The sequence below is a fragment of the Glycine soja genome, chromosome 10 (genome assembly GCF_004193775.1).
Source record: "Glycine soja cultivar W05 chromosome 10, ASM419377v2, whole genome shotgun sequence".
NCBI lineage: Eukaryota > Viridiplantae > Streptophyta > Magnoliopsida > Fabales > Fabaceae > Glycine > Glycine soja.
In genome coordinates, this window is record NC_041011.1 from 33844175 (window position 1) to 33988353 (window position 144179).

At 35.6% G+C, this 144179-nt stretch overlaps 6 protein-coding genes, 1 long non-coding RNA gene and 1 pseudogene across 9 annotated transcripts; 4 read left to right on the top strand and 4 right to left on the bottom strand.

The window, feature by feature from the left end:
* Positions 1-7713: 7713 nt before the first annotated feature.
* Positions 7714-13919, bottom strand: LOC114369203 (U2 small nuclear ribonucleoprotein A'-like). The gene is made up of 9 exons (XM_028326398.1): positions 13772-13919; positions 13273-13322; positions 12955-13124; positions 12681-12810; positions 12379-12584; positions 11606-11767; positions 10281-10331; positions 8992-9144; positions 7714-8024 (listed from the first exon to the last, which is right to left on the bottom strand). Exons 3-9 carry the CDS (start codon positions 13075-13077, stop codon positions 8019-8021), a joined length of 831 nt encoding a protein of 276 aa, XP_028182199.1. The 5' UTR covers positions 13078-13124; positions 13273-13322; positions 13772-13919; the 3' UTR covers positions 7714-8018.
* Positions 13920-21018: 7099 nt separating this feature from the next.
* On the top strand, positions 21019-31926 carry LOC114371659. The gene is made up of 5 exons (XM_028329028.1): positions 21019-21324; positions 22027-22068; positions 22158-22222; positions 22609-22765; positions 31792-31926. Exons 1-5 carry the CDS (start codon positions 21019-21021, stop codon positions 31924-31926), a joined length of 705 nt encoding a protein of 234 aa, XP_028184829.1.
* Positions 31927-31965: 39 nt separating this feature from the next.
* Positions 31966-32325, top strand: LOC114371660. Its single transcript, XM_028329029.1, has one exon. The coding sequence runs from the start codon at positions 31966-31968 to the stop codon at positions 32323-32325; it is 360 nt and encodes a 119-aa protein (XP_028184830.1).
* A 7974-nt stretch (positions 32326-40299) lies between these two features.
* Positions 40300-92976, bottom strand: LOC114372090 (chromosome transmission fidelity protein 18 homolog). Of its 3 annotated transcripts, none has more exons than XM_028329487.1 (24): positions 92320-92976; positions 90997-91058; positions 90673-90810; positions 89882-90157; positions 88516-88602; positions 75636-75737; positions 75479-75544; positions 74724-74831; positions 74572-74633; positions 63704-63748; positions 58049-58122; positions 56686-56753; positions 46630-46698; positions 46428-46522; positions 46261-46342; positions 46096-46174; positions 45920-46007; positions 45665-45818; positions 44828-45016; positions 44673-44732; positions 43810-44117; positions 42243-42348; positions 40856-40924; positions 40300-40661 (listed from the first exon to the last, which is right to left on the bottom strand). In XM_028329487.1, exons 1-23 carry the CDS (start codon positions 92852-92854, stop codon positions 40868-40870), a joined length of 2910 nt encoding a protein of 969 aa, XP_028185288.1. In that variant the 5' UTR covers positions 92855-92976; the 3' UTR covers positions 40300-40661; positions 40856-40867. The 3 variants fall into 3 exon arrangements, with proteins under 3 accessions (XP_028185288.1, XP_028185286.1, XP_028185285.1); XM_028329485.1 differs by having other exon boundaries at positions 40300-40687; XM_028329484.1 differs by having other exon boundaries at positions 40300-40924.
* A 7510-nt stretch (positions 92977-100486) lies between these two features.
* LOC114371661 lies at positions 100487-100861 on the top strand. The gene has a single exon (XM_028329030.1). The coding sequence runs from the start codon at positions 100487-100489 to the stop codon at positions 100859-100861; it is 375 nt and encodes a 124-aa protein (XP_028184831.1).
* A 7457-nt stretch (positions 100862-108318) lies between these two features.
* LOC114369514 (putative vesicle-associated membrane protein 726) lies at positions 108319-111251 on the top strand. Its single transcript, XM_028326748.1, has 5 exons — positions 108319-108577; positions 109417-109558; positions 110173-110293; positions 110403-110465; positions 111014-111251. The coding sequence occupies exons 1-5, from the start codon at positions 108388-108390 to the stop codon at positions 111161-111163; spliced, it is 666 nt and encodes a 221-aa protein (XP_028182549.1). The 5' UTR covers positions 108319-108387; the 3' UTR covers positions 111164-111251.
* Positions 111252-115068: 3817 nt separating this feature from the next.
* LOC114371663 lies at positions 115069-120266 on the bottom strand (annotated as a pseudogene).
* A 4798-nt stretch (positions 120267-125064) lies between these two features.
* LOC114370735 lies at positions 125065-130996 on the bottom strand. The gene is made up of 2 exons (XR_003657913.1): positions 130908-130996; positions 125065-125101 (listed from the first exon to the last, which is right to left on the bottom strand). It is a non-coding gene; the product is annotated as an uncharacterized LOC114370735 (long non-coding RNA).
* Between the last annotated feature and the right edge of the window lie 13183 nt (positions 130997-144179).

A 144179-nucleotide genomic window follows, 5' to 3' on the forward strand; every position in this document is an offset into this window, starting at 1 on the left:
AAGTTTTCAGCGTAATAGCCTTTCACCATTCTTACGCCTACTGGTCAGAAGTTGATCCCACCAAATACTAGCATAATCGGTGAATTCAACAACAACTAGTTTAACCTTTTTCTCCTTAGAAGAATTATCGCAATCAAACACATGTTCAACCTTTCTCTCCCATTCCAAATACAATTCAGGATCATTTTTACCTTTAAACGTAGGGATTGTCATCTTAATGCTCCCCAAATGAGTATCTCTTCTTGGTTCGCCCCTTTGCCTTCTTCCATGACTTCTTACATCAGAATACTCCTCTTCCTCTTCTTCTTCTGAATTTGATTGTCTACGACTTCTAGATCGGAATGGAGATTGCAAGCTATCCAATCTTATGTTTAAAGCTTGAAATTGTTCATTAGCAGCTTTAACAAAACAACTTGAGATCCACTCCTTCTTCTCCACTCATGATTAAGATTGCTACAAGAATTGTGTTAGAAGTGATCGTAAATGGACAAATAAATATCCTCACACAAATACTCTTTCACATGTTTACACTTAATAATTAATTTTTTTCACTCGTGTTTCACTCTTTTTTGGCAATTTCCCTTTGATAGTCTCATCACTCTTGCCTTTTACCACTCAACTTCTCCTTCTCCTTATGAGCTCTTAATTAAGAACCTTTGGGGTTGATTATACATGACAAGACACAACAAGGGATCAAATCAATGAGAACTTAGTGAATAAGAACAAACAAAGGACAAGGAATAAGGGATTTAAGAAAGGTGTTTGTTTTTCTTTCTCTGCACTTTTTTTCCAGAAAATTCAAATTTGAATGCAAATACGTGATTAGGCATATCTAAATCTAGATGATAACGAAATTTTGATTCCAAATTTGAAAATCAAATTCAAATCCTAACAACTTCAATATCCAAATCTGGATTGCAACAGATTTTTGGCTCCAAATTTGAAAAACAAATTTAGATCCTAACAACTTTAATTATCCAAATATTGATTGTATCAAGCAACTTTAATTATCCAAATATGGATTGTAACATAATTTTGGCTCCAAAATTGAAATTGGATTTTTTTGCACAAATTTTTGATAATATATATAAAAAAAGAAGACAAAAAGATATTGATACTAGATAGAGTTCAGAAAAGAAAGATAGACTCAAAGAAATAAAACAAAGGAAGACGAAACAATAATATAGAATTAAATAAAAGGAAAAGAACAAACAAAGGAGGAAACACAGAAGAAGAAAGAAAACACAAAGGATAGATAACATTGGATTTCAAGAATCGAAGCTCTGATATCAAATGATAAGAGAACACTTAGGATCGTCTTAAAAACATGTATAAAAAGAAAGGAACTTGACCCTAACCACAACCTACCGGTAGAACCAAAGTTATCAAAAGGAGCATGGCCTTAATCCTGACCTGTCAGTAGAACCAACACTATCATTTCTTACCCCAAGAACAAAGGAAAAGCTCTCACAATATAGAAACTCTCAAATTTCATTAATCTTCCAAATCTGCCAACAACTAATCTAATCTATTTATACTCCTACTAATAATCCTAATTTAGACCTAAGGCCCAATAACTAATCTAATAATTAAAAGACTTTAAAATAACAATAAAAGGTTGTGTATGTTGGGCTTAATTATTATCTAATCAGCCCAATATTAATAGTTCACCAAAATTGATCAACTCAACCCATGAATGATGCTTGTCTTGTAAATTGGGCTTCCCAAAGTGGTTCTTCAAGTTGGCCTCAAAATATCTTCATCAATTTGTAGGAGAGTGACCCAATTAGGTGCAACCCTTAATTCACATTGGTCTTCTTTCTTTTTTATCTTTAGAATCAGGCCTTGCAATGCTTGATTCATTCTCTTAGTCTTGGACCATGTCATAGGACCTCCAATCCCCGATAAAGGATCATTAGACGGGCTGGTTGCACCTCCACCACGAGCAGTGGGATTTTTGTGAATAAAATTTCATTTTTAACATCGTTTTTCTAAAACCAATGTTAACAGGGTGATTTTCACATCGGTTATTTTAATAATCGATGTTGTCTAAGCACTCACAACATTGATTTTTAAAAAATCGATGTTAACAAAGAGATTTTAACTTTAGTTATTTAAAAATTGATGTTGTTTAAGCACTCACAACATTGGTTTTTTAAAAAATAATGTTAACAGGGTGATTTTAACATAAAGAAAACCCTAATAGTAGCACACGCACTACCTAAAAAACAAACATAATCCTTCAAAGTCGTCATTTTCTCTCTCCTCGTTCACATCTTCACCCTACACTGGCGTTGTCCGCCCAGTCGTCTTTATGTCTATCCGCGTCAATGACGAGTACATCATCAAAGGCTTCTCCTCAACCTCGGCGGCATCAACATCATTCTGCTCAACCTCGCCCTCAATCGCAACCGCATGAAATTCATGAAGGTTTCCTATGTCTTCGTCGGAGTCTCCTCCGTTGTGCTAGCTTATGTCATAAGCATGCTCTTCATCCACGATTTAAGAGCAAAAATCATGCAATTCACAAAGTGTTGATCTAGATTAAGCTATAAGCTTGTTAGGATCTCCGTGGCGGCATCAAATTTGCCTTCTGAAATTGCAATTGTGGCCCCCATTAGGGACTATTTGGAACTGATGGATTCTACGGAGGTGTTAGACAACATCGTAGAGGAAGTGGGAGACAAAGATGCAGGTTTTTGCGAAGTGATTAGGTTTGGTATTGTGTGTGACCATTCAGAAGTAGTGGTGGTGGTAATGACTGAAACGACATCATCTTCATTGTCTTCTAGAAGTTGCTTTTTTAGCTCCTGGAGACGGAGGTCTATTTGTTTCTCTTCCACCCCTGCTAATTTATTCATCTTTAGATATTCTTAATTGTGTTGTGTGATGCACTTTGTGTGTGCTTGGTTTCACAATGGACATCATCATAATTGATTTTACTTCCAGTCTAATGTTATTGTAGTAGAAAAGGATGCCTTTGGTGTTGTCTTTTTACTACTGTATGTGTTGGTGTGGCCTTGCAGGTTAGAGTTGATATTTATAATTTGAGTTTTCAATAATATTATTTTTGGATTGAATGTGAAGAACATATTTTTTATTAAAAAATGTTTCCAAAATTCATATATGTGTTGTAGTTCAAAAAAAGGGGTATATGGATTTGCAAGAAGTTGCAAAAGGATTCAAGTTGTGCTTCACCCTGCACCTGGGCTGCTTCTGATCCATCTTTATTTTTGGTTCGAGGAGAAAATTATTTACAAGACCATCAAAAGGAAGGATCACTTCTTTGACACACAAAATATAATAATTAAGACCAGGCATCACTTTAATATAATTAAGAATACAAAAATATTTAAGAAATTTATTTATTTTTCTAATGCATGTACAACTTATAAAAATAAGAATAAATATTGTTGTTACTAGCTATTGCATATGCTGAAATTATTATTTTTTTATCGAAATTGCAACTATTAAAATTCTATTTGAAATATACTATGCCATGGTATAAATCCTATTTGGTTAAGGAAGTGTGAGTTTTTGGTGTTGGGCGGTTGAGGGTTGTTTGGTTTTTCTTGTGATCCAGAATTGTGGACCTTGGTTATAAACATGTTCAACCACATGTGTACTTGTCTCAAAAGATGTATTAATTTGAGTGTGTTGCAGCATGATCATGTTGTTCATGGCTTCCCAAACACTACACAGGTCTCCAAGGCTATATTGTAATAGTATTTTTAAAGCGAATGAACAGATTCAACCTTGCATATGAAATACACAAAAAATAATAAACAAATACAAGTATTTGAATCCATTAAGTCCTAAAGCCTAATAAAAAAATGACAATTTTCATACCTATTTATTGTTGTGTTTCCTAAGTGCATCATCTTATTCATCTAGGCTTTAACAAATTTTTCTTTGTGGGGAATTATCCATGTTTGGTTGACATAGTAAACAAACATTGGCCATAGGGAACAAGCAATTTCACACTTCTTAAGGCAATCATCAAACTGATCCACGAAAGGACAATCACCTAAACTCCCTCAGGCATCCATCACATAATCTCATGCATTTTTTTACCAACCAGGGATTTACATTTTGCCTTGACATTCTTGACAATGTGAAACCTATACAAGTTGGTACACTTAGGGAATACAATTTTCACTGCATTCATCAATGCTAGGTCTCTGTCAGTAACAATAACTCCAAGGAGGGCATTACGTCTTAGAAAAAGACCTTAAAATTGTTATAGAGCCCAAACCATATTATTTAGATGTTCTCCCTCCAAATAAGCAAAATCAGCAAAGAATTTCATCCCCGTTGGTGTCACACAAACAAAGTCAAGAAACGGGAGCCTGTACTTGTTTGTTTTGTATGTACTATCTATCAAAAATACCAAATTACAGGCATTGCATAACTTCACTGCTTCAAGATGACACTCGAAGACATCACGTACAACATCTGCATCCTTTAATCTATGTCAATGAATATACTGATCTCGTTCAAGAAGCTTCATTAGTTGTTGCATTTCAATATCACTACCTCTTATGGAAGAATGGTATGCACTTGCATTGTATATTTGTTTGATTGTTGTATAACTATTGGCATTGTGCTCCTTCAAAGTTAGCAGAATATTTCTTGGTTTCACCATTGACTTTGTCATATCAACAATAATTATTTTTCATCCTTAGTCAATCGACCAGCATACAGATGTCCAACTAATGGCTTTGTCATTTCATGATTGTGACTCTCACACATTAACTTCACCATTCATCCTTGGTCTTCAACCACTAGTTTCCCACGAAGCTTAAAGGGACACCCACATTTCCTATTGTCAGTATCTCTTCTTACAAAATCTTTCTTCCTATACCTATACTGACCACTCCCTTCACAATCAATTAAGACAAATGAAGTTCTTCCTCTCATACCAGTGTTTGTGTCTGACCTTATAATCACAGTCACAAATCCAATTTCATAAGCAACAGATCGAGCTCAATGCAGAACATCATCTCGGGTAACAAACACCTACAATGCAATTCACACAAGTTTTGTCTTCAAGGAACATTCATTTAATTACTTTAATAACAATAAGTCATATTAATACCAGAGAAGTATTGAACGCATCAGAACAATCAACATGTTCTTCATTCACACTAGCTTCGTCTTCATTTTGTTCATTCATATCAACTTCTTCAGACATTATAATGTCATACATCTATTGATCTTCGTTTATCTTAACAAGACATTCAAAAATTTCAATCACAAACAAACGACCCCAAACCGCACCATACATATACTATCAAACAAAACCCTAGGTAATTTTTTTACTGCACATAATATTATAAAACATTAAAATTGATAACCCTATATATTAAAAACCAGTAATATCAAATTTTTCTACTTAAAATTGATAACCATATAATAGATAAAAAAATTATAACCTAACCATATGTACTAAAATAACTTATATTATTCAACTTAATTCTAATTCATGAAATTATAACCACCAAAAACAATCAATTTTAGACCACAACAACTCAAATAAATTATACATAAATTATAAGTGTAAATTATTTTACAATTAATATCATTTCCAAAATTTAAAAACAAATACTTACAAATTAATTATCAAACTACACTTCAAATAAACAAATAATTTTTTTACACATTCATTTTTATAACAATCATATTAATATATTTATAATTTAATAAAATTTTAAAAATTAAATATTTCTTTTAATTAAAAAATATTAAAAATCCGTATAACTCATACGGATTAACTAGTCCCTTATGAGTTATACGGATTATTCAATCTGTATAACTTATACGGATTGACAATCTGTAAGTTATATAAAAACTTATGGATTAACAAATCTGTATGTTTTATATAACTTATAAATTCTTTAATCCGTATTTTACGCAAGAAAAACAAAACAAATAATGTACCTCCATTAACAACCAAACCAATCACCGCCACAACCACCACCGACGTACCTTCGTAAAACTTACACCTCGATCGAAGCGACACAATGGACCTCTCACGACAGTGAAAAAACCAGAAGAAACTGAGAAAAGGAACAAATAAATGCGCTACTATAAAAAAAGTAACTTAAAAGGAAGAAGAAAACACTTAAGGGCATTTTTGAAATTTTCTTTATTGTTGGATGCACAAGTAATATGTTTGGTGCACCTAGCAACACCTCAAAGATATACATCCCGTCCAGCATCCAAAGCCCTAGTTTGCTACTAGGTTTGCTTCCCAAAACAAATTACAAATGTTTACAAGAAATGATGTGATCCTATCTCGCCATTTCAACCACCTTGTTTGCCAGTGAGTAGCAAGACTGAGTCCTATATTTTGAGTGTTGGGAGAAACATTCCGAAAGATGAAGCTACTGCACACGAACCAGATTGCATCCAAAATAACCATAAACAAGATGCTCTAGTCATTCCCTACAATGCCAGGCTTGGAGAGATTGTCATGTAGCCAATGAATCAAATCCTACGAGTCAAAGGAGTACTGTTAGGTGCACCCAGCATTATTGCTGGTGCACCCAGCACTAACCGCGAAAAGACAAAAATACCCCTTACGGATCAACTTGATCCGTAAGTCTTTTACGGATCAAGTTAATCCGTAAGTTAATTTTTAAGACTTATGGATCAAGTTGATCCGTAAGTTTTTTACGGATCAAATTGATTCGTAAGCCTTAAAAATCAACTTACGGATCAACTTGATCCGTAAGGGGAGAAATTAGCAGGGACAATTTTACCATTTTTAAAGAATGTTGGATGCACCTAACAATACTCGAGTCAAAGCCAACGATATCGTGACCTACCAATAACTGAAACTACAATCCCGAATTAGGGCATGCAACGTATCTTCAATCTCATGCATGCACAAGGAACAAAAGGGATAAGAAGCAAGATGCTTCCTAACTCTTTCAGGATTGGTTTAAAAGGCTGTTTCGCCATTTAACTTTTGTGATTTAGGTATTAATAATTTTTTCTTTTACAGTTCCTAGTAATCGATTATGATTTGTTGATATATAAATGTATGAGGAATCACCAACATTATTACTTTGGTATATTTCTCTCAAAATAATTTTACTCTGGTATATAAAAGCAAAACAAAAAATGTGAAAGAGTTATATTCCATGCAAAGCCAATGAAATCAATGCAATAATAATCGGGGAAAAAATATGGATATGAAAGTGTAAATTTTGGTATAGAAAAGCAAAAAGAACCCCAAACGGTTTTAATCCCATATAAACCTATGGAAATCGATACTATAATAATAGAAAAAATATGAATTAGGAACGTTATTTCACTGGTTTCATTTGTGCATTATTTCCCCCTTCAAGGTAATCACATTAATCAATTCTAATTTGATAAGTAAAAATCTCAATATAAAAGCAGAAAGAATCTGTATTATATTTTTAATCCCTGAACTTTTCTTGTTTTTTTTATTTTTAGTTCTTAAACAAAAAGTTGAGTAGTCTTGTTCACTAAACTTTTGCTCTGTTTTTTGTTTAGTCTTTGTCGTCTATTCCTTCTGTTATCTGATGGTGTTGCAACAGCTGGCAAATACACTGTGGATACATGGCAAATCTGATGAGGTATTTTCCAGAGTGAATATTTTTAATTGACTAATATTAATACATAATTAACCCTTTACGTATTTTAAAAGAGTTAATAAAAAAACTAAAATCAGGCAAGTGCTTGGGTTGACGCTCATTCATTTCCCAAATTAGATTGAAATCAGAAACCGTAGATGTTTCTGAGAAGAGCAATTTTGAATCTTCTCCCTAACCTTCAACGAAAACGCCGTAATCATTCTAGTTAGACAATCCAATTTAATACATATATAACTAAAGCAATGATTCACCACGAATGTAATTGAAACATCCAGTTCTCAAGAATGGAAGATTCATCAAGTACACTTCATAGAAAATTACTAAGAGTTTGACTCTAGAACCTGACATTAAAGAAGTCCACAGTGCTAGGACTATTTGAAAACCTTCGCTCTAATCCTGCAAGAAAATAAAATGAAAAGTGAAGCATCGCTTACAATAATACTACCGCATGAAAACAGATAAAAAAATAATGGTGTGAAATATGAACAGATCAACAGAAGGAAAAATGACTAGAGACACTTTATGGGAGGACATAACATATACGCTATTTATGGTCATGGAGTAGAGTAGCACTTTTAAGTTATATCTTGAAAATATAGTTCAAATATTTTAATGGATAACCGGTACTATGTTAGTTTTCCTTTGTGTGCATCATTAAGTTGCACATAAAATAGTGCTAACTCTATATGCAAACATAAAATACACAATTCTACAGCTGTTCTCATGCATAATTTTATCGTTAAATGCCACTTAACTGATTATTATCTATAATTTAAATGGTAAAAAATATTTACAGTAAGGAGAGCATATAATGCAAATACCATTTTTCTATATTACATCATACTCATAGATGTGTTGGACTCAGGTAAACAAAATAGCAAGAAATGAGGACTCAATCAGGCTATGGCCTGAAACAGCCATTGGGGGGGTATTGAGATTGAGGTGAAAGACAGCAGGCATGGCCTGAAATGGCCTAAGGCCTCATGGTTGCTGGCAATGGTGAGCACTGGCCAGAGATGCAATGTCAGTTGTCATGTGGCTGGACAAGTGAGCCAGGCCAAACAAAGAGAAATAATGGGAAACAAGAATCTGAAACGAGGAAGTCCATAGACTCTGGAAATCGTAACAATATTCATTTTGATACATGTTAACTATTAGTTAGAACTAAAATTAAACAATGATTGAGTACATTGATCAGCAACTGTTTATATGTTCAAAAAAGTTCTGATATAATCATAGTTATAGCACAATAGATAACTTCTGGAAACAAACATATTAAATATGTATGATGGAGTAATAATGATTTGTCACAAAGATATAGAATTTAATGTTTTGATGGACACATGTCAATGTGGCCATATACCTGTTCCATTGAAGCAGAATCAGTATTTCTCTGCTCTTGTGTATCATTAGATTCTCCATCAGCTTGACCTCTATCGTCATGAATCATGTCCTCATGTTTTTCATCAACATTATCCAACAATAAATCTGCAGGAAGCTGGCCTGACTTCAATGCCTGCAATCATGTACACCGATTAGATGTACTGCATTATTACAGTCCTTTTCATAGTTAAGGTAATTAAATGAGGAGAGATCAGTTTACACCATCGTTGGATTGATCATGTCTATCATATAGCCCATATCTATAAAATCTTGCATTAATCCAAAATTATTATGCATTTCATCAATATACATAAAAATTAACATGATGTATATTTTTGAAATATATTAAAATAAGAACTATATAATTATATTATTCTTATAAATTGTTGTTCAACTTTTACAAACTGACACAAACTACCTAAGTAATGGTAAGAATTGTGTGTTACAACACTGAAAATGATAGCAACACTGCTATGGATGAAGTGTAGGACAACCAGCATGGGCACCAGCTGCGGAATATTCCACCACTTGTCCACTAATTCTGTTATTTGATTCTGTTATAACAGAAAGATATGCATTCTGTTATTTCTTTTCTTTTATTTGCTCAGTGGGGCAGCTGGACCTTGTTGGTAGCAGCCCTGTAGGCCTAGGATCATCTATAAATAAGGGAATTATGCAATGGGAATAGAGAGAAAATATATGGGAAATTTCCACTATAGCTTTTCCTTTATTATTTCTGCTTAGGATTAGAATCGTAGTTCCTAACAGAAAATCAATCCCTTCTCAATTTAAATTAGGAAGAGACAATAATTTTTAAGTTTGAAGATACAATATTATGAAACAAAAAAATAGCTAGAGAAGTATCATAAAAAGACTCCCAAAAGACCAAATGATAACAAATCTCAAAACAATTTCCCTCCTTATTTCTCAAACCACAAAAGAAAACCAAGAGGAACTCCTCATTTTAAGACAAACCAAATCCAATCTACCCCACATGACAAATAATCCAATCTACATGTTCTATGCCAGCCAGCAATTAGCAAGTGTTAACAGAAAAACAGAGAATATGGCAGTAGTTCTAAGCTCCAATGACACAAGAGACATTTCATGGGAGAGTCTCCCATCAGATCATCCCTCTAACAGCAGGTCATTAGTTATAAATTATCCTATCATATTGTTTACAGTAATTTCAATATCATGTTAAGCATGAGTATGACACAGAAACATTAAAATCCATTAAACAATTATCTAATTTAGAAAAGCAAGCACCTTTTCAAGTCTAGCAACCTCTTCAAGAGTCTGAGAATTCACAATGGCAGCCTGCATAAAGCAGAAACATGTCAAACCATAAGTAACCAGAATTAGTTGCTTGATGTACCAACTTCTAAGAGAAGGTAACTCTGGTATATGAATACAGTCATTAGCTATAATGTAGAATGGAACTGATTTCTTAGCTGAAGATAATATCACAAGAGCATGTAAGGTGATCTCTATCAGAAAATGATTTAGCAATAAAAAAATATCACATGGGCCAATGGGACAGCAGGTATATCTTACAGCATAATTCTAACTTGTAGGACAATGAGTTACACTTTCAACATTTCATCTAACACTTATGTGTTCAGGTGGATGGCATAAGGGTCAAGAGATGGCAATGTTGGTGGCTGGCTGTAGTTTGGTCCATTTGGCAGATGCAAAACAGAGTTATCTTCTCCAATGCACTTTTCAATGGCAACAAGTTGCTCGAGGATGCTATATTCTTAATGTGGACTTGGCTAAGAAACATGGAGAAAGATTTTACCATTCATTTTAATCAATGGTCAAGTCAAATTCGACAAGGATTTTTGTATTAGTAGGGGGTAGCTTTTCTTGAATTGCTAGCAGTTGTACTACTTATGTAGCCATATTTTGGTTCCTAATCAAACTGTAGCAGTTTCACTAAGGAACCATGTGTATGGTACTCTACTTATGTACATAGTACCTCTGGTACTTGTATCTATTCAGATATATATATATAATTTTTGCTGATCAAAAAAAAAAAAAAAGAGTTGGAGCCTGGTTAATTTAATTAACAAAAATATTATTTGGATATTCAGTGTATTTACATGTAAGAAACTAAGCATGATAAACTAAATCAATGTATTTTTCTTTACTGTTTAATGAATTAATACGGAGTAGAGCAACAGACATAGTAGGTCAGGTACTTTGGACAATGGTATTTAATAGGATTGATAGAAGGGACATGTTACATATTTGAAGTTAACATGACAATTTCTGGTTTAACCCACTTATTTTTGGACTACAGTGTGATCGAATAATCTCTTTGGAATCTTTGGTTATCACTGAGTGTGTCCTTCACTACTACATTAGACATGGGAATAGCTTCCAATGGTTTGCTGTAAAGTTGTGGGTAGAAGCAAGAAGGACATCTCATCTACAATTTTTAGCACACTATATCAAATGTATAAAAGGGAGAATGTATTAATTATAGATTATAGATCTGAACTGAGCATGAATGCATGATGGGTATGTCAGATGTTCAACCCTACAGTGATAAGCCTTAAATAAATTGATGACTTCAAGTATCATTGTACCTTAATAGCAATAATTTGCTCAGGTGTAGGAGCAACGACTTTGGGCATCTGTTGTTCCTCAATCACTTCAGAAACATTAGGAGTTTCACTTTTTGTGGGTGTCCTTTGAATTTCTTCTATAACTTCTTTTGAAGAAAACAAATTTTTGGCTTCCAACCGTTCCTATTAATTATTATTTATAAGAAACTATCAAATAAGGAAATATAATTGAAGGGAATGCATAATTGGAAATAAGAAATAAACCTAACTAGAGATAGAGCCCCTGATATGCACAGGCGGTTAGAGAAATTGAGAAAGAAAGAGAATAAAGAGAGATTAAAGTAAAAGAAAAAAAGTAAAAAACAGTGGGCCGTACTACATAAAATGGCACATGTGACAATAGCTGAAGAGACTTTATATTAGTATATAGATAATACACCACCATTCTCCTTTCTTTTCTAACATTACTACTTCACTAGATACATAAACCTTGCACCCAAGTTCTAGGTAGAATTTGAAGTCATTCAGTATACGAAAGCTTAAGCAAAGCAACAGCTAAAGCAGCCTGACAAAAAATTAGTCCATAGTCTACAGATATATATACTTATGCAGTAAATTTCCACATTTGGCCTTGGCATTCAGTGCCAACCACTGGCAGTTCTGCTTTTCAAGCTTAAAATGCTGAGTTATTACTTGAATGCAGACATTACCAGAACATCATATCTTTCATATTTCATTTCAAACAACAAGCTCAATTAAAGATACGTATGGGTAGAGGGAAAAAAGAACATTACCTTATTTTTCACTTTCTTGAAATCTAACACCCGTAGGGATTTCAGCTTGTTAATAACATAAAGCCTGTAATTTGGTTTCTTTGTAATATTGTTGTCCAGCAGACTAAGGAAGTGCAGCTTTGGAAGGGATGCTAAAGGATCAATTTCTACCAAGTTTACAATTCTGTTGTTTGTGAGAACTAGAGTGTGTAAATTTGGCAAGAACTCTGCAATACAAATGACAGTAAGATTTTGAGTAGCTTACAACTAGAAGGAAAGAGAGCACAAACATGAGAATGTGCAGTTCAAAGTTCAAACTGTACCTCCAATGTTGGGATTAATTCTAGTAATCCTGTTGTTGTTAATGAGCATTGTACCCAACCGGTTAAGATATGGTACATTTTCAAGTTTGACAATCTCATTGTCAGATAAGTCTATTGTGTCGAATTGGTCCTGCAGGAAAATCCATTGCAAATTTAAGAACACAAGGATGAATTTTTTTATAAATGAAGCACATATGAAGACAGAGTCATAACGATATATCCTTTCAAATATAAGGGGAAACTAAAAGGAAGGGAAGAAGATTAAATTGTGCACCTCAGTAGCACCCAAGTTCTCAATTACAGCTATCTTGTTGCCTCGAAGATCTAACTCACGCTCTTTAATCGCGTTGAAGAAATGAGGGCTTTTCCAGATCAAGTCAGCAGTGAGCCTCACCATGTCTTCTACCCACTCAGAGTACAAAAGGAACCGATAGATAGTAGAGACTGCAAGAATGGAACTTATCAAATTACAAAGCGTGCTTTGCTTTTACAAACCAAAAAATTTAATTTAATAACCACAGAAAGAATAGCCACTAGTTCTCTAAGAAATGGAAAAGAGAAAGAAAGAAAGTTAGCCCAAAACAACTCTTACAAGGTGGTTTTGCTGGTTTCCAGAGAGAGGCGGGTAATGAGGACTCAAACCTGTTGTTAAGTCATGGAAAAGGATAACACTGTCAATCATAAAGCAGCTTCAATAATTTGCTGCCCAAATTGTGTAACAATTTCAAAAATCAACTAGTAAATTACATCAATTCGACTCGAATTTTCATTGCATTAGTACCCTATTCAACTCTATCCCAACAAGGATGAAAATAGTTAATAGAAGGAAAATGAATACTAAGACATCGCAACTTAGAAATTCGTTCAACAGAAAATAAAGTGTACATGGTGATTACTAGACAAATGGGTAACCGAAAATCAAAACGCTTGAATCATTCTACCCAAGAATAAGAAATATGGTATTAATCTGCTACGAAATTGGGGATAAATCTAACAACCATAATCGTAGCCATTCAAAAGAAAATTGAAGTCTAATTTCCAAGCTATAATTTCGTGGATTGATTGCAGGAATGGGTTTTGCAGAATCTTACCGATTTGGTTTCTGAACGTTGCGTGCGTCTTTGAGAAGAACAGAAAGAGAGAACGAGAGAAGTAGAGTTCAAATGCTGCTGCGAGTGCGTGCGCGGTGCGTCTTTGACAAGCAACTAGTTGCCATCGTGGGCTGACCCTGACCCGCTTTTATTTAGGGCGGACAAAGGGCAATTGCTTCGTGCACCGGACACAAATTGTGCACCCAGCAATTTAAGTAATTTAAGTGAAGTGACAAAAATGTCCTTCACTTAAAAATTTAAAAATCCTTCTTCTCCTCTCCCTCACCCTACACACTGCTGCTGCGCCTCCTTCTTCGTCATCTTTGCTTCCTCTTCTCGCACCGTCTACACCCCAACTTTGATCGTTGCCGCCACTGCCTATCGTCGGAGTGCCTTCCTTTTCTTCTTTTACGTTTTGATCCTATGTTTGAGGGGTTCATTTTTTGAATTGGAATGTGTATATTGTATATAGATTATACGGATTAATAATTCGTATAATCCATACAGATTGTGGATCATACGAATTGTTAATTTGTATTGACTATAAAGATTGTTAATCTGTATAATTCATATGGACTGTTAATCCGTATGAATTATATAAATTTCCAATCCGTATAAATTTTTTATTTTTTAAATTAATATTTAATTAAACAAAAATTGAATAAAAAAATTAATTAAAAATAAATTTATATTTTTGTTGCAAAAATATTTTTTTAATAAATAAATATTATTCTATATTTTTTGTGCTTTTATTTAATTAATTATATTTGCGTTGGTTTTTAATAAATAATTTAAGAATTTTGTTTATTTACACACATACACATATATACACATATACTATATAAATAGTGGTTGGAAGTATAAAATTAAAATTTCTTCATTTGTTTAAAAATAATGTTAAAGGTATTGAAATTGAAATAGTCATTTATTAGAAATTAAAAAAATTATACTTAGATTTTGGTCATTAATTTAAGTTTATTAGAATTAGTGATGTGAAGTCTATAAATTTGAAAAAATAATTTCCATATTCATTTATGAATATATAAAGTAATAAAAAAGTTATTTAAAAAATAATAAATTTTTTATTTATGAATTATTAAATAGTAATTGATTAACGTATTATTTGAAAGATGACATTAATTGTTATTACTATTTAATTTTGCATATTATGATTAGAACCAGACGATTGCGTCAGACTTTAGGCATGGTTATAAAAAGAGTCTTAGGAATAAAAGTTAGTGGTGATGCGAATTAAGCCCCTTAGCGGCGAAGGCTGACAGCATCTGCACGTAGGCATCGGGCAGTTGCACCTGTTGTTGAGGATGTTGAGCATGTGAATCATGTAGCTAATGAGGTCCATAAACAGCCTTAGGAGACAGTTGTTGATGATGTAGTTGTTGATGCCGAGGGTTTTCCAAACGGACCCCATGATATATCAGTTTTGATGGACTATGTTCATCATGTGGCAATCACAGTTTGAAATCGAGAGGTATTTAATTTTTAAAATAAATAATATTTTCATAACCATTTATTATTCAAGTTGACATGATTTAAACTTTTATTTTCAGGAATGTCCTGAGTTGAAGTTGTCCTCCCATGGAAGGAAGGTTAAGAAATTTGGCAGGCCTGCTCCAGAGATTGAAGGCTTAGTGGCTGCCACAGGATTAAGTCATCTAATTGCATGTTCCTTAGAACTGGAGACAGGGGACTTATATTTGCTTTTGTGGAGAGGTGGCATAAGGAAACTAATAGTTTCCATCTTTCGGTAGAGAGGTCATTATCACCCTGGATGATGTGGCATTGTTGCTACATTTGCCTATTATAGGCCCCTTCCATAGCTTTGAGGCTCTTCATGTAGACCAAGTCGTGGACTTGTTAGTTGACTTGCTTGAAGTCAGTTTAGAAGAAGAAAGAGTTGAGACATTGCAATGCCATGGGACATATGTTCGGCTATCCTAGTTGCGAGATATATATCGTAGCAAATGTGACACAGGATAGTGGACTGTAGTAGCTCGAGCATATCTTTTGCATCTGGTAGGTTGCACGGTCTTTACTAACAAGAGTATCACACGTGTACATGTGGTATTCTTGGATGCATTTCGTGACCTCAGCCAAACAGGAAGCTACGCATGGGGAGCTACTGCACTCGTTCATATGTATGAGAATTTGAATGATGCGTTAAAGAGAAGCGCTCGACAACTTGCAGGATATATCACACTTTTACAGGTATTTATAATTTATTTGAAATTTAATTTTTAGTTTTGTAGTTTATATTGAGTATTGTTTTGATTTTTTTTTTGTTTTTTAAATATGTGCAGTGTTGGATCTACGAACATTTTCCTACTGTTGCTTCTTCTATTGTTGCTGAAGATTATCATGAAAGGAAATCACGTGCTTGTTGTTGAAAGTCTAGGAAGGTATTACCAGTGTCGACGAATTGTAAGCGGTTGGATAGATTAGCATCTAATGTTGTGTGCTAGATTCCTTATGGTGACCACTGTGCATTCAGAGAATTTGAGCTGATCTCATTATTTTTCAGACATATCAGATGGGTTCCCTCTATTGTCATACACCAACTAGAGAGGGTTGTGCGATAGTTTGGTTATGTGCAGACTATTCCTCTGCACCCTGTTGCTCCATCTTTATCTATAGAGGATATTGATGATAGATGGATTTAGTTTTCTGAATACCTTGCACCGGTGGGTCAAATTTGTATTGCTCCTAGGTAATGTGCAGCATACTACATCGAGTGGTTCCACTTCATATCTCATCCCTTCATGAGTCCGACACAACCTAGGGATCCTCCTAGACATCCACCTGTGGTGCACGATGATACGTTTATTGAACCAAATCCTCCTCAGCAGTCAGTCGTCGCAGCGGCTATGGTAGAACCACCTGCAGCTGCACCTGTTGATGTAGACATGCCTTGACATGCACTGGTATAATATGTTTTGAATTCTCAGTGTTACTTATTTTATGTGTCATGCATTAAGTGTTTACTTTTACCTTGTTGTCAATGTTGTAGGAGGCTTACCAAGCAATAGCAGAAAGGTTGGAACGCTTGATCAACTTGAAGGTAGTCACTAAAGGAACAAAAGTATACACTGTGATTGAGGAGTGCATAAGGATTGCCAAAAGTGTGACTGCGCAAGGAAATGTTTATGTTCGATCGAGACGAAGGTGGCGTATGCCAAATGCAGGAAGATTTTTAGGATTTTTTAGGTTTTATATGAATTATGTATGCAATATGACTGAACAATATTTATTATTTATTGTTATTAGATAAGTTTTTTTTATTTATTTTCGTTTATGTAGTATGTGAATATTAAACTGTGGAAGCAATGCCTTCCAAGATTATTTTGATGATGCTAAAAGAATCAAGTGTCACGCAAGTGCCAAAGAATCAAGAGTCAAGCAAGTTTCAAGAATCAAGATCAAGATTCAAGTAAAGAATCAAGACTCAAGATTCAAGAATCAAGAGAAGACTCAATCAAGATAAGTATTAAAAGAGTTTTTCAAAACATTGAATAGCACAAGAATTTTTCAAAAAGAAAAATCTTTTACCAAAGAGTTTTACTCTCTGTTAATCGATTACCAGAAGGTAATAATCGATTACCAGTAGCCAACATTGTTTTCAAAACTGATTTACAAAGCTGTAATCGATTACCATAATCATGTAATCGATTACCAATGTTTTAAAACGTTAGATTTCAAATTTCAAGAGTCACAACTTGTGATAAAACTTTTTCAAATCATTTCAAACTTGTGTAATCGATTACACAATACTTGTAATCGATTACCAGAGTTTCTAAACGTTTTGATTTTCAAATTTAAACATGAAGAGTCACATCTGTTGATGTGTAATCGATTACACTATGATGGCAATCGATTACTAGTGACTGATTTCAAAAAATAAATTACCAAAAGTCGCAATTCTTAAGGTTACTTATTTCTGAAGATTTTTTCAAAAGTCACAACTTTTTAAGTGACTAGTTTTCATAAAAGTCACAACTTTTAAAAATGACTAGTTTTGAAGAAATTGCCAAGAGTCATAAACTTTTAACTTGAGTCATTAAATGACTATAAATATGTGACCATGGCACGAATTTCAATATATGTAAAACTGATTTTCTTTTATGCATAACAGATTTCCTTCATCTTTCTAAAAGTTTTTGTTCAATACTTTCTCTTTCAAGAAAAGTTCATTGACCAAAAACTTGTGTTATTCTTCTTCTTCATTCCCTTCTTTCTCTTGTCAAAAGATTCAAATGACTAACCTCCTGAGAATTCTTTTGTTTCTTCCCTTCTCCCTCTTGACAAAAGATTTCAAAGGACTAACCGCCTGAGATATCTTTTGTTTCTTACAAAAGATTTCAAAGGACTAACCGTCTGAGATATCTTTTGCTTCTCCTTACAAAGATTCAAGGGACTAATCGCCTAAGAATTCTTTGTCTTAACACATTGGAGCGTACATCCTTTGTGGTACAAGTAGAGCGTACATCTACTTGGGTTGTTATACTGAGAACAAGAGAGGGTACATCTCTTGTGGATCAGTTCAAGTGGAGCGTACATCCACTTGGTTGTTCAAAGAGAACAAGGAAAGGTACATCCCTTGTGGATCTTTGCTTGTAAAGGATTTTACAAGGTTATTGGAAATCTCAAGAATCGGTGGTTGTTGGGGACTGGATGTAGGCACAAGTTATTGCCGAACTAGTATAAATCTTGTGTTTGTCTTCTTTTTCCCTACACTCTTTATCTTTCCAGTGTGTACTTTTTATTTCCGCTTTACTTTTGTCTAAGTTATTGTTTCTGTTCTTTACTTTCTCATAACTTAGTAGTAAAGCCTAATTGAATCTAGTAATATTAAGAAGGATAAATTTTAATTAGTCAAGACACATTAATAATTAATTTACCCCCCCCCCTTCTTAATTATTCTGAGGCCACTTGATCCAACATAAATTAATGACCTAATTATATTATTATGTTAAACCAAAATTAACCCTAATTAGTCAAATATCCATAAACCCGAACTCAATTTAATTAGTCAAATAACCCTAAATAAAAACACTAAAACATAAATAATTATATATTATTTAATGTTTTATTTATTTCTCTAATATGATTATTTTCATAACCGATAATTAAATAAAATAAATAATTATATGAACATCCAATGAAACACGCATTAATGATCATATTACATGACAACCCCATAGGTATGTCACAACTATTGGCTTAACAGTAACTAAATGTTCAATCTTTCCCTAAATCAACAAAGTCTATTTTCATCCTCGTCAAATTGGTATATTGCTACATTCTACTAATATATGGTGTACGTCACTGTTTTGCTTGATAATGACAATGTGTAGACCATAACAAAGCTACTAGCGATAAGGGACAGCGATCTCTTAGAAATACATATTACATAAGGACATACACATTCAAATTATCAGAACACATTTTATTACATAAACCCTACTCAAACAAGATGATCATGCTTTTACCTAAACAAAATGATTTTCATACACATGACTGATACATATAACACGATGTACAAAACAATCTCTTGATGGTTGACTTCTAAGAGGAAAAAATATCATGCTTTGTTGGAGAGAAAGAGAAACAAAGATGACATTATACCTTGATACAATCACATATCCCATGTTGGTTATATTCATCCACTTATCCATGGTAATCTGCATGTAACAGTTTTAATTATATTTTATTTAAAGCAAAATTAATCCATCAAAACGTAACAAAAAAACTGATATACCATGGATAATCCATCAACAAGTAGGGATTGCTTTAATTCCTCAAATCTATCTATGCCACAAAGCAGGTTGATATACTCATCAGACCATTTTGCAAGTTCTTTAAGCAAATGGTTGTGAACCAAAGACAACGAATCTTCACCCATACCTAATAAGGCAGCAATTGCATGATTTTCACAATTACAATCAGTTTTGACATCGACAATGTTTTCAATGGAATCATGAATGCATGGATGAAATTGATCCAACATCGGCATGGTCCTTCTTAGTTTTGCTTGCTCTGATGATGATGCACTACGTTTGGTTGAAGATTTACTATTTTACACAGTAAGACGGATCACTCTTTGTTGATCTTTGATGTTTGGTCATTGGTTTCTTCTGAGTACCTTTTGTTTTGACCTTTTCTGGAGGAGCACACATAGAGTTTAGATCAGGGTAGGCAATTTTCCAAAATTTACTCTTTACAGTAGCTTTGCCACAAACATCAAGCTCTTCAAACCGCTTGGATATGGTTTCCATCTCTTCGGTTATGCTGACTTTGGGCTCAAATAACCCTTGGTATGAAAAACTTAGCTTTTGCCAAAACATATGGATTACGCCGAGAGGTATGCTACCGACAACATATCTAGCTAACTCGCATGCACAAGGAAGACCGTGAGTAGTTCTCATTACACATCCACAACGACAATTGCTAATACCAACATAACTTACATTGTCAAACTCAACAACAATCTGGTTTAACGCATACCTTGATATCATGCCAAGTAGTTTCTTGTATAAGATAACTTTAAAAATATATCCAACCACATGTGTACTTGTCTCTAAAAATGTCTTAATTTGAGTGTGTTGCAGCGTGATTATGTTGTTCATGGCTTCCCAAACACTACATAGGTCTCCAAGGCTATTCTGTAGTAGTATCTTCAAGGCCTAATAAGTGCACTCAACCCTGCATTTGAAATACGCAAACAAGTAAAAAAAACAATTATTTTTCTAAATATATTATTTTATTATTTGTTTGTAAATAGTTATTGTTTATTAGATAAATAAAAAATAGTTTATTTTGAATTATGATTTTAAATAGTTAGTTTATTTGTAATTGTAAATATATAAGTATTAATTTAGTTTTAAAAATAGGTATTATTTGTGTTTTTAATAAAAATAGTTTATTTTGAATTATGTTTTGAAATAGTTATTCATTTTAAATGTAAATATATTAAATTTGTATTTGTTTATAAATAGTTTTTTTTGTATTAAATAAAAAATATATTATTTTATTATTTTTTTGTAAATAGTTATTATTTATTAGATAAATAAAAAAATTATTTTGAATTATGTGTTTAAATAGTTATTTCTTTTAATTCTAAACATATTGATTTTGTTTTTCTTTTAACTCTAAAATAATTTTTTGTATTATAATTGAGTTAAGTATTGTTTGAATTTTGACAAAAAAATTATGTATATGCAAATTTGTAGATTATGGTTAGAACTAGAGGTTTAGGTCGTGCCATAGACAGAGATATAGGAAGAGCCCTAGGGAGAGAGGATAATCGTGATTCAGATGATGTTCCCCAACGACGACGGCCCACAACATCCGTACGTAGGCAACAAGAAGTTGTCGTTGTTGTTAAGGATGCTCCTCACGTGGATGACGCAGTTGAAGAGGTATTCCAACATGTCGAAGAAGCTGTTGATGACGTCGAGGGTTTTTTAGGCGGACCGCGTGACCCATCAGTGTTGACTGCCTATATTGATTATGTTGGAGTCATTGTTTGGAATGGAGAGGTATTTATAGTTTTTAATAAATTATATTTCAATAAGTATTTGTTATTATTGTTAAAATTGTTAAAATTATATGAATTTTTTCAGAAAGTCCTGAATTGAAGTTATCCTCCTATGGAAGGAAGGTTTAGAAATTCGGGAGGCCTGCTGCTAAAATTGAAGGGCTAGTCGCTGGCACAGGATTAAGTCTTTTGATCGCATGTTTATTGGACATTGACGATCGAGGACTTATATCGATTTTTGTCGAGAGGTGACATAAGGAAACAAGCAGTTTTCATCTTTTAGTAGGAGAGGTCACCATCACCCCTCGATGATGTGGCCTCTTTGCTTCATCTTCCCATCATAGGTGCATTCCACAACTCTGACACTCTTCATGTCGACGAAGCGGTGTTGATGTTAGTCAAGTTACTTGAAGTCACTAGAGATGAAACTAGAGCTGAGACAATACAATGTCCTGAGGCATACGCATGCCTATCGTGGCTACGAGAGATTTATCATAGTAAATGTGAGGTCGGACATTGGACTGTAGCAGCTCGAGCTTATTTGCTGCATTTGTTAGGTTGCACTCTTTTTGCTAACAAGAGTGCAACACATGTGCATGTGGTGTTCTTGGACACCTTCCGAGACCTCAATCAGAGTGGAAGCTATGTATGAGAAATTGCCGCTCTAGTGCATATGTACGATAATTTTAATGATGCTTGTAAGAGTGGCGATAGACAACTTGTTGGATATATCACACTATTACAGGTAATTGTTAATGATTGTTATTTAATTGTTTTTTATGTTTTTTAATATGTTCATTTGAAATTTATTTTGTTCTTATCAAATTTGTGTAGTGTTGGATTTATGAGCATTTCCCATCTATTCTTGAGGCTTTTACAAACCCAGACTATGATGAAAGGTCACCACATGCCCGCCGCTAGACATCTATGAAGGCCTCTACGAAGGCATTACCAACATCGACTTATTGGAAACGTCTAGATCGACTGACGACTGATGATGTTAATTTGTTGGATACCTTATAGTGACCACCGTGCAATTCGAGAGTTTGACTTCATTTCATATTTTTTTTGGACATATCTGATGGGGTCCCATTGTCATCATACACCGACCAAAGAGGGTGGTGTGACAATTTGGGTATGTTTAGACCATTCCTCCACACTCTCTGGGATCAAGGTTATCGTTCAAAGATATTGACGACAAATGGATGCATTTCTTTGAGTACCTTGCACCGGTGGACCAAATTTGTGTTGTGTCTGGACAATGTGCACTAGACTACATTCACAGGTTCTACATGATTTCGCATCCATTCATGACACCGACACAGCCCAGGGATCCACCCAGAAATCCACCTATCATGCAAGATGAGACATATGTGGAACCAGATATGCATGGGTTCTCAGTGGCGGCAACAACTATGGAGGAAGCACCTGCACATGCAGTGGTAACATATATATTCATGTTATTTTTAATTTCATTTAATTTAATTATGCAATATGGTAATACCTTATCCGTTGTTGTCAATGTCAATGGAGGCTTGCAAAGCAATTGCAAAAAGGTTAGAGCGGTTGCTCAACCTAAGGATAATGACTGAAGGCATAGAAGCACACGATGTCATGCAAGATTGCCTAAGGATCGCTAGGGGTGTCACTGTAGAGCGCAATGTTTTTGTCAGGTTGCGACGAAGGCGACACACAAATCACGCTTGAAGACATTTACAATTCTTTAAGAAAATTTTTAGACTATGTTTATCATTTTATTGTATTTGACATCATTTTCGTTTTACCAATTTTATTTGAATTTTCTTAATGTTACTATTAAGAAACATAAATTATTTAACCTTAAAGCATAACACTAAACCTTGGTTTTGACGTCACAGTTAACTCTAACAACGCACGTAAGACTAAACCCTAAGTTAAGGAGTATCCCTAAACAGTTAAGTTTAACATAAGGTATAATACATAATTACGTGAATATGCAGCGAAACAATTATATATTAATGTAGTACATTACAATGTCATCGGTATGTGAACATTCATTGTCCGCTTAAATCAACATAGTCTTTTTTGAACATCATCAAATTTTTGTACTGTTGCATTCAACTAATATGTGGAGTTTACCACTGCTTTTCCTGAGGATGACAATTCCTAGACCATAACAAAGCTAGAGGTAGTTGTTCGGGTGGTCGACAAATGTACTGATTCGCAAAAGTAGTATATAAAATGGTATGACCGAGTATCGTATCCACAGGAAATTTGTTTCACCTAGACTATGTATATTTAGTATGTAAACACTTTTAAAGCTTGAAATAAAATAAATATTGAGTGTGAATTGAGTTCTACACTATTAAACTATTTGAACAAAAACAAAACATTCAAAGCTATGAAATGTGACAACTATCAAGTTAAAAGCGTTAGGGAGTTTCCTACTGAATTTTCTCTTGTTGTATAAAAGGTTTTTCTCTATTTAATGCTATCCTAGTGTTCTTACACTGAGAAAATACTCAGACCATGATTCCTTACATGAATGAGCCTAACTCTCTTAGCTTTCGTTCTTGATTCCTCAAAAAACTCGCTCTAACAGAGTTGCATTAAGCGCACAATGTAAAATAGACTAGATCACTACACTCCATTCCTAGACATACAGATTTCTAGCTTGCTCTACCAAGTTCTAAGGTTTTAAAGCATTTTCCAATACTAAAAAGCCTAACTACACATACAAATGGGTGATCAAGCCACAAACATGTAAAATAAGCATAGATAGAAGCAAAGAACGCAGAAAAATAACATTAAATAGATAGTAAGAGTATTACATCAAGAGTTTCAGTAGTTACTCCCCAACAAAGAGGCTTTAGCCTTCCATTACAAGCCAAGCATCAAAATACAAGAAAGAAACTATTTTTAGTGAAAGAAAATGGAAAAAGATGATGGAGAATGTCTTCTTCAGCCTCTCAATCCTAAATCTCTCAGTTTTTCTCGAAGGTAGGCTCTCCTTGTTGCTCTAGACCCGTCTCTTCTTTTTTTTTTTTTTAGTTCCCACCAACTTCAGTGTTTTAAAGGCTCTTGGACTTTTTCAGCTCCCGAAGGCTCGCTCAGCGAGCATGTCTCAAGTAAGTGAAAATCCGCTAAGCGAGCTTGGGTGCACTAAGTGCGAGAAGAGACAACATCCTCGCTGGGCGCACAGATCTCTGAATTATCCTCTTCTAGGGTTTTCCATCCGCTAAGCGAGCTGGATGCCTCGCTAAGCGGATGCATCTCGCTTAGCCAATCTACCTCATTAAGCGAGTCATCAGCAACTTTTACCTTCTCTTTTTTAGCCTGTAAACTGAGTTGGATTCAACATTAGGTTACAAAAATGGAGTTTCTACTCTATAAAATCACACAATAAAGAAAATATGTACAATTTCTACATAAAGAACCATAAATTGGAGGTACATTGCTATTTTTCTTGTAAATTTTCAATACCAAACTAACTTATGAATAACAACTAACAATAGTAGGACACATCGGTCTTTTAAATAAACTCTTGCACATGCACAAACAATTTCAAGTTATGATAACACAATTAATTTCATTAATTAAAAAATATGAACACGATGAATGTACTTGAACAAAATGATTGTCAAATACGTGACAAATACATATTAGGCGATGCACAGAAGAATCTATTAGTGGTTGACTTCTACGCGGAAAAAAGGTCATGCTTTGTTGCAAAGACAACAACACAAGGATAACATTATACCTTGATGCAATGACATATTCCATGTTGATTAAATCCATCCACTTATCCATAGTAACCTGCATGAACTAGCTATATGAATTACATGTATGTAAACTAAGTTTTTTTTTTAAAAAAAGAAAACATAAATTACATACCGTGGATAATCCATCAACAAGTAGGTACCTTTTTAATTCCTCAAATCTGCCTATGCCACCAAAAAGGTTGATGTACTCATCAAACCATTTGGCAAGTTCTTTAAGCAAATGGTTGTGCACCAACGACCATGAATCTTCACCCATACCTAATAACGCAGCAACTGCACGATATCCACAGTTACCGTCAACTTTCACATCAACAATGTTTTCAATGGAATCATGAATGCATGGATGAAATTTATCCAACATTGGCAAGGTCTTTCTTTGAATTGGTGATGATGCACTACGTTTGACTAAAAAATTATTATTTTACACAGAAGGTAAAGCATCAACATACTCCCAATAAGACAGATCATGTTTTGTTGATCTTTGGTGTTTGGTCATCGGTTTCTTCTGTGCACCTTTGGTGTTGGCCTTTTCTGGAGGACACATAGAGTTTACATCAAGGTAGACAATTTCCCGAAGTTTACTCTTCAGAGTTACTTTGCCACAAACATCAAGCTCTTGAAATCGCTTGGATATGGTTTACATCTCTTCGGTTATGGTCACTTGCGGCTCAGATAACCCTTGGTCTGAAAAACTTAGCCTCTGCCAAAAAATATGGATTGTCTTAAGTGGGATGCTACCAAGAGCATACTTCAATAGCTCACATGCAGATGGAAGACCGTGGGTAGTTCTTATCACACATCCACAATGAGAAGGGTTTTTTTCCAGCATAATGTGCACGGCCATACTCAGCAGCAATCTGATTTAAAGCATACCTTGATACCATGCCAAGTAGCCTCTTGTATAAGGTAACTTTAAAAACATGTACAACCACATGTGTATTTGTCTCAAAGGATGCCTTAACTTCAGTGTGTTGCAGCGTTATCATGTTGTTCATGGCATCCCAAATAACAATGAGCAGATTCAACCCTACATTTCAAATACACAAAAAACAATTAAAATCCATGAATTCATCAACCCTAATAAAAAATGAACATTTTCATACCTGTTTGTTGTTGTGTTTCCTAAGTGCATCACCTTATTCGTCCAAGCTTTAATAAATTTTTCCTTGTGGGGAACTATCCATATTTCATTAACATAGTCAACAAACATTGACCATGGTGAACAAGAAATATCAAACTTCTTAAGACAATCATCGAACTGATGCTCGAAACGACAATCAACCAAACTCCCCTAAGCATCCATGACATACTCTTATGCATTTTTTTTTACCAATTAGGGATTTACATTTTTGCCTTGACATTCTTGTCAATGTGAAACCTACACAACAAGTTAGAACAATCAGGTAATACAATTTTCACTGCATTCATCAATGTTAGGTCTCTGCTAGTCACAATAACTCTAGGGAAGACATCACATCTTAGAAAAAGTCCTTGAAATCGTTCTAGATCCCAGACCACATTATTTAGACATTCTCCCTCCAAATATGCAAAACCAACAGAGAATGTCATCCCCGTTGGTGTCACACCAACAAAGTCAAGTAACGGGAGTCTGTACCAGTTTGTTTTGTAGGTACTATCTATCAAAAACACCAAATTACATGCATTGCATAACTTCATTGCATCAGGATGACACCAGAAGATATCACGTACAACATCTTCATCCTTTAATCTATGCCAATTAATATACTGATCCCGTTCAAGATGCTTCATCAGATGTTGCATTTCAGTATCACTGCCTCTTATGGAATATGCACTTCTTGTATTTTATATTTGTTTAATTGTTGTACAACTATTGGCATTGTGCTCCTTTACCATGTGTTTGGATGGGGGATTTAAAGATTTCTAAGAAATTCAAATACACAGCATTTTGATTGTTTTGGCATTGTGCTCCTTTACCATGTGTTTGGATGGAGGATTTAAAGATTTCTAAGAAATTCAAATACACAGCATTTTGATTGTCTAGATTTAAATTCCTTTCATTTTGTAAATATTTTGTTTGGATGAGGCAATTCAATTTCTTGTATTTTAATTTTCTTGTTTGGATAAAGCAATTCAATTTCAATGAAATTCAAATTTCCATTTTTAAATATTTATTTAAAAATTAAATTTTTTATATTGAATGAAAATAAACATGAGTCATTTTTTAAATAGTTAAATATTAAAAATAAATTTAATGTTATACAATATATAATAATAATTTTTTTTAATATTTAATAATTAAATGATCTAAATAATTTTGAATCTTATACAATATTCTTGTAGTAATAGACAAAAAAACTTGGATTAAAGAGTACTACAAAATTAAAAGATGAATGATATGTAATTCGTTATTCTTGTTAAAAAAAATTAATTACCTAGTCTTGCAATAATTTTAAAAAACATATTAAAATTAAATAATTATGTAATTTAAGGACAATTATCTCATACAAAATTCAAATGATATTAATTTCATTGTTCGTAAGGGAAAAAATTCAAATTTCTAATAACACACCAACACATAAACATGAATCAACACAAGCATTACAAGGTCCATATTAATCAAGTTCCAAACAAAGATCTTAAACAAGAATTACAAGGTCCAAATTAAGATCAACTAACTGAGTACATAACAATCCTAATAACTAAAAGAAATTAAAAAACAATGTTCTTCATTCCATAATCTTCATTCATCATCAAGTGTAAAGGTCAAGGAGCCTGAATAATTAACATCTAATATTGTCATTTAGGGAAGAAGAAACAAGATAATATAAGTCACAACAAGAAAGACAAATAACTATAGTGAAAATATGACTTCAACTATGCATAAAAAAGGTTACTCACCAAGATTCATTCTCCAAGATGTGTTAAAACATAATCTGTCTTTTGGTGGATTGGAAGAGCTTTCACAATAGTTAACTGCTTTGGATCGTCAACTAACCATTTAATAGATTTGGCCCATTGTATCAAGTCTTTCCCATTCGTTGCAATTTTCTTCTAGGATGTCATCAAGAGGTTAATCTAGATGTTAATAGTATTGCTTCTCCATACATATCATCTAGCTACTACCAACCCAAAAAGGGTTTTTTCTTAAGTTATACATTATTCTCTACCACACACTTAAAATTCTTAGCAAATAAATTGAGAATTAAGATAACACCCCCACCAGGCACAAACACTACAAGCTAGACTAAAGTTTCGTTCCATGAATGAAGCTATCTCGAAGTCATGGAAAAAAGTTCATCTCTTAGAAGCAAAACAAACGGAGGGAGGCTTTCATGTTGGGGCGTCTCAAGTTGAAGCTTCCATGGGCGAAGAGAACAAATTCTTATAAACCCATTGGTGGTTTTAACTATGACCATTTAAGCTATGCTCAAAACTTTGACGAGGGATGGGTAGAGGATGATGAAGAATCTTTACATCGCGGGTTCTCTGCTAGATATGCAACACCTTCCTCACATAAATTGTTCAAGCAATGATAAGGTTCAACATTTAAGGTCAGCTAATATATGTACAAACAAACAAAAAACCATTCGTACGTATATTTCTTGGCTCATTTTACTTTACCTTCTAGTGATATTGATTGCATAAAATATAAATTATCACTTATGTTTGATGCAACAAATAAGTAGTACAAAGGGCAATAGTTAATCTGCACAGCGCCTATTTATAGTCAGTTTGTACACTAATAGAGAAATTAATATCTTAAAGCTCTTGTTAACTTAGTATTGGAAATATTTATATACTTACAATTTAGTGAAACAATTTCTAACTTTGATGCTCGATAATGATGATTGACTACTAAACTTGACTCTAGGACATTCCCCTGTTCCAACAGAATCTAATGAGGTAATCTTTCAATTATCCAAAACAACTAAATAAAAAATAAATCACAAATTAACAGCTGAGAATGAATTTTCTGAATAGATTGAGGGAGTTATTTAGCTGATCTAGTATTTATATACAATTTGACAATGATTATAAGGAGATTAAGGATGATCCTAGTTCCTTAGACAGTATACTCTAGTATAAGAATAGCTATGTACATGAATTTGAAAAATAATTGCTAGTTGCTACAGATTCCAATAGGCATTTAACTACTTTATTTTTTGTGAACAATAGGCATTTAACTACTAATTCCAATAGTTTTATTTTGAACATGTCCCCTCATGGAAGAGCCCTTTGGGCTTGAAGCAAGGAAAAATGTACAGGCCCTCCATACAATGTACTGAAATTCAAGTTTTGTTTAAGATGAATGGAGGTGAATAGAATCAAACATTACAATGCAAGAGCATATCAATCAAAATCAAAATAGCGAACGATACATCGTAATTGGAACTCTAACCACACAATTGAAACCCTTCAATTAATCCAAAAAATTTACAAACCAAAACCCTATCCCAGAAAAACATATTGTGAAAAGAAAGTTGTCATTGAAGAATAAACACAAAGTGAAGAAACCAAAGTTCTCATTGAAGAATAAACACAAGCACCTAGAGTGCAAGGTCTGTTCCTAACAAATTTGCAAAAATGCCCACAGTACAAATTAAAGAAATCAAAAAATGAGCAACGAAATCAAACAATGAGTACCCAGAGTACAAAACCAATGAAATCAAACAACTAAATAAAAAATAAATCACAAATTAACGAAAAAAAATGAATACACTTGACACAACAAGAGTGTGGATCGAAATCGCAAAGGAAACTTAGTTGCGTCTGCAGTGTGAGAGAGTGGCTGAGAGGATAAGAGCGTGAGAGAGTGACTGAGAGCGTGAGACAGTGGCTGAGAGGGGAAGAGCGTGAGAGAGTGACTGAGAGGGGAAGAGAGAGTGACTGAGAGGGGAAAAGCGAAAGAGAGCGTTTGCTGCGTGAGTGAGTGGCTGACAGTGGAAGAGAGGGATGGGGAATTTTAATTCCTGTGGTTTTTGTGAGAATTTAAAATTATTCTAATTTAGTCTATTAAAATGCTTTAGAAAATGATGACATTTTAATTACTTCTAAAATACTTTATCCAAATAGATTAAAATATAAGAAGCATTTTAATAGCTCAGTTAAAATACTTTACTCACTTTAATTGCTCCATCCAAACACAATGTTAAAGTTAGTAGAATGTTTCTTGGTTTCACCATTGACTTTGTCATATCAACAATAATTGTCTTCTCGTCCTTAGTCAATTGACTAGCGTATGGGTGCCCAACTAATGACTTGGCTAATTCAAGATTGTGACTCCACACATTAACTTCACCATCCAACCTTGGCCTCCAACCGTTGGTTTCCCACAAAGCTTTAAGGGACACCCACATTTCCTACTGTCAGTATCTCTTCTAACAAAATCTTTCTTCCTAGACCTATACTGACCACTCCTTTCACAACCAATTAACACAAATGAAGTTCTTTCTCTAATACCAGTGTTTGTGTCTGACCTCATAATCATCGCAACAAATCCAATTTCATAAACGACTGATCGAGCCTACTGCAAAACATCATCTTGGGTAGCTAACACCTACAATACAAGCCACACAAGTTTAGTCTTCAAAGGGACATTCATTTTTTGATTTAGTAACAATAAATCACATTATTACCTGAGAAGTATTAAACACATCAGAACAATCAACATGTTTTTCTTCATTCACACCATCTTCATCTTCATTTTCATCATTCATATCAACTTCTTCAGACATTATACTGTCATACATCCATTGATCTTCGTCCATCTTAACAAGACATTCAAAATTTTCAGCATCACAAACAAACAACCCCTAACCGCACCATACATATACTATCACACAAAACCCTACGTAATTTTTTACTGCCTACCATTTTATAAACATTAAAATTAATAACCCTATATATTAAAAACCTATAACATCAACTTTTTATACTTACAATTCATAACCATATAATACATAAAAAAATTATAACTGCAGCATATGTAGTCAAATAAATTATTTGATTCAACTTAATTCTAATTCTTAAAATTATTACTACATAGAACAATCAATTTTAGACCACAAACTCAAATAAATTATCCATAAATTACAACTATAAATTATCTTACAAGTCATACCATTTTAAAAATATAAAAAGTAATTACAAATTAATTATCAATCTACATTTTTTAAAACATTTAAAACAATAATATGAATTATATTTCAAATAAACATATAATTTTTATTTAATATTTATTTTTATTTAAAAAAATAAAAAATTAATATAAACCACACGGATTAAGTAATCCATAAGCTTTAATATAACTTACGGATTACATAATCCGTATAAAACATACGGATTATGTAATCTGTAAGTTATATTAAAGCTTACGGATTACTTAATCTGTATGTTATGCAAACACAAAAAATTTACGGTGTACCTCCAATGTATCTCCGTTAACAACCGAACCAACCATCACAACAATCACCACCGACCAACCTCTGTAACACTTTCACCTCGATCAAAGCATCACCTCTCTCAACAATGAAAAATCAACACGAAAGGGAGAAAACGAAAAACAAAGCATAGCGTAACTGAAAAAAACTTCAAAATCAACTTAAAAAGGAAGAAGAAATCATAAGGGCATTTTATGTTTGTAATATGTTAAATTGGATTATGATATAAATATGTTTTTAATATGTTTATTTGACATTTCAAACATGTTGATGTCATGTTTGTAGTGTTGGATATATGAGCACTTTCCCAGTGTTCATGAGAGCATGATTGATGAAGGGTATGATAAGACGTCATCACGTGCCTACCGCTGGCTTACTACGAAGGCTTATTCAAAGGGATTCGCGACATCGACGTACTAGACACGTATAGATGCACTGACGATCCCTGACGTATGTTGGATGCCTTATGGTGACCACCGAGTAGTTAGGGCGTTTGACCTCATTTCATGCTTTCAAGGTGAGCTTAGATGGGGTCCCATTGTGGTCACACATCGACCGGAGAGGGTGGTGCGACAATTTGGCTACGTTCAGACCATTCCTCCACCGCCTATTGGTCCCACCTTGTCATTTGAGGATATGGACGACAGGTGGATGCATTACTTAGACCATCTAGCAGCTGTAGGACAGATTTGTGTTGAGCATGACCAATGTGCAACAGATTACATGGATTGGTTCTTCGGGATATCTCATCCATTCATCACACCCACACAGGCAGTTGATCCGCCCAAACATCCACCTATCCCACAACATGAGACATAGGTGGAGCCAGATATCCCGAAGGTCCCAATGGCACCAGAAGCTGGACCTTCAGAGGCAGCTGATCTGCCTAGACATACAGTGGTAAGATGAGTTGCTTTAATGTTTTATTAAATGTTAGTTATTTTAAATACTGTAATAAATGTGTTTTTTTGAATGTCATAGGATGCTTGCAAAGCGATCGTAGAATGGTTGGAGTGTGTGCTCAACCTAAGGATGGTCACTGTAGGCACAAAGTTACATGACATCATGGAAGACTGCCTAAGGATTGCTAGGGGTGTCACCTCAGATGGAAATTTTTATGTTAGGGCACGACGAAGACGGCACACGAATCAGTGATAGATGATGTTTATATGTTGTATTTGACAACATTTTTGTTTTTCCTAACATTTTGTATTTGTTACATTATTTTTCTTATAACTTTTATTGTATGTTTATTCTAGTTGTGTGTGTGTCATACATTAATTTGGTTATAGCTTTTATTTTATGTTTTTCGTAACATTTTCTATTAGCCCAAATTGTTGCATTCACATGAGCGAGAATAACCTATTTAGTTGAAAAACTCGTGTTTGATTCTCATTGTGCACTTCGTACATAATTTTTCTGTGAGTTATGACAAAAAATAATAATTGTGAAATGGATCACTTGCAACTTTAATATTTGATCATGAATGTGCAAAATACTAAAAAAATAAATGTAAATATAATAAACTATATGATTTGTTAAATAAAGAAAGATAAAGAGAAATGAAAAAAATAACAATTAATTATTTTAAAAGAGTGTTGAGTCTATCAGAGTTGAATCTAGCTTTGTCTCCTACAACATGATATATTAAGATTTCAATTTGCTATTGAGAGAGATATTTATAGTGTTCGATCGTAGGTTGAATAGATTGTCTCAAGAAGAAATTGGCAAACTAGAATGGTATGTACCATATATTAGTATGCGACACCTCTATTTTGGATATACTACTTCAGAAATAGTGGACTATTGAGCATGTCTTTCTCCATGCAATTTTTGCGTTACGTGTTTCTGTTGGCAGTTAGGGCAGATCAGTGTTGATTTTCATTCTTATTTTTAGGGATACGTCTACATAGGGTATACCTTATATATTGGGGAAAAAGTTTATGGATAGGAAAATTTAATTAATTACCTATGTCATGGAACGACATCTGAAATTTGTGGTATGTACCATACATTAGTATGCGACACCTCTATTTTTTTTAAAATAAATTGTAAAATGAAGGTTATTTATCTACATTAATTCATGTTAGGGGATCAAAAGTGGTTTTAAATTTAAAATAATTCATTTTAAATGCAGTAAAAAATGATTTTAAATTTTAGAGACATACTAATCCACATTGACGTACTTGCAAACATTACATTAACTTAGTTTCATGGGTAAAGCAAATAGTGAACAACTTAGTTGAAAAACTAATGAACAACTACTCAAATTCAAACATTACATTAACATCCAGAAGCAAATAAAATTTGCATGAAAACTACAATTAACTAATATTAATTTTGCATTTAATCATGTGGCGAGCGATACACGTCGTCTTCTATTTTCATTACCTGTTTACTAAAAACAACTAAAATTTCTATTGGCCCAAATTGTTTCCAATAGTTAGACAGTACTAAGACCTTTAGTACGACATCGTTAGTTTTCAACTCAATAATTTCAAATTTGATAACTTTGTTTGAATACTCATAATGACCTGGTTGTCGAAAAAACAATCGCCTTACCGTTTGTGATTCATGAATACCACCAAGGGGAATCCCTTGAGGTGCAACTTGCTTGATCAAATCCTTCATTTCATCAATGGTACATCCAGAAGGAATGTCAAATTTTTTTGGATTTTTTCCTATGAACGAGTAACCGACAAAGTTGTTTTGGCGTGGCATGTTCCACCTCCCGTTGTAATATAGAAGGGCATCATGAGTAGGGGTCATAGTGGCTTGAAGTAAGTTTAATATACCATCTGGTGTTCTACCAATGGTGCATAATAACTCAATCGGACCAACACACGAAAATTGATGATTACACATTAACATTGTGTTAACATCATCATCATTTTTCAATTGCATACATTGAAAGCGAAATTGGTTACCTGTATCTGTGAATGACTGCCGGTAGTAAATTTCATCCAGATATTGTTTGTCGGTTAGCTGAAGGGTATTGTGTATTCTAGTTTTTAGCGTTGCAAAATCACAAGCGTTAGGTACTCAAATGGGTATTGGAGTGGAAGTTTGAAAGTAAACACCACTATCATTGTGAATAATCGATCCATTTGAAAAAATAAAACCCAATGTCGAGTTCACAATCTTCTGACTGCTAGTTTCTCCCAAAAATACCCTACTTTGTTCTAAAAATTGGGTTGGGAGAGAATGTGTGATTTTTTAGAGTGTTGGCGTGTCTCATATATATAGATGGTTTTCAGTAACATTGCTTCACTTTTTTTTAAAGAATAGAGACGCGTGCAGATGCTTTGTGTTTGTCTTTCAAACTAAACCAATGTGGTGTCAAGCTTTATCTTGCATTAGAATGTGTTGTCAAGTCTAACAATGTCGTGTCACGCTTTATCTTAATATGCATGCATTTGATAATGTGTTGTCAATTCTAACCACGATGTATCATACATGTGTGATCAAAAGTCATATTTAACTAAATACCAATCAATAACTTAAACGAATGAAACAAGACACCAATATTGAGGCAGAGGCATATGCCTCAAATTTTTATTATGCATAGTTCATCTAAACTACATAGTAGATGCCTCAAATCTTTATTACCTTCAAATCTAATTCAAAAAAATCACAAAAATCATTAACATTCAACCTTCATACGAACCATGAACTATATTATTAACAAATCACATAAATCATTATCAATGTCAAGCAATTGTACAATATTCGGCCCTCCACAACAAATTTAATCACATAATTAATAAAATTAGATAAACACATGTCAAAGTCCATAACAACCATGCATGTTCAGTCTTCATTTAGGTCGACATAGTCTCTTTTGAACATCATGAAGCTTCTGTACTGCTGCATTCTACTAATATATGGAGTTGGCCACTGCTTTGCTTAAGGATGAGAATTCCTAGACCATAACAATGCTAGAGGCGGTAAAGGACAACGATCTTTCAAATAAACATGTTGTACGTGAACAAACATTATTAACTCAAATGAACACAAATGATTGCTTAAATTTAAAAATAAGACTAATTATCTTCAATGTACTTGAACAAAATGATTTCCAAACACGTGACCAACACATATAATGCGGTGCACAAAAGAATCTGTTGGTGGTTGACTTCTAAGAGGAAAAAATGTCATGCTTTGTTGTTGGGACAACGGTACAAGGATTACATTATACCTTGATGTAATGACATATCTCATCTCCGTTATATTCATCCACTTATCCATACTAACCTGAATCAAACAAATATACACATCAAAGTTATTTAAAGTTAGTTCTTAAAAAAGAAAACCTAAACAACATACCTTGGAAAACCCATCAACAAGTAGGAACCGCCTTAATTCGTCAAATTTGTCTATGCCACCAAAGAGGTTGATATAGTCATCCGACCATTTGCCAAGTTCTTTAACTAATTGGTTGCGCACCAACGACCAAGAATCTTCACCCATACCTAATAAAGCGGCAATGGACTGATATCCACAGTTACCGTCCGCTTTCACATCTACAATGTTGTCAATGAAACCTTGTATAAATGGCTTAAATTGATCCAACATCGGGATGATCATTGTTGGCTTCGGCGGGTCAAAAGATGATGCACTACGCTTCACTGAAGAGTTGCTTTTTTGAACAAAATGAAAAACATCAACATACTCCTAGTAAGACGGATCACACTTTATTAATCTTTGGTTTCTGTTCATCGGTTTCTTCGGTGCACCTTTAGTATTGACCTTTGACGGAGGAGGACACCTAGAGTTTTGATCAGGGTATGCAATTTCTCGAAGTTTACTCTTGAGAGTAACTTTACCACAAACATCAAGTTCCTCAAATCTTGTAGATATGGTCTCGATCTCTTCCTTGATGGTGACTTCGACCTCACATAACCCTTAGTCTGAAAAACTAAGTCTTGTCCAAAACATATGGATTAAATCTAAAGGGATGCTGCCAACAACATACCTAGATAGCTCACATGCACAAGGAAGATCGTGTGTGGTTCTCATGACACAACCACAAGAAGAAGGATTATTGCCAGCATAATGCACACGCTCAAACTCAGTAGCAATCTCATTTAAAGTGTACCTTGAAACCATTCCAAGAAGCTTCTTGTATAAGGTTTTTTTAAATACATGTCCAACCACATGTGTACTTATTTCAAAGGATGCTTTAATTTGAGTGTGCTGCAGTGTGATCATGTTGTTCATGGCATCCCAAACACTACACAGGTCTCCAAGGCTATTATCTAATAAACATATACAATAATTAAATTCCATGAATTCATAAACCTTACTAGAAAAACTTGAACATTTTAATGCATGTTTGTTGTTGTGTTGCCTAAGTGCATCACCTTGTTCATCTAGGCTGTAACAAATTTTTCCTTGTATGGGATTATCCATGTTTCCTTAACATAGTCAACGAACATTGGCCAAGGTGAACAAGCCATTTCAAACATCTGAAGGCACTCATGGAACTGCTATTCAGAAGGACAATCAACCAGACTACCCCAGGCATCCATGACATACTCCCAAGCATTTTTTTTTATCAATTCGGGATTTGCATTTGGCCTTGACATTCCTTTCAATATGAAACCTGCACAACAAGTTTGTACACTCGGGGAACATAGTTTTCACTGCATTCATCAATGTCAGGTCTTTGCCAGTCACAATAACTACAGGGAGGCTATCATTTACCCTTTAGATATGCAAATCTAGCAGAGAATGTCATCCCCGTTGGTGTCACCCCAACAAAGTGAATTAGTGGGAGTATATACCTGTTAGTTTTGTAGGTACTGTCTATAAAAAACACCAAATGACATGCATTGCATAACTTCACTGCATGAGGGTGACACCAAAAAAGATTACGTACCACGACTTCATCCTTTAATCTATGCCAATGAATATATTGATCCCGTTCAAGAAGCTTCATTAGATGTTGCATTTCAATATCACTTCCTTTAATGGAAGAACTATATGAACTTCTTGCATTGTATATTTGTTTGATTGTTGTACAACTATTGGCATTGTGCTCCTTCAATGTTAGCAGGATGTTTCTTGGTTTCACCATTGACTTTGTCATATCAACAATAATTGTCTTCTCATCCTTAGTCAATCGCCCAGCGTATGGATGACCAACTAATGACTTTGCCAATTCATGATTATGAATCCCACAGATCAACTTTACCATCCAACCTTGCCCTCCAATCACTGGTTTCCCACGAAGCTTGAATGAACAACCACATTTCCTACTCCCAGTGTCTCTTCTAACAAATTCCTTCTTCCTACACTTATAACGACCACTCCTTTCACAACCAATTAACACAAATGAACTTCTTCCTCTACTACCAGTATGTGTGTCAGACCTCATAATGACTGCAACAAATCCGTTTTTATGAGGTGATCGAGCCCACTGTAAAACATCATCTCGAGTACCAAAGACCTACAACACAACCCAGACAATTTATGTTTTCTACAACACATACATTCAATCAAATGACTCAAAATAATGAACATTATTACTTGAGAAGTATTAAAAGCATCCAAACAATCAACATGTGGTTCATTCACACCACATTCTTGTTCATTTTCATAATCCATATCGACTTCTTGAGACATTATATTGTCATACATCCATTGATCTTCGTCCATCTTAACAACAAATCAAAAATTGATACATCATACACAAGTCTACATAATCTTTTAGTGCACACCATATTAGCAAAACTAAAATTCATAGTCATATATATCAATAAACAAAAACCATATATTAGTCCCTTCTAATACTTTTTATTTAGTCCTTAACATCAAAATTTGATAAATATCATCAAAATATATTAACTACATACATATTACCAACTAATACAAATAAATTCAAAATTTAGAACTAAATAATTTACTTATACTAAATACAAATTTTGCACCTACATAATTTAATTTTTTACTTATACTATATTTAAAAAAAATTGTAATAACTAAATAATTCATAATTTAAAAAAAAATTACACGATAGGGACTAAAAAAAACTATAACAAACTTTAGGGAACAACTAATTTAACTTATTAATACTTCAAATAAATACAAATTTTGCACCTAAATAATTTCATTTTTTACTTATACTATATTTAATATGTAATAACTAAATAATTCATAATTTCCAAAAAAAAATTCACTATAAGGACTACAATAAAAACTATCAAAAACTATACTGAACAACTAATTTAACATATTAATACTTCAAATAAATACAAATTTTGCACCTAAATAATTTAATTTTTTACTTACATTATATATAATTTGTAATAAATAAATAATTCAAAATTTTAAAAAAATACTATAAAGACTAAAAAATAAACAATAAAAAACTATAACATATTAATAATTAAAATATATATAAATTTTTGGTAATTTAAAAATAAATATAAAATAAATTCAAACCTTTACGGATGAAGTACATTCGTATAAAGCATACGGATGTAGTTCATCCGTATGCTTTATATGGATGTACTTCATCCGTAAGCTTTAAATTCCAACCTTACGGATGTAGTTCATCCGTATAAGACATACGGATGAACTACATTTGTAGGTATAAATTTAAACTTACGGATGTAGTTCATTCGTATAAATCATACGAATGAACTACATTCATATGCTTTATATGGATGAAGTAAATCTATATGTTGTAATTCTTACTTACAGATGTACTTCATTCGTATATCATTTACGTATTTACTTCATTCGTATGTACAAAATAACAGATCTACTACAACACTAGTTATTCAAAAAAGCCAAAAAATGTATACCTCCGTCGAAAAAAACACAACACCAATAACACTTTCACCTCCACGGAACTATTAACTCTCTCAACAATTACAAAACGACCACCAACCACAGAAATCACACAACAATCACAAAACCAAGCCTTTAACACAAATAAAACAGCACTACTTGTCCCATTTTAAAGAAAAACAGGCAAAGCCAATTTTGCCATTTTAAAAATGTGTTAGGTGCACCTAGCAACCCGATCAAAATCCTCCGAGGACCAAAGACCACCTTCAGACCAAGGCTGTTATGCACGATGGAATTAAATGACCGACGACGAAAATGCTGTTGCCAAGTGGTATGAGTGAATTGAAATAGTTAATTCTAAAAGTTGTGGGGCCTGCAGAAAAATTCACTCTTCACAAAAATCTCCTTAAACAGTAATAATGGATTATTTGTCCTTAAAAATCAACTTTTTATGCTTAAAATTTTATTTTTTTCCTTGAAAATAAATCAATTGTGTTTTAATTTAATTCTCTTCCTATTTTATCCATACCAAACAACTTTATAATATTATTTTTTATTCTATTTCTCACATTTTCTTTTAATCAAACAACACAACAAATCAATTTACTTCTACTTTATTTCTCTTTCTCTAAAATATCACTTTTCTATCTTTTCTATTTCTATGATGATGTGTAAAATTGGACCGCAAACAAAGTCAAAGTCAATTTATAGAGCGAGCAAATAAATGAAATCTTTGGTTACGTGGAAGATTCCATAATAATAATAATAAAATATGGTCCACAGAAATTATAAAGGGAGCCTGTAGTCCTGCTTATTATGAACTGATTCTAGTAGCTAAATAAATTTAGAAAAAATTAAGAAAAATAACGACTGTTACTGAGTTATTTCAAATGAAGAGATATCTAACTATCACTCAATTTATTCATTACAAACGAAACGTATCATCCGAATCCAATGCACCTAAGCTTTGCAATTAGGAAGGAAAGCTAAAACAACTTGAAAAGTACACATTTTTCCATCCAATCAACAAAAAATGCATATGGAACTTACAATTATTGGTCGAATGTAGGACCAATTGTTTCATAGTCTGCTTAATAATTGCTATCTATATCATATGGAAGTTGCGTTGCAATTTGCAAAATGAGACAATTTTCTCTCAACTAAGAACTTTATATTACTGTATGGATACTTTGTGGATTCGGCGCATGTAAAGTAAGGAGTACACTTTGAAAGGAAAACTTGAGTCATAACTACAGATTTTTTTTTTCTCAATTAAAATATTAACACTGCACACAGTCCAAGCATGTGGAATATTTGTCGAAGTCAAGAGAAACATTAAGAGATCCCTTCGGTGTATCCTGGAAGTCAAGTCTAAGTGTGATGACTGGCAAGTATTTCGATGCTTATGTTAGTGAATTTAAGAAATAACAAAAATGAATGTATATTTGATTCTGAAGCATACAACAAAGTTAATCTAAAGGGAACAAGTGAAGTCCTTGATGATAAATCGATAATTCTAAGGCAATCAAGTGAAAGAAAGAATGAACATTACTTGTTAAACACATTATAAGGATAGAAATTCACGCATACGAACAGGCCTTTTTACTGCATTAGTAAAGCCCTGCAAAGCAATGAATAAGTCACAATTAGCATTCTGTTCTCGTGTAATTAAAAAGGGACTTTTTTTTTTTGGTAAAAATGTATGAATAGATACAAAAATAACTATTTCAACTCAGGTGATCAATTACTAGACTCGTCTTATTTTCAGGCAAACTTCTCATAGCACCAAGTGTTGATATGTGAAACAATAAGCAGCAGTGGTAAAATTTGTATCAGTTACAAACAAGTTCAAAATTGTGCTCTAAATCATTGTTTTAAAATTTGTTGGATCGGACTGTTCAAACCAACCTGACCCCATTCTGATCCAGGGCCAACCTTAAAACCACTCACAAATGGTTCAACCACCCAAAATCAGAGACTCAGACAAGTTTTGAAAACAAAACAAAAGATGGTTGGATTATCCGTGACACTAAATTTGGGACTTAATTTGGTCAAACATGAAGAGTGAAGAATATTCTTTACCGTAGATCTTAAGACTAAACTACCTTAAAAAAGAGCAGCATAACAAACAAGATTGGTTGTAAATGCAAATACAATTCTATTTGGAAAATTGCCATATTTATTAGTGAGAGCATAATAGAACACCAATTGCACACATTGCAGCAATACACTTGCCGTCCCAGAGACAAAAGTCTCCTATAGAGTATTCTCTATCCACAAATTGCAAAAGACTTTTACTCTTTTTAATTACACAACTATCTATCAAATATATACTCCTAATATCCAACTACCAGCGATTATTTTCTATGCATAACTGCCATCATGCAGTTTCTAATACAGAACTGCTCTCTAATAGATTTGGTATCCGATATATACTCCTAAATCCTAACAATCATCTTACGCAGAACTGCAATCTAATAGAATTACTATTAGAGAACCAGTTGTTTTCTATGACATGTAATCCTAATAATTAAATACCTCCAATCCGTTCAGAGCATGACTTTTTAATATAGCATATGCTCTACAAATGGATGCGTACAACATTTCCAGATTGCAATGAACAGCAAGAAAATCATGCAAGTAAAATTTACTAATATAGCATCATCACTACCAAAGGTAATAATTAACGTATCAATGAATCAACTATTGCTATTAACTTAAATCATTTCTCCATTTTGCTTAAAAGTAGTGAAACTACATGCAATGATTTTGCAAAAATGTTTCTGTTAACATATCCAACGCCTTGAATTAATGCCTTTAAGTTCACAACAATGTATTCTTATTAATTAAATGCAATTACATTTTATTTTTCTGTCAAGTGCCAAATAAAATAAAGAAACTTCCATTTTCATTCATTACTAAAAAGAAATGCAGTGTACCTCGTTATATTTAAAAAGTATAGGGTATCGATCTTTGTCCAAGGTAGCTTCTTCTGGTAGAGATCTGTCATTACTTTGTAAACCCTTAACATTTACTTTTTTAAACCTGTCCTCGAAGCAAACAAAGATCAGCTGGAGTAAATGATGACTACATAATGATAATCATTCAGTAAGGCATGCTAGCCATCCATAAATCCAATAGTACAACAAAACTAACCAATATAAATCAATGGACACCATTAATCCTATTATACCCAAGTCACCAGAATTTTTTTTAATTAATAGTAATCAGTTAAAGGGGAGGTTTTCATTTTTTATCCATGAAGCATGGTATCTTTGCCAGATTGTATCAAAGTCTAAATAAAATTCAAAGAAAAAAAGAAATACCTAAAAATAATTTTGATCCAGATTTGATGTCTAACAAAATCAATATTTTTACCATCATGTAGAGAGAAGACCGGTAGACTCTGTAGTGAGGAGAGTAGACCAGATGGAGAGAAGGCAAACAATTCGAGGCAGAGGAAGACCCAAAAAGACTATAAGAGAGGTTATCAAGAAGGATCTCGAACTTAATGATTTGGATAGAAGTATGGTACTTGATAGAACATTATGGCGGAAGTTGATCCATGTAGCCGACCCCACCTAGTGGGATAAGGCGTTGTTGTTGTTGTTGTTGTAAACATTTAGTGATACATTGTAAATATCTGGAATATAAAATAACTCGTTCTCATACTAAATCTGGCAAGATATAGGTAAAATGTTGGATAACTGGTATGGCAGATTAGACGAAAGAGATTTTATTTCACTGAAACTTCTTGGATCAAGGACTTTTGAGTGCATGATCTCTCCTAATCAATCAATTACAACTCCAAAAACTTCTTTAATTTTTCTATTTATAACAACTTTAACCAACTAACTTCCCAAAGAAGCTTCACCCAGTTAAAGACCCACTTGCATTGAGCCATTTTCTGTTTCTCCTAGTATACACATTCTTAATAGGAGGTGTAAGACATTATTTCATTATGTACATCAAACTTGAATTAATATATGCTGGGAATACTTTTTAGAGACAGAAATCATTTCCATGCAAGGTATAAATGCCAGGAAATGTCTAAACCTGCTATGGAAATTTATTAAGGAAGGCCTGTGACTCAGCTAGATTTAATTTTAATGGATCTATTTGTTTAAACTTATTTGTTTAAAAAACACATTTTTGAATAAAATAAGCAGTTTTCTACATTTCTGGTGTGTTTGTTTAAACTGTTTTTGCTTAAAAAAGTGTTTTTTTTTTGTTTTTTTAAGAAGCAAATCATATCTGCTTCTTAAAAAACCACTTTAAAAAATACTTTTTACTTTTTTTAATTTTGAACAAACGGGAAATTCCAATTTCATGACACTTAATTAATTTTTCTAAATTAGAAGCTATAATAATACATGGATTGGTTAGCAGATATGATTCTCATATATCAATATTCGCTTTAGAAGTAACAGATGACACAAAAAAGTAGTTTTACTGTGTTATGATAGCGATTTACAAGGGACATAGAAATCACTGAGGAAGAATCACCTGTCAAAGAAACTTGAGGAAGTTCTGGATGGTTTTTTCACATTTCCCATGTTTAGTAGTTTCCCACAGTCTGCTGCAATTGAACTTTTATCGGAATTCAAGTTTGGTGAAACAGCTGTGGGATTAGCATTTAATTGCTGTGATAAAACATTAGCCTGATTTTCATTAGTTTTCATATCAACTGCAGTTGCATGATTGGTATTGGCTAATGGGATGTTGTTAGTTCCAGTTTCAATAACTTCATGCCCTCCATTTGTGAAGGCCCCAGTTTTGTCATTACTAACTTGTAAAATCTTATGCTTTTCAACCTGTGTACAAAAATGGAACAGATATAAAAGTGAAAAAAATGGATACAGACATCCCTAAAGCAATTGCCAAATTTTAAATGAATCAATTTGAAGGAAAAAGTTATTCGAGAATTAAGCCATTCATGATAACGTGAATAAAAAACAATGTAAGGTTTTACCAAGGTCTACAAGCAATCTCAAGAATGGAATTATAATTATAATAAGATTAAAAGATTACTGCTATAATATTAAAAAAAAATGAAAGATATAAATAAGCCTTATGGAGCCAGATAGTTATATTTGACATTTAAATTTCATTTTCATTCTTTCAAACTTGAACTTATAAACAAAACTAATTGTTAACCTTTCAGACACAAAAGCAAATATTATATGAAGACAGCAGTGAGAATGCTAGCGATGAGTATAATCATTGGTCAACAAACATTTATTTATTTATAAGTAATAAGTTATGCTACTAGTAAAGAGGTGAGACAAAGGAGAAGGTCTGAATATCCTCCTTAAATAGAGAAGCAAGAGAAAAATATGTAAAAGACATCAAAGTTAATGAAGTCTCACCTCATGTACCAAAACCTGCTTCATAGCTACAGAAAGCACATTATGGTTTGAAGTATAATCCTGCACAAATGTAGACAACAGAATAGATATCAAAATCTGGCTGAGATTCATATACTTCCACGATAGAAATAGGATTAATGATCCAAAGTCCAAACCTTGAAATTTATAAAGTCGCTGATAGGAGGAACAAGAGACAGTGCCAAGCCATCAGCTACTTCACACCTCTGGGTTTGAGGCAGCATATCTGATTTCACAGTTTTATACGTTATAGTGTATGATACCATTGTGCTAACTAATTGAGCAAGATCATTCTTCTCCTTATCTGATAGTAATTGAAATGCTACCTAAAGATAAAAGAAACCACATCAAAAAAGAGGGAAAAAACCTAGTGTAACCAGAGCTGAGCCAAGCTAATATGAGCAATGAAAGATTAGCTTAAGCTCAACTTAGCTATCAGACTACCGAGTTATTTACGAGGAACATCAGATTAAAAATCATAATCAAATTGAAGCTAAATGGTCCTGATACAGAGAAAATTTATTGATGAAAACAAGGTAAAAAAAAGAAATGAGAAGAGCTGTAGATAAATAAAAATAGAATTAAAGAAAGAACATAGCAATGCAGGATCTTCATATATAAATTTAAAAAACTGACTCAGTACTGCTGTTGCAAGACTGTGAAATGAGATTGGGGGTTTATAGGTTCTAGGGATTAAAGCAAACTGGACTAAAGTTTTGTTCAAACTGAATTAAATAATAAACTAAAGGAAAAAAGAGGCATTCTTTATCATGATACTTTCTTTCGCCTAATCATCTCAACCAATAATTTATCAAACAAGAACAGTGCGTCACAAACACAAAATTGAACATCAAATAACACAGGATCTGCAATTATATCTGCTCGAGCAATTATAGAGGAGGAAAACAAGGAGACAAAATTGATTAGATATATTCATAACAAACAGAATTAGTACATCAGAATTAGTACATCACCGGTCTTATAGTTGGTGGGGACAGAATATGTAATAATGGAGAAATTAAGTCTTCAACAAAGGAACTAGCTGATAAGTTCCTTGCAATATACGGTGGGATTTTGTGGTGCCAGGTATTCAAAATGTCCATCTTTTCCATCATCATTGTACGATATCTGAAGATTTTTATACAATACAGCATTAAGAAATTTTGTTTGGTAAGAAAAATACATTTTACAATTTATGCTAAGCCTACTAGCACAATAACAAGATATACCTCTGATGTGACTTTGGCCACTCAATGGTTGGTTTCTGAACTTGAGATACAATATGATGTACAGTAATTGCTACTAGGGGCAAATATACTGATGAAAGGAAAGATAGAGAAACAACAGTGATATTTAACTTGTTAAAAGTATTAAAGTAGGTAAATTATCTTCTTAGTGTTCTTACCATAAAGGGGCAACTGTTGTGTATGCATTATATATTGATGCATTAGATCATAAACTCCCAGATTGTTGAAGCACTCAACCTTCAAACAGGTAACAAAATTCTCAATGATTCAAAAGAATCAGTGAGTGAATCCCAGGAAATAAGTGAGATGTGATAAATGCTTACAGTTTTCTGCATCACTGGGTCATGATAATTGAGCCGCAAAACATTTTCATGAATCCCATCCAGAATCAAGTTACTATCACCACTGCACATTAATATTCCCATTTTACCAAGAAGAAATATTTGAACATAAGATGGAGAAATGAGAAAAACAGTAAAATATGGCCTACCGGTTTGACACAAGGGAGTACAAGGAGTCAAATTCAAAGGACTTGCCTCTATGAGATTTTCTTTCAATCTTTTTTGTTCGTCTCTTATGGAATATCTACACAAAGAATATCACTCAATGCTAAAGATGGTAAATTTTAAGTAGTACTTTTAGACAATTACTGGCTAGGAAATAAACAAATTTAAAAGAGTAGTGTATATTACTTCTTTCCAGATGTCTAGAACATTCTTTGACATGTCCTTCTGGCCAACAACTTGAGAACCAATATCAAACTGTGCACAAGTAAAGCAGGTGAATATTAATCCAGCATCTAATGAACAAAACACATTTTCTTCATTCAAGCAAAATATACTCCAAATTTTGAAGTGAAGGGCCATAAAGTCAACAAAAATATTGTGATATCAATTATATGGCCAGGAGCTTTCTAATAGGTTTCTGATATATATACGAAATGTTGCCAGGAGCTTTCTGGCAAAAAAAACTAGCAAACTGTTACCAGACTAACAGTTAGTCCCTGTATTAAGGTTGCGAATTCACAAGAACATGTGGAATGAAGTCACACTCGAAACAATGAAAGCAAATCGACACATTGTGGCCAAATTTATGCTACACCTCACACTGAACATACATTCTCCCACCACGGGCTACAGAATGCCCTGCAATGTGGCCACTACGGCCTCTATTGAAACCTCCACGACCACCAAAAGGCTGGTAATCGAGATTTGATGACCCCGAGTGAAGCGGTTAGGCAAAATGTGCTTGGGGAGGATTGTAAGAGGATGAGATAAGGAAGATTCTGAACAATATACCAATGTCGCTGCCTTCTTTCTGAACTTTCTAAGATAAGCTTTGTGTGCAAGAAGCAAGGTGTTGTAAATATCATTGAATACTGATATTTATTTTTCTTGATATAATCTCTTATTTCCTTGTTTAGGTTAGTTGCTTACCTGTAAAAAGGGAGATTAGAGATTTTACTATTCACACAACTAATTCACAAACGTCCTTTTCTTCAAAATTGTATTAGAGCTCCTAATCTTGGGAGCTATTTCCACTGCTTGATATCAGCATGCCTCTGTTCACTCCCCTTGTCATTGCTGCCTTCGGGAGCCGTGGTTGTACCAGGAGGAGTGCCTTTCCTCCACTGGTTAGACACCAGAAGAATTGGGGCAGATCTCCACCCCACACGCCACCCTAATACCTAGCATGTGTAGGCCACTCTTTGGCACTAGCACAGAACAGCTCGTCAGTGTCTCCTCTGACTATCCCAGGGGTCAATTTGGCCAAATCCAGTGTTGTGCACTCTAGATCTACAACACCACTCTTTCCCATTTTTACAGCATTTTTCTTATGCTAGTGGGCTCTTAATCATGGCTGAGGAATAAGTTACCACCTTGGGTCCTAATGACCTTCCAAATTTGGGGGTTTTTTACCAACTTGACGGTCACAACTATATCTACAATGGGCACAATACATTCTTACCACTCCCAAAAGGCATATGAAGTTGAGCCATATTGAAAGGGGAGGTCCAAAGTTTGAGGCTAGGGATGATGAAGACTCTCTTATCATAAACCTAGCTATGGCACTTTGGTTCACAAAATAAGCTGTAATTGCATGTTTTATCCCTCCATTCGTGAAATGCAGGGGAATCTTAATGAGACATACTCCATGAAGAAGGACTTTACTACCTACTATGAAATTGAAAGCAAGATTCAGTACCATGCAAGGAACCCTCTCAATAACTAACTACTATGGAACCCTAAATGGACTATGGATCAAGTTAGACCATCTTAGAATTTTGCTATCGGACTAGCTCAACCCTAAAAAACCTATTTATAAGGTGAGGACTGCCCAAGCTTTATAAGCTCTATTTAGACCATATCTCTAGTTGATGTGGGGAAAACATCCCCTATGAGGCTGCAATTAAGGCAGCCCCCAAAGAGGTCACAACTAAGACAGGCTAGAGCTGACAGCAATTAAGGTAGCATTCCAACAGGAGAGGACTACCTAAGTTTTACTGATGTGTTACCTCTATTTACAAAGCATTTTATCCATAAGCTTCAGGCCATGGCTTTTAACCAAACGTGACAAGTTGCTTTCACCCCCTCCCTTAATTTATTGTAGTTGATTCCCAAAATATTATAGTGTAATGTTGTGATAGCTGCTTTGTGGGATTTGGGTAATTGTTTAATGACTCCTTATAACTTTCTTTAACATCCAACATTCTTAAGCATGAACTTCCTAGGATTGTTATGCTGAACCCGGGCTGATTGGTAATTGCATGAAGCTTCCATCAAGCCACTCAAGAAAGCATCATGCACAGTTGTTGGATATTGCCTACTTGTGGCCTCACAAGCAAAGAACAATTGATCCCTATATTTTCTTTCTTTTTGAAGGCAAAATGTATATTATATTAATGAGATAAACAGAACAGTACAAGTGGTACTGAAAAAAAAGAAAATACAAAGCACCTCTGGTGCTGCCTCCCAAAGATACAACCCAAGCTAACCCATCAGAAAATCAAAACCACCTAGATTAACCAAATTGATCCTTTATATTAGAGGACCAATGATTAAAGCTAGTGTTGAACCCTTTCTCCCTAGCTTTTAGCCAAGACCAAGCTGAAAACATAGCCTCTTCCATGACTTTCGAGGAGTCAAATTGTTTTCCTTGAAATATGAAGTTATTCCTATGTTGCCAAATAGTAGTAGTTAGGGCCACCCACCACCCATACCATCTGCTATGGTTTCCATTAGCTCCGAATCCTTCACAAAACTGTGCTAAATGACTTGCTGGGATAATTGGGAGAGGTCCTACAGCCTGTAACCATGACATTGATTCCCACCATAGGGGCAGTGTCATTTGACAATTAAAGAAAAGGTGACCCACTTCCTCCTGTACTTGACCACATAGAGGGCATCCAGTATCTTGGATAGTGACATTTCTTCTTACTAGGTTACCCTTAGTAGGTAATCTGTCCTTGAGGAGCCTCCAAGTGAAGATTGTTGCCCTTGGGGGGATTTTCATCTTCCATATTGATTTGAAAATTCTGACATCTGAGGCTAAGGCATTAGTAGTCAGCATTAATCTATATGCTGAACTGGTAGAATATACTCCTGTAGGTTCAGCTTTCCACACCATGGTATCCTTGACATATCTCTGAATAGAGATAGAGGTAATATCCTCCATAAAACTCACTGCCAAAGCATTTTCGTGGTCAAATAAATTCCTCCTCCAGTTGAGATCCCACCTCCATCCATCTGCAGAGAAATATCCCATCTGTGAAATGGTATTGTGTTTTTGCCTGTTGATCAGAAAAAGAGGGCTATATTTCTGCTGTAGGGTGCAGTCATCCCCTAGCCAATGATCTGTCCAGAAATGAATTCTGTCCCCCCCACCAATCTTCCAAGCCAAATTTTGAGGAAATAGGCTCTGTCCAGAAGTATGGTAGATCTTCCTCAGGTCCCTCCACCATTGAGAGTATCCCCTTTTATCTCTGCCCGACTGAAACTCGTCCCAACCTCCATATTTAGATTTAATGACCCTAACCCATAGTTGCTGCTGGTCAGAAGCTAAAGCTCATATCCATTTACCCAACAAAGCTTCATTAAATTTAGATATTTCTTTAATCCCCAAACCACCTTCCTCCTTAGGTAAGCAAATAACTTCCCATTTTACCCAGGGAATTTTCTTGTAGTCCTTGTCTCCCCCCCACAGAAAATTTCTTTGCAATGTTACCAATCTATGAGCTACCTTTTGAGGGATCTTGAAAAAGGAAAGCAAATATATTGGTAAAGCATTGGGCACCGAATTAATTAAAGTCACCTTCCCTGCCATGGAAATATTCTTCTGTGCCCACTTAGATAACTTGGATTCATATTTACTAATCAACGGCTCCCAAACCAAGTTGCTTGAAGGTTTAGCCCCAACCGGAATACCCAAATAGCGAAAGGGGGTTTGCAGCTGCCTACAATTCAGAATTTGAGCAGCTTGGTTTACCCAATTGACTCTACCACCTATAATCCCAAATTGGCTTTTTGCATAATTAATCTTCAGCCCTGAGACCAATTCAAATCCCCTAAGCATAGCCTTCAAGACAGCTACATTCTCCCAAACAGCCTCTCCCACAAATACTGTGTCATCTGCATATTGCAGAATATTAATGGGTTCCTTTTTCTTTCCAGTCATATAGCTTCTATATAAATTCTTCTGGACTGCTTCCCTCATCAATCCTGTGATGCCTTCTGCAACTATATTAAAGAGTAAGGGAGCTAAAGGGTCCCCTTGCCTCAAGCCTCTAGTAGGAGCAAATTCCTTTGTAGGACTGCCATTCATAAGAATTGAAATGCTTGCTGAATTGAGACAGGTAGAAATCCAGTGTCTCCATATGGGACAGAAACCCATTCTTTGCAGCATGTAATCCAAAAAAGCCCATGAGACTGAATCATAGGCCTTTTCAAAGTCCACCTTGAAGACCATAGCTGGCCTTTTGCTTCTAGAAGCTTCCTCAATCACCTCATTAAGGACTAGTATGCCATGCAGAATGTGTCTATTTTTTATGAAAGCTGACTGCCTCTCATCAATAAGACCAGATACCACTTTTCTCAACCTGTTTGCTAAAAGCTTAGCTATCACCTTGTACATACAGCCAATCAAGGAGATTGGTTTGTAATCATCAAATGACTGGGGATGTTTAATTTTGGGAATTAGAGCTACAAAAGAAGCATTACTGCCTCTAGGGAAGCTGCCATGCACATGGAATTCATCTACAAACCTTCTGAAATCAGTTTTAAATATATCCCAAAATTCTTTAATGAATTTGAAGTTGAAGCCATCAGGACCAGGACACTTGTCCCCATCACAGCTCCACACTGCCTCTTTGATCTCCAAATCCGAAAAAGGAACCACCAAAAACTCTCTCTGCTCCTGATTTAATGAGGAGAATTGCACTCCATCAAGAGTGGGTCTACAAGACTGCTGTTCAGAGAATCTATTAAGGAAAAAATTAACAGCCTCCTTCTTAACATCAATAGGGTTCTGAATCCACTCTCCCTGAATGAGAATTCCTTGAAGACCGTTATAATGTCTTCTGAAATTGATGACTTTATGGAAATAAGCTGAGTTGTTGTCCCCTTCTTTTAGCCATTTATCTCTAGATTTCTGCCTTAATAAAGACTCATAAGCTGTTGAGGCCTCCCACAATTGTTGCTGTAATTCTTTCTTAGCCTTTATCTCATCAACAGATAAGCTTCTATTAGATGCTAAATCCTCCGCTTCATTGAGCTTCTTCTTTATATTGTGGATCCCCTTATCATTTATGAACCCATAGTCTTTACTCCACTGCCTGATGGCCTCTTTCAAGAACTTGAGCTTATTTTTGAGCACAACCCCCCCCCCCCCCCCATCCCCCCTGCTGAGCATTGTTCCAAGCCTCCCGCACTAATCTTTGGTAACCCTTTTGATGTATCCACCAGTCAGCCACCCTAAAAGGTTTAGGGCCCCAGTCCAGCACCTTAGTTTGTAATATGGTTGGACAATGATCAGAAAAGTCCCTTGGTAAGATATGTTGACAACTATCAGGCCATATAGACATCCATTGGTCTGAAACCAAGAATCTATCAAGCCTACTCTTAACACTTCCATTAGGTCTAATCCAGGTGAAGCTTCTGCCTATACACTTAATCTCCTGAAACTCCATATCCGATATCCATTGATTGAAATCAGAGATACCCAAGGGATCAACAATCCGATTAGAGGAACTAACTCTTTCATTTTGGCTTCTAATACTGTTAAAATCCCCTAAAAAGCACCAAACACCAGGGGAATTAGAAGCTCAGATCTGTTTCAAATCCTCCCAAAGAGCTCTCTTCCCAGCAAGGTCACAGGGAGCATAAACATTCACTAGGAACATCCTCTGGTTGCTTGTAGTCCACCTTCCTTCAAGCATAAGGAAACATCTACCTTTCACCCGCCTTTCCACCTCATAAACAGAATTATTCCATAAACATAATAGCCCCCCAGCAGCCTGTACAGAAGGTACATAGTCCCAAGATGCATAGGAATCACCCCAAATGGCCTGACATATTTCTTTGTTAAAGCACTCTTTTTTAGTTTCTTGGATACAGACAATATCCACCTTATGTTTTGAAATGGTCCTTCTAATAGCTGACCATTTTATCCCCCTCCCCAAGCCTCTGGAATTGTAAGAAAGAATGATCATAATATCTGCTTTTTTATTCCCATCTCAACTGCTTTCATAATGTCTCTGTTATCCATATCCAGCAAGGTTTCCTTGATCTCCTTATCATCTCCCCCGTGAGTGAGGCCCAGTTCTCTTACTAAATCAAGCTCCTGTTCAGTTTTATCTCCTTGAATTGCAGGTATGCCATCTGCTCCTGGAACCACATCTAAAACCGCCTCTGGTCCATGGAAATATTGGGCCTTTCCATGACTTAACAGCACCTCCTTTCTTATTACATATACCTTTGTGGCTAACTTAATTGGGCCCTTTAACTTCTGGCCCATATCCCCTATGTCTTCGTTTAAAACATGTTGACCAGAAGTAAAGTTGACTCCACATTTCTTCAGATTAAGGTTGTCAGCCCTATGTGGGTATTGTTTCTCAAAAAGCCGAACCTCGTCCCTATCTCCTTCTGTATCAATGTCTGAAATTTCTCTTTTCTCCTTATAATTCTGTCCTGTCCTCCCCTCTTGTCTTAGTTCATTTTTCTGTGATGAACCTGCTATATTCGTGCTAGCCCAGCTTTGTCTATCTCCTTCATTAATGAAAGATTTACCACTCTGGATAATGTGACCGTTGTGGAGTTCGGAATCCACACCACACGCTACTCTTGGGTATCCCCCGCCGTTGACCACCTTGGATTGGTCCACGTCATCCGCGTCAGTGTTGGACCGGTCCGAAGGGGAACGACCAAGGGATTTTACCCATTGGTCACGGCGCGATCTGGAAGGACGTTGTTTGGGCGAACAAGAGTTGTTCCAGTGTTTAGGAACGTCGGCATCCACGTCATCAAAAACGGCGTCACTGTCGTCGTTGCCGGAGTCGCACCCAGGAGTGCCGTCGGTGCGAGTTGCTGGAGTGTTTGGTTGTGTCGACATTGGTGATGGAGGGAACCAGCTACTATTATGGTAGCTTTTCAGTTTGTCGCCCATGGTAGTCATGTCCTCCACGACAGTAAGTTCATACTCCTCCCCATCAATGGTGGCCTGTATATTCTCCTGGAAGCCCAATCTCCGATTTGTCCGGACAAGAGTTCGAGCTACATCCATCCTTTTCCGTTCCTCCACATATTCATCAACCTCCACCATCTCACCGATAAGCTCCATCACCTTCTTCATAAATTCAGGTTTCCACACGCTTGGCGGGAGACCTTGTAGCAGGACCCATGTGAGTCTATGCTCTGGTCTGATAGCCGGCGACCATTTCTGAAGCTCTGTTATGGGTGTAGATCCATTCTTCAGTTCTTCATTAATCAGTTTGTTCGCGTTGGATTCGTCCAGTCCAGGGAGGATAATCCAGTCATCACCCCAATAGCAAGGGTTAATATCGCGATCAAACACCCACCTTAACTCCTCTTCCAGCTTTTCGAACATCCCCCTATTCTTCAATCTCCCTACCCAAGCCTTCTCCAACCATTGACGTTCCTCCTTGGTTGATTTTAGTACCACCGACCTCGGTTTTTCTTTTATAATACCCTGTGGATCTTCCTTCAGCAGATAAGAGCTTCCATGTCCTAGTGGCGCTTCCTTGACCACCTCCAGGTATGAACGTGCTCCACCATCGTGGCACCTCCAGGTATTTCCCAGCTGCTTCCCTTTGTTTTTCTCCTGACGACTCCCCAAATTCTGGAAGGACTCTTCATTTGGATGTATACGATACACCTTATCCCTGTCGAATTTTGGTCTATTGACAAACAGCTTCATTCCATCAATGAAGATGTTATTGTCCAGGTCACATTCCAGCCTCGTCTCATCCATCACCTCTTTGAATCGGACGAATCCAAATCTGTGTCCTTCCTTGTTTTTATATTTAGGAATAAAAACTTCCTTCACTCTGCCCCATTTCTGGAAAATCTTCCATAATTCATACTCGCTTGTACCGTCAGGGAATCTGGAAAAGTAAAACGTGGTAACATCTTCATGGTTTCTCCAGTATAAGTTTCTGTAACGTAGTTGCTTCCCACTTCCACCCGCTCTACTTCTTTTTCCTGCTGCGTTATTGTTTCTTCTCCGAGATACCTCTATCCAGTCACCAGAGTTGGTGGTCTTGTCATTGACATCCTCTTGTTCTGTGCTCCAGCTCACTGCAACATTCTTGTGATGACGGAAGCGTGTGACTCTGCTGTTCCATCTTGCAGCTACAGTGCAAGATTTCTTCCTAGCGTGCCTTGGTGAAGACACGCGATAATGGGAAGAATCTCTCCTCCCATTCTCCCTGTCACACAATCTCTCTCTGGTTCTCTGTCTTCCTACTCTCTCTCTCTCTATGCTCTCGTGGTTTCTCTGTCTCTCTCAAAGATTTTTCTCTCTGTCTTTGTCTTCTCTCTCTCTCTTTCTCTCTCTCTCTCTCATGGTGACAAGCAGCATTATTTTCTACCAGTATATCTTAATCATCATCAGATGAGTGCACACTAACATGAGGGTACAAACCATAAGAAAGGGGATCCCTAACCCATGTTCGTGTGCATTCATCTGGTGATATTATGATATACTTGCAAAAAAATCTGAGGAATCGACCATTCTTTGCTAATGAGGCCACAAGTAGGCAATATCCAACAACTGTGCACGATGCTTTCTTGAGTGGCAAGAGGGAAGCTTCATGCATTTATTGATCAGCCTGTGTTCAGCAAAACAATCCTAGGAAGTTCATTCTTAAGAATTTTGGACCAAACAATGATGTCCTGGTTGATTTATTCAAGAGGTCAGATTTGAATTTGGAAAATTTTTCATTTTTGATCCTTAATCAGAAAATCTGCAGTGAATGGGGCTTCTACAAGTCACTTCTAGTGATGTTGAAGAAAGTTACAAGCAGCTATTAAAAAACTACTCAAATCTCACAATTTCAATAGAGCTTATAAAGCTTAGGCAATCCTCACTGTACAACCCAATTTTTGGAGATGAGTTAGGTCATATGCTCAAACTTTGGTATCAGAGCCTATAGTATATATTAAAATAGGAGAAAACAAAGGGAAATTGAGTGAAAACCATGTCAGAGTAACAATCACAGCAGCTCCCAAAAAGACCGCAACTTAAGGTGGGATAGAGGTGACCGCAATTAAGGGAACTTTCCAACAGAAGATGACTGCCCAAGTTTTATTAATGTTTTACGTACATTATATAAAAAATTTGATCCCATAAGCTTCAAGCCAACAAATATGACAAACTATTTGTCATCCCTTCTCTAAATTTGTTGTAGTTGATGCACCTGTTCACGAGATATTATAGTGTAAAGCTGCAATGGCCACTTCGTGGGATTTGGGTAGTTTTTTCATAGCTCTCTGTAACTTTCTTCAACATCACCAAAAGTGACTTGAAGAAGCTCCATTGACTGTGGACTTTCTGCTGAAGGATCAAAAATGAAAAATAACTGAATGTATAAATGAGAACTCCGTTCCATGTTCAGACTTCAGACAGAAAATCAATTACACAATATACTAAAAATACTCTCAAATTCTCTTTCTGTTTTGTTTCATTTTCTCACTCAAACTACAACTCTAGTGTTGTGGATTCTCTACTCTCACTTCAAATCACCACTACAGTCGGAAGCCTAACTGTTATGTTAGAGCATCCCCCTTAAGAATTACGTGTCTCATCTTTTTCTTTCACAAAGGATAAGATCAAATGTATTATACCTGGATACTTCAATAATTGGAATTTGAAACTGTAAACTTCACAAACGGCAGAGTGCTAAAAGCCCAAATTCTATCACCCATGTTTTCTAACAATAGAGTAGTTCTAGGGGTTAAGTTATGAGATGCTTAGGAAAATTGAGATTTTATAAATAATCAACTTCATCCTATTCTAGAAATTTAGTAAATCTTAGCAGACAGAAACAAGATAATCACTCGCTAAAAAAATTAAAAAACCAACACATTTCCTTAGCTTTTTCAAATGTTTTCAAAGCAAGAAATTTGGAGTTGCCAGCCAATTGTACAAAAATATGTACAACACACAATCAAGCTGTATGAATTCACAAGTCTTAAAATGTTCTTCAGAATTTCTGGATCACATTAAAGTCTTACCACATTGAGTGCCTGTTTCTTCTTGAAGAGAAATTGGAGAGAGTTCAAGCATGATCTAATATCACATTCTGTAACGAAAGGGGAATAAAGAAAGAAAGCAAGAGAAAAATTAAATGATTGGAAAGATGATTTGGAGAATGTAAAAACAGCTTTACTTACACAAGGTGTCAAAACATCTAGACACACCACAAAATCAAGTATTAGACTTAAATGGATCAAGCATTCAAGATGTGACAAACACTATCATCATACTAGATAAAGATTAACCCTAGATTTTGAAATGAGAGGAAGTGGTAAGATCTCAATGCTGACATGGGAGTGGCAGAGAAGGTGGTTAGAATGGTAACCCATTATTAGGTCCAGACAAGGCACAACAAAAGGAATTGTTATAAACTGCAACATAAGCCTGCACAGACTTTTGGACAGCAGTCATGTAAGAGAATACCATTTCTCTTTATTTTGCATTGTGTATGTCTTTATTACTCTCAGCTGTTATTGTTGTAAGGCATTTATAACTGCCACAGCTGGCACTAGGTTTAACTGTAGCTTTTTGCACTATATATATAGCTACTGAACACAGAAGCTTAGCACCTTTTTGTAATTTTCTACAATTCAATAATAGAAAAAACTTTTATCAATTCTCTCTCTCTCTCTCTCTCTCTATATATATATATATATATATATATATATATTCAATAGTATTATTATTTTTATACAGATATATGCAATAGTATAGGGAGTGATATAGTTCTCTTGACACTTTTATCGACAACAGCGCCAAAAAATTGACGCGTAAAAATTGCACTTAAGGACAAGCGTACCTACACAACAGTAACAGTAGACCTAAAGTCCAAATGTCGTACCCTAGAGACTAGAGTTGGTTTCCAAACAAATATATTCTACAACTACAAGTAGTCCAAGCGAATCCTATTAAAAATGGTTTTGGCAAACAATCGTAGAAAAACAGTAAATGTGAGTAGACAAAATGAGTGAAAGATTTAACAAAAAAAGAGACCTAGGGTTGTGATTACAGATGCACCTTTTTCCCTAATTTTTATTTTAATTGAATATTCAGTATCCTAGCAACTGCTAATCATTCCTCTTAAATTGGCTAACAGACTTTGGTCATGTTCTATTAGTCGTCTTTCTTCTACTTTATTCCCTAGTTGTTCATGTAGGGTCTAATTTAGGTGAAAGGATAAACACAAAGAGGCTAATTAACTTACGCCAATCTGATTGAAATTTTCCCCCTCAACTTGAAGTCAAACACTAAAATGCATGGGTAACACCAAAATGATGTTAAAAATTTAATTTATTTGCACAACTTGCAAGGTACAAAATTCAAAAGGATAAGAAAAATCACCTGTATATTCTGCTAGAGCAGTGAGTGCAATTGCACTGGCTTTCATTCCCTCCTTGTTACATATATATGTCAGCCTACAAAGATCATTTATGTCTAAGGATGAATATATGAAACTAAATGAACAGAGAAGGTACTGCTAAACAATAATCAAATTATCAAATATGTAGTCCAGCAACAATGAGTACTAGTCCATAGAGTTCATAATTCATTCAAATTTATAATAACAACCTCAATCCATATCTTATTAATATAAGGCCTAGCAACTGTGTAGCTAATTTGTTAAGCTTCCAAAAGTTGTGACTCCCTCAGTTCTGAGCTTAGTGTTCCGTGCTATTATTCCAATCTGAAAGTACAAGTGGAGCTTTTGAGCACTTCTCTCTACTGAAAATATAGGCAACTACCGGCATGCTTTTTAAGGTTTGTTTGAATAGTAAAATCATAGATAGCTTAAGATTTGGGCATTATTTGGTATTATTAAGATATAATATTTTATCAAGTTGTTAGGATATTGTTATGGTTAAACCACTAGTTACTTGTAGTGCATCCAACATTAAGGGTACAAGAGTTAGTTCTAGAGACTGGCCTGCCAGTCTTGAGTTCCAAATGCTTTAGCCTTGTCTCCATCCCAAACCCTCATGTATTCCAGCCATTTTTCTGAGTTGTCTTATCTTTCCAGCAATGCTCATCTCTCTAACACCTCAGTCCTAAAACCAACCACCGGGCACATGGAAAAACTTAAGCAATGGCTAAACCAAGCAGCCCCACAAACTTAGCGTCAACCATCATTTGTTTCTTTTCCTCAAAGAAGTTCCCCCTTAGACTAAAAGCATCACCCTCAAGATGCCTTTCCGGTCATGATTTGTGGAGTTCATATCATAATTTTCTTTATTTAAAAGGTTTATTGTAACAAGCTTAAAGATTAGTAGGCTTTAGTTTGGGAGTGTTGGAAAATATGAAAAAATTCAATGATATATTCATTATATCTTGAGAAATTTAGAGCATCATAAATTATCTCTAAGAATTAATCCTTCATATCTGTATTTTCTCTTGGAATTTGATTTAGAATGGATACAATTAATTAAAATGTAACTATACATATTTTCTTTATTAAAGTCAAATAGTTCAAGTTAAAGTAATATATATACCATCAAATGAATCTGTTGTACATCCTATATTATGAAGTAAGTGTTGTATTAGCAGAACTTTTTCTTGCAATTCCAAATTCTGTCATTTTGCAATACCAGGAAAAAATTTGTCACCTTTTTCCAACTCTGTGCTCCCTCTAAACTAGTTCTTAATAACTATTCCTTTTTCATATTGTATACTACCAGAAAAAGGGATAATTGTCACTTTTTTCTAAAATTTAGGATATCCTTAATCCATACGCAATACACTAAAATGATATTTATTTTACAATGGAGTACTGTAGACTTTTTTTTTTTGAACGGCCAAAAGTATTTATATATTAGATATGAATAGTAGCAGAGCTACTACAAAGATATATATAGGATGCCATTTCCTGAGACTAGAAAACATAGACAACAAAATACAACCCCAACAAGTAAAACTACAAAACCCAGCCAACCATCCCACACTAGATAAAGGCAAGAGACATGGATGAGGACCATTGCTGAAAAGGAACAGCAAAGTCCTTCTCCCACCCCCTCAACCAAGACCAGGTGAGAAAGATTGCATTATCCACCAACTTAGAGATAACAAACGGTTGATTTTTAAAGATCATATCATTTCTAGAGTTCCAGATAGATACTGTTGCTGCTATCCACCAAATCTTCCACTTTCTATTAGAAGCCCTCGAAGCAGCCAAGGAGAAGTGTGGAGTGAAGTTGTCCCCAGGCCTACAATGCAAGACTCTGTCTTCCTTGACCCAAGAGTTGAACTCCCACCACAATGGCATAATTTTTTTGCATGTGAAAAAAAGGTGGGAGGCAGATTCAACTTGACTTTGGCAGAAGGTGCAGAGATCACTATCGATAACAACTTGCCTTCTAGTTAAATTTTCCTTTGTCGGTAACCTATCCCAAAGTAGTCTCCAAGCAAAGGATAGGGCTCTCGGAGGTACTTTGACTTCCCACAACTGTCTGAATCCACGATTTAGGTAGGCTGTTGGCTGATCACCTTTAATACAAAGGTATGCAGCGGTTGTAGTAAAGATTCCTTTTGGATCAGCACCCCACACCCAATGATCCTTCAAAGCTGCATTAGGGCTTAGAGCTGTGACCTGTTCAGTAAAGTCTGAGGCACTTCCTAGCTCATTGTCAAAAAGGTTTCTTCTCCATGAGAATTCCCACTGCCAACCTTCTTCTCCAAAGGACCCCATGCTTCCCACTAACTGAAATTTGTGAGATGATATTTGATACAATTCAGGGTATTTTTCTCTAAGAGTTATTCCATCACCCACCCAAGAGTCTTCCCAAAATAATATTTGATCGCCACTGCCCAATTTCCACTGGAACTGTTTTAAGACCTCAGCCATGCTGCTGTTATGCATTACAGACTTCAAATCAGACCACCAAAAGGAATGGGTCTGCTTGAGGGAGCCCTCTTCCAATCCTCTCCATCCGTTGTACTTTGAGATGAGAATTCTACTCCATAATTGGTCTGGTTGATGGAACATCAGCCACTTCCATTTGATAAGAAGGGCTCTGTTAAAAGCCTTGATAGCTTTGATTCCCAAGCCTCCTTTATCTCTAGGAGCACAGACTTGATCCCAAGCCACCCAAGCTATTTTTTTTCCTTCTGCACCTCCACCCCACAGAAAGTTTCTTTGGATTGAAGTTAGCCTCTTTATCACTGCTGAAGGGGCCCTGAAAAATGACATAAAACAGAGGCAAAGCTGTAAAGACAGAATTTATTAAAGTAGTTCTGCCTGCCATTGAGACTTTCCTCTGGTTCCATTTATTCAGCTTAGCCTCAAATTTTCTAATTATAGGATCCCACACAACCTTCCTTCTCAGGTTAACACCTATGGGCATCCCTAGATAGGTGAATGGAAGCTGCAGGGGGCCACAGTTCAGGTGTTCAGCTGCTGATCTGCACCACTACTGAGTTTGGCCAATGGCACCAAATTGACTCTTAGCAAAGTTAATTCTAAGGCCGGATACCATCTCATAGCTTCTGAGAATGGCCTTAATAACTGTGACATTGTCCATAGAGGGTTCCCCAAAGAATATAGTATCATCAGCAAATTGGAGTATATTGACTGGGATCTTTTTCTTTCCCACCATAAAGCTGTGATAGAGGTTTTTGGAAACAGCTTCCCTCATCATGCCTGTCAAACCTTCAGCAACTAGATCAAACAAAAAAGGAGCCAATGGATCCCCTTGTCTCAAACCTCTTTGAGGTTTAAATTCATCAGTAGGACTACCATTCACTAGTATGGATATTGATGCTGATGATAGACACCCTTTAATCCAGCCTATCCACTTTTTTTGAAATCCCATTCTTCTCATCATGTAAAAGAGGAAATGCCAAGACACAGAGTCGTATGCTTTTTCAAAATCGACTTTGAACAGCAAGCAAGGTCTCTTAGATCTCCTAGCCTCCTCCACAACCTCATTAGCAATTAAAACTCCATGAAGCAACTGTCTGCCCTTAACAAAGGCTGATTGCCTTTCATCTATGAGATGGTTCATAACCTTGCTAAGCCTAGTAGATAGTACTTTGGCAATAACTTTGTAGACACATCCTATTAGGGATATTGGTCTGAAGTCAGTAATTAGTTGTGGGTCCTTGATCTTGGGGATGAGAGCAATGAATGATGAGTTGAGGCCCTTGGGGAAGACTGCATTGACATGGAATTCTGAAAAGAACCTAAGGAACTCAGGTTTCCGTTCCCTCCAGAAATGCATAATGAAGCTGAAGTTTAGCCCATCAGGCCCTGAGCTTTTGTCACTACCACAAGCCCACACCGCACTAGTTATCTCCTCCTCTTTAAAAGGTTCCACCAGCATCTCACTCTGGATTGAAGACAAAGCATTGAAAGAGACCCAACCCTGCCTTTAAAATGCTGAAGAACTGCATCCTTAATGACTGTAGGATTATCAACCCAACCCCCATTAATTTGCATCCCCCTCAGAGCATTCCTCCTTCTACTTGAATTAATGATTTGGTGGAAGTAGGCAGTGTTACTATCTCCTTGTTTAAGCCACTTACACCTGGATTTCTGTCGCAGCATTGATTCATGAAGAATAGATTGCTCCCATAGTTCAGATTGGGCTTTCTTAAGCTCTTGGACCTGCTGATTAGTAGGTTGAGCTGTGAAGGAGTTCTCCAAATCATTCAGCTTATGCTGGATTAACTTCACCTTGTTGCCCTGATCTCCACAATTTTCTTTGCTCCAGATTTTCAACCTTTGTTTAATTTTCTGAAGTTTGCATTTCAAGGCATATCCCCCCCATCCCATAGGCTGGTTAGCAGACCAATAATCATTCACCACCTTATTGAATTCCTTATTGTGCAACCAAGCATTAAAAACCCTAAAAGGCTTAGGGCCCTAGTCAATAATTTTAGACTTCAACATGATAGGGCAATGATCTGAGTAGTTGGGGGTCTAGGTTCTCTTTTGTGGGTTGGGTTGCAGGTCTGGGTTCCTCCTTATGACACCCATCAGTTTTCGTCATTGGGCCTAAGACATTACTTAGCCCACCCCCTTTTGATTCTGCACTTCATTCATCCCCAAGAATTCAGCTGGGTAATTATTTTCCTTATTGCACCCTCCTTGAACCGCTATTGGGCCCTTAATGCAAGCTGGCCCATTTTGTTGTGGGATCTGCCCCAATAACGAGGGAGAGGGAGACTGCATGGCATATCTCTCTTCTTCCCCGATAAAGGCCTGACCATCAACTGCTTTCACTCCACCATTCAAATTGTTTCCCTCTGTGTGATTTATGCGCCTACAGTCATCCTGTAGGGTGTTGTGGGCAGTTTCCTCTTTGGTATAAGCAACTTCCTCTTGTGTTGCTGCAGAGCTGTCCCCTAGGTTGTGCTTACCCGAGGTAGAGCCCAGTAGATCACCTACCATGCTTTTTGACTTTTCCTGGTGTGCAACGTCAACCTGGCTATTGCCCAGAGGTCTACCATCGCCGCTGCGCACGTCAGTCCGTCCTTGTGCTCAATGGGTACCCGACGGAGACAATTTCCGATTGGGCAACTCCGGCGAGAAGGAGAAGTTAGTATCGGTGTCATCCACAGCATCGCCACCCTCCCCTTCATCATCGGATGTTATCATCTCCAACCACCCCTCAGATGGCAAGCTTCCTTTCTTGGTCAGCCTACCTTCAATACTTGTTTCTTCCACAATCCAAACGCTGTACTCGAGCTCCCCTACACGGACGATTACCTCCGACCTTATCGACGGCGGCAGCGGTGTCCTCACCAATAATCGAGCCCGGTCAAGACGCCGACAATCCTCTATGTCATCATCGGACTCGATAACGTCCCCGATAGCAGCCACCGCCCTCCTGAGATTTTTCATCTCCCATACCTGTAGACTTGCCCCCAAAAATAATGGGAACCAAAGAGTATTCAAGTACGTCAACTATTAGAAAGTAAATTAAGTAGGCATATATATTATAAGTAACCTTGAACCTATTCTAGATTTGTATGAAGTATGAACTATTTCAAGCTAATGATCACCTGTTTACCACACGACTAACCGTTGGTTGAACAAATATATGAACCCTGTCAAGGAGCAAAGTTTTTGTCAAGAAATCAAAATATATATAAATTCAGATCTACAAATAATAGAGGGATTGATGCAAACAAGAAAGGCAGGAATACTAGCTTGAGATAAAATTAGCATTTAAGGATAAAGGATCAAGTTGTAACATAAAGAAACCTCTCATATCTGAAATTCACTATACTAAAAGGAAAATACATCAAAAAACATTCCAAAGAGGAAAACAATCTTTTGACTAACAAATAAGCAATCTTCTAGCACTTTCCTAAACCATTTAGTAACCTAAATAACAAGCCAAAGGAGGAAGTAGCCCTTTAGGCGGTCAATTTATGTAAATTAGGAATTTGATTGACTCCCTTCATATTTACAATTTTAGCCTAATTACTCATTATAAATAACATGTGTGACTGCAAGACACACAGCACTCAGATATCTTTCTTTTCTATAATTACGATAAATAGTCAACAATCAAAATGCCGTCATGATTGCCCCAGTTTTCTCTTGCAAAAAGTAAACAAAAATAGCTCACTAATTGTTGGAACCAATATCAATAAACCAGAAAACATATACAAAAATTATACAAATAAAGGAATAAAAATTAAAGGAATAAATTCTTTTGGTGTCCTCCAATTTGAGACTGTTTCAAATGAATCCCTGATTGTAGCATTTGCAGTACAATAGAAAGATGCTAAACTCAAACCCCCATCGGAAAGACAATGGATTCATAAGATCTAATCGTCAATGCATCCTTTCATATTTTTCAGACAAAGGCTGGTAACAGTTTAACTTTCCTAATAATGGGAAGTATAAGTACGTATAAGGTGAGTTGGCTGATGGCAGTTGCTGGACGTAAGCATCCCCTGAGCCGAAGCCAAAACATAGTTGATAGAAGCAACAATCGAGAGTGGTGGGCATTGCCCACCTGCAGTGGGCACTAGTTGGCATTTTGGCAACATGAGGTGGATGGTGGTTACGAAAGAACTAGAACATGTAGACTTGAAATCAAGTTACAAAGGCTTGAGAAGAATAGAAAGTATGAGCATGAAGAAAATAGCTTCATCTCTATTATTTCATCTAAGCAAATATTCATTACATAGAAAGAAGGAAGTAAAAAAAAAAAAAAAGAAATAACAAAAAATATTCCCAAAATTTGCTAGGAATGAAACAAAAATAGAATAGTTAACAGTAATCCTTCCAATTAATACAATGACATGATTCTCTTAAAATTTAGGGTTTGATTTTCAACAGAAGTTTGTCATCAAAGTTTCTCAAATAGTGAGATAAGACTTCAATCGACTTTATTTTTAGCCGATATGGGACTTGAGTTTTTCCCAATACACCCCCTATCAGATTTAGAGAACTGAGAGAACAGAGAAAATAAGAGAAAGTATTGAGAACAGAAAAAAGAAAAAATGATATTATTGATTCTGAAAAAGTTCACCTTTAATGCAGTTACAAAGGAGGTATTTATAAACCTCTAGCCGTTGAAACTAATCACAAACTAACAGAATTCTGTTAAACTAACTAACAACTAACTAACAGAATTCTGTTAGTGAAAGAAAAGTAGTTAGCTGTCTAATTGTCCTGCAATAACTGTTTGTAATCAGTTATTTTTATACACTCATTCTAATACCCCCCACACACTTAAGGAGGAGGTTTTTCTACAGAAAAGTGCTTCACATTGAGTTTGTCCCTTAGTACTTCAAATCTTGTTGAGGAAAGTGGCTTGGTTAAGACATCTGCCCATTGATCTAAGGCAAGAAGATGCACAACTGAGAGATGTGTGGCCAAAACTTGTTCTCTTACAAAAAAGACATCAATTTCCATATGCTTTGTTCTACTATGGAACACTGGATTGTGAGCTACGGACATTGCACTTTGATTATGACAGTAAACCACAGGAGTTTGAAAAGAAACATGTAATTTTGTTAGAAGGGTTCGAATCCAATCCAGGTTAATTCAGTAGATGTTTGAGCCAAGCTTCGATATTCAGCTTCAGTGCTAGACCTTGCTGTGACTTGTTGCTTCCTGGACCACCAGGATATCAAGTTTGAGCCAAGAAAGATAGCTACTCCTGATGTGGAACGTCTGTCATCAATATCTGATGCCCAATCAGCACCACAGAAAGCATAGAGTGCCATAGGTTTTGAAACAGAAGCAGGTTGAAGGAATAAACCATGAAATATAGTACCCTTGAGATATCTTAATATCCTTTTGACCACGGCCTAATGAGAATCCAATGGATTAGCCATATACTGACAAACCTTATTAACAGCATAACTAATCTCAGGTCTAGTAAGGGTAGCATACTGCAGGGCACCCACTACTGACCTATAGAGAGTTGAATCATGAAATAGATCAGCTCCATGTTTGGACAGTTTGCAGTTTGTAACCATAGGAGTAGAGATAGAGTGTGCCTCAGCCATTTGAGTTTTATGAAGTAGATCTCTGACATACTTGCTTTGAGACATCAAAATAGACCTGTTAGGGAGATACTTAATCTCCAGTCCAAAGAAATAGTCCAAGTGACCTAGCTGTTTGAGAGAGAAGGTTGTATTCAATCTCGAGGTTAACTGTTGAATGAGAGAATTAGAACTTCCTGTGATGATGATATCATCTACATAAACTAGAATGTATACAGTGTGTTGTTGATGTGTATAAATGAACAAAGAGGGATCACACTTGCTTCCTACAAACCCAATCTGTATAAGTGTTAACCTTAACCTGTCAAACCACTGCCTTGGAGCTTGCTTTAACCCATAGAGAGCCTTGTTAAGTGTACAAACCAAGGATTTTTCTTCAACTTCAAAACCTACAGGTTGAGTCATATAGACAGTCTCCTCAAGTAATCCATTTAGAAAGGCATTGTTGACATCAAGCTGAAATAAGTCCCAGCCTTGTGAGAGAGCACGAGTTAGAACTACTCTAATTGTAACTGGTTTTACCATAGGAGAAAATGTTTCATGAAAGTCAAAGCTATGAACTTGATGAAATCCCTTAGCAACTAGTCTAGCTTTGTACCTATTGATTGAACCATCCGCATTTTCTTTTATTCTAAAGACTCACTTGCATCCAATAGCTTGTCTACCAGCTGGTAATGGAACTAAATCCCAAGTTCTGTTTCTCATTAGAGCATTATACTCCTCCTGCATAGCTGCAAACCATTATGAACTTTCCAAGGCCTGCTTTACACTTTAAGGTTCAGAATGAGTAAGAAATAATGAAGGATGCAGCCTAGGATTGTGTATTCAAGATTTAGACCTAGTTTCCATTGGGAGAGTGTTGATGGGAATGGGAGTTGATGCAGACACAGATTCACTATGAGACATAGTATTTGATGATTGAGGATGAGTGGGAGAGGGTGCAGTGGGTATAGATTCACTAGACGACACTATATTAGATGATTGAGGATGACAGGAAGTGGATTCAGGTGAGGTTTGATTTAAGGAAGTTGCAGAGAAATCAGGAGGAACAGAGGGAGCTGAAAGGGAATTGTAGGAAGGTATTTGGGAAAGTGAAGGTGTAGAGGCTGAAACAGGAAGTTGTTGACAGTTGTATGTCTATATTAAGAATTAATTAGACAGCTAGATGTTTATTTTTGGAATTAATTTTCTAGAAGATTGAATAATTAGGATCAAGATCAGATTATTCCGATTTGATCTGATTTGATTATTATTTTGGGTCAGAATCAAATCTCTCTGATTTGATCTGATCCCTTTTTATTTACTTTCCTTTCTGCATTTATTATGTAATTGGCAGCCTTGCCTATATATGTAAATCTTTTATTCCTGAATAATATACAAGAATTATTCTTCCTCTCCTATTGTTTTTCTCCCCAGCAGTCCCTAAAATCACAGAAGTAATATTCTGTGTTGAACTGGAGGAAGAGGAAAACAGATCTAAATATAGAAACCTCAACTCATTAAACAAAACATCCATAGAAATATAAATTCTACCAGTTGAAGACAGACACTTGTAGCCTTTATATGAAGAGGAGTACCCCAAGAAAACACACTCTTGAGACCTGAAATCTAGTTTGTGAGTATAATAGGGTTTCAACAGAGGAAAGCATGCACAGCCAAATGTTTTAAGAAAGTGAAAATCAGGCTCTTTGTTAAAAAGAGTGACAAAAGGAATAACAAAGTTGAGTGCTGCAGTGGGTAACCTATTAATCAAATAGACTGCAGTGACAAGCATAATCCCAAAACTGTAGAGGTAGAGTGGCATGATGAAGTAATGTGAGTCCTAGATCAACTATATGTCTATGCTTCCTTTCAACAACACCATTTTGATGATGAGTGTGTGGACAGATTAACCTATGTGGAATGCCATAGGAAGCTAATAAAGCAGAGAAGGGTCTATATTCACCACCCCAATCAGATTGAACACTTTATTTTAGTGTTAAGTTAGAGTTCAACAGCTAACAACATCAACCACAGAGAACTTGTTTCAGGAGCGACTCCTTTTTCCTCCATTCAGAAGTGGACGCCGGCGATGATGCCGTCATATCGTCTAACATGGCTTCACATTTGGGGAGTTCCTTTGCAAGCTTGGGAAGCCGAGTATTTCGCAGCCATCGTGGAGACCTGTGGTGAATTTGTGGAGCTAGACGCGGCAACGGAGAACAAGTCGAGGATGAACATCGCGCGGGTTCTAGTCCGCACGAAGGAGAAACCACTCATCGTTCAAAAGGTGAACGTCATAGTGGATGGTATTCGACATTCACTGGAGATGAGAGAGGACATGGCCTCTGGGTGGGGAAGAAACTCGCGCTTGGAACCAGAGGAGGGCTTTCTGTCATCACCTTTCTCCACTGACATCAAAATGAGAGAGTGAGTTCATCTCAGAATGTGGTCAACTCCTCTAGCATTGCTGAATTCAACTCTTGGATTTCACTTATGGCCTTAGAGGAGGTTAGATCTATTGGCAGAATGTTCACTTGGTTCAGACCTAATGGAAGTGCCATGAGTAAGCTGGACAGGTTTTTCTTATCTGAAAATTGGCTGGTTCAATGGCCTGATACCACCCAGTTTGTGTTGGATAGGAATTTTTCAGACCACTGCCCTATTCTTTTGAGATCCAAAATCATTGACTGGGGACCTAAGCCTTTCAAAATCATGGATTGGTGGATGCAGGACAAGGGATTCCAAAATATGGTGGCTCTTAAGTGGAGCAATTATCACCCTAGTGGTTGGGGAGGATATACCCTCAAGCAAAAGTTGAAGTTCATTAAAGCTTGCATACGACAATGGAGCTTATCTAATGGAGTTATCAATGCTAAGAAAATTCAGGATTTAAAGAGGGAGTTGAATGCTTTGGAGGCAGGTATTTCTGATAGAACTTTGACTCAACCTGAAGTGGAGCTCAAGAAATCTCTTCAAGAGCAGCTATGGCATGCAGCTAATGCCTATGAATCGATGTTGAGGCAAAAGGCTAGAGTGAAATGGTTAAAGGAAGGGGACAGAAATTCTGCTTACTTCCATAAACTGATTAATCACAGAAGAAGGCACAATGCTATCCAAGGATTGATCATTGATGGGGTGTGGGTCCAGGACCCTAGTAGTGTTAAAAATGAGGCTTTTAATCATTTTAAAGACAGATTCTCTGAGCAGAATCTTAATAGACCAACCCTGGATGGTGTGCAGCTACCTTCCCTTCGTCAAAGTGAGAAAGAAACCCTTGTGGCCAGATTCACTGAAGCAGAAGTTACCTCAGCTGTGTGGGACTGTGGTGGTGACAAAAGTCCAGGCCCGGATGGCCTTAATTTCAACTTTATCAAGCAGTTTTGGAAGATTTTGAAGCCTGACTTTATGCGGTTCTTGGATGAGTTCTATACTAATGCTTCTTTCCCAAAAGGAAGCAATGCTTCCTTCATAGCCCTTATCCCCAAGCTCAAGGATCCCCAATCTCTTAATGACTATAGGCCAATCTCTCTTATAGGTTGTGTCTATAAAGTTGTGTCCAAGCTCTTGGCTAATAGGTTAGCCCTAGTGTTACCTCACCTCATTGATGAAAGGCAAACAACCTTTATGAAAGGAAGGCATATTCTGCATGGAGTGATGATTGCTAATGAGGTTATAGCTGAAGCTAAATCAAAAAATAAGCCTTGCATGTTTTTCAAGGTTGACTTTGAAAAAGCTTATGATTCGGTCTCTTGGGGCTTTCTTAATTATATGATGGTGAGGATGGGATTTTGTGAAAGGTGGAGAAAGTGGATTCATGGATGTCTTTCTACTGCATCAGTATCCATTCTAATCAATGGCAGTCCCACTATGGAGTTTGTCCCCGAGAGAGGCTTAAGGCAGGGAGATCCCCTTGCTCCCCTCCTTTTCAACTTAGTAGCAGAAGGTCTTACAAGATTGATGAGGACAGCCATATCTAAGAACTTGTTCAGCAGCTATCAAGTGGGAAGTTTGATGGAGGATGTCAATATTCTGCAATATGCAGATGACACTTTGTTTTTTGGAACTGCACATTCGGCCAATGTTAGAGTTTTGAAGTCCATTCTGACATGTTATGAGCTGGCTTCAGGCCTCAAGATTAATTATGCTAAAAGTCAGTTTGGATGTTTGGGCAAATCAGAGGGATGGTGTAGAGATGCAGCTCATTTTCTTAACTGTAGACAGATGGATATTCCTTTCTCTTATCTTGGAATTCCAGCGGGGTCCAGCCCAAAAACCTGGAGTGTTTGGCAGCCTATCATCAGCAAGTTTGAGACCAAGCTGGCATCTTGGAAGCATAGATATCTCTCGATGGGGGGCGGAATCACCATCATCAATTCTGTTTTGACAGCCTTGCCTATCTACTTGCTGTCTTTTTACAGAATTCCCAAAAAAGTAGTTCAGAAAATAGTATCCATTCAGAGAAACTTTCTTTGGGGAGGTGGCAACGACATAACTAAGATCCCTTGGGTCAAATGGGATACAGTTTGCCTTCCTAAAATCAGAGGGGGGTTAGAAATTAAAGACTTGAACAAGTTTAATGAGACATTGCTAGGCAAATGGGGTTGGCAGTTGGCAAATAATCTGCACCAGCTTTGGGCAAGAACCTTAGTGTCTAAATATGGAGGATTGCATGCCTTACTATATGGCAGAAGCAGTACAGACATTTCTCCTTGGTGGAAGGACTTAAAATCTATCTTCCAGCAGCAGAATCACAGTAGCTTGACCAATAACTTGAGGTGGAAGGTGGGCAATGGGGCCAAAATCAAGTTTTGGAAGGATAAATGGAGGGGAGATGACTTAACCCTCAAAGACAAATACCCTGTTTTGTATCAGGTGAGTCAGCAGCAGGACCTTACCATCAGCCTAATGAGTCAACATGTTGATAATAGGTGGGATTGGAAGATACAATGGAGGAGAAATTTCTTTGATCATGAAATTGACATGGTGGCAGCTTTCATGGATGAAATTGATGGGGTTCAGATTCACCTTTCTAGACTGGACTATCTTACTTGGAGGGCTGATCCTAGTGGGTCCTATTCCACAAAGTCAGCATACAACCTATTCATGGATGTTGGCAGTTCTGACAATGAAGACAATGCTTCCAGGATTATGTGGAATCTGAAAATTCCTCCAAGAGCAAGTGCCTTCTCTTGGAGAATTTTTAAAAACAGATTGCCTACTAAGGCTAATCTAAGAAGGAGGCAGGTGGCTCTACCTTCGTATACATGTCCTTTATGTGATGTAGAGGAGGAAAGTGTTGGTCATGTCATGTTCTCTTGCACAAGAACTACGAATCTTTGGTGGGAGGTCTTGAGATGGGTTGATAGAGTAGGCCCTTTTCCCATTGATCCTAAAAATCATTTCATACAATTCTCGCAGTGGAATAGCAGAAGATGTATAGACAACAGATGGACAGTGCTTTGGATAGCTTTATCCATGACTATTTGGAAGCATAGAAATTCTGTGGTTTTTAATAACCAGATTTTCAACCCCGAAAAGTCATGGATGAAGCTTTATTCCATACGTGGTCATGGTTAAAATGTATGGACAAAGACTTCCATATTCATTTCAATCAATGGTCCACTACTTTGAGGGAGGAGTTGTCTTAGGGGGTTGTTTCCTTTTTGGTTTCAGCTAATGTCATTATGTAACTTTCAGTTGGGTTAGACAACTTTTGCCTTGTACATTTTTATCCTCTCTGCAGTACACCTAGTACTGTATTATATATAATATATAAATCTGATTTTTGCTGTGCAAAAAAAAAAGAGTTCAACTGATAACTTGAAAGTTTGGAAAACAGACACAGTTTTAGCTTTGGTTTTAATAGGAAATATCCAAGTATATCGTGAAAAGACATCAATAAACGATACATAGTATTTGAAACCAGAGTAGGAGGTTAAATGAGAAGGCCCCCATAAATCTGTGAAGACAAGTTCTAAAGGAGAATAAACTTAAGTGGAAGCATAGGAAGACAGCCTATGAGATTTTCCCACACAACAAGAGACACAAAAATCTGTAATCACTTTATTAGATGAAGAAATGTTACACTGATCAAGAACAAGTTTTAGTACATGACTGACTATTAGGGTGTCCTAACCTAGCATGCCAAAGGTTAACAGTGCTAGGAGATGAAAAATCAGAACTAGACGTAACAGTAGACTCTTTATTAGCAGTAGAAGATGTTGCTGATAATACTGAGGTCTATGATGTTGGAGTTTGATGTTATGAAAAGAATAGAGGCCATCAGCACCCACAGCACCTTGAAGGAGCACTTTATTGGTCCCCTGTAATTTGACAAGGCATAAGTGAGGGTGAAATTCAAAGAAAACAGCATTATCTTTAGCAAACTGACTGACACTCAGCAAATTTTTCGAAATAGGAGGAACATGTAACAACTTATTAAGTTTGAAAGTAATATGAGAGTCATTAGGAGACAAAAAAGATGAAGAGCCAGTGTTGGAAATACTCAAACCTTCACCATTTCCTATAAAGATTTGGTCAGGTCCATCAAAATGTGACAGCTGTTTGATATGTTGTGATTCACCAATTACACGAAAACTAGCTCCAGAATCTGGAATCCATGTTGAGCTAGCTTGACCATTACCCTGAGGTGTCAAATTGGTAAGCACCACACTAGGCTGGCCAGAGGACTGAGTAACTGATTTAAAGTTAGGATTAACCCAAGTATTTGAGGTCCTACCCAAGGCAATCGAATAAGGGATTGGTTGGAGTGTAGTTGGATCAACAAAGGTGAGTGACTCATGAGGTTGAAAATTCATATCAAAACGAAAGTGGCACACATTAGCAGTGTGACCATACTTGAGGCAGATTTGACACTGGAAGTTAGCAAATCTGCCTCCACTGCGGCCTCTTCCAGAACCACCACGACCACCACCTCGATCAAACAAAGTATTACAGCCACTGTTACTTCTACCATAACCTCCTCTAGGGATGGAGACGCAAGCATCTGAGTGTCTCGATTGTACCGAGCAAGGCGAGTTTCGTGGCCATAAAGTAGAGCCTCAATCTCTGCAATTGATGGCGTACGTTTCTTGCTTTCAATCACAGAAACTACTGGTGCATAATCCGAAGGTAGACCTTCAAGAATAGCACCGACATGCTCCTCATGTCGTACTAGAAATCCAACGCCAGCAAGCTCGTCGACGTAGCCTTTGATTTTGTGAAGGTACTCATCCATTGTTTTCCCTTTGAGTGAGACCGCACGCATCACGGTCTGTAATTGCCGTGCCCTAGACTTGGTGTGAAGGCTGAAATGCTCGTGAATCTTCTCCCATACCTGATAGGAGTGATTTGAGCCTAGCACGCGAGAAAGGGCAGACATCGAGAGTGTCGATTGAAGTCAAACAAGCAACGTTTAGTCCTGCACTTCCCAAGCTTCATATTCAGGAATAATGTGATTGATGATTCGATCATCTTCTGTGAGAAATTGAGGCTGAATGACTGGATTAACCACAAACCTCTGCAGCTTATGCGATTTAATGATTGGTTCAACGTGTTGTCGCCAGTGTAGATAGTTGGAATCATCCAATTTCTCAGCTATCGTTGCCGGAAATGAATGTGAACTGAAACATTGAGATGCGGAAGCCATGGATGTGAAGGTGCAGCTCGATAAACTGAAGAGAAGAGCTTTTACAAAGAAACAAGCTCTGATACCATATCAGATTTAGAGAACTGAGAGAACAGAGAAAATAAGAGAAAGTATTGAGAACAGAAAAAAGAAAAACTGATATTATTGATTCTGAAAAAGTTAACCGCAATTACAAAGGAGGTATTTATAAACCTCTAGCCCTTGAAACTAATCACAAACTAACTAAAAACTAGCTAACAGAATTCTGTTAAACTAAGTTAGTGAAAGAAAAGTAGTTAGCTGTCTAACTGTCCTGTAATAACTGTTTGTAATCAGTTATTTTTATACATTCATTCTAATACCCCCTCACACCCAGCATTTCTTGGGTTTGGTGCGTGGATAACAATGGTGGGTAGCCTTTTTGGATTAATCTTGGATATGCTCTAATACCATCTTAGAATCTTACAAAGTGAGTTTAGGCCTAACTTAACCCCAAGGGGTGAGGGTTGCCTCTCACTTATATATTCTAACTTGACTTTTATTTTTAGCAGATATGGGACTTGGGTTTTTCTCAATACTGTTGGGGTTCAAGTTTATAGAGAAACTAAATCAACATGCATATAAGGTTTTGATCTGGCAAAGTTTTTAAAATTGTGGCAAATAGTCCTGAAAATTTAATTAAAAAAGAGAAGCAATTTAAGGTAGTATAGAATATTTAATAACTGAAATAATAAGGAAGGCTCAGACATAGAACATTAATGTCATGCATTAGTTATCTGAATTAGAAACTTACTTGGCTACCTGACGTAATGGTCTTAAGGCAGGTGCATATAGGTCATTACAAATGCAGATCACCTACATTAACAACCAATATCAACATCACTGCAAATGATTTGTCTAGTGAACAATACTGACAATAGGAACATCAGAACATCCAAAACTCACAGGTCTTGAAAGTGAAGCTGTTTTTGAACCCTTTTTTGATGACTTCCTTTCCTGTTGTCCTTTGCCCAAACTTTGTTTCCCTGCATCAGGCTTCCTTTCAGAAGAAATCTGCATGATTTGATTTGAATAGAGCTTTATGATTTCCCATAACAAACTTTCATCAAAGTTCCCTTGTAACTATTAGTAATACTTTCCCAAAAAAAGGAGGCCTTAACCAGCATAATTCTAGTTGGTTAGAAGAAACTATATATGTTTTATTTTTAAGTTAATTAAAGGTTCTCTAGTCAATTACAAGTGACACAATAGACAAGGAACTTTGGTCCTCTCAACCTAGGAAAATCATTAAGGATAACAGTTCTAAATTAAAATGTACACAAAACAATGTTTCAGATAGTCATGCTGTTCAAGCCCAAAAGTCCAACACTACCCTCTGAAAAGTGTATTAAATCTACTTTAAAACACAATAGAATCAGAAAACTACATTCAGTTACATACAAATGCCATCAAGCATATCATAACATGTCTACTAAGATAATTTATGTACTTGTATTATAGTCATAATGATGAATGCATGAATAGTGAACACAATCAAGAAATCAATTATAGTGGAGCCACAACAAAAATCAAGGTACAAACTTGTATCATGAAATTGAGACCTTTCGCAATCTGAAAAGAATGTTTAGTATGACTACGATTAAGGTTTGCTTAGCCAATTCACTTTAGAAGGCAAGCCGACATTGGCATCTAGCACTAACCATCTTTAAAAGAACCTCCACAGCACCCTTGCCATCACCAAGAGCTCCATCAATTTCATCCACCACCTGAAAAGATAAAGGCAACAGATAAGCATTTTCACCTCCATGCAACGATAGTAAGATACAAAATGAAAATATTGAATGGAAGAAAAAATACCAGACACTTTGGCCTTGAATCAGACAAGACAGAGTTCATCTGGACCACATCAAGGATTTTGGCTTCAATTGTTGCTGTCGAACGATCATCACTAGCATTGACCTGCAAAATTTAAAACTCTTGTTTGGTATATGTTCAAATTAAAGGGATGTAGGTAGAGGAGGAGAAAAGAGAGAGTAAGCTAATGAGTTAGAAATTGATATTTATGCAATGTGATGATGTGATAAGAAAGACAAGTAATGCTAAAGAACTTTAACAACTTGACCTAGCCCAGACCCAAAGTTAAAAAACCCTAAAACCCTTACCCAACACAGGCCCAAAACATTAAAAAAACTTATCACCCACCTAAAAACATCTCATCTTCTCAAACATTTTAGGAAATGGCACAAGCATTAAGCAACCTTGTCCACCCACCTCCAATGACCAACCAGAGATGAGACCCAAAGTAAAAAAACCTAAGCTAACCCAGGCCCAAAACATTAAAAAAACTTATCACCCACCTAAAAACGTATCATCTCCTCACTCAAACATTTGAGGACATGCTGCAAGTATTAAGCAACCTTGTCCACCCACCTCCGACAACCACCTTCCTCCAACAACCACCTTGTCCACCCTTGTTTCTCTATGCCTCAACCTTGCTCATTTTTCTCTCTACCTCAAGAAACACTCAACCTCTCCTTTTTTTTTTACCTTCGACCTCTACAATCTACAGGTATATACACACACACACCTTCTATGCTTCCGCCATATGCCGCAACGCCATCCGCTATGGATAACACTGCTAAACTTCATTCTTGTACAAAGGAACAACATAAACAAATGATTAAGGCCAAACACAAGTCTCAAGGATTATATCACCTCTCGCCTCAAATTGCATGCATCACTATTGATTCAGTAGCAATTGTGCACCAATGTTTAGGTTATCCCAACCTTCAAAAAATGCATCTTATGATTCCTAGTTTCTATAATTTGGGTTGGGCCTAACTTAACCCTAAAAAATCACCTAGTAACGTGAGGATTGTTCAAGCCTTATAAGGACTACATTGATCATATGTTTAGTTGATGTAAGATCGCAACACCCCCTCACATCCAAGGTTGGACATCTGAAGCATGGACAAATGAGGATGGCCCAGAAACAACACCCTCTCACACATAGGAATAGACATCTGAAGCATATACAAATAAAAGTGGCCCAATAATGGATCTAGGATGAGCTCTAATACACTAACAAGGATATATAAGTAGTAGTATTAATGGCAGATGTTGGAACATGGCGGAAGGCAGAAATTCCGCCATATAAACACGCCATTGCACCTTATGGTGCCACCATGGCGGGCTTCCCTTCATAAATTGTCTATGGCGATTGGCAAAAAATCTGACACGCTATTCTGCCGTGGCCGTTATTTAACAAAACTGCATACTGATAAATCTCATGTCTGCCATGAATGAATGAATGCAAATGGAAGACAGAAAAATGGAGAAAAGAAAAAATTGAATATTATTTTGGATAATGCTCAAATGAGCAAAACTCACTCATTACATGAATACATTGTGCCTTATATAACTAATGCTAATAAGTTGTTACATAATTGGTTACAAGAGTAACTAACTTACTAAACTAATAACTAACTTGTAACTATCTAAACCAATAACTAACTAATGCTAGTAATCTATATCTCTAATACCTTCCCCCCCCCCCCCCCTACAAGATGAAAGGTGTTAAAAGCACTTCCAGCTTGAAGAAGATAATACATTTACATCAAAGGAAACGAAAATAAAGTCTGTAAAATTGGAATATAGCTAAACATGTCAGAAATACATCGGCCAAAACAGAAATTTAGAAACAAATCAAAATGTAGGGGCAGTCATGGTGCATAGCTCCTAAAAATCTTCGATCAATATCGGCTTTCTCAATCTTCTTCCAAGAGTCCAAAGCAAACATCAAAGCTTAACCACCAAGCAAAGGCAACAACAAGGCCATTTGGCAGAAGCTCAAAGCATCAAAGCTTAACCATCAAGAGCAAAAGCTAAAATCAATGCTTAATCACTCAAGACAGAAGCAAAACAATTCAATGCTTAACCATCCATGGCAAAAGCTCAAACAATGCTTAATCACCATGGACAAAAGCTCACATAAACATAAAGCATAAAAAAATAGAAGAATACAAAATCTGTCTTCAATGAGGACTTTTCACAAACACTTTGTGAATCAACAACAACCAAGACTTAACCACCATGGACAAAAGCAAACAAATGAACAATGCTTAACCACCACAAATGGCAGAAGCTAAAATCATCAAAACAAGCCTAAAAGGCTGAAAACAATAAGCCAAAATCTTCAGAAGCATTTAATAAAACACCATGTAGACAAAAATTGCTAGACATGGAGAAACTTACTCTGGCTATGCAAATGCTTATTCCACCATTGAAGGATAAGGTGGTTACATAAAGTGCCATAGTTGAAAATGCTTATTCCACCAGGAACTAAGAAAATGGCTTTGAGCAGGCGAGAAAAAAAAAGAGAGAGAGAGAGATAGGAACTTAATGTTTTCCTATGGAGGTGACACTGAAAGTGCTGGAAAGTTGAACTCTGAAGGTGGTTCTTTTGAGGTTGGAGTGGAAGGAGGAAAAAGATATTGGAAGAAAATTGAGGGTGAGGATGGTCGATATGGGAAAACTGTGACTATGGATGTTCCAATTGCTGATACAAGTGAAGACAAGGATGTGGAAATGGAAGATTTGGGTGATGAAGGATGAAAGATTGGCTTTTTCGGATGTAATCAAGTATGGATGCATACCAGAAAGGAATCGTAGCATTATATTGGCCAGGAAAAGAAAAACTAGGAAGAGACAAGCAGCTCATCTGTTGGAGCAGAATCAAGCACCCATGGCCCAAGTAACGATGTTCATCAGCAGTATGCAGCAGCTGAATCTGATCCCGTAGTCTCAACATCCGAACCAACTTCAGCTGAAGCTCTGATACCATGATAAATCTTATGTCTGTCATGAATGAATGCAAATGGAAGAGAGAAAAATGGAGAAAAGGAAAAACTGAATATTATTTTGGATAATGCTCAAATGAGCAAGACTCACTCATTACATGAATACGTTGTGCCTTATATAACTAATGCTAGTAAGTTGTTACATAATTTGTTACAAGAGTAACTAACTTGTAACTAACTAAACTAATAACTAACTTGTAACTAACTAATCCAAGTAATCTATATCTCTAATACATACTAAAAGAATTCTTAACAGAACTGAATAAGATAAAAGATAAAATGTAAAAGAGAGAAAAAACATTAGAATCAGAAATTTTAATTTTGATTGGGTAACTGATTTCTGTTACAAGGAGAAGTATTTATAGAGTTCTAGAACAGTTAGTTATTACTAACTGAGTAACTAACTCAGTGACTAACATAGTTAAGTGAGTATGCAGTTGAATACCTCACCTCCCTTTATACTACTCTAATACCCCCCCCCCCTCTCTCAAACTCAAGGTGGTTGAGTCTTTGAAACAGACTCAATCACATTAAGTTTGGTCCTCAGAAAACTGAATGTAGTAGGAGATAGGGGTTTGGTTAAAGCATCAGCCAATTTGTCAATGGCAGGGATATGATGTACAATAAGCTGCTTAGTCAAAACTTTTTCCCTAACAAAAAAGACATCTATCTCCATATGCTTTATTCTGGCATGGAGAACAGGATTATGAGCAATGGCCACAGAACTTTGATTGTTGCAAGTGTAGAAAGGAACTTGAAGTTTAGTCAACAGTGTTTGGATCCAAGATATCTCAGCAGTGGTCTAAGCTAGACTGTGGTATTCTGCCTTTGTGCTAGACCTAGCAACCTCTTGCTACTTGCGGGACCACCTGGAGATGAGATTTGAGCCAAAAATAGATTGCTGCACCTGAAGTGGATCTCCTACCATAAATATCTGAAGCTCAATCTGCATCACAGAAGGCCCTCAGAGTGTAGGGCTGGCCTGAGGCAGCAGGCTTTAGATGCAGACCATGAAGAACAGTACCCTTCAAGAACCTTAAAATTCTCTTGACTGCAATCCAGTGAGATTCTGATGGATTAGCCATAAATTGGCAGACTTTATTCACTGAGAAACAGATCTCTGGTCTAGTAATAGTCAACAATTGAAGAGCCCCAACCACAGATCTGTAGAGTTGGATCAGAGAAAGGTTCTGAGCCTGATTATGTCAGCCTGCAACTAGAAGCCATAGGGGAAGCAATGGATTGAGCTTCTGCCGTACTGGTTTTCAGCAATAAATCTCTGATATATTTGCTTTGAGTAAGCAGAATTGATTTGTCAGCCAGAGTGTCTTCACCTCTATTCCAAGAAAGTAATCTAACAAACCAAGCTGTTAGAGAGAGAATTTTGAGTTCAACTGAGAGGTAAGATGCTGAATTAAAGATATAGAACTTCCAGTAATTATAATATCATCAACATACACAAGGAGATATACAGTGCGCGATTTGGTCTAGTAAATGAACAAAGAGGGATCACATTTACTTGCCACAAACCCAAACTGAAGTAAGGTAGTCTGAAGCCTTTCAAACCATTGCCTGGGAGCCTGCTTGAGGCCATAAAGAGCTCTATTTAGTTTTCATACCAGAGAAGAATTAGTGTCTTGAAATCTTGGTGGTTGAGACATATATACAGTCTCATTGAGTAGGGGAGAAAATGAAGATCGGACCTTCGTGGATCTTTGGAAGCTTAAGATTCCATCCAAGGCAGCAGTGTTCGCTTAGAGGCTCATCAGAGATCGATTACCAACTAGAATCAACCTGAGAAGTAGACAAGTGGAGTTAAATGACCTAAGGTGCCCTCTATGCAACACCTCCGAGGAGACTGCAGCACATCTGTTTTTCAACTGCAACAAAACTCTCCCTTTATGGTGGGAGTCTTTGCAATGGATAAACACAAGGGGTGTATTCCCACAAAATCCCAAGGACCATTTTCTGCAACATGTAAGTGGGTCTGCTGCTGGAACTAAAGCAACAAGATGGAAGTGCTGGTGGGTAGTGCTAACATGAACCATTTGGAAGCATCGAAATGGGGTGATCTTTGCTAATCAAACTTTCGAAGGAAGTAAAGTGATGGAAGATGCGATTTTTCTATTATGGACATGGCTTAAACTTTTGGAGAAGGGTTTCACCCTGTATTTCAATCACTGGTCCTCTCATCTCACAGCAGCTTCTTGTAATTAGGAAAGGATGGTAGCTGTAGTATTATAAGTAATTAGTGCTGCGTAATTGTTCTCTTTCCTCGGGTTCAGCTGGTTCTTATTACATGTTTTTTTTTTTGGAAGGCAGAAAATATAATATTATTAATAGGAGCAATAGTACCAGAGGTACTTAAAGAGAATTACATGTATCTTGGCATTCTGAACCAGCTGTTAATCCAATCCCCTTATGTATCTACAGTACCTCTGGTACTCATTTATATATATGATACTTACTTTTGCTGAGCAAAAAAAAAAAAAAAATAGTCTCATTGAGTAATCCATTCAGAAAAGCATTGTTGACATTCAGCTGAGCTAGTTGCCACTGATTAGTTAGTGCCAAAGACAAAATAAGTCAGATTGTCACAGGTTTCACAACAGGAGAGAAAGTCTCAGAAATCAAAACCAGCCACTTGATTAAAACCCTTTGCAACTAATCTGGCTTTGTACTAGTTAATAGAGCCATCTGCATTTTCTGACTATGAAAACCCACTTGCACCCAATGAGTTTTCAGTCTGGTGGCAGAGGAACCAGACTCCAAGTATTATTCTTCATCAAGGCTCCATACTCTTGCTGCATGGCAGAGAGACAATTTGGATCTGTTAAGGCTTGCTTAACAGATTTGGGTTCACAATGAGCCAACAAAAGAGTGGGGTTAACTCTTGGTAAATGAATTCCAGACTTCGATCCGGTTTGCATGGGATATGTATTTGGTGGTCTGTGAGGTGAAGTGGGAGGAAGAGATGAGGGTGTGGATTCTGAGCTGGTCACTAAAGGGTGACACTGTTGACTGTTCTGTGAGGTGAATGGAAAGATCAACATTAGACTGATCTGTTTGTGCAGTACGAGAAGACTGAACAAAATCAGAACTAGGCTGAGGATTAGTTGAGGGTTGTATAATGGGAATAGGAGGGAAGTAATGCAGAGTTAAAGAAGAGTTAGACTGACTAGAAGGAGAGGAGGACTCAAATAGGTCACCATAAGGAAACTTTGACTCATTGAAGATCACATCCTTAGAGATATAAACTCTTCCAGAGGGAGACAGACATTTATACCCTTTATGAGATGTAGAATACCCCAAGAAGATACTTCATGAAACCTAAAGTCTAATTTGTGGTTGTTATAAGGTCTGAGCAAGGGAAAGCAAGAATGCCCAAAGGTTTTGAGGAAACTGTAATCAGGAAGCTTTTGAAACAACACATGATAAGGTATTTCAAACTTAAAGGATGCTGAAGGTAATCTATTTATCAAGTAGACAGTTGTGCAAAAAGCAGAATACCAAAATTTGAGAGGTAAAGAAGCATGATGAAGTAAGGTAAGAACTAACTCAACTATATGTCTGTGTTTTCTTTCCACAACCCCATTTTGATGATGGATGTGGGACAAATCGGTCTGTGTTGAATACCACAGTTAGCCAAAAAGGATTTTAATGGTCTAAATTCTCCTCCTCAATCAGTTTGAAGGCTTTTGATTTTGGAATTAAACTGTACTTCTGCCATAGCCTTAAATTTTTTAAAAACATTTGAGGTTTCAGATTGGGTTTTGAAAAGATAAATCCAAGTAAACCTAGAATATGCATCAACAAAGGTTATGTAGTATGAAAAACCATTGGTTGAGGAAACATGGGCAGGTCCCGAAAGATAACTGTAACTTAACTCTAGGGGAGAAGTGTAAACAGATTCAGAAGGAAAGGAAGTCTGTGCAACTTGCCCACTGCACAAGCTGAACAAAAACTCAGAATTTTAATTAGATGTAGGCATTTTACAGTGTGTTAGCAAGACTAGTTGCAGTCCATGAGAATTAGGATGACCAAGACAATCATGCCATAGAGAACTAGTACTAGTACATGGATTTACAATGAAATTTTCAGACCTATTACATGAAGTCACAGAAAACTTTTCAACAGTTGAAATACAAGCAAGAGCAGAAGAAGCAGACACAAGATGGTGAAGCTTGATGTTGGAGAAGCTGTAAAGACCATCAGGACCAACATTGCCTTGAAGCAAAACCTCATTGGTTACCTGAGATTTCACAGCACAAAAATTAGGATGTTACTCAAAAAAGACTCTATTATCTTTAGCAAACTGGCTGACACTAATAAGGTTTTTAGTGATATGAGGCACATGCAATAGATGAAGAGACAAAGAGACAAAGAAATAGGCAAACCTTGACCATTGCCAATGAAAATTTGATCAGGACCTTCAAAAGGCTCAATTTTTTGAATGTTTTGAGACGCTCCAGTTACATGAAAGGAAGCACCTGAATCTGGAATCCAATTGTTGTTTGTGGAAGTTGACTGATTAGGGACATTAGTTAACATAGCACTAGGGTTGGGGTTACTTCCAGTATTAGCAGACTTGTAGTTGTTATTGGTCCAGACATTTGAGGGACGAGAATCACCATAATACTGCCCAGAAATAGGGTTAGCATTACTCTGACCAGAAGCACCATTGTACTGATTCTGAGGCCCATAATTCTGCGAGGTAGGATCATGAAGGACTAAAGAGGAATTTGGCTGATAGTTTCCATTGTTGGTTTTGTGGAGGAAATTATAAAAAAAACAGAGGAAAGAAGAGAGACAATGCGTATGCGGAGGAAATAGAATTATTCTATTCTAATTCAAATTATTCTCAACAGCAATACAATAAATAGCAAAAGATAAACTAATTAGATAACAAGATATTAGCAAAACAGAATATTAAAACTAACTCGCTCCTTAAAGATAGGAACCACTTATTGACTAGGCTAATCCATCAAAACTGACTTACTCCTAAAATATAGGAAACCAACTTATTTACTAAATCCTATTTTAAAAACTGAAAAAATAAAATATTATGCAGTTATAAAGGTATATCTTCAACACTCCTTGCTTTTGGAATTGCAAACTCCAATTCTTTGTCTTAAGAGTTCAAGTTTGTTGATAGGTAGTGACTTTGTAAACATGTCAGCTAGTTGATCTTTAGACTTGCAGTAAATTAAGTTCACTTCTTCACTTTGTTGCATTTTTATCAAATAATAGACCTTGATATTGAAATGTTTAGTCTTCCCACGACACACGGGATTGTTTGCAATAGCAATGGCTACTTGATTGTCAACAAAAATTTCAGTTTTGTTCTTTTGAGTAAATAGAATGTTTGGCCTTGTTGTAGTGAGATACATTAGACATCCAATGAAGCTCCTATAATATCCTTCATCAATGTTATCAACACCTTCTTCCTTGCTGAACTTCTCCTTTTGATTCATTGGTGTGCTAACAGATTTGCATTCCTCCATTTGAAACTTCTTCAAATTTTCTTTTGCATATTTCCTTTTTTTAATGTTTAGCATTCTTTCAAGATGGCAATGACCAAGTCTCTTGTGCCAAAGTTCCGTGGGTGTGACTTGAGTGAAATAGGTTGTATACTCCTTCTCTGCTGGATCAAATGAGAAGCTTTTACCTTTCATTTTAACCCTTAGAACTTCCCGGCCAACAATGTCAAAGATAAAGCAATGTTGATGTTCAAAGGACACTTTAAATCCCTTTTTAATCAACTGACCTACACTTAGCAAGTTTTGATCAATGTTAGGTACATAAAGAACATCTGATATTAATTTGATACCTGAACACGTTGAAATTGCAACTGGAATATAGCCACCATTCCCCATTCTGACCTTTGAGACATTAGTTGGCTTCAAATCCTTGAATAGAGTCTTATCATATGTCATGTGGTTCGTACAAACACTATCAATCAACCAACTTTCACTTGATTCACTACTCAAGAAGCATGTGGCCACAAACAGTTGGTCCTCCTCTTCTTTTTTTTTTTTTGGAAGGCAAAATTATATTATTAATAATATTAAAGCATAGCAGTACCAGAGGTACTGAGATAACAAATACAAGGCACTGAAAATGCCACCTTCCAAAAGCAAAACCCACCAATACCCACCACGAAGGAAATATTACAAGTTAACCAAAGGTCTCCGGAAGAGTGAAAGACCAATGGTTAAATGGAATATTAAAACCTTTTTCTGAAACTTTAAGCCAAGACCAAGCATGAAATAGAGCATCATCCAACACTTTGGGAGGTTCAAATGGTGTGCCCTTAAACAGGAGGGAATTCCTGTGTTGCCAAATAGTACTAGTTAGAGCAATCCACCATATACACCTCCTATTATGATTCCTCTGTGTCCCAAAGCCCTCACAGAATTGAATAAAATGTGTTGCTGGGTCAGCTGAGAAAGCTCCTTTAAACCGGGTCCAGCTCATAAATTCCCACCACAGCCCTATAGTCATTCTGCAATGAAAAAAGAGATGGCCAGCCTCCTCCTGGTGATTTCCACAAAGGGGACACATAGTTTGTTGTAGAACCACATTTCTCCTAAGCAAATTGGCCCTGGTAGGAAGTCTATCCCTAAACAATCTCCAAGAAAACATGTCAGCCCTTGGGGGGATTTTAAGCTTCATTAGAATCTGAAAATTCCTAATGTGCTGTCCAGAACTATTGGTAGGCATCAAGAGCCTATAAGCTGACTTGGTAGAATAGAGTCCATTAGGTTCTGCTTGCCATACCATAATATCCTGCAACTGCTGATGAATAGAAAAGGCAGATATATCTTCCATGAAAGCTATGGCTTGCTCATTCTCATAATCAAATAGGTTCCTTCTCCATCTAAAATCCCAGCTCCATGTATTTTGAGAAAATTTCCCCATGTTAGAAATGGACAGGTTTTGCTGTCTGCTAATCAAAAATAATTGATTGTACTTCTGCTGAAGGCTACATCCCTGACCTATCCATGGATCTTGCCAAAACCTTACCCTATCCCCACATCCAACCCTCCAGGTCATATTTTGGTGAATAATCTGAAAATCTGGCTGGTGATAAAGTTTTCTGAGATCCTTCCACCACCAAGAATGCCACCCTTTAACTCTACTGCTCTGCAAGTCTGCCAAACCTCCATATTTGGAGGTAAGAAGTCTGGCCCAAAGCTGGTTGTGATTAGAAGCTAGTCCCCAGATCCATCTTCCCCTTAAGGCTGCATTGAAATTGGACAGGTCTTTGATTCCCAATCCCCCATCAATCTTCGGATTGCAGATGTCAGCCCACTTGACCCAAGGAATTCTGTTATGGTGTTGAGTTCCCCCCCCCCCACAGAAACTGCCTTTGGAGGGTCACCAACTTATCCACTTATCCTCCCCTTCTTGATTAGCAATCTGAGCTCCCTCATCATGGTGATTTTTGTTGGGATAGATCACCGCTTCATGCCTTATCTGGTTGCACTTGTTACATTTTGCATCTGGTCTCCTCCAACATCTGAAAGGTGCATGACCTTTTTTGCCACAATGCTGACAAGGTGGATAATTTTTCTTTTTATCCTTACCTTTGTTTTGGTTGTTTGCACTATTTTTGTTGCTTGCTGGTTGATTCTTCTAGAAAAAATCCTTTTTGCTTTCATCAACTTCATGATGTTTGGCGGGCAAAGCACCTTCGACAACACGATCTTGCCTTATCAACCTTCGTTGCTCTTGAGCTTGCAGGACATGTAACATTTCTACCAATGTGATTTTCGACAGATCCTTTGTGTTCTCCAATGAAGCTATAGATGCTTCATACCTCTCCGACACCGTTACCAAAATTTTCTCTACAATTCTCGAATCAGCAAAATCACTTCCCAACAACTTTATCTTGTTGGCAATACCCAACAATTTGTTTGAGTATTCTTTGATTGTCTCTGACTCTTTCATCCTTTGAAGCTCAAATTCCCTCCTTAAATTCAGCACTTGCATGCTTCGTATTCTATCATCTCCAGCGTATTCCTCTTTCAGATAATCCCAAATTGCTTTGGGTGATTTAAGAGTCATAATTCTGATGAATATCATTAGTGAAACACCAGTGAACAAACATGACCTCGCCTTTGCCTTCATCTTTCTTTCCTTGTAATTTTTAATTTGGGCCATGGTGAGATTTTCAGACAGCGGATATATTTCATAATCCTCTTCCACAGCATCCCACAAATCCAAAGACTCCATGTAGGATTGCATTTTCACTTTCCAAAGATCATAATTCTCTCCATCAAAGATTGGAAGAGTTATGTGGGAAAAACTTGTTTCACCTTCCATGGTAGAAGTCCCGTAATAATAAGACTCTGATACCAATTGTTGATTTTGTGGAGGAAATTATAAAAAAACAGAGGAAAGAAGAGAGACAATGTGTATGCGAAGGAAATAGAATTATTCTATTCTAATTCAAATTGTTCTCAGCAGTAATACAATAAATAGCAAAAGATAAACTAATTAGATAACAAGATATTAGCAAATCAGAATATTAAAACTAACTCGCTCCTTAAAGATAGGAACCACTTATTGACTAGGCTAATCCATCAAAACTGACTTACTCCTAAAATATAGGAAACCAACTTATTTACTAAATCCTATTTTAAAAACTGAAAAAATAAAATATTATGCAGATACAAAAGTATATCTTCAACATCCATCAAAGCAAAAATGACAAACAGAAGCAGTGTGCCCATACTTGTAACACACTTGACATTGAAAATTAGCGAAGCAACCTGCAACACAACCACGGCCACCGCCATCACCAGCGCCACCACGAATAATCTAGCGAAAGATCTTCAAGAATAGAACCAATATTCTCTTGAAGCATAATCGGGCTTCCAACGGAAGCAAGAGAGTTGAAAATTGCTCGAATCTGCTAAAGAAACTTGCGCATCGATTTGCTTGCAAGTGTCGTAGCTCGAAACTGAGTGCAAAGTTGGCAAGCTATGGCTATCGCTTGCTTTTGAAAATAATCATGAATGCGTTCCCATACCTCATAGGAGTGGGTGCATCCTAGAACTCACGATAAAATCGACGTAGAGAGTGTCGATTGAAGCCATGTGAGGAGCACATGATCCTATTGCTCCCAACTTTCATATGCTGGATTCTCAAAGTCAGCGTCACGATCATCTTTAGAGAGTAAGCGGAGCGGAATCTGTTGATTCGCGACGAATCACTAAAGTCGATTGGAGTTGATAACTGGTTCGACTTGTTGTCGCCAGAGAAAAGTTGAATCATCAAGTCTGAGAAATTGAATTCGGGAATGAAGAAGCAGAAAGCAACGTATTCTGTTGTGACGCCATTGGTGACCGTCACCAAGCTCTAGATACCCTAAAAGAGTTCTTAATAGAACTGCAGAAGATAAAAGATAAAGAGTAAAAGAGAGAAAGAACTTTAGAATCAGCAATTGTTATTATGATTGGGCAACTGATTCTATTACAAAGAGATTTATAGAGTTCTAGAACAGTTAGTAATTACTAACTAACCTTCTAACCAACTCTTAACTAACACTGGAACTTAACTGAGTAACTAACTCTGTGACTAACATAGTTAAGTGAGTGTGCAGTTGAATACTGCACCTCCCTATATACTACTCTAATACATACAAGTAAAAATCCCTTCTATCAAATGAATAGATAATTTCTAGTAAGTGAAAACAGTTTTTGCATAATTCATAAAATCACCAACAAATTTAGGCAAGAAAATGATACTAAATGCATAAAACATCAGCAAAAATATAACATTATAAATTTCATCATTTAATAAATAAAAAGTAAAAGAGGTTACAGCTTGAAGACCCATGATTCTATACATAAAATAATACAGAAAAATACCTCCACCACATGATATCCACATTGCCTAGCAGCTACATGTGCAAGTGTTGTTTTTCCAAGACCTGGTGGTCCACAGAGCAGAAGGATCTGCAATCATTATGAAAATTCAGTTAACAATGGGATTCAACACTCTATATCTATCGGTTGGTATCATAACACATTATAAATCAAATGGCTGCATCTTATGCCATGTACAAACAAAACAATGAGCATAGTGCAATTGCAATATTGCATGATTAGAAGGATCATATGGAAAATATTATCAAGAATCATTACATTAATACTAACTCCATCCCTAAATATAAGACTCTTTTAACTAATTCGCACCCATTATAATACATTAACAATTTATATAATATTTTCAAAATTACCATTAAAATTGTTAAGACTTGTCTCACTCTTTTTACTTAATTACTTTCTACCTAATTAATGTGTGTTAGTCATCTTTTCCAATCCTCACGAGAGGAAATAAATTTATCTTATTAATTTATAGCTTTTATTGTTTACTGATTTCAAAAATTGTAAATAATTAAGGGCATTTTGGCCAAAAAATAATTAATGCAAGAGACAATTAAAAAGGGTCTTATAAAAAGGGACAACTAAATTTTTCAAAAGAATCTTATATATAGGGAAGGAGGTAGTATATCTGTTGTTTTATACAAAATGCTTTAAATATTAAAAGTCCAAAAAGAGTTCAAAAATTAAAAGATTTTTCAGTAGAATCCATTAAAAAACATATAAGATGGGAATTTGGACCACTTGGATCTGGAGTGACAGCCCATTAACAAGTATTCTAGAGAATTTTAGAATATGATTTGGAGGGAAGATAAGTATTTTTCTCCATAAACTATCAAATAATCAGAAAACATGAGGGCAAAATGCTCAGGTGGAAGCTGAAAGAATAGACATATTTCCAATATATAAAAAATCATCAAGAAGAAAAATGTTTACATTTCAAGAAAAAGTCAACTGCTTTCCAAAATTATCTATCAAAAAAAGAGTCAATACTCAATAGTTCATTGTTACAAACCCAACCATTACATGTTTAGTGAAAGAGATCACACACAATCAAAATACTAATCACAACACAAATACATTATCCCAAATACTAATACATATTCTAAACCCACCCTTGATCGGTCCAGAAGAAACATATAGTTAACTTGTTAATTATGACCAACCCATTACAAATGGTCACCAGTCTTCAGTCTTCACAAATAATAGCACAAGTCTACCTGGCATTGCATATTTTCTTCTCAAAATGACAAATGCATGGATGGCTATGTAAGAGTAACCATTTGACTATAAATCATATTAACCAGACAATTCTCAATGAAAATGCAAACAGACAATTATTATAAATTACCTTTGGTTCTGGAGGACCAATATTCCTTGACTTTGCATTCCATATATCTTGAATACTCTTTGAACTACCACTTTCATCCATACTTCTAGAATTTTTATACCTCCTCCCATTACTCCATCTGGGTCCTCTGCTCATCCTTGGAAACTTTGAATTCAATGGTTTCTGATTGTGGACAATGGAAGAATGTCGTTTCAAAGCAGACAAAACGTCATCTGATGTGCTTCGAATTTCAGATCCAAACACAATAGAATCCCATTGTTTCAACCACAAGAGTACCTGTCCTAGACAACCAGTCAAATCTATCAATGGCAACAGAAGCCAAGCCAAGAAAGCCAAAGAATAGTATATCTTTAACTATAGCAGTTTTAATAAATGATTTTTTTTCAATAAACTGAGAGAGAACAGAAAACTGAAGAAGAAAACTGATATTATTGATCTGAAAAAGTTAGTTAGAGTTAGTTACAATTGTGGTATATATAGACCTCTACACTGCTGAACTAACCATAACTGATTCTAACTAATCCTAACAGACTAACAGAATCTAACTGCCTGATCCTAATGAGGTGCAGTTAGAAAAGACTAACAGCCCTTACACTCTCTGAACTACTGACTAACACTAGATGGGTGCTGTTAGCATAAGCTAACAGCCCTTACAATAACTATTTAACACTGGATGGGTGCTGTTAGCAAAAGCTAACAGCCCTTACAATCATTATACAAAACTGTTTTCACAGTTATACATTTACATACACCAATAATTTTCATAACTAAAGGTTATAGCAACATTGTACCTCGCGATTTGTCTGTTCATCACTTAGAAGCTCAGTAAATGATTTTGGAGCATATTTATCAACCCAAAGTCGCTCATGAACCATTTGCGCTTCAGGAACGTCTAGAACACTTTGGCCTTCAGAACTAGCTTCCAAGGCCTTCAGCATTACAAGAACAAGAATATGCAATCAGAAACATTACCAGTCATGTATGATAACAAATTTTAGACGTTTTCCAAGTAACAAACAAGTGAAACAACCACAATCCAAAAACACTGAAATTTTCATTCAAGTTTCAGAAAATCAGAAGCTCGGAAAATGCATTGTTAACTCTTTAGTCCAAACCTTAGCAAAAGCCTCTTGCTCCAACCTCTCAAGTATAACATTAACTGGTTCTGAACTAAGTTCTGCAACCAAATACAATTCAAGCAAATTAGCTCAGTATCAAACAAAGATCATTATCAAAATTTAAGCGAAAACCTCATATTAAAACAATCGTATTTCTAACAAAGTTGGATCCTAAAGTAATGTCCGGGAGTCAGATTTTGGAAGGGAAAAAAGAAAGGAATATCTTCATTTCTGTTTAAAATCCGATTCAAATATTTTGTATTTATTGAATAGCTGTTTGTAGGCAAGTCATATCTGATGTATAGCCAAATCCTATTTGATTTGGAGGAACAAAATATCGTCTAATTATGTGCATTTATTGTACTAAGCTTGTATAAATCAAACTCTGTAGTGCCATTCGAACACATGGACTCAGCAGTTCTATGCCTATCCTTTCTCTCTTTGCACAATTTCTAATAAATATTCTCTAATTTGATAATCATTTAAAAGAAAACAAATATAATGATAAACTATCATTAATTTAATGTCCTAGCGTTTTATTTACTTTTAAAAAAAATTATATAACTCTCTTAATTCATAAATTATCCTTCCTTTTCTTTTGTTCCAAAACCTTTCCTCCAAAATACCCTCAAGATCTGAAATTGTGAAAACGCAAATAATCTTAGTGCATATTCAGTTCAGGCTTTTAAAAAATATCCACTTTTTCTTTTAAAAATTTCATCCAAAATTTGATCTTAATTAGCTAGGCACATGAAAAAAAAAAAAAAAAAGTAAACCATCAATTTCGTCCTTGTACTATTACCCTCCCTGTTAAGTAATCCTTAAAATAAAAAATACTTGAGCAGTCCTAGAAATATTAAAAACCATGTTAGATAGTCACCTCACCCCCATCCCCCCAAAAATAAAACACTTACAGAAAAAGAAAAAAAAAACCTTCAAATTAATCGCTAAACCATACTACTGAAATATCTCAGCATCAACTTAAGGACAAAAGTGATGATTGATGAAATTGATGAATATTCAATATTTCAGGAATTATTTAAATAATTTAATTTCTCAAGAAATTATTACGAGAGGGGTAGTAAAATTAGTCAAATAGTTTATTTCTCTAGGAATTACTAGCAGAGAGAGTAATATTGAAGAAGAAGAAAAAAGTGCAATAACCTCGGTCCCTCAATTTACTAAAGAAAACACCATCTGAAGGACTAAAGTATCGAATATAAAATATTTCAGGGATTAGTTAAATAGTTTTATTATTCTAGGAATTGTAAGGAACGAAATTGATTGTTTATTAAAATTTTAAAGAAAAAAAAAAGGTACCAGTAGAATATCCATTGTAATCAAGCTTCGTGACGCGCTCCTCTCCTTGAAACCGGTTAAGCTTCGCGTACACCCTGTTGCCGCTGGGCGCGGTGATCGGCATGCACTCGCCGTCGATCTCCGAGGCGTACCTCGACAGCGTCTTCTCCTTCTCGAACGCCATTTCCTCCACCGCCGGCTCCCCCTCCGGAACCGGCGGAGGAGAGTACCGGAGCCAGTCCTCGTCGGCGGCCGCGGCGGAGGAATCCTCCTCAACTGCAACCCTAACTTTCGCTCTCTTCTCCTCTTCGGGAGGAGAAGGAGAAGGCGGACACGATCGCTTGTGGCCGCTGGATTCGGGCTCCGCCGAAGGAGCAGCGAGATCTGGCGGTGGCGGCGATTGTTGAGAATTTGATTCATGAATTTCGGCGGTGGGGTCTAGGTCTGGGAAGTAATAGTGACGGTCTTCTTCTTCTTGTTGTTCGGCAAAGTGAGAATTTGATTCGAGAAATTCGAGTTCTTCAGGGAGTGGAATGTCCATGTCCATATCATCCATGTCAATTGGTGGTGTTTGGAGAGAGAGAGGTTTCAATTTGTGTGAGAATTGAGAATTGGGAAGCAGGGTTTGTGTAGGTTAACTATGGACTGGTTTTGGCGGGAAGGGGAGAAAAGATAGCTGGCCTTGGAGGCAGTGTTGCTATTGATTTATATATACCTGCACAAAACTGACAAAAGAATGTCAAGGCTTGTAGACCGTTGATTAAGTGGGGGGAAAAAACCATATCAACAGTACTTGTTTGATGGAAAAATAAAATAAAATTAGGAGAGCATTGGTTTGAGAAAAAAAAAATATTACATTTTTTTATTTATTTTTTCTGGAAATAATTTTTATTCTTCCAAACTTTCAGAATTTAGAAAGTAAGAAGTTGTTTTGTTTGGTTTGAGAAAATATTTTTTATTTTATTTTTTGTTTTTATTTTGTGAAAAAAAATCGTTTTTAAGTTTAGAAAACTTGTTTGGTTAATTTCTTGTTTTCCGTTTCCAGAAAATGTAAGTATTGAAAATGTGTTTTGGTTTAACTATTTTCAATTAAAGCTCATGAAATAAATTTTATAAATAATTTTTAATAAAATTTGTCTGATATATTTCCTCACTAATAATTATTAAAAGCATTGTACTATTTGTCTATAAAAATAAATAAATAAGCATAAATATAACCATTATCAAATCTTAGATCTCACAAACAATATATATATATATATATATATATATATATATATATATATGAGATGTGTTAGTTTTGCATCATGATATCAATTTTTTATGTTAACATGTTTGCTATAACCATAAAGTTGTTGAGAGTATATTTGCATCATGATATCAATTTTTTATGATGGATAGGATCTAATCGATATAAATAGGCATAGAGTCTCTAGTCTAAGCACATCATAAAATAATACTCATGATTGTGTTAAAGACTATAAGCATTCTTTGTAATAGATAAGTGTTGTCAAAAGGAGGTATGGCTGGATGTCAAAAGAGTTATGGAGGGATGTTAGTAACATAATTAAATTACATATACTGATTTTGGTGTACAAAAATTCATCATTTGGTATAAGAGTCAGGTTTTCCTCGGCCTATGTGTGGATAATTTTTAAATTACAATTGCAATGTTTCTTAAAAAAATCAAATTGTTTGTTTTCTATTTCTGTGAGGTTTCTACGCTACATTAAATATATATGATTTTGTTTATATATTTTATTGATCCACAGTGTGTTGTTCCTTTAAAACATACGAGCATGATTAATTCCATTAAAAAGATTTATTGCACGTAAAAGGATTTTCCTTTTGGCATTATATTATCTACATATGTTTCTGTTGCTACATATAGATTTTGATGACATATTGATTCACATGCATTTTAAATTATTATAAGCACTAATATTTGGTTACATGTTACAGTTCAATCTTTGATAATCTCTGATGAAAAAAATGAGGTTCCCATATTGACAAGGGAAAATTATAAGCAATGGAAGGAATGAGTTCTCCTCCATTTAGGGGTTGCTGACCTTGACTATGCTCTTTGTAGGGATGAGCCAGTTGAGCTTACAGATTCTAGTACTTTAGAAGAAATTGTGTTATACGAACGATGGAAAAGATCTAATCGTCTTTCCATTATGTTCATCAAGGCGCATATCTATGCTAGTATCTGTGGTTCAATTCCAGAAAGCCAAAAAGTCAAGGATTTCATGAAAGCCATAAATGAACAATTTGAAAGTTTTGAGAAGGCCTTGGCTAGCACCCTAATGTATAAGTTGTCATCTATGAGGCTCATTGGAGTCGTAGGTGTGAAAAAACTTATTATGAAAATGAGAGATCAAGCGACTCAACTTAAGTTGCTCCAAGTTGAAATTTCTGAGTCATTCATGGTACACCTAATTTTGAATTCACTCCCATCACAATATGGTCCCTTCAAAATATCATACAACATACATAAAGAGAAATGGTCAATCAATGAACTTTTGACCATGTGTGTCTAGGAGGAAGGGAGACTTGCTCAAGAAATTGGTGAAGGTGCTCTTATCGTGACTCAATATAAGGGGAAGAGGGGAAGGAAGGAAAAGAATCATATACCTCCTATTGCCAAAATTAAAAAGGAGTCTAGGTGTTTTTTTGTAAAAAGAAATGGCACATAAAGAAGGACTGCTATAAACATAAGACTTGGCTTGGAAAGAAGGGTAATCATTTTTCCTTTGTATGTTTCGAATCTAATATGGCTGGTATTTGTCATGATACATGGTTTATTGACTCTGGAACTATGATTCAGATTTCTAATACCATGCAAGGCTTCTCAAGCCAGAGGGAGCCAAATGAAGGTGAACGGTTCATCTACTCTAGGAATCGGATGCGTTCACATGTGGCGGCTATTGGCACATGTAGACTTAATTTAGGATTTGGATTTGTTTTTGAATTGAATAATGTCTTTTATATTCCTGAATTTTCCAGAAATTTAATTTTTGTTTCTAGACTTGTTCCTTTGGGCTACTCAATAAAGTTTAACGCATCCGGATTTGATTTATTATTTAAGTCTACTATTATTGGAAATAGTGTGTTGAATGACGGTTTGTTCAAAATTAATTTATCTAACATAATTCCATATAATTTGATGGCTACACAAGAAAACTTTGGTATTAAACATATCATGAATGAAAAATCATCAAAATTATGGCATAGGAGACTAGGACATATCTCCATAGAAAGAATTAAAAGGCTAGTGAATGATGGAGTACTTAGGACTCTTGACTTTAGTGATTTTTGCACTTGTGTAGACTACATAAAGGGAAAGCAAACTAACAAGATAAAGAAAAATGCCAAGAGAAGTTCAAAAATATTAAAAATTATACATACTGACATTTGTTGTCCTGATATGGACTCACATGGCCAAAAATATTTTATCTCTTTCATAGACGATTATTCATGATACATGTATCTTTACTTGCTTAATAATAAATATGAAGCGTTGGATGCCTTTAAGGTTTTCAAGACAGAAATAGAGAAACAATGTGGAAAATAAATAAAGATGGTGAGATCAAATAAAGGAGGCAAATTTTATGGCAAATACACTGAAAATGGACAAGCACTTGGTCCTTTTGCAAAGTTTCTTCAAGAGCATGGTATTGTGGCCTAATACACTATGTCTGGCTTGCCGAATCAAAATAGTGTGATTGAAAGAAGAAATCGAACATTAATGGACATGGTAAGAAGTATGCTTAGCAATTCCAAACTTCCTCGTTCATTATGGATGAGGCTCTTAAGACGGTTGCATACATATTAATTGGGCACCAACAAAGGCGGTCCCTAAAAACTCATTTGAATTATTGAAAGGTTGGAAGCCAAAATCGTGTAACACAAGCTCCACGTCAAGTTGATCCTATCCTAGAAGATCTAGTTTAACAACATCAAACACAAAATGTTGAGCAACCTATTGAACAACATCAAACACAAGACAACTTGTTAAATAACAACCAAAAGATGTGGATCTAACATTGAGAAGATCAAATAGAATAAAGAAACCTGCAATTCCTAGTGATTATCAAGTGTATTTACAAGAGTCTCAATATGATTTTGGAGTTGAAAATGATCCTGAGTTGTTTTTGCAAGCGATTAACAGTTGTAATTCTAAGCTATGGTATGATACTATGAAAGATGAATTGGAATCTATGGCAAATAATAAAGTATGGGATCTTGTTGAGTTGCCTAATAGGATAAAGCCTATTGGATGTAAATGGGTTTTCAAAACCAAGAAGGATTCATTAGGTAGCATTAAGAGACACAAGGCTCGATTGGTTGGCAAAGGATTCGCTTAAAGGGAAGGAGTTGAATACAGAGAAACCTTTTCTCCTGTATCCACGAAAAATTCCTTACACATCATAATGACATTAGTTGCTCATTTTGACTTGAAATTACATTAAATGGATGTGAAAATGAATTTTCTAAATGGTGACTTAGAAGAAGTTTATATGACACAACCCAAAGGTTTTTCCTCTAGTGATGGGGCTCACTTGGTTTGCAAGCTTAAGAAATCAATATATGGACTAAAACATGCATCACGCCAATGGTAATTGAAATTCCCTAGTGTCATCTCATCATTTGATTTTGTTGAGAATAGTATGGATAGATGCATATACCACAAGGTTAGTGAGAGTAAAATAATATTTTTAGTCTTATATGTGGATGATATACTTCTTGCAACCAATGATCTTGGGATGTTACATGAAGTGAAACAATTCCTTTCTAAATTTTTTGACATGAAGGATATGAGTAGGGCAGCATATGTCATTGGCATAGAGATCCATAGAAACCGATCTCAAGGGATTCTCGGCTAGTCTCAAAAGGCCTATATTAATAAAGTTCTAGAAAGCTTTCGGATGAAAGATTGTTCACCCAACATGACACCTATTGTGAAAGGTGATAGATTCAATTTGAATCAATGTCCTAAAAATGAGCTTGAAAGGGAACAAATGAGAAACATTCCATATGCTTCCATTGTAGGAAGCCTTATGTATGCACAGGTGTGTACAAGACCTAACATTGCTTTTGTGGTTGGAATGCTTAGGAGATATCAAAGTAATCCAAGAATAGAAAACTGGACAGTTGCAAAGAAAGTGTTAAGATATCTTCAAGGAACCAAAGATTACAAGCTTATATATCAAAGATCTGACAATTTAGAAGTTGTTGACTACTCAGACTCAAATTTTGCTGGTTGCGTTGACTTTCGTAGGTTGACATCTAGATACATCTTCATGATGGCTAATGGAGCAATATCTTGGAGAAGTGCAAAACAATCATTAGTTGTTACTTCTACCATGGAGGCTGAGTTTATTTCATTATTTGAAGCGACATCATAGGGTATTTGGTTAAAAAGTTTCATGGCCGGTCTCCAAGTGATTGATTCTATTCCTAGACCGATCAAGATATAGTGATAATTCAACTACTGTTTTTCTGGCTAAAAACAATAAAAGTGGAAGTCGAAGCAAACACATTGACATTAAATATTTAGTCATGAGGGAACATGTCAAAGCAAATGAAATCATCATTGAAAACATATGTACTGGACTAATGATTGTAGATCCATTGACAAAAGGCATGCAAACAAAGTCATTTAAGGATCATGTTAAGAGTATGAGACTTGATTCTGTCATATAAAGTTCCTATTTTGTAGTGAAACTATAGTTATTTGTTTGTCTTCTCATTTTGTTGTATACATTTTTGTTGAGAAAGACGTGTAATTTGGACTCAATAAATATTGAACATGTTCATTCAGTTAAATTGTTGATTTTACTAAGAGTGATTACATTGTAATACATGGAAGGTAATAATCATTTTTAGAAAACCTACCACCATGATTCACGTGGTTAGCATCTTGGGTGTGAGGATAAAGTTATCAGTGTTGTGGATATCATAAAGTGTGAGAAACATTGGACCAAGTAGGATAATGTTAGTTTTGATTTTGAAATCAAATTAAAGTGGTCCTAATTTTTCTCACCCATTTTTCCTGTTTTCTCAACCACTTGACTTATATTTAGTAACAACATTTTAGTTTTAATGATAAAGTTGTTGAGAGTATATTTTCATCTTGATATTATGGAATCATAAAATTTATGATGATAGTATCTTATCTATATAAATAGGCACAAAGTCCTTAGTCTAAACACATCAGAAACAATATCCATTCCATTTAAGTAATTGTGTTAAAGACTAGAAGCATTCTTTGCAATAGACGAGTGCTGTCAAATTCATTTGCTGCATTATGGAAAGACTTATGATGGGAGATTAGTGACATAATTAAATTACATATACTGTTTTGGTGTACAAAAATTCATCAAGGTGTTCTTAATCAAATCAAATCATTTGTAAACTGTCAAACTCATCCAAAAACTAAAAAATGTTAGGAATTTTATAATTCCTAATTAATTAATATGGGCTACTTATTATATTATAACATTTATATTAGTTATTTACATTTAAATGGATTCAATATAAAGTAATCTATTTAAGTGAGCCCATTAGGCTGTTAGAAAATTGATATGAGCTTAATGAGCGGAAACCAGTTTGGCCCATTAGGGGATAATGGGAACCCTAATAGGTTTAAAACATAAGGAATGGTTATGGTCCCCAATACACCAAATCAACAAACAGTTTCTCCTCTCCCCATCTGAAGAGAAAACGAAGGTCCCATAAGGAAGAAGGTGATTTGGTTGAGGAAGGTCATTAAACCAATTGTTCGTAACCACTATAAGATTCCGCTGCGTGTTGATCAAGCTCTATGGATCCAGGTATTTCTTAAAACCTCTTGATAATCTAACGTAATGTGTCTTGGTGCTCATTTGGTATTTTATAAGGTTTATTGAAAATTCCCAAAAGTAGTATCAGAGCCACCATTATTGTTTAATTATTGGGATTTAAAGCTCTGTTCGATATGTATTATATCCGGATCATTTTAGTTATATGAACCCTAATTTTATTTTTGGAAGAAACTATTTTGATCAATAAAATTGTAAAACCCCTAAATTTATGTGTTATGGCCATACAGTTTTTCTCTTCTTAAGAATTAATAAAAGGCCTCTGCATTTGATTTACAGGGTTGTACATTTTTTTGTTTGTGTCGTGTTTCCTGGCATATTATTCTATTTGGGATAAAGGTTCTACGTATCCAGCGTTGGCATTTAGTACATGACACGATTTCATAAATATATATATTTTTTGTTTATACGAATTAGTAATAAGACAATGGTCTTTTGTCTTATATGAATAATTTTTTTTTGCCAACTGTTTTTTTTTTAATGAAACAGTGATAAACTGATAATTTATGATATTCATGTGGTTAGTATAAATTTGTGATGGTACCGTGGTATGTTTGTTTCGGGTGCGTAATTAGTTTACCATGATGTTGTTTTTCAAACATTTAGTGCTATCACAATTGGGTGCAAATTTAACCATTACAGATCTTTTCCATTTAATTGCGTGTCCAGTAATTTTAATTAAATTGGTTGAACCATTATCTTGCCAAAGTGACTTCTATTGTGTAAATTGATTTAATTAAATTACATGGATGTTAGTATGAAATTATTTATGCGAATTGTGATCGGCCCAAAGGAAGACTCAATTTGGCCAAATAATAACATATCTGCGATGATAAATATGTGACAATTATAAAGTTTTTTTTTTTGTGAATAATAGTCGGTACCAAGAAAGGCTATTATTTGACAAAACTAATTGTCAATATTTGGTCATTGCATTGAGAGTACCAATTACAAATTAATTTTCTGTCCAAACACTAGAATTAATGTTGTGTTGGGTATCTTGTGATGAATCTATTATGGGAAATATTTGCATGTCTTCTTATATATACTTTATATGACTTGCTTGATTATTTGTGAACATGTTATTTTGTGTTCTCTATTTAGTTAATATTACTAGTACTGCAAATGTTACTATCCAAGTGAATTCTATCCCAATGCTGAATGGGACAAATTTTAAGGTCTGGAAGGAAGCTGTCGAAATTGTTCTTGACTGTATGGATTTGGACTTGACACTGAGGACAAAACGACCCATTCCTACTCCGGAAACCTCTAATGAGGTAAAAATTGAGAAGTGGGATCAGTCCAACTGAATGTGCCTTATGATCATGAAGCGCTATATTCCAAAGGCATTTCGGGGCTCTATTTCTGAGGGTCAAAGTGCAAAGAAATTCCTTGAGGAAATTGAGCAATACTTTACCAAAAATGAAAAGGCAGAGACGAGTAACCTTTTGGCTAAACTCATCCTCATGAAGTATAAAGGCAAAGGGAACATAAGGGAGTACATTATGGAGATGTCCAATCTCGCATCAAAACTCAAGTTACTTAAGTTAGAGCTTGGTGAAGACTTGCTTGTGCACTTGGTTTTGATCTCACTTCCTGCACACTTTGGGCAATTCAAAGTGAGCTATAACGCTCAAAAGGAAAAAGGCTCCCTCAATGAGCTTATATCTCATTGTGTGCAAGAGGAGGAGAGGCTGTAGAGAGATAAGACTGAAAGTGCTCACTTGACTTCGACCTCTCAGAATAAGTAAAGGAAGAAGACTAAGGGTGTTGCGGAAGGGACTTTTCAGCAAAAGAAACAAAATAAGGATGAGAAATTTACCTGTTACGTCTCCAAGAAGTCGGGACACATGAAGAAAGAGTGTCCCAAGTATGCCACATGGCGTGTGAAGAAAGATAAATTTCTTACTCTAGTTTGTTCAAAAGTTAATTTGGCTTTTGTACCTAAAGATACTTGGTGGGTAGATTCTAGTGCTACTACTCATATAAGTATGACTATGCAGGGTTGCCTGTGGAGTCAACTGCCAAGTGATGATGAAAGATTCATCTTTGTGGGTGATGGCAAGAAGGTTGCAGTGGAAGCTATTGGAACTTTTAGATTACAGTTAAAAACTAGATTTTATTTGGATTTATTTGAGACTTTTGTTGTACCGTCTTTTAGACGGAATTTGATTTCTATTTCTAGTTTGGACAAATTTGGATTTTCTTGTTCATTTGGAAATAATAAAGTTAGTCTCTACCAAAATTCAAATATGGTTGGTTCTGGTTCTTTAATTGATAATCTTTACATGCTTGATGTTGTTAGTTCCTACAATAAAATACTGCAAAATAAGTTCACATGGTACAAAATGAAAATTAAATGAGAATTCAACCACCTTATGGCATAAGCGTTTAGGCCATATCTCTAAACAAAGAATTCAGAGACTTGTGTTGGATGAAATTCTTGACCCTTTGGATTTATCAGGCTTTGAGGTCTGTATTGAATGCATAAAGGGAAAACGAACAAACATAAGAAAATTAGGTGTCGAAAGAGCTAAAGACGTCTTAGAACTAGTGCATATAGACATTTGTAGTCTTTTTCTTACAACTTCTTGGAATGGACAACAATATTTCATTACGTTCATAGATAACTACTCTAGATACGGTTACCTATATTTGATACATGAGAAATCCCAATCCCTAGACGTTTTTAAGACTTTTAAGGCTGAGGTTGAACTTCAACTTGGAAAGAAAATTAAGGCTGTCAAATTTGACCGTGGTGGTGAGTACTATGGCAGATATGATGGATTAGGAGAACAACGTATAGGACCTTTTGCGCTTTTCCTCAAAGAGTGTGGAATTGTTCCGCAATACACTATGCCGGGCAAACCCAGCATGAATGATGTAGCAGAACAAAGAAACTGAACTCTTAAGGATATGGTGAGAAGTATGATTAGTCATTCCTCTTTGCCAGCGTCACTTTGGGGAGAAGCCTTAAAGACCGTAGTTTACATCCTTAATAGGTTGCCAAGTAAAGCAGTTAACAAAACCCCTTATGAACTTTGGATTGGTAAAAGGTCAAGCATTAAACATTTGCACATTTGGGGTTGTCCAGCTGAGGCATAACCTTATACGCCACATGAAAGAAAACTGGACTCAAGAACAATTAGTTGTTATTTTGTTGGCTATGCTGAACACTCCCAAGGCTTTAAATTTTACAATCCCACCTTAAGATCCTTTTTCGAGACAGAAAATGCGAGATTTCTTGAGAAAGGTGAGTTTGGGAAGGAAGAGAACATAAGAAATGTTGTCTTTGAGGAAGAACCTATTATTTATAGTGATCAAGTCCTCATACCTATTACTGTTCAAGATACAACTCCAGTAATAGAAGACAATGTTCAAACTATTGACATTGTTCCTGAACAAGACAACAATGAGATTCTCCCTCAAATACCTTTAGAGCAACCTCAACAACCTCAAGAAGTGTCATTAAGGAGATCCATTAGAGAGAGAAGAAGTGCAATCTCAAATAATTATATTATATTTCTCCAAGAACATAAAGATGGTGTTGGTTTAACAGAGGATGATCCAATTAACTTCTGTCAAGCTATGCACAGTTCTAACACTCAAAATTGGATTGACGCCATGAAGGATGAGATGAAGTCTATGAATGACAATGAATTTTGGGATCTAGTCGAATTGCCTGAAGGTGTGAAACCTATTGGTTGTAAATGGATATTTAAAACCAAGAAGGATTCAAAGGGTGATATCGAGAGATATAAGGCTTGTCTAGTTGCTAAAGGCTTTACTCAAAATGAAGGCATTGACTATAAAGAAACATTTTCTATAGTATCCTTAAAGGATTCTTTTGGTTAAATTGTGTAATTTTAAGAAAATTTGTGTAATTTTAAGACCTCCCATTTATTGTATTAAATTGTCTTGTATTTTTGGTTAAATTGATTGAAACAACATGTTGCCAAAGTAACCTCTATTGTGTAAGTTTATTTGATTGAATTTACATGGATGTTGCATGAAATTATTCATATGAATTATGCTCGGCCCAAAGGAAGACACAATTTGACAGAATAATTACATGCTTGCAATGGTAAACATGTGGTGATTATAAATAGTGTGATTTTCCATGTGAATAATGAAATGTTCAAAGACAATCATTATTTGACCGGAATAATTATCATATAAGTTTTCCATGTGAGCAATGGAGTGTCCAAAGATAACCTTTATTTGACAGGACTTATCACCAATATTTGATCAATGCATTGAGAGTACCACTTGCAGTTAGTCTTTTTCAATCCAAAGATTGATGATTAATGGTGCACTAGGTATCTTGTTTGGGTCTTGAAATTTACCATCAAGATCATTTGCATTGCATGTTTGTTGTTATCTTCTTTAATTGTTGTTGTTGTTACTACTATGGTTTAAATTACTCATATTATGTGAATCCCAAATCTGCATGTGTAAAATTTAGAGTTTGAAAAGGGAGTCCTAAGGTGATATATGTGTAGAAGCAAATGACTTTGATGTTTTGATGATGATCATGGTGATTTGATGCAAATGATGCAAATGCACTTTTCAAATTTAAATTCAAGACAATGATTCAAGAATACAAGACACAACATCAAGATGATCACTAGTATTTTAGGAATGGAATTCCTAATTGATATAGAAAAAGGTTTGGCCAAGTAATTTAAGTTAAAAAGTGTTTTTCAAGAGATTTACTCTCTGGTAATCGATTACCAGAGGATGTAATCGATTACCAGTGGCAAAAAATGTTTACAACAGCTATTAAAAATTTGAATTCAAATTTTAGACTGTGTAATCGATTACACCATATTGGTAATCGATTACCAGCAGTTAATAAACGTTTTAATTTAAATTTTAAAACCTGTAATTGATTACACAAATCCTGTAATCGATTACCAGAGGAAATTTTCAAAAAAATATTTCTAAGAGTCACATCTTCTCAAATGGTTTTTACATGACCACCAAAGGTCTATATATATGTGACTTAAAACATGAATTTGCTCAGAGTTTTTCAGAACAAGTGTTATTCTCTCAAAGAGCAAAAACATTTTATCCTCTTAAGAATTCCTTGGCCAATTCACTTGCAATTCAATAAGGAATCATTTGAGTGCTCAGATTGTAAAATCTATCTCTTTCAAGAGAGATTCATTCTTCTCTTTTTTCTAAATTTTCTAAGAGATTAAGAGACCGAGGGTCTCTTGTTGTAAAAGAATTCTGAACACAAAGGAAGGATTGTCCTTGTGTGTTCAGAACTTGTAAAAGGATTTTACAAGATAGTGAAACTCTCAAGCAGGTTGCTTGGGGACTGGACGTAGGCACAAGGGTGTGGCCGAACCAGTATAAATCCGAGTTTGCACTTTCTCTTCCCTTAAACTCTTCTATTTATTATTGCTTTATATTTATATTCAGATTGTTCTATTTGAATCATTATTTAAGAGTTCATGTTTAAGGGAATTTGTAACTTGAATAGAAAGTGAAATAGAATTTGAATTGGGGAAATAATTTGCAATATCTTAATTCAACCCCCCTTCTTAAGATATCTGAAGCCACTTGTCTAACAATATGAGTATTCTTGGTATGTAACACTAGAAGTAGTAAAGTGCATTATGTGTTAATTGAAGAGAACAAGAAACTACGTGTTTTCATATTGAAAGTCTAGAAGTTTAGAGATCATTGGGTATTCTAACTTCGATTTTTCATAATGTCTTAATAGCAATCACTCTACATAAGGATCCACATTTAACCATGTTGGTGGAGTTAATATTTTGTTATGAGACATCATACTAGAATTTATGATTGCTAAATTATTGTAACCGGTTTGCCTATTGTCGCCAACATTAAGTAGCTATCAGGTGTTTATTGAGACAATATCTTAGCAGTCTTATTAAGGATTCAACCAAATAAAAGTTTGTTGACATAAAGTATTTGGTTGTTAAATAAAGAATCCAAAAAATATAGATTTGTATAGAACATATAGGAACTCATTTTATGCTAGCTGATCCACTTACTAAAGTTTTTTTTTTCACGAGCACACTGCTCATATGGGTGTAATTCCTGATAGTACCTTAGTTTAGTGGGAGTCTTACTCATGTTCTATATCTTACGGTTTACAAACATTTTGTTGTTTGGATTTTTTGTAAAAATAAAGTTGATGTTTATCATTTTATTTTGAGTTTATTTTGTGTGCAATATTTGTATTGCATTTTGGATTGATCTCTATAAAGAATAAAGTTTGGACTAGTTGGAAATATACATGATTAAGATCACATTGTATGTAATTTCCATGCCGCTTATCCATATTTGATCTATGTCATCGAGTATGAGTAACAATAGTGATTATTGTGGCTTAGTCAAGCTAAATTGTGATGAAAATTGCAATGGTTTCCTGTTGTTATATGAGATGGACTAGATTGTATAAAAAGTCTAAAAGTAAATAACATACGGTTGTGTGCCTAAAGAATTTTGTGATATAAATGTCTAAGGTTAATATGAAGCCCAAGTGGGAGATTGTTAGGAATTTTATAATTCCTAATTAATTAATATGGACTACATATTATATTATAACATTTATATTAGTTATTTACATTTAAATGGATTCAATATAATGTGATCTATTTAAGTGAGCCCATTAGACTGTCAGAAAATTGATATAGACTTAATGAGAGGAAACCAGTTTGGCCCATTGGAAGATAATGAGAATCCTAATAGGTTTAAAACCTAAAGAATGGTTATGGTCCCTAATACACCAAATCAACAAACAGTTTTTCCTCTCCCCATCTGAAGAGAAAATGAAGGTCCCATAAGAAAGAAGGTGATTTGGTTGAGGAAGGTCATTAAACCAATTGTTCGTGACCGCTGTAAGATTTCGCTACGTGTTGATTAAGCTCTATGAATCCAGGTATTTCTTAAAACCTCTTGATAATCTAACGTAATGTGTCTTGGTACTTATTTGGTATTTTATAAGGTTTATTGAAAATTCCCAACAAAAAATACTTAAACGGAACATTGCAAAAACAAAAACCAAAATGCATACTTTTGGTGTTTTGGTTCAATTTCAGATCTTGTAATAAAAAATCAAACTAAAATGAACAAATTGCATGTTATAATTATATTAATTTTTATTGTGATAATTAATAATAAGTATTGGACAATTTATTACATTTCCTTTGCTTTCTAGTCAATATGCATATTTCACTTTCATATGTTAAAAAAGGATGTACTAATATTATTAAAAAATAATGTTAAATATCAAGTGGTGCATAAATTACTATTATGTTATAAACAGAGTTGGTAATATTATTTTATATTAATGTTAAATTGAAGTGAAAATAATAATTTTCAACTAAAATATGTTAAACAAAATTTAATAAAAGTTATTTTTTAAATAATATAACATAATAATTATGTAAGTTTAATTGATAGATTTTAAATTATGATAATAGATTAAAAATAAAAAACCATCGAATCAAATCACAAAAGATTGAGTTAATTTAATTTAAATTTGATAATATACTTAAATCAAATTACATATTTATTTTATGTTTGATTCATATGACTTTTTTTGGCTAAAAGTCAAACTAAATCTCATGGTGAACATTCTTATCGGAGATGGTCATACTTCAATTGTTTTTAATAGACTTAAATAAATTTTTAATTTTTACATAATTACATTTTTTTTATATTTTGATCCTCTTAAAATTATTTGTTTATTTGTCTTCCAATTATATATTTTTGCTACATTTACAGTCCTTCACATAATAATTTATTGAGAAATAGTTATGTGAGTAGTAAAGATTAGTGAGTAGAATTCATATTTCCTAAATAATAAAATTTAAAATGAATTGTTTTCTAATATAATGAAATTTATATAAAAAATTATAATTTTATAGGAAGTAAAATGGTACGGTAGAAACAAAGTCAAACAAAAAAATATAGAGACCAGATAATTCTAAAATACCAAAACAAAAAATAATAATTTTCTTTTATTAATATTATGTTGATCCGATTGGAATTGAGTTATATAATTATTTAAGCAAGGTTTTTGATGTAATTCTTGTAAATGAAAAAAATATAATTAAAAAAAATTATAATAAAAATATAAGCATATTACTTGACTAAAAATAATCATCAATGAAGTCTTAGTAAATATATATCACATCTATTAAAGAAGAAGAAGAAAGCAATAAAAAAAACTTTTAAGCCTTTTTAAAAATTTAAAACTAAAAGCCCAATCAATTGCACCCCAATTCAGAAAAAAAAAAAAAAATCAATTGCACGCAATCCTCCAAGTGTTTTTTTACTGCAATTGCACCCCAAGTTTAACCCCCTAATTCTTTTTCTTTTATGATAAAGTTGAACCCCCTTCCTATGTAGGTACGTAGGTGTATCGAGTAAAATGATGTGAATGGGGAAATTTTATGCTACATATATTTGGTAAGATATTTTAATTAAATTTTATTTTTTTATTAATTAAAAAGTTTAATAATTTTTAATATTTTTAAAATGATATTTGAAGTAATTGTTTTTTTATTTTTATTTCTAATTTTTTATATTTTTTCTTTTTATTTTTAATATATTTATCAAAATTCATATTTATTTTTTTAAATAAATCATGATTTTTTTTATCATTTTATATTTTTTAAAAATATTTTAACATTTAATTTTATCAAATACTTTTAATTTAATAAATTAACTTTTTCAGTTTTCAACCAATTTTTTGACATAATCTTGATATTCTTATTTTTTTTATGTAAAATTCCTACACCCTTGGCCTTTTGTTTAATTGTCAAACACTAATTTGGCCACCCCTTTGATTCTTGCCAAACTAATGAGAGAAGCGTTCTCCCTCTCCCCTTATTTTGCATGTTTCTTCATTTTATAATTGAATTATAATTATAACGATCCACAAAAGTTCTGTCAAAAAATAAAACGACCCACACAAAACTTTAATTATGACTTGAGAAAAATTAGGAGATGTGGCAGAATGTGATTCAAAATTGTTGCATAACACTAATATCAATAGCCTAAGTATGTAGCTGTTTTTTCGGGGGTTACAAGCATTGGAGATATCCAAACCAAAACTCCTTCGACCCAAATCAACCATTTTCTTCTCCATTCCTACCCATTTTTCTCTCTGGCTCATTCAGCCCCTCTCTTCATTCTCTAGGTATATTGAGATCCATAATTTGTTTCATAGTTTTTGAAGATGGGGCAACAATCTTTGATCTATAGCTTTGTGGCCCGTGGCACCATGATTCTTGCTGAGTATAGCGAATTTTCTGGAAACTTCAAAACCATTGCCTCTCAATGCCTCCAAAAGCTTCCTTCTTCCAACAACAGATTCACCTACAATTGTGATGGCCACACTTTCAATTATCTCGTTGAAAATGGAGTCAGTACGTCATGCATATTTGGATTTTGCATCATATTAAGTTGACCGTGCATAATCTCATTATGATTAAATCTATTTTGGTATAGATCTTGCAATTTCCCGTTTTTGTTTATACTCATTTTTTATTTGAATTGTGAAAAATAATTGTCTCTTTCCCGATCTAGATTTAGATGATAATTTTCTCATGGATCTTAAATCTCAAATATATGCATAAAAAGTGGAAATTTTTTTTTCTTTCTACTAAAAAAACAAATAAGAGATTAATGTAGGCAACTCAATACTTGAAGAATCATTTAAAGGATATATGTTTTCGTGTGCAACCTAAACATCCAAGATGGTTCATATATATATATATATATATATATATATATATATATATATATTTGAAGGAAAATGATATTGATATAATGATGCTTCCACTAATGAATTTTAACTCAATTGATTGAGTATGATGTTGAATATTATTTAGTATTATCTAAATTGATGCTAAAAAAAAAACCAAAACTAAACCTCGGTTACAAAAAATATGAAACCCCCCAAAGTGATATTATGTTCTTTAAAAATACCCAAAATGGTAAAAAAAAGTCTTGCTCTTACATTCTTGCTTTAGGATTTTGTGTTACTTGATTGTTGCACATTCTGGGTTTCTTGGTTTTGGTTCAGTGTTGCCTTATTTCTTGGTGATTTCTATTTCTTTCTCTTGGATAGGTGATTCGAACCAACACTATTTACTTTAATTTTAAAGGGAATGAAAATTTAATCAAATTCTACATGGATCAATGTTTCATAATTAGCTTCGATGGATTTTGTTATAAAATATTTGGTTTATTTTGGATGTTGTAGCCTACTGTGTGGTCGCTATTGAATCTGCTGGTAGACAACTTCCCATTGCTTTTCTAGAGCGTACCAAGGATGAATTCACCCAAAAATATGGTGGTGGCAAAGCTGCAACTGCTTCAGCAAATAGCCTAAACAGAGAATTTGGGTATCCCATTTTATACCAAATTTCTGTGATAAATATATATATATAAACACACACACAAACTTGTTCTACAAAATGTTATTAGAACTGTAAACTATAACTTTAGTTTTAAGCCACTCATTCAATTATTATTTTTAGTTCAATTACAAGAGTTTAATTAACTTTTTATAGTATTATTGTTAAAATATTAACATCATACTTCCTAACACACTCATTTAAATATATTATTTAAGATTGATTAAAATTTATTAAAAATCACAATTTTTTTTAGTCTCACTTCTTATTTAATGAGTTATTTTTCTTTTAATTTTTTAGTTTTTAATAAATTTTAATCTATAATAAAATGTGTGATATAAAAGATGTGCTAGAGAATATGTTGCTAAATATTAACACTTATAGAAATTCAGTGTGTTGCTAAATCAAATTAATGAATTGGATAATATGGCAATAAAATAAATTACATTTGTGTAAAATAAAAAACTTAAGTTGACCTCACATAAAATAAAATTCTAAAAAAATACAATGACTTTTAATAAAAAATTATACCTCCCTTAAAAAAATGAAAATTTAAACCTACCAAATAAGCATAGTAAATGTATTATTTGTGAAATCTGCAGGCCAAAATTGAAGCAGCAAATGCAATATTGTGTTGATCATCCTGAAGAAATCAACAAGCTTGCCAAAGTGAAGGCTCAAGTTTCTGAAGTCAAGGGTGTTATGATGGAAAACATTGAAAAGGTAAGACCTATACAAAATGACATTGTTTAGAGGTCTTTAACAGAGTCGATGCCATCATCCATCAAATATATAGTACTAATTTGGATTGAAAATTTACATTTTCTCGTAGGTTCTTGATCGTGGAGAAAAGATTGAGCTGCTCGTGGATAAGACTGACAACCTTCGGTCACAGGTTTCATTTTCTTCTTTATTCTTTTAGATATATTTTTAATCTAATTTACACGACTTTTTGTTCATTTTTTTTTATTTTTTTGTTAAATATTTCTTACATTATTTAAATTTTTGGTGTTAGTATATGCTGACATCATTAGTTAATTGTTTTTAATTTCTATTTCAACTTGTTATGCGATGACTTGTTATTTTATATAATTTTTAGTTTAGTCTTTATTAATATTTTCTATTTTTTATTTTAATGTCTGAGTAATGATCTCATCAGTTAAAAGTGATAAAATAATGATAGAGACTAACATAAAAAATTAAATACTATAAAATATTTTTAAAAAATAACTTTTAAAACACTAAAGTAATAATAATATATATATATATATATATATATATATATATATATATATATATATATATATATATATATATATATATATATATATATATGAAGAACCAAAAATACATCAAAACCTTTTTGTGTTGACATAGTGCATCATTCAGCTCTGTTTAATAAACCACTTGACGTATCTTTATAACTTGCTTGTTACGTTGCAGGCACAAGACTTTAGAACACAGGGCACAAAGGTGAAAAGGAAGATGTGGGTTCAAAATATGAAGATGAAATTGATTGTTTTCGGTATTGCCGTAGCATTAATTTTGATCATGTTTATGTCTATATGCCGTGGCTTCAGCTGCTTACATTAGATTTTTCTTCTTCTCTTTGATCTATTTTGCAAGATTAATTTCTTATGTTACATTTGTGCCTATTATTAATCTCATTGTTAACCATTTTTTTAGTTAATTATATGATTCACCATGAGTGGGCTGTGTCGTAGATATATTTGTCTAATATTTGCTAACTGTAATATGTACATGTCACAATATTATCTTTAAGAATAGGAGAAGTCCTCTAGGTTTTCATTGTAAACTAAACTAGTGTGGTATTAATTTTATGCAATTATTATCTTTAAAATTCTGAACTTTTATTTTAATCTACTCATCTATATCTATCTATATTCTATTCTATATCTATACAAGTCAATCCCTTAAAAAACTTGAAATGTCAAATATCAATCATACAAACATGATATGCTATCCTAAAAAAATGATATGCCACATGTCACAATATCAAGCATCATATGCCACCAGTATTTGAATGGCATTAAGATACAATTAATTATTAAAAAAATTAAAGTTCAAATTCTTATTATTATCAATTAAATAATTTTTAAGATACAATTACAATTGTCATTTTTAAAAACGTAATAATATTTAAAATAATTAATGATTAAAATATCATGTTTTTTTTCTGAATTGATAAAAAAATCATGGTATAAAATAGCTTGGTCTCCAAAAAGTGATTATGCAGGTTGATTGCAAAACTGTTAGATCATTTGAACTCCCAAATTACAGCATTTTTAGAATTCCATTGTACTGTGAAAATTGAAGACATAAAAAAGTTTTCTATGCTATTAAAAACTCTAAGATGAGTTTTATTAAGACGCAAGTCAATTATGTGACTCATAGATTCATAACTTAATTAGAGTTTCACGATATTATGTTAGCTCTTTTGTTTTTTTTTTATTACATATATTCTTGTATTGTTACCCATATATATTTACATAATGAAATGAAATAATCCTATCTATTTAAAGAAAAACATCATGGTATTCTAAAATAAAATATTCTTTAATCTCGACAACTATTTAAAGCGTGATCCTCTGTTAATAAAGGTATTTTCAATTAATTTTTTACTAAAAAAACTACAATTTTTTCACATAAAATCTATATATGTGACCCTCTATCATTTTTTTTCTTCACATTACGTTATAATAAAACGTGATATGATTCTCAATCATTTTTTTCACATTATATTATTAAAATATTTAATTATTCTATAAATTATTTAAAACAATCTTGATATTAAAAAATTGAATCAATCAATTTCTAAACAATCTAACCAATCATCTTTTAGCAAATATTTAATTATTATATAACTTATTTTAAACAATCTTGATATTAAAAATTGAATCAATCAATTTATAACCAACAATTTAATGCCAGATTATTTTAGGAACGGTAAATTAAAAACAACAAAGATAATTAATTGTTGACTCCAATAATTTCTTACTCTATTTTCTGGTTATCTTACCCTCTATTGTTTTTTTTATCATGTAAGAAATACAAGAAAGCAAGCAGAAAACAAAACTAGGATCTAGCAATGGAAACTCCAGAGGAATCAGCCAAAAAAAGCAGCAAGGTGAGGCTGGACGGAGGAGAGTCCCAAACAGAAAAGGTGTCTGAGTAAAAAGCACCATGCAGATAACATTGTTATAACCATTGTTCCAAGCTAGAAGAAGACCTTGGTATATCCCAAACAATTCAGCATTGATGTTGGTAGACAAACCACAAAAACCACAATCCAGTTGCCACAAGCATCACTAATAAGACCTCCAAAACCCTAATTTCCTGGGTTGCCGAAGGAACTCCCATCCGTATTGACTTTGATAGAATCCATAGGAGGTGAAGACCAACAGATGTACCTAACAGCCTTGGAGAGGTGCTGAATGATGAGACTTGAGAGTCTGAATTTGGCTGGTGATGTACCAATCTGGCCAATCGTGATCCTCAACTATAATGGCACCTAAATAAAATTATTTAGGAAACAAATAAATAACATTTATTTTCGACAACTATTTGAAACAATAATCAAATAAGTAATTATTGAATGACCGAAGTTACCAAAATATTTAATGTTGGTAAAGGAAATAACGAAAATTTTGAAATAAATTTAATTAGTTTTTTCAGAAATTAATTTCGCCTAACCCGTATTTAATGTTATTTAAACACACTAATAGTATTAAGAAGCACACAAATTTTCTTTGCATTTTCGATTTAAACTTTTGTCTTTATATACACCCTCAACTAAATGACACCTAAATGTGACAATCTTTCTAACGTTAATATGTCAAGAGAGACATGAAATTTGATTGTCACTTGTCAGAGTCATCAGACTTTGAAGAATCATGAACAAATAAACGAAAAAATTATCTACTCTATTGAGATGGTTCTCATGAACCAAAATGTAAGTTAATCATGCATATTATTATTATTTTCCTATAAATTATGTATTTTTTACCTCTGATTTCTTTCATGTAAGCATGTTTAACTTAATATGACATTTATTTACCAAAATAAATTTATTTAAATGGATGAATATTTATGAGAATAATTTAATTTAAAAAAAAAGTGATTTTAAATTTATTTTAATCCAGACTAAAATTCAAAATGGTAGATTAATTTAAAATGAATAATTATTTACAAAAATAATTTAATATAGCATCTATTTTCTGAAATAAAATAATATTTAATCAATTTATGGATGTAATTAATATGAAAACTAATTTTGCTAATAATTCAATTTATTCACTGTCACTATATCGCCACCTCCTTCCTCCCTAGACATCATAACAACAGTCAACACCACTATATCCACCCAGATCAAGCCTCCCACCGACCATCAAGCCTCACTATTGGAAAAAAGACCTTTTACGGCATTGGTTTAATGATGGTCGTATAAAAATCGATGTCATAAGTAAAACGGTGATATTTTTTATAAATAATTGTAATTTTTTAAAGGTGGTTTTCTCAAAACCTTCTTTGAAAATACTTTACGACATCAGTTTTTGAAAAATCAATGTTAAAAACAAGATTTTAAAGATGATTTTTAAAAACTTGTCTTAAAAAATGTGTTTTCCCACCATTAGTGGAGAAAGGCCATTCCATGATGGTTCTTAGTCACATTCAAAGATGGTTTCAAAATCATCTTTGAAGGCAACGTCGTGGAAAACCTTCAATTTCGACGACGGTTCCTTAAAAATTATCTTAGAAAAATCATCTTTTTAAGACGGTTCTTAGTTAGGAACCGTATTAGAATGTTATCCTTCTAAGATGATTCTTAACTAAGAACCGTATTAGAAGGACACTACTAAAAAAAAGGTCTTCTACATCGATTCTAATGGTCTTTCTACATCGGTTATGACACGTGGTGATAGACCCTTGTCGTTGAATAACAACATTGGTTCAAGAACCGTCTTTGAATGGCATTGGTACGAAGACGGGCATGGTGCTAGACCCGTCTTAGAATGGGGATTGTTCTACATCAGTTGTAGATGTACAACCGATGTAGAATGTGAGTTTTCTACATTGGTTCTAGTGGCGAAACCGATGTAAAATGGGTACTATTTCTACATCGGTTATCAATCAATCGATGTAGAATGGGGATGGTTTCTACATCGGTTATTAGTCAACCGATATAGAATTGGAAGGGTTTTTCCATCGGTTATTAGTCAACCGATGTAGAATGAGGAGATTTTCTACATTGTTTATCAGTGAACCGATGTAGAATGAGGCTTTTTTTTTATTATTTTTGCGAAATTTATAAACCCATGTCAAATTTCAGCTATTAAATTAGAAGATGAACAAGTACAAGAAGCTACATTGCTTATATGTAATACAATACAAATATAATGAATAAATACAAGAAGCTATATGTAATACAATACAAATATAATGAAATTCAACAAAATATTTTGAATATGTCTAATTTCCTAACCAACAGTCTGTGTAGGTGCTACACCTCCAGTTTCAATTGCAGTGGCAGGAATGGAATCCCTGACAAAATGCATTGTCTTAGGACCCCTGCATGTTGTATAGATTGTAAGTATAACATGATAGGAATATAAAAAAATGCATAGTAAGCTAATATATTTTCAGCAAACACTTTGGCTGCACAAAGTCAAAGCAGTAATGTGCACCAAAACAAGTTTGATATCTCTCATAATATATCCCACCACAACTAGGCGGCACAAGAAAACACAACTCAATGTAAGATGCACTAAGTATGCCAATAATAACAGTGACAATACCCAGATGCCACTAAAAGTGGTCCTTGATAATGTTGTTCAGTATGAATTAGAGAGTAAATTTCAATGTAATGTTCATAATATTTATAAAATTGACATGACTATATAGTGGTCCCAGCCACTCAGGTAGTAATACAGAACATTCAATCATAGTGAAAGAGAGGAGAAAAGAGTATCTAAAATTATGCCATAAATATCCACAGATACGATAGACCAACCAAAATCTCAATTTTCCACAAGGATAAGAAGAACATTTAAAGAGATATCAAACTTGTGTTTATGCATATATTTTTTAATACTTTATAAAAGATAACCACATGTTCAGCCCAATTCCACCTGTGATTACAAAATCTCACCAACAGCTTTTACCTAGGTCATGTAAGAGCTTGTACAAGTTACCATAGAAGCCGTAGATGCAAAAATTAGATTGAAACTCTCTATTTCCTACACTGGCAGGAAATAACTGATTGGTTTGTTGAAGTGGAAGAAATATTGAACAGCCCAAGGCAGAGATAAATTGCTAGGATGACAAATGCACACAGACAACAACAAGAAATGGTTCTTAAATTTTCTTTCAATAGAAAGTACATAAAAGATTATTATACCCTGAGATATTAAATATATTAACATACTTACAAAATAAGATTATAACTTTCAAAATTAAATTATGTTATAATTATTAAAAAATGGTTCTTAAATTAGGAAGATTAACGACATGAACCTGATTATCACGGTACCAAGTTCGCCTCCTTGACTTTAAAGGTAATCCCAGAGCCTCAACGCAATATCGTGTTCCTATCATCGGCACTCTTCCATCTACGTCTCTAGTGTACCAAAAACAAAATTAATTAAAAAATAAATAAAACATGAAATTGAAATAACCAAAAATTCTATCTTTAAGTTTTTGATGTACTATACTATTTTTTTCATATGTGAGTAAAAATTCTTTATGGCCAACAAATGGAAACAAAGCCTAATTAATGCGAGTCATGATATAAGAATGATGATTCCAAAAAGGAAATCACGATAAAGGGCATAATCCCTACATATAGGGCACATGAGTACGTGACACTTTCGCTGAAAGCAAGCTGTAATCCCTCATTTCATTTAATGCACATTCTTTATATCTTAAAGCTAAACAACCATATGTATCAGTTATGAAAATTATTAGATGGTGGGAATTACTAAGATAAAACTTTGATTTTTGATTAGAGAATAAAGCCAAAAACATGTGAAGAACTACATCTAAATTTTATCCTTTTTTTTCCCCTTCCTAATTAGAGTGTTTACCTACAATAAAACCTTTAAGATTAATAAAGGGGTATTTGCTCCCATCTTTGTTTCGATCAAAGATTAACTCTACAAGCTGAGGGATACAGTGACCTGGAAAATATGGACACTGAAAATATGGTTATGCCAGCCAATAATATACTATGTGACAGAGGTATATCATGGTGAAGTTAAATACTAACCATCCCCAAAGATTTGTTGGTTATTATTTCCCTGTTACGTTCCTAAAGATAATGATTTTATTTGTTTGGTGTGTCTCCTCCAACATGTTTTCTCTGTTTGGATTTTTAGTTGCATCCTTAGTTTTGCTTTGTTTCTAATTGGCAGATTCACCCTTCTTTCTCTTAGACGATTGTGTTTGGTTTGTTTTGCCCCTCTTTGCTGTGTTTTGTGACTGCGGTTATGCTCAGTTTGCTATGATCCTCTTCTAGTTTGGATGCTGCACTTGGAATGTGTTGCATTTCCCTTCTTATTTGTCAACTGCATTTGGTTAACTGCACTCCTCTTCTAGTTTAGCGACCAAGCTTGCATCCCTCTTCTTTGGTGGCTGCGCATGTTTTGTTATGTCCCTTTTCTTGTTTGGCAGCTTCCCTTGATTTTTTAGGGACCTGTTGTTAGATGACTGTGCTTCGCACCCCTCATATTGTTTGGCGGCTGCAGTTGGTTTGCTTTTCCCCTCTTCTAGTTTAGTAGCTGTGATTCGTTTGTTGCGCCCCTCTCTTCTTACTTGAAAGTTGCTATTGGTTTGTTACACCTCTCTTCTTGTTTGACTACTCTATGTTTGATTTGTTGCAACCCTCTTCTTGTTTGGGGTTTGTTGTACTCATCTTGTTTGGTGGCTATGCTTGGTTTCTTGGGTCAACCCTAGTTGTTTTGTGGTTGTGCTTAGAATCTAGACTATTTTTACCCCAACCTAGTTAAGGATTTGTTTGTTTTCATAAATAAAAAAAGGATTTAATTATAACACGCCTAAAGCTTAATAAGCTTCAGCCTTCATTTTGAATGAGTGTTGAGATAGTGAAGGAAATATCATTGAGATATTTGGTATAATTAGGGAATACTGTCCATTCATGTAATTAAGGAAATTCCAGAAATTTCAGGAGTGTTTGAGTTGATACCATATCAAAACCTTAGAAAATGAATAAAAAAACTGTTTATAAAAAAATGATAGTAGGAAAAGGCTTACCTTAGCTCTCATTGAGTGATCAAGCAATATATTAGCAGATTTCAAATCACGATGAACAACGGGTGGGACTGCCTGTTCCATGCATATTCATGTTAACCAAGGACACTTTCATATAGAATAAGAGAAAATATAACATTAAACATACCCCTTCATGAAGGTATTGTATTCCGTGTGAAATATCAACAACAATTTACAGCCTTTCATCCCAACTCAGTTCCTTTTCTTCACCTACATGCATGCATACCACCAACTATTCTCAATAGATATTAAAGACAACTTTATGTATAAGATTAAAGGGTTAAAACTTCAAATATAAAGAAAAATTCCTTTGTTGTGTCTTATACATGGAAAAGATGAAAAATACATTACATATACTAATAATTATGGACTACTAAAAACATGTAAAAGAAAGCAAGATCTTCCTGTCTGTTTGGTGAGATTATCATGCAAGTCTTGATATATAACTATCACATAAAAAAAATCCTAAGACGAACGTGAAAGATCTTCTGCTTACCATATAAAAGGTTTTGTAAAATTCCATTACTCATGAACTCGTAAACCAGCATAAACTATCCTTTATTTATGCAGTATCCTAACAAATTTACAAGATTCCGATGATGCAGTCTTCCAAGCAGAAGCACCTGGATCAACATCTCATTAAAAACACAGTGGAAATAAGTGGTGATTAATGTTAAATTCATGGAGTAATACTTGGAGTGGCCCCAATAAGAACCAATATTATTACATTAAGTGAAACCCAGTAGAAATAAGTGGTATCCCACTGTTTTAATTAATTATATCATCTGGCAAATAAAGGAACTTATTGCCTCAGTAGGATTTTATGTGCCAATGATGATGACCATATGTAGAATGCAAATATAAACTAAATAAATTTTTAGGTCATTTTTAGGAATGTATGTTTCAAAACAGAATTCAAAACTTCAAATCAACCAGCACACCATACCATACCTTTTGGGAAATGAGTAAACTTGGGTTAAAGTATGAACATCAGACTATTTAATGTATATGGTATATAAATCACAAGTGAAGTTCCAAAAGAAAAGAAAATTTCCGCATCCCACAAACCTTGTATTAAAGTAATCCTTTGTGAAGATCTTTTCAATAACCCAAAAAACAAAGTAAAAAGTTGTTAGCAAATACTTCTGTTTGAAATTCTTTCTCCCCTTGTTTTGAATTGGGTCCAAGCATCTTCACAGCTACCACCTCTCCTGTAGGCATCATGGCTTTATAAAATGTGCCAAAGGATCCTTCTCCCAATGCATTTGTGAAGTTTTGTGTAGCCTTTTGAATTTCTCTATAACATGTAAAATGTCAGATAGCCCATTGCAAATATTGATGTCCTTGGATGCTTTTTTTTTAATCTAAGATATCCCAAGTCCTATTTTCTCTTTTTTCTTCCAAAATAACATGCAATGTAAATAAAGTTTTGCAAGGTGGTTGCTCTTACATACAATGGAACTTCATCATAAAAGGACATAAAAAACATCACATTTCCACAAATCAAGTAATCAACACTTCTTTAATGCAACAAGTATACGATTTAAATCCTAATAGTAGCTATCCAAAAACAAAACATTTTGGAAGAAAGAAAGAAAGAAAGAGTAGGGCTCATGCTCAAGAGAGAAATGTACTTGTATGAGTACTTCAGAATGCCTGATACTGAAGCAAAACCATCTTTATTCTGATGACTCCTTAGCTGATTCAAGTAGTTTGTCAAATATGGCCACTTTAATGATTCAACAAAATTAGATGAGGTTGGGATTCTGTAAAGGAAACTCACCCACAATATTATCCTCTAATATGGTGAGATCAGAAGATGTGTTAGTATATGAAAATCCAACTCCCACAGGTGACTCCACAAATAACAAATTTGCTTCTACAAGGTTTTCAAATTTTTGAGTAAGCAAAATAAATCCTCAATCTCTCCCTTTCTTAATACTTATTAGCACAGTCATAACATAAACTGTATAACAATTGATTGTCAAAAAAAGAACATACTACAAAGTCCAAAGATGGAAATAATATACAAATGTACTATGTACAAACCTCGAATCCAGGAGTGTGTGTTGAAATGTAGTCCTTCCCCATTTTTGTTGACTATAAGAGGTCCAATCTCAACAACTGCACCATACCCAATAGAGGAGCATCCGAGTCCTTCCAAGCAAACAAATTAATCAAATGAAATGATATCAATATAATAGGATCTCTAATCTAGTTATAACCTTAGTTGTAAAGTGGAAAAGTATGTAATAATATGAGAATGGCGGTTGACGTGTGACAACCTTGATAAAAAACAATCACATACCTCCATTGAGCCAGAGAAGGAGAGGCTTCTTGGATGGTTCAGATTGAGCTTCAAAGAACCAGTAGAAAAGGGCCCTTCCATGGTTTTCATTGATAGTGATGTAACTTGAAAAGTGTGAGACTGAGGGGCTTGAAGGTTGGACAGGAAGATCAATTATTCAATCAAACCAATTTTATCGATGACAACACAAACAACAAACTTGCACCTGAGTACTTACTGCACGACCGCTGGAGTGAACACCAACCTTGTGGCTGCCTATGTAGACCTACACAGACAATGACAAGCTTGCGGCGGAGTGAAGGACCAAGGTATAAGAAGGTTGCGGCGGAGTGAAGGACCCAAGCAGGAACATGTCGAACACTGACCTGCATACAATTAGAGTTGCACAACAAAAAACTGATCCTATATTGGGACCAATACAAAACGCAACCCAAAAGCAGTGCACAGTAATAACGTAAACAAGTCACATAATCATGTAACGATGCCGAATTAAAAGTCATGACCAGACATAATGATGTGTCTTAATCAATGAAAAGGTGCTTAATGTTCCTATGCCATCTAAATTTGTCTAATTTACATCCATTTTCCAACTTCTAGAAAATAGGCTGCCCATTTCTTGCGTAGTGTCGTCATGATGTCAGTGTCTAATGGTGTTCCATCAGAAAAAAACTACAAAGGGGAAGAAAATAAAATTTAGTTAGTACATCAACCATTTAGGTACGATTTCATACTACACAAATTCATTTGTTAGTCTAATAGAGGACATACGTTGTGGAGTTCATTTTTCAAACCGCCGCTGACGATGCACCACATCCAATGCATCACATAATATCCACACTCATATGCTCTGGGTTGTACATGGCTCTACATGCAATATAAGCGCTCAATAAATGTTGGGTCATTCCAATTGAAACATCAGACTTATTTCAAATTTTCAAAAATACAGGGATTACGGTATACCTTAGCCTCAATCCATTGAGGTGGAGGTGGAGGTGCATTGTCCTTGTCTTGGAAATTACTGCATATTTTCTTCATTGCACTAAGTTTGAAAATAACAAAAGCTGTAGTTAACATGTAATGTTTTGACTAGTAAACTACAACTAATGACCAATGCTAAATTGAATAAGGTTGAGAAGTACTTGTTCATTGCAAACTTAATGTGAACATCAGGCTTTCTTCGTACAAAACAGAACCATACTACAATGTTCTCTTGTGGACACAACACAAGAAGTTGCCAATGTGCCCTGAAGTCAACAACATGAAATTCACCATCAAACTAATGCAAACACATTGATAACAACCACATGAATAGACTTACTGATTGAAGTAAGGTCCTAAGTAGACTTCTCGATGTGATTCCTTGACCCACGTTTCTATGTACTGTTGACATTCTTCACGCGTGTCCTTTGTGTAGCGTATAGACTAGGGCTCAAGGAATCCATACACTGGAGCAAAACCAATGCTTGTACTCCAATCATTCATAAACCTGTTTTAAACATAATCAACAATATTCTTAGACAAATATGGAATGGACAATAACATATGACAACCACTCAAATAATATGATTTACTTACATCATCCACAACTACAGTACAAATATGTTTAAACATTTGTCACCTAAAATGATTTTAGTCACATCTGCATGTGTGATGAAAAAACCATTTGTGGAATTAGGTAACCCAAATTTCGCCCCGTCCCATGCCAACTCCATTGGCTTTGTGTAAACCACATATGACTTCTTAACCAATTCTCCTAGTGGGTCATCTGTGGCCACAGAAGTGAACCTGTTCGGCTCTCCAACAGACTTCGATGGTGACTTATCGGGTCCCACGACCACCTATGATAATAGAAATTAGTGTACATGTAATTATGCATGTCAACAAATAGAACAGATTCATAGGAGAAAAAAACTAACCTCATTAGTTACTTTCCGAACAAGATGTGTTGGCCATGCGATGAATGTGCCAACGACCTGCTCAAGAATCCGAACCTCTGATGTAGGAATAGGGACCTCAGTATGAGGCATGTATGTTCTGACAAAATTCACCTTAACAACGTCATTTGCATAATGAACATTGTGTATGATGGATGAATTCTCGAACACTTTTCCCAAGCCCGCAAGCACAATATTTTGCCCAACAACTACGAACAAGCCCATCAGATCATCATCAACATTGAAAATCTCTTTAAGTAATTCGCTTCCATCAAGTCCAGCGCAACTACCTTTTGTGCTGACACACGCAAGTAAAACTTGTATTTCTGGCGCCTCAATGGGGGCTGACTGATGTGATGCAATATGAGATAGCTCTATTTTCAGTGCTTTTTTTTAACTCTTGCTTCATTATCTCCAAATTTTGCCACTATTTTTCTTCAATTGCCCTCATCCAAGCCTCTTGTTGCTGCTTGTGTTCTTCTTGTACCTCCTTTCTTATCTCATCCTGTACCTCCTTTCCTATGTCATCCTTAATTCCACCGATGATTTCAGCCAACTGTTGCTGGCTGATCGATGGTGAGGATGTGCTAGAAGCACATGAGGCTTGGCCAAAGTATTGGCTTATTGTGACACCTGTCCCTATGACGCGAACACGGCCTGGATGCTCAGGTCGGCCAAGGGCCGTGTTGAGTATGTCCTGTCGCCCATGTGGAACAAAACTCCCCTGTGTTGCTTGTTCCTGTAATGAATCCTACATGGATATACAATTGTTGAATTTGAATAAAATAAAGTTGACTAGGTTAGCTAACCATTATTTGGAAATGACAGTAACCAAAAAATACATGAACTCACAATTTTGTCTGCAATTTCTTGTGCCACTTCAGACGTCATTTGGCCATACCACTTTGTGCGGGCGATCTTCCACTTCAAGTGTCTTACTACTGGGGATGGTGGGTCAACGTTGAGTGTTGGGTTTTCAGTAAATGGATGTTCCTCATGTTGACGCTTGCTCTTCTTCTCCATAAGTTTCTTGTTAAGCAGTTCATACCCTCCACGAGACAGTACGTGCGGGCAGTCATTAAATTTTTGAATTTCCTGGGCCTTCTTTCGTATACCCTTAAAAACAAAAGCTTGTACTAGTCATATATATGTTACAAAACAATCAAAGCAAAAATTGAATCGATTATTACAGATATAGGAATACTTAAACATACCTGCCAATTAGGGGTTTTGTGGCTTTTTGCAAATTCTGCCCATGTTTCTGGATCAAGGCCATACTTGATCGTAGGATCAGATATTTGCCAACCTTCATTGTCAGCAAAGACAAATTTTGAAGTCAATGAAGACTTAAATTGCCTCCATCTTTGATCGAGGCCGTACCCGAATCAAATAAACATGAAAATGCAGTAACTAGGAAGTGATCCTAGGTCGTTTCCCAACGAGCAATGACAAACCAAATGTTCATAATATACTTGCGCAGTAACAGAAACGATTAGGGGGGGGTTTGTTTGTTTCGTGATTAAAGAGCAAAACAAGTAAACTGGAATATGAGACTACTAATATTAAAAACGGGTTGTTTCCTCTGATTCAGAAGCCATTCTCTTATCCTGAGTTATGGAGAATTCGTCCCTAACAGTCAACCACTTAATCCAACCCTATTTCAATTTACTAAGCGAAAATCAACGTAGGGTTGTCAATACGTGATTAGGCACCACATACACCAGTTACCCCTTTGTCCATTAAGCATGAACGCAAGTTAGGCTCAGAGGCAATTAATTGAACACGAAGCGTGCACTGATTAATGCTCACGAATTTGGGATAGCTGGTGAAGGGAAAACTACCAGGAAACCACATTACAAACGAAACCTCAAAGAGAGTTGGGCTTTGTCCTCAAAAGGAAACAACACTAGAAAAACTAGCCTTCCATAGATTCAAACAGAAAACGCAAATGAAACATGAAGCAGAAACGTAAATGAACAGAAACATAAATGAACAGAAATGTAAATGAAACAGAAACGTAAATGAAAGTAGAAGAAGAAGCAAGAACGAAATTGTAATTAGAAGCAGAAAATGGAAAATTGCATTAAGAACGAAAATAGTTGCCTTAGAACAGAAGAACGTGAAAAACCTAAAACAAAAGCTCTGAATAATAAAATAGCATAACAGAATAGCCTTGCACGAATCCTAAGGCTGCTATTTAAAAAGAGTCACTCAAAGTCACTGGGCCCTATTACAATACTCTGGCCCAAAACGAAATAAACACTGAACAACATAAAATAAAATTGCGAAATTTCCTAATTAGAAATTAACTAAGGTAAGCGCTGCTTTATTTGCCCTCTTCAAGTCCATAACCAAAATCCGGATTAAGCCCAATGTTTCATTAATTCCTGAAATTAGATTAAAAACATCAAATTAGCTAAATGAGCCCAAATAATAAAACTGCCTGATTAATTGACAATTAAGACCAATCAGTAAGTAAAATGGTGCAAAAAGGGTTTAGAAAATAGAAGAAAATGATGGCACATCAATCTTGTTGCAACTGTTGACATCACCTTCTTTTTTGCAATCTCACCTTCAGGGATATCAAATTTGCGCTGCACAACAAAAGGTGTTATGTAACAATGGGTAAATGAATCCTTTAAAAGTAAATTAACAACAAAATCATGAATGGAAGTGTATTTAGAATGACTTACCAAAATATCTTTCCATATTAAGGTCTTTAGATCATCGGGGACAACATTCCAATTGACGTGTACAATAGGAACTTTTTCCCTTGCGACAACCCCTAAATAACTGTGAAATTTCTCTTTATGAGGCCTTGACCCTCTACCTGTAGCCGAATTCACGTTCACAACTGGCCATGGGCCATCTAAGCATCTAGTCGTCAGACTTTTGAGCCTTGTGGATTGTCTTGTCCTTTTTGAAGTAACCTCTGGAGGGTTTTCTGATTGTGGCGGGGACGTTGGTGGTGTTGCCATGGCCCTGTGAAAAAAAAAACAAGTGTAATAAATATGTCAAATTCAATGATGTAATAAGGTGCATGAATTTCAAAACAACTTAGCAATTTATGCATGACAAATGTTACAAATGTTAAGTAATACTTATATGGTTGTGCTTACATAGTTACGTACGAATGTTCTCCCATAAACCTTCATCATGATCAGTACGATTTGCATATACATCATCCTCTTGTTGTTCAACAGTAGTTGAAGGCATATCTTTGGAGAAAGGCGGCATGTCAGTGACATCAAGTGTTGATCCATCAACATGGTGACTGATACAAATTGTTCTCCTTTGCAAAACCACTGTCCATCTAGAGTTGCATGGATCTTCTACATAAAACACCTGTCGAGCTTGCGCTACCATTATGAATGGGTCGTCCTTGTAACCAACTTTTGTAAGGTCTACTAAAGTGAATCCCATTTTGTCTTCATGCACACCTGTGTTTCCATTCACCCACTTACATTTGAAAAGAGGTACTCTAAATTCACCGTAATCAACCTCCCAAATCTCTTCAATGACTCCATAGTAAGGCATGCAAGCTTCAATGGGATTATTGTCAGCAGCACTGAAAAAGTGCCAATTGACCATCAACACTGACCCCGCTGTTTTGCACACTACTTTTATCATCCTTGGACTTTGTGTAGAAAGAATGCTAATTGATATCATATCTCTTCCAAGTTGGAACATTCATATTTGGACCCACAGCTAGAAATCTTAATGTGTTTGAAGCACTGTCATCGGTGAAGATTGTTTGTCTAAACCAGGGTATGAAAGTTCTATTGTGCTCTTGCAACAACCTCATCATGTTTATTTTTGAGTGAATACGACTAAGATGTTGTTTGTGAGCATCTATGTAAGGGATTGTCTCAGCTGTGTTGTGTAATACATATAGATGAGCTTGTGCCAGCTGTTGGCGATCCATGGTTACAACATTGAACCCCCATGTGCCCCTACCTTGAATGGTGCAGTCATGACGACTTTGAGGAAGTCCCACTGGTGTAGCCGTTTCTATATATTGTGAAAAAAACTCAATAGCTTCCTCTGCAACGTATCTTTCAACAATGCTAGCCTCTGGTCGATATGGATTTTTTGTACATTATTTCAACACCTTCATGTAACGTTCAACTGGATACATCCATCGTAAAAACACGGGCCCACACAACCGAATCTCACGTACAAGATGAACAATTAAGTGAACCATGATGTCAAAAAATGATGGAGGAAAATACATTTCTAATTCACATAGGACAATGACTGCCTCGTTCTCTAAATCATCCAATTGTTTTGGATCAACGACCTTACGACAAATTGCATTAATGAAAAAACACAAGCGGGTGATCACAACCCTTACTTTTTCAGGCAATATACCACGAACAGCCGCTGGCAACAATTGTTGCATTAACACATGACAATCATGAGATTTCAAGCCAACCAACTTTAAATCATTAACTGACACAAGGCTCTTGATATTGGAAGAGTATCCTTGTGGGACTTTCACATTTTTAAGACAATGTCAAAATTGTTTTTTCTCCTTAGTTGACATTGTGTAACATGCTGGGGGCAAATAAGTTCGCCGACCTTGTGATTGCGGATGCAATTGTTCTTGTATACCCATATCGACCAAATCCTGTCGACATTTCAGACCATCCTTTGTCTTGCCTTTGATGTTAAGAAGGGTGCCAAGAAAACTATCACAAACATTCTTCTCCACATGCATAACGTCGAGACAATGCTGAACATGTAGATTGGTCCAATAAGGAAGATCAAAGAACACTGACCTTTTTTTCCAAATGTTCTTGTTAGCATGATCCTTCCGTTGTGTCTTACCAAAAACAGTTACGATGTCTTTCACCCGATCATACACTTCATGGGGAGCTAACGGTTCCAGGGGTTTGTCAGTCTCTTGGCTACCATTAAATGCTTTCTTTAATCATCGATAGGGGTGATAATGTTTTAAAAACCTACGGTGCCATGTATAAACTGTCTTCTTCCCATGTTTAAGTTGGATGAAACTTGTGTTTTGCTCACAAATTGGACAAGCCTGATGACCTTTCACACTATATCCACTCAAATTCCCATAAGCTGGAAAGTCATTAATGGTGCAAAATATCATCGCATGCAACTTGAAAGTCTCACCCTGATTTGCATCATACACATCAACCCTGTCTACCCACAACTTGCGCATGTCTTCAATCAATGGAGTAAGGTACACATCAATATCGTTTCCTAGCTGTCTTGGACCCAATATCATCATAGACAACATAATGTATTTGCACTTCATGCATAACGAAGGAGGAAGGTTGTAAATCATTAGCAACACAGGCCATGAACTGTGATTAGTGGACAAATTACCAAATGGGTTCATGCCATCCGAAGCAAGACCAGGTCAAAGGTTTCTTGGTTCGGCTCCAAATTCAGGATACAAGTTATCATGTTGGTTCCTAAGTTATGGTTCTTTCTTGTTGGGGGTTTGAAAAAAAAAGGTAAAAGAAACTATGGTTGAAACTAGCCAAAATAAACACTAAAAGAGGTGTGAAAGATAAGGTAAAAACTAATTGGTAAAAGGAAAGCTATCTAGGCGGTTTGACAATGGAGGGTAAAGGAAATAAGCTATGAAAGTAAGCAAGAAATTAAAGTGCAAGAAATGCAAACAAGGCGGATCCTAAAAGTGTTTGGATGTCCTCATTTAAGGTTCCCAACAAAACACTCACTATCCTAAGGGAAAATTGCCTAAAATTATTACACACAAATGGAAGTGGGTGACCTGTTGGAGGCTCCCAACTTACTTCCAATGAAAGGCCTTTTTGTTACAAAATTTGAAAGCAAAACAAATTGCCAATTACAAAATTACAAAAAAACAAAGTCCTCAATTGTGGTGGCTATTCTCTCTTTAGTGTTTCACTCAATTTGGAGTGCTTCTTAGTCCCATAGTTCTTAAGGTGGTTGGCCCCTTGCTTCTTTACTCAAATTCTTCAAGATATGGCACCAATGCTCCTTTCCAATTCCCTATATGGCAACTCACAAGCAAGGAAACAAAGAGACAAGCAATAACCAAAGACAAAAAAAAAAATGAAATGAAAGCTAAACCAATAGAGTTTTAACAAGACAAATTTCCAAGGATTATTCAACAATTAAAGCAATGAAAAGCACAAAAAAAAGCAAGCTAGGACTCAAAGAGAAACTTAGAATGGCTCTAGAGTAGAGTAGAAAAACTTTAAAAAAAAGACTCAAGAAACCTCTAGTTTTGGCACTTGTTTTCACAATAATTTTCAATTGAAATTTCAGAACTAGGATTGTTATAAAATAGGCACCAATTATAGAACAAATTTTGAGCCAAAACAACAAGCACACTTTCCTTTCACTTTTTTTTTTCCTGGACACTGATTTTTCTGCCAACTTGTGCGATTTTTCTTATTTTTTCCTTTAATCCAGATCGCTTGTTTTTTTTTTTTTTTATAATTTTGGTCCAGATGTCTAGAAAATTCAGTAAAACTTTAAGCTCAAAAAACGTAGTGACCAATTCCCAGTAATTTATACAAGTTCGTATGTTCAAGCTGCCAGCACAAGCGATTTCAACCTAGAAATCAAGAGTAGTGTTTTTGTTGCTTAAGGCCTTGATAGTTACAATTTGTGTTTGCTTATGCTCAATTATCTTGAATAACACAATTCAAGAGAGCTTAAGACTTATTTTGATTCACAAATCCAGTCACAACTCAGCACCACAACTCAACTTCATCATAGGCATCATGTAGGAAACTTAGAAAACAAAAAAAGTTCAAGAACAAGACTATTTCTAGGAATTGATTTAGAACATGTTATGAACTAAATAACATGCATGAACTAGACTCAAAATTCAAAAGATAGGCTAAGAATGACAAGAATACATGAACAAATGTATCTAGAATTCAATCAACAAAATAAAATTCAACACAAACTTAGAACATAATGTGACAATTACTATGACTAAACATGACTCTAAGACAACATGGATTAAGTGATTTACACTTAGATTTTTGTGTTTTTTTTAATCAATATTTTGGAAGAACATTTAGATCTAAGGTTCAGCACAAGAATATTATGAATGAAAAATGATAGAACCTAAAATCAACACAAAAACAAGATTGAAGAGTAGATCTACAAAATTTGAACCATAGAAATGCAAGAACAAGTGTAGATCTAAGATTTAATCGGTTTATTTTTTTTGAATCTACTCTAAGCAGCACCAAACCACAAGACAATGGAGGATATACATGGAGAATAAGATGAAGAACAAGGAATTAAAGAGAATTCACCGAACAAAAAGATAGAGGAAGCAAAAGAACATCACCTAGATGAAGATGCTCTTGATACCACATGATGTAAGCTCCATCGGAGCTTGTAGGCCTAGGATCTTCTTCATCAATGGATTCCTTTGCTTCTTGGAAGATAAATGGCAGCAGAATGGAGAGGGAAGAGAGAGAGGAGACGCCACTTCAAGGAGAAGATGAGTCTAGAAGAAGCTCACCACCATAGGAGGCCATGGATAAGAGCTTGGAGGAAGAAGGAGATGAATGAAGGGAGAGGGAGAGAAGAGCACAAAATTTTGTGCTCTAAAAGAGCTCTGAAATATGAAGTTAATATTCAAATGATCAAAGTTTTAAAAAAATGCACACACAAGGCCTCTATTTATAGCCTAAGTGTCACACAAAATTGGAGGGAAATTTGAATTTCTATTCAAATTTCACTTGAATTTGAAATTGAATTTGTGGAGCCAAATTTTGGAGCCAAAATTTCACTAATTATGATTAGTGAATTTTAGCTATGGTTCAGCCCACTAATTCAAGATCAAGTTCAAGATTATCCACTAAGTATGCTTAGGTGGCATGAGACATGTAAAGCATGAAGCACATGCACAAAATGTGATTATATGATGTGGCTATGGGGTGTAGCAAGCAAATGCTCACCTCCCCCTCTAAAATTTAATTGGATTGGGCTTCTACCAATTCAATTAAATTTATTTTCCAACACACACATCAAATATTCACTTAATGCATGTGAAATTACAAAACTACCCCTAATACAAAAACTAGTCTAGGTGCCCTAAAATACAAGGGCTGAAAAATCCTACATTTCTAGAGTACCTTACCTACATTATGAAGCCCTAAATACAAGGCCCAAAAATAATGAAACCTTAATCTAATATGTACAAAGATAAGTGGGCTCATACTTAGCCCATGGGCCCGAAATCTACCCTAAGGCTCATGAGAACCCTAGGGCCTTCTCTTGCATCTTTGGCCCAATCTTCTTGGAGTCTTCTATCCAATGCTGTTGGGGGGTAGGATTGCATCAGAAGGTCAGGTCCTATCCCATTCAGGAACAAACTTTTTTTGCTTCATTCATATGTACAAGTTAAGTATGTTATGCTAAATTTGATGAAATTTTGGCAACATTTCGCATTAGTCTCCAAATACACAAAATGAAAGTGGTCACCTAAATTGACCACAATCAAGTATGCACCCAAAGAACAAAGCAATACGCAATAAACCAAAATCAAATCAAATATACCACAACACACTTAACCTATAACTATGAATGAAGTAAAAAAAAAGAGTTCCCAAACTGTCCGAACGGACAATTCAAGAATCCATACCACAACTAATCCAAACTATCCGTATTAATCATGGTATGGAATCTCAAACGGGAAACTAGGGTTCACTCACAATGCATATGTTTTTTATGAACAATAATAGTAATTTATGGAACAACAAACTTACAATCCAAATAAAATTCCTATTAACTTACATACCTAGATAGATGGCTGCGGTAATGGAAGCTTTAAATACTATCAGTTTTCTCGTGGGTTAACCAACAAAGTGTGAATTGTCCAATATAGAACTCATAAATTTCAGCCACGGAAACCACAACAATGTGTAGACAGTTGTGAAGCACAACAAATTATACATCGTTTATCAGCAACTGATGAAAATATAAATAAAATCATACATTGCTAACTCAATTGGCAAACAAATTTTATGATAATACAAGTGCTGAACCATATACAGAGGTGCATACTTTTATGGCAGGAGATTTGTGTAACCTAAGGAATGTTGAATATTTTTAAATGTTGTATGGATTAATGAAGAAGGCTACAACTCTGGGTTATAATTGTAATACCTGAGTAGGATTGATACATTCCTTATCTCTAGAGATTGGTTCGACGCTTGGCCGGGGTGCTTACAATGTGTAGATAGAAATGTATCAAACCATGGTTGAATTCCATTTTGAATTCACTGGTACTGGTTTTCTGATTGCTCAGTCTTGCCATACCATGTCTAAAGTCAAACAAAGGATGACTATGGTTGGTAGTTTTAAAGAGGTCCTTATTTATTATACGATAGTTTTGAAGAGGTCAACTTTCAAGTAGTTATGTTGGTGATCTAATCATAGGATTTGGTCAATAATTTTCTGTCTCACATTTTATGCGGTTATAGTTTTCAAGTGTGAGCCATGTTCATTAGTAAGATGAAATTGCAAGCTGGATATTTACCATGTCTTTGTCATTTCTTGTTAGTTATTATAGATAGTCAATCTGCATAACAAAGAACAGTGCTGACCAAACAAAAATCAGCAGGCTTTAAAAAAATGTGTGGAAGAGAACAACGGAGAACAACTCAAATGTCATTCATAGATTGAGGCTTTCAAATCATCATGCTCACTCAAGAAACCAAACCCCTCTCTTGATTCCGCTTGACGTTAGATTAAATTAGATGGTTTGATTTTGAATTGTCATTTCTGGCTTTTCCATCTTTGGCTTAAGGGGACACATCTGAACTGAACTTTGTGTCTTTCTAATGATATTCATAAGTTGTATGAATACTTAATAAAGGCTGTCAATGAATAATATACTCTCAAGTTGTGGCTTTCTACAATTATAAATTTCAGGAGTTGAAGTTTGTATGCTTTCTACACATGGTGCTAATGGTCAAATTGCATGAAAGTACCTTAGAAGCGCTTTCATTTAATTAGAATAATTTCCAATCTTCCTAATCTTATAAATCTTCCTAGTCACTAAATGAGTGTATATTGACTGTGAGTATATTTTATAGATATTGAATATATTACCAACTTAATTTGTAAGTATTGAAATCAAAAACCAATTTATTGTGTTGAACATTTGATACTCCATTACTTAAATTAACATGGTCTCAAATATGACCAGAACAAAGGACTTAAAAGATAACAATTAATGGTGCATATCCTACAGGTGGAGTGATAAATGATTTAGAAGGAATTCCAATATGAGCTATCTTTCCTGTGTTTGCTACAGCCTTCAATTGAGGGACGATGAATTTGATCCCAGCAGCTGTTGGTAGATACATGTTGCCAACTAATGATTGTTGAGGGAAACCATTGTGGTTTAAAAATTGGTGCATTGGAGACACATGAATTGGAGGATAATAGTGGCCATATGGAAAAAAATTAGCAGGGTATGGTGGCTTGAAAATAGAAACTGACTGTGGAGTCACAGGTATAGAACTCTGCAGGGGTGGAGTTGGGCTAGGAGACACAACCCTCAACATTTGATACAATGTGTTATGTTTTCTCTTTTTATGTTAGAGAATTTTTATTTTAATTACCATTTGACTACTACAAAAACAGAAGAAAAAGAAAATGTTGAATGTGAAGACAAAGCAACCCTCCACCTGTAGCCACACATGAGTCACACCATGGGATAGTAATGTAGAAATTAAGTTATATACATCATTAAATTTGATGATTCTAGGACAAAAAAGTTTTACATTAATTTATCTAAATCACTTTTACAAGATTGGAGTAAACTTTTGTTGACATCCTATACTTAGAGAGACAAATCAAAATAAAGTCACTGATTCTTTAAGTATGGTAATACAGACGAAGTCCCACAGTGATGAGCAGGTAAGTTCATTTTATATTTTCTTCCATAGTTTTTTAATTTATATTTTTGGTTTTGTTGTTGTTATTTAACTAGGGAACTCATCATTCTAGTAATTACAAATTTGGGGAACTACATATTTTCCCTTTTTTTATGTTTTTATGTATTTTCCCTTTTTTATGTTTTTTAGCTTTTTATGGGTCTTTTGTATTTTTTATCTTTTTGTGGTTGGCAAGGGTGCTTCCCTTGCTCATACGTATCCTCAATTGTGATGAGGAAATCAGACCTACGTAGTTCTTTCGAGAACTTAACGTTGGTTAATTTGTTTTTATCTTTTTTTGCAAGATAGTTTTTAATTGGACAAAAGTCGTTTAAGGCATTGGACCTTTAAACGATCTTTTGATTTATGAAAATGGGAGAAACGTTAAGGCATTGGACCATTAATGATCTCTTGGTTTTGAAAGGAGAGAAACGTTAAGGCGTTGGACCATTAACTATCTCTTGGGGTGGTTGACAAAAGCGGGGCTTTTGCTCCTACGTATCCGCAATTGCAATGAGGAAATCAGACCTACGTAATTCTTGCGAAAAACGGTAAAGTTATGTGTTGATTTTATGCTTTTGAACGGTCCATGTTAATCGATAAAAGCAAAGATGACCGTTTAAGGCGTTGGACCTTAAAACGGTTTTGAGTGACTTTTGTGGACAAAGCTTGATTTGTGAGTTGATTTTAGCCTTAGTTTCACTTTGGTTATTAGTCAATTCATTTCAAGGAAACTTCAAAAGAAAAACGTCTGATTGATTTTTTTGATTATTTTATTCAAAGATATTTTGATTATTTTATTATTATTTTACCCTTTTTTGATTTAACCGAGGTTACAACATGAATGATTGGTTGGTTTTTATTTTAACAGTGATTGAATGAGATTACAACACAAATTATCGGTTAAAATTCATTTTATCATTTATTAGGCGAGATAACGACTTAAACGATCGGTTAAAGCTCGTTAAACACGAAAGAAAAGAAAATCGAAAGTGAACGAAATGAAGATGAAAACCAACAAAACAAGAAATGAATTGAAAGTCTCGGATTCAAAAACTTATCGGTTGAAGAACGAAGAACAGATGAAGAACGACGAAGAACAGTGGAAAATCTTCACGAAATTGCTCATAGAAACGTCTCGGAAGTGTTACGGAAGCACCTCAGCTTGGATTTTCTTCATGAAAATACTTTTTTTCACCCAAAACAACTGAAATGCATAGCATAGGGGTCAAAGAACCTTTGGAACATTCCCCCTTGGCCTATTTATAGAAAAAATGGGAAGAAGGTTGCCGCCCAGCTCGCCCAGGCGAGCAGGTGGCTTCCTCAGGAAGTTTCCTGATGCACCCACCATTTTACCAAGTTCACCCCCCTTTTTCATAATTTACGAAAAAGTTATGGAAGCATATCGGACTTCATTTTCTTCTTTACTCTTACTTCTCACCCGTTTTAAGTGAAATATGCTTATTTAGGGTTACGAGATTTTTGCGGAAGCATTACGAAAATCCCAAAAGCCATTTTTCAACAAAACGAGGGAGGAGCTTGCCGCCCAGCTTGACCAGGTGAGCTAGGTTGCTTCCTCCTTAAGCAACCCAACTTCCAATATGTTCTGGAAGGGTCCAGATTCGGAAATTGCTATTTACACCCTATCTTGATAAGTTCACCCCCCATTTTTGTGTTTTTTTGGCGGTTTTCCTTCCGAAACCTCACGGAACTTTTTGGATTCCATGGCGATGGGTGTTAAGCCTTCCGAAGCGATAAAAAACGGCTCCCGAATGAAATTATGGTGTAACAATCTATTTACACACCCCCACTTTGCTAAATACACTCTCATTTTCATGTTTTTGGCCGGTTTCTCTCCGAAACATCCCAGAACTTTACGGATTCCACGGAGATGGGTGTTACACATTTTGAAGTGGTTAAGCGTAGGTCGCATGCCGACAAACAATGGTCTCCAGAAAAAATTAGGGTATTACAGTTGCCCATCTTTACTTATCTTTTGTTGGAGATAAAAGGAAAGTAAAGATAAGACACTAATTTCGTTCGATCTGAATGTTTACCCGACTGACCACTAGCGCAAATCCAAGCAGTAAAACTCGTGAAGGCATGAAGACATTGAAATTCTTTCTTTTCTCGTTTAATTCATTTTCATTTTCATTTTCACTCTTTTTTAAAAAGATATTGTCGTTTTTGAGGTGAAGACATTGTGGTCTTTGAAATGAAAATGAAGACATTGTTGCCTTTTGAAGGTATGCAATGACTGAAGACATTGTCGTCTTCAAAATGTAGAAGAGGACATTATCGCCTTTGAAGGCATGCAATGACTGAAGACATTGTCGTCTTCAAAATGTAAATGAGGGTCATTGTTGCCTTTGAAGGCATGCAATGACTGAAGACAATTTTTTCTTTGAAATGTGTGTGGACTATCGTATAGGGTGTCTCTGCATGCTACCTGACTTCTCACAGGTCGGGGTAGCATAAATGTGTGTACGGATAACCCTTGGGTGTCTCCGCATGTCACCTGATTCTCACAGGTCGGGGTAACAGATTTGTGTGTGTGTGCAGATAACCCTTGGGTATCTCCGCATGCCACTTGTCTTCTCATAGGTCGGGGTAGCAGAACTGTGTGTGTACAGATAACCGCTGGGTATCTCCGCATGCTATTTGACTTCTCACAGGTCAAGGTAGCAGAACTGTGTTTGTACGGATAACCGCTTGGGGTATTTCCGCCTGCCACCTGACGCATGGGTCAGGATTAACAGATGTTGTGTTTGTATGGATAACCACTTGGGGTATTTCTGCCTGCCACCTGACGCATGGGTTAGGATTAACAGATGTTGTCTTCGTACGGATAATCACTTGGGTATATCCGCCTGCCACCTGGTGCATGGGTCAGGATCAACAAATGTTGTCTTTGTACGAATAATCACTTGGGTATATTCGCCTGCCACCTGACGCATGGGTCAGGATCAACAGATGTTGTCTTTGTACGGATAATCACTTGGGTATATCCACCTGCCACCTGACGCATGGGTCAGGATCAGGAGATGTTGTCTTTGTACGGATAATCACTTGGGTATATTCGCTTGCCACCTGACGCATGGGTCAGGATCAGCAGATGGTCTGAGACCAAAAGAGTCTCGGCCAGAAGATGCTGACATCTTTGGAAAGGTTACAGACGACCACATTGGTGTTCGCTTGTCAATCAGACTTGGGGTCTCCAAATGACGAGGTGCAGATAACCGTAAGGCGTCTCCGCATGCTACCAGACTCACGAGTTACGATAGCAGGATGAGGTGGTTGACAAAAGCAGGGCTTTTTCTCCTACGTATCCTCAATTTGTGATGAGGAACTCAGACCTACGTAGTTCTTGCAACTGTGAAACTAGAATAGTCTCGGTGTTCTTTCACTAAAAATGCAAACATGTTTTAGCAAAGAAACAAACCTCCAACCGATTAGAACAACATATAATTTTTGAAGAAAAATAATGTGTATATTGGGGGAATGAGAGTATGCTAATAAAATCTTCTCATAACCACAAATGAGATTTTGGATGTTAGCATTTTGTTTCTAAATGACCATTTAGAGGAAACACTGGGTCTAATTGAAAATAGAAGAAAATCGCTCAAAGTGTATCAATCTTATACAGGTAATTGTTTTATCCTAATTCCGAATCATAGATATGTCATGATTTGACTTTGCTAATCATTTCCTATCAAATCAAAGATTACATGCGTGATCATGGATCAATAGGACCTTTTTGGGAATAGTGTTTTTGGTGGGAAATTTGGCTCTGAGTGTTTTGGCCTTTCCCTTTTATGTTTTTGTTTTGTGCGGGGCGAGAAAGTCGCCAGCGCACAGGATTCCTTTTTGTATAATTCTTTCATTATTTGGTTGTGGCTATTTTGTATTGTTTGGATATTTGTCTGGTCTAAAGACCCTTATGTATAATTCTTTCATTTTCTTCCGATCTTTGATCGGGGATTTTTTTTCCTTTGTTTTCTTCCGATCTTTGACCGGGAATCCTTTTTTTTGTTTTCTTCCGATCTTTGACCGGGAACTTTATTTTTCTTTTTTTGTTTTCTTTCGAGGGCGAGGATGGAAAGTCTCATCTCGGGTCAAGGTTTATGGTAAGTTGGGATTTTGGCTCAAAGCTTGTAGAACGGCTGGACATGATATATGTCAGGGTATTGGTTTGGCCAGCGGTTCAGGGATAAAGGAATGTCCCACATTATTTCCATGACACGCGTGCAACAATGATGATTTAGAAATTTATGCAAAGCTAGTCATGCATGCACCTATGCGGACACTCAAGCATCAAGTTTTGGGGTTGTGTGACACTAGGGCTCAAGACTCAAGCATCAATTTATGCATTCGTCCGAGTCCATTTTGGGTGTTCGGAAAATTCCACAGCATTCACCCTTCAAAGTAATTTTGCTACCTAAACATATGCATATTTTGTGTGTGGCATCTTTGCTACCTAAACATATACATACATATTCAAAGCATTTTTGCTACCTAAACATATACATATATATTTTTTGTGAGGTATTACTACCTTCCTAGTTTGTGCTTGTTTATTTAAGTTCCTAGGATTATGAGCAACTAGGCGTGTTCAACCGTGGCTTAAGAAACATAGGTGAACAAAATAACAAGCGGAAATTTAAAAGGTACTAGGTTGCCTCCTAGTAGCGCTTCTTTAACATCTTGAGCCAAATGCGGGATGGTGATTTGTTGATCACGGGCCCAGTACCTGCTCGTACCTGTCCCGGTGGTTTGGTGCCTGCTGGTCAGCCATGTATCGTAGGCAATCCTTTAGCCTTTGAAGATGAGCTGAGGTGGATTCTGGAGGTGGTGGCGGTGCGTCTACCGCCAGCTGTTGGCCGTCCCCAGGCTACCGTGGTGCCTCGCCCTGTAATTGCCTGGGGACGCAGTACTTCTCGATGAAAGCCCGGTTAATGGGGGGGCTGATGATCAGAGACGAGAACCCTAGGGCCCTATTGGACTTCTCTGGGTCCAAGGGGCTCCTCGTAGGGGGCGCGATCCCTGCAAATAGTAGATGACATTAGAAATTAGTTGAGCCACATGCATACTTACCTATGTCCTAACGGTACAGACCAACTGATACTTCTGCAGGGGGAGATCGGCATTGTGGTCGCTAGGCAAAATGTTGCTAAGTAGCAACGTCATGTATATTTGTGTAAGAGTGGTCATGTTGGTGCGCATGATCCGCACTCGTCTCTTTGCAGCGGCCCAGGCGAAATCTTGCCCCGGTAGTAGCTGCATGATAGCCTCCTCCTCTGGTTGTGCTCGCACAGTTGGCCCTCCTCCAGAATCAACGGGTGGCCCAGGAACTGATAAAAGGAAACTACTAGCCCCTTACCTGGGAGTGCAAGTCTCGGTTAAGCATTAAGGGCAGAGGACCTTGAATTCTCTTAAGGTGCGGATGTGGAGCCCACTAAAAGTGAGGACGCGTAGCCCTCTAAAGGCGAGGGCGTGTAGCCCTCTGAAGTCGAGGACGTGTAGCCCTCTGAAGTCGAGGGCATGCCGCTTTTTGAAGTCGAGGGCGTGCCACCCTCTGAAGGCGAGAACGTGCGGTCCTTTGAAGGTGAGGGCATGGTGCCCTCCGAAGTTGAGGACGTGTGGCCCTCTGAAGTTGAGGAAGTGTAGTCCTCTGATGGTGAGGGCGTGTAGCCCTCCGAAGTTGACGGCGTGTGGCCCTCTGAAGGTGAGGACGTGAAGCCCTCTAAAGTCAAGGACGTGTAGTCCTTTGAAGTCGAGGGCGTGTGAATGTATGTATACATGATTTTGATGATGTCAAAGAAGAATCTAACAAGGCTGCTTCAAATGATAAGCATTTGCTTCAAGAATAATTCAAGATTGCTTCAACAAACAAAGCCTTGTTTCAAGATTCACTAAAGACCAAGCCTTGCCTTAAAACAAAGTGCTTTCAAGACATGCAAGGCTCTGGTAATCGATTACCAGGAAGTGTAATCGATTACCAGAAGACAGGGTTGAGAAATAGCTGTTGAAAAATGTTTTGAATTTGAATTTTCAACATGTAATCGATTACCATATGTCTGTAATCGATTACCAGCAGTGAAACTTTGGAAATTCAAATTCAAAAGTCATAACCCTTCAAATTATAATTGTGTAATCGATTACACAAACATTGTAATCGATTGCCAGTGGAAAGTTTTTAGAAAATCTGCCAACAGTCACATCTTTTCATTAGATTTGTGAATGGCCATAAAAAGCCTATAAATAGGTGACTTGGGCACGAATTTTATGAGAGAGTTTTGATTGATCAAAATGTTTTATCCTCTCAAAAGATTGAGAGAGTTTTGCTTGGCAAAAATGTCTTATCCTCTCAAAAGATAATGAGAGAGATTCCAAAAGAACTTCGTTGTCAAATGCTCTCTCAAAAGAAATCCTTGACCAAACACTTGAAAAATCTATAAGGATTCTTACATGATCTTCATTGTAATATTCTTCTCTTGAAGAGAGAATTCTTCTTCCATTCTTCTTATTCAATGAGATTGATTAAGAGACTGTGAGTCTCTTGTTGTAAAGGATTCCTGAACACAAGGGATGGGTTGTCCCTGTGTGGTTCAGACTTTGTAATGGATTTTACAAAGATAGTTGAAATCTCAAGTGGGTTGCTTGAGTACTGGATGTAGGCACAGGAAGTGGCCGAACCAGTATAAAATTGTGTTTGCATTCTCTCTTCCCTTATCTCATTTATGTTATTGCAATCAATTTTTCCTTGCATGTTTATAGAACATTATTAAATTGATTTTTGTTGCTTCTTCTGCATTCTAAGCCTATCCCTCTTAAGATTATTGAGGCCACAAGGTCCAACAGGGCGTGCAGCCCTCTGATGGCGAGGGCGTGTAGCCTTATGAAGGTGAGGACGTGTAGCTCTCTAAAAGTGAGGATGTACAGCCCTGTGGAGGCGAGGACGTGTAGCCCTGAAGGGGTCCAACCTTATGAGAAAGCAAGAGATTGATTCATTGAGGGGGCCTCTCATCCCAAACTTAAAAGTTTGGACATTAGATTTAGGAAATCTATGCAGTTAACATGATTTTTGGGGATGCAGATGCATGCAACGTTTGTCTTGAAATGCAGTTAATGCAGACTTTGTATGCAACAATACAATGTAATGGAAAGTTGTACAATGTTCATTGCATTCTTTCCCTATTTTGTGCTTTTGATTTTGATTTGATTTTTTTCTTCGAAAACATAGATTAACTATCCTTTTGAAAGAGGTGATAATTCATGCAACCTCATCCTATCTTTGCAAATCTCTTCGGGAACTCCCTTAGAGTGTATGTTTTGTTTGATTTAGTCACTTGACAACTTTGGGGCGATGACAATGGAGCCGTTTGACGTTTAATCAATCCATTGAAATCCCAGGGTTTGTCCCCCCTTTTTTTGTTTAAAAACATCGACGAATGAGAACTTTTGATCTGCCCCTAGGTTCGCTTGTGACTTATGCACAGTGCCCCTCATTGCCCAGTGTAGGGCTTTGAGGTACCTATCGTTGTCTTTCGTCATGACCTTGTAGCAGGGAACCTATTGGGTGAGAACTTCTAATCTGCCCCTAGGTTCGCTTGAGGTTTATGCATGGTGCCTTTCATTGCCCCAGTGTAGGGCTATGAGGTATCCATCATTGTTTTGTTTTCATAACCTTGTAGCAAGGAAGAATGAAAGAAGCGGTTGATTCTCGCAAAAAGAATTTTTCAAGGATGAGAAATAGTTAAAGGATTTTTTTAGTTGGCGGATTAAGTCAAATGAATCCTATTCTTGATAACTCACTTCTCTCTAAAAAAGACAAACTTTCCGGGATGATAAAATAAGGTCACACGAACGTATATATTTTTACTTGAAAACATAGTGAATCAAATGTTTTTTTCCTTTTTCTTTTTGAACTTTTTTTTTGCTTTACTCGTCATTTTATGGCACCCCCACCAACCTGTAGGACGATTAATCTCTGATTGAACAGTCTTGGAAGTCAACACTCAGGAGCGCAGGTCGCTTGAGCAAACAAACCAATGGCTTACACTCACATTTCGGTGGAAGTTAAATAAGCAAAGATGTGTTTGTGAGAGGATGAGAGAAACAAGGATGCCAAATTTATCCATATTATTTAGCATTGTAATTGTGGTTTACAATAATTGCATAAACTTGAAAATCCTAATGAGTCATTAGAGACATCTAACAACAACCTTTAAATTGCCCCATGTGTGGCATCTCTTGTCAATGTCAGGACTTCACGCGATTCTCCTCAAATTTTAGCCAGCCCACATCAATTAGACCTTGCACCTTATGCATCAGGGCCCTACAATGCTCAATGGATACCCCGGGGCTCCTCCATGATAAGCACACGTTGCGTTCGAGTCGTATCCTTAGAGAAATGGAGGTTGAGGAACCTTGGCTGGGGTTATGGCTACCATTGAATTATCGAGTAGATATGGGAGTAAGTCATCATAGGACACTGGAATTGGGGTGAATTCTACAGGCTTTTTCGCTGCAAAATTCATTTCTTGGTTGGTGTTTTGGTTTGTGCTAAAGGTGGTGTTCGCCATTGGAAGTGTGGTAGACAGACTTTGTGGTTGATTTAGGGATGGCCTTTGTGGATGACTGGGTGGCGGGTAATGAGAAGGGCTGATATTGGCTGAGTAATGATGTTGTTGAGCTGGTGGGGGATTTTCTATGTAGGAACGGTAGTCGCAACATGGGTTTCTCCTTCATTATCACCCTCTTCATTTGCCCCAGTTTTCTCATTCGTCCAAGCAGGATGATTAAATTTGCCTCTTTTCAGACCCACTTCGATCCTTTCGCCGGCGAAAACTAAATCAGCAAAGCTTGAAGGTGTGTAGCCCACCATCTTTTCATAGTAGAACGCTGGTAATGTGTCTACTATCACGATTATCATCTCCCTTTCCGTCATTGGGGGTGCCACTTAGGCTGCCAGATCCCTCCACCTTTGGGTGTATTCTTTGAAGGATTTATGCTCTTTTTTGCACATGTTCTATAGTTGTATCCTATCCAGAGCCATATCAGAATTGTACTGATACTGCCTAACGAAGGCAACCATTAGGTCCTTCCAAGAATGGGCTCAGGAAGGTTCCAAGTTAGTATACCAGGTGGCAGTTGCCCCAGTAAGACTTTCTTGAAAGAAATGTATCAACATTTTCTCATCTTTTGCGTATGCCCCCATCTTCCGACAATACATCTTTTAGATGGTTCTTGGGGCAAGTAGTCTCCACATACTTATCAAACTTTGGTACTTTGAACTTTAGAGGAATGACCACGTTTGGGTATTAGGAACAACTCTTCTATGTCAGTAAAGGCATAACCTCCACCTTCTTCAATGGCCCTGAGCCTTTCCTTTTGATGATCCAACTTTCCCATTTCTGCCATAGCAGGAGGGATTTTACCCGATGTGGAATACAAGGATTGTGGTTGGGGGTGAAATTGATGGCCCTCCAAAGTGTTTTGCAGGGGTATACCACCAACTGCTTGCCCTTCAGTGGCATATCCGAGGCAAGGCTCGAAGTCGGCTAGATTATGGTGGGGTATTTCATATGTCTCCCCCATGGGTTGAGAGACATGTGCATGATGAGGTTGTCGGCTCTCAATGAGTATGGAAGCGGAGTTATTGACATCCTTACTGGGAGTGTACGCCACATTGGGTGGTGTATAGTTGGGAGGCAAGCCATATGGTGGGAAGGCGTGCTTGTTTTGAATTTTCATATAATGGGGGCAGCCCGTACTTGCCAACTCTTTGCCTCTCACATCCGAGGTCGGATGACTTATTTGATTGAGGCCAGATGGGGGCGTCGGGTTCACCTTAGCAACAACGCTGGTAACGGCAACCGCAACCGCAACCGCATTGGCTTCCATTATCTTCTTCATGATCTTCATGGCCTTCATCATTGTGGCCATTTGCTCTTTTATGGCCTCCATGTCGGCCTTCATCTGCTCTTGCACCTCCTCTACTTCACCTATTACTCTAGCTCTAGCACGGGTTCGGTAAGGGCACCGTAAAGCGTGTTTTTTTCTATTTGATAACAATGATTTAGTTCGTTTTTTTCAAGGAAAGAATGCAATGAGCAATGCAACCAATGAAAAGCATGGATGCATGCGAATGATGCACAATTGAAGTATTGCGAATTTTTACACAGGACATGAGGTTGAATCAATTTAGATTTTCAACATGGTCCATGACATCTTGGTCAAGGTGAAACTGGAAGTAATAGGGACATCAACAGTCCTAAATGTGTTTGGCAGTAAACAAAGTAGCGATGTAACTCGATTCATTTTTCCCCCAATTTTTGCAAGATAGTTACTTCCATACTTCAACATGACTTGACGAACCTTTTCTTAAAAGTATGATCTTGGTTCAACCCCATAATCCAAGGAAAAGAAATTTTGACTGACAATACTTCGACAACATTTCACAGAGATGAATGACTCGAACATACTTATGTTGTGCATGACAAATGTAATTAACATCATTTCCTAGTTAACCATGCAGTAGGTACCATGTTCAATCATTTTGTTTTTTAAGAGAAACGGGTTTATGATCCCAACATGGTTGGCTCATGGTACCTAACACATGCAACTAAGAATGCAGTGTGAACTTTCATGCTTTGTTTTTTGTTTTTGTTTTGTAGAGGAAAATGCAAGGATCATGCATGAGTAAACATGAAAATAAAAGGTATGCAAAAAAAAACATGTTAGATGGAGATGAATGGTGATGAAATGACTTATGCAAAATGCAATGCATGAAATGATAAGTGACAAATGCAGGAACGATATGTCCATTACGATGCCATGAAGAGATGCTTATGCGATGCATGATATGAATGCATTTATAGATACGAGAGCCCGAAAAATCATCTCTTCTTACTTGCGCATTTGGAGGCGCAGTTCCCCATGTGTGCAGTTAAGAAGGTGATATGGACCTTCTGGCTTCCTGTGACAAAAGACGAGACCAACATACAACACGTGCGTGATGACATGATGCAGACGTGCAAAAGCACAACATGGGGATGTACACAACATGGCAATATCCAAAAATAATCATACAGCAAAGGCATACATGGCATTTAGGTTATATG

Coding starts and splice junctions, on each gene's coding strand:
- LOC114371661 (XM_028329030.1), top strand. CDS start 100,487: ATGAAGCGCTATATTCCAAAGGCATTTCGGGGCTCTATTTCTGAGGGT.
- LOC114371660 (XM_028329029.1), top strand. CDS start 31,966: ATGCCTTATGGTGACCACCGAGTAGTTAGGGCGTTTGACCTCATTTCA.
- LOC114369514 (XM_028326748.1), top strand. CDS start 108,388: ATGGGGCAACAATCTTTGATCTATAGCTTTGTGGCCCGTGGCACCATG. Junction 108,578..109,416: donor TCTCGTTGAAAATGGAGTCA/GTACGTCATGCA, acceptor TGGATGTTGTAG/CCTACTGTGTGGTCGCTATT. Junction 109,559..110,172: donor AGCCTAAACAGAGAATTTGG/GTATCCCATTTT, acceptor TGAAATCTGCAG/GCCAAAATTGAAGCAGCAAA.
- LOC114372090 (XM_028329487.1), bottom strand. CDS start 92,854: ATGGATGATATGGACATGGACATTCCACTCCCTGAAGAACTCGAATTT. Junction 46,343..46,427: donor TACTCCCTTGTGTCAAACCG/GTAGGCCATATT, acceptor ATTAATGTGCAG/TGGTGATAGTAACTTGATTC. Junction 46,008..46,095: donor ACAACAGTTGCCCCTTTATG/GTAAGAACACTA, acceptor TCCTTTCATCAG/TATATTTGCCCCTAGTAGCA.
- LOC114371659 (XM_028329028.1), top strand. CDS start 21,019: ATGGTTAGAACTAGAGGTTTAGGTCGTGCCATAGACAGAGATATAGGA. Junction 21,325..22,026: donor TCATTGTTTGGAATGGAGAG/GTATTTATAGTT, acceptor GATGCTTGTAAG/AGTGGCGATAGACAACTTGT. Junction 22,069..22,157: donor GATATATCACACTATTACAG/GTAATTGTTAAT, acceptor AAATTTGTGTAG/TGTTGGATTTATGAGCATTT.
- LOC114369203 (XM_028326398.1), bottom strand. CDS start 13,077: ATGGTGAGGCTCACTGCTGACTTGATCTGGAAAAGCCCTCATTTCTTC. Junction 10,332..11,605: donor AGCAAATTATTGCTATTAAG/GTACAATGATAC, acceptor TGCTTTATGCAG/GCTGCCATTGTGAATTCTCA. Junction 9,145..10,280: donor AGGTTGCTAGACTTGAAAAG/GTGCTTGCTTTT, acceptor ACATGATTGCAG/GCATTGAAGTCAGGCCAGCT.